This window comes from Thunnus maccoyii, chromosome 20 (genome assembly GCF_910596095.1).
Source record: "Thunnus maccoyii chromosome 20, fThuMac1.1, whole genome shotgun sequence".
NCBI lineage: Eukaryota > Metazoa > Chordata > Actinopteri > Scombriformes > Scombridae > Thunnus > Thunnus maccoyii.
The window spans coordinates 15,885,194-16,022,717 of record NC_056552.1 but is presented as its reverse complement, the minus strand read 5'-3'; the positions used below and the strand labels follow the sequence as shown (position 1 = coordinate 16,022,717).

Genomic DNA, 137,524 nt, shown 5'->3' with positions numbered 1-137,524 from the left:
AGACAATGAAATATGATCCAGCAGTCCGGTTGGAGTAACAGATTACTGCATTTAAAGGCTGATCAGAAAAACACTGCACAGTGGTAATATTCACTACACTACTACTAAAGTTATCACACTGCAACCCTATTAATTAGCTTGCACATGTGGAGCGCATGTAAGTCCACAGAAAAAATAAAAAGGCCTTAACATACGCACGCACACACACACACACACAGAAACCTTTTAGCCCCCACACTTCTGTAATGAATTTGACGCCCCTGCATTTAATACCATCAATTCCTGTTTGCTCCTTAAAAAATAAAATAAGGTAAAGTAAGGCTTTTAATTTTAGGAAAATAGCACATATGTATAAAAGCCATAAAGGAAACGTTTGTAAGTATTATGTATTTACGGTTCAACACTCAAAAACTCACCTCATCTCCCTTGATGGGAGTGTGGACGTTGTCAGTTTTGATTGGTAACAAAAGTAACAACAATACAATACAACTCATCAATTTTGATTAAAATGTTGCTAAATCTTGCTTGGTACACAGATATTTAGTAGGTACGTGACATCATCTTTTCCTAAAGGGCTCATGCCCACATAAAACCAGTGACAAGAGCTCAGACAAAAGGCAAAATACAGAAAACCTGTCATGTAAAATAGCCAGAATTGTTGTACCTTTGATAGACATGTACACAACATGTCTATCAAAGGTAAGGTTTATGTAGGAACCCGTCTCTCATAGGAAGAAACTGTTTGAGAAAATATATTTTCAGGGCCTTTAACGCAAACTTTACACATATTAGGCACAGACCACATGGGGGTCATTTCCATGTGGGTTGTCTGTACCTGTTCCTCTGCTTACCCTGCAACACATGATTTCATGCTTTATGTTGGTCATCTATTTATGCTCTTTAACCACAATGTCCTGCTTTCTTCTGGTAGTCTAAAAGAAGACTTTCAAGACGTCACCCACACTGTCTTTCAGTACTTTTCACACTACAGGGATTTTTAGTTTCTGCTGTTGGAACAAAGTTGCATCTTGGTTGTGGTCTGCTGTAGTCAAAATACATTTGTTTTTGCTCACTGCTGCTACAGCAAGGTGTTACATAATCATCATGAGAAGCACGCAACAACACTCTATAATGCCATCTTACTGACATTATTTAATGTAAAGGCCTTTAAGCAGTGCTCTAAGATGTTTGTAAAGCTTCAACAAAATCATGTTCATGACCTTGTAGTTTTTGTCTTTGGGTGATAGTTACTTTATCTCAGAGCATATTTACATTGTATTTGGTTTTAACTCTGACTTTCATTGTTTGCTCGCCCAAATGACACAGTATTGATACTGTAATACTGTGTGTTCATCATTTTCATCAGTGTTTTTAAAAATAACTTTTGACTTTCTGGACTTTCTCTCATTCTAGGTTTGACATGTTAGTATTAAGCTATGGAAAATCAGAGCTGACAATATTAAAATGAATCCTATTAAAATATAAAAATTAAAAACATGAGACAATTGTATGTGTATTTTCAAATTTATTTTGACATTTGTTCATAGAGCCCTTGTTCAAAAGAGAACAGTAGTTTCCAATAACCTATTTTTATGTGCCTTTGAAATATCGCATTAAAAAAAACTTAATGGAAACGCCAAAATTCGAAAAAACTTCCTCAATTTCGCAAAAAAGTTTTTATGCTCGCTTGAGGTGGATTTTGGAAATGTTGAAGAAGAATTTATGTGCAAAATGGGTTATGGAAACACATTTGTTGAATAAATAATGACGTAGCGAACATTTAACTCACATGACTGATCAGCTGTTTCTGCTCTTGGCATCTTTCGGTGTCTCCAGATAGCATGAAGCATGGCCAATACTAGCTGACATGAAAGAACAATGACAACTTGCCCAGTTGAAACAAATTCCTGAAGGCCTATATCTACTCTGTTTACTGGCAGATTATTAAAGCCTATACCACCTAATTCGCATTTTCCTTTTTGCAACATTTCAAAAGTTCACTTAAAATGATCTTGTGAATGGAAACACGGCTGGTGAAATATTTTATCCGACAGGTGCATTTCAACAAGTTGGATGTAAAATCCAGATTTAGATCCAGAGGATCTAATTTTCTTTAGAAATTAGCTCAAATACAGATACAAGTTTTCAAATCCAGTTTAAAATTAGGCTGCAGATTGTCTGCCAATATACAAAAAGAAAAATCCATTTCACATTGAGTCATATAATCATTATGGCAGTATTAGTTTAAAATGTTACTCTTAAAGTGCACTCAACTAAAAAATGATATTTCAATTATATTTAATTTTACTTTTGGCACCTACAGTATTGTCATTTTAATATTGGGACTTCCATATTTGTCATCATGAAAAAAAAAAAATTGCAACAGTGGAAAAAAATATAGCTTGCTAGTTCTCATTTTCAACAAGAGCCAGTTAGCCAGTGTTACTTGTAATACATTTGAAGGAAATTGATGATGCTGCATTAAGCTGGAGTGCACTGGCATCTCACATAGCATCATAGAATCCATTATGTATGTGTCCTCTCTGCAAAGCATCACTGGCATTATCTTTCCCTCTCCCTCCTTGCCTCCATCCCTCCCTCCCTCCATCCCTCCCCATCTTCCTCCTCTCCCATCTTTAATTCCTGTCTATCCTCCAGGGTCCCAGTGAGTCATGCCATTAGCACAAAATGCTGTCCTGCTAGTGGTTGGCCAGTTTCCGTCATGTCCACTTCATGACGCTGCACCAGTTGAAAACATATACATCTATTAACTGCTCAGCATTTAGTTGTGGTGATTATGATGAACGCCCCATTTATGCTGTTGTCCTTTTTAAAGGCGTGTGAGTGTTGGTTTGAATGTTGTATTCCTCCACACTGACCCTCACATACATCTGTGGCCTGCTCCAGAAAGTGGGTTTAATAAACTCTGGACCTAACCATGAAATCTGAGTTGACTAGACAAGAGATACACTGAACCTTTTTTCAGAGCTTTTTCTGCAGCTAAAAACAATACAAACAATAATGAGAACTTTGAGAGTGAACCAAAACAGTCAAGTTAAGGAACGAAAAACCAAAACAATGAGCTGAAAGATGCTAAAATGTCTAATCCTGTCTGTTTTTTAATGTTATTATACTTTCCCAGTTACCATGACAATAATGATGATTTTTTTTTTAAAGAAGTTTAAAAGGAATTTAATTGACACCAAACATTTTTCACACAGATTGTCATATTGGATAAAAAGCATGTTATTGGTGTAACAGTGATGGTTTTGTAAAATCACATACTGTAACCATCATCCTTGTAAGTATTTTTTTCATACTATCATGTATGTTGAATTATTAACCTTTTTCTTTAGGCACCAGCTATGACTACGAGTATTGACATGGAACAGGACTCTGTGCCAGTAATACACAGGCCGTTGGTCCGGACTGGTTTTCTGTGCCAATAGTAATTTGTTCTATTGGTGTGTAAACACAATTTTAACAGGAGGGGAACATTATTTGAGGGGGGAACAGACTTCGACACAACAACAGACCTCTTGTAAACCACTAACTGGACACTTTTTATCATCACGTTATGCATTTTAGTGCTGTTAAATGGCATTTATTGTTTATTATTTATTATATATTATATTTTTTACTGGACATTTTGACCGTCATGTCGGGGATTTTACTGCTTTAACCCAAACCATGATCTTTCTCTAATCCTAACCAAGTGGTTTTTGTACCTAAACCATTTTAACCCAAGCCATGGGAGGGATTGGCATATCGCCTGCAAGCAAAAACGTTCCTCCATTTTGAAACAATTTGAATTTGATCACGTGATCAATCAATACCAATGTGCATGCGTATTAATTCTGTACCAACAATAAACAGACTATTGACATGGAGGAATCCATACCAATAGCCACTTCCTTTTCTTTAACCTCGAACCACACTGATGTTGGTGAGTAAAATGTAATATGACATCACAAATGACGACCTTTGAGTTTATATTTATTACACACAGTTTTATTTTCATTAAAGGGATCCAAGGCCTTCACAAAAGGGTTGACTCTTGGTAGCTATACAGTACTAACACAGCACACACAACAACAGAAACAACACAGAGGACTTATGTGAACAAGTGAAAAGACAAATAAATAAGAGTTGAAAGACATTTCATATGAGATTAAACTGAGATGCATCAACAAAACCAATAGTCAGAGGAAAGTGAGCAGAGGTTCAAACCCTGCAGAGTACAGTAATGTTTTTGTACAATACTTGATTCATTTCTCTAAGTAGCTGATTGTCTAGCGGCTTATTTCGGTCATGCACAGTTGATAATATCGCTGCTGCTACTGTATGGACAGTGTTGCGATAATTTCACAGTTTTTCCTCTACTGTACCTCCGGCTTTGATTGTCAGTATCTGAAGTGCTTGCAGGCAGCCTCTTTTCGTTTGGTGTGTAATGATGCATGATTGTCACTGGCCTTCATTAACGATGTACAAAATCACTGCTGATTTGGTTGATAATGAGTACTAAGCCCAAAAAAGGATGTCTCAGATGGAATTGCTTTTGTCTTTTGATATATTAGATAAAAAGGAAGTCCTTGTATATCTAAAACAGAAATGATATTGAATTGCTTTAAATACCTGTAAATCTGTAATATGTGTATGTTTAGCCTATAGTGTCAGACAGATCTGATATGGTGCATCCTTAATGATGTATTTTGACAAAGGATATTTGTGCTTTGAGGATGATTTGAGTCCATGACGTGCTACATTCTTCCCCCCAATAACATCTGACAATATTCCGCAGTTATCTTCATCATACACAGATGTCTGTACAAAAATATGCAGTATCAGTCTCAGTGTAATGTTGCTGGCAGGATAGGCAGGATTTACACTTTTTTCAATGGTAAATTTTTGGTTTTAGTAAAAGTGATTGCCATAAGCAAGTTTAAAATCTTCACAGTAGTTTACAGCCTCACACAGCTTATGCTCAGGGAACAAGCTTTCTATCACAATATCATCGAGCTGCTCAAGTAACAAGAAACTGTGGTTACACTTCACAATACAGACATTTTGCTGGCATTTACTTAGTACCATTGAATCATTTTATGTGTGGTAAAAACTTCAAGGCTACAGTTTATAAAGCTGCCTTTAGATGGACTTAAACAGTGGGACATGTTCAGGTTTATCAGCTGAGAGCAAGTAATAACTTCAGGGCAAACCTTTGGATGTGTCTGTAATCCAAACTTCAAAGCAGTCCAAGCCACCACTATGAATACAACTTTTTATTTTTAGAGGTTTAGACAAGTGAGTCACAAAGGTAGCTATCAAGTCTGGTATCACTTTTTGAAATCCTGTTAACACTGAATAAATCTGATTTATTCATATGCTTTTTAGAGTGTTTTAAGTAAAAGCCAAAAGGTTTGATGCAATAAAATGTGTCAAAACTGTCGAAGGGTCAGTGTAACATACTGCATCTACAGGCAGTCTAACCTAAACCCTGACTTTAGCCTGATCCTAATCCTGACTCTATTTTAATCCTAAACACATCTCAAACTGATCCTAATTCTCATCATGACCTCAGCCCTATCCCTATCTGAAACACGCTATCTGAAAAAAAACAAAAACCTGATAATACTAAGCAAATACCAGTATGATTAGAGTACTGTCAAATGCAACCAGCATCAAGCTGCTCTTGACTGAATTTGTAAACATTTAATGCATATCGGGGTCTGCAATTTATCTAGGCCCCTCTATACGTAGCTCAGTCCTGTGCTTCCTTAAAACCCATGTGCCCCCATATTGTTTTCTCGACACTTTTTTTTAATTTTACATGCCCTTGTTTTCCTTCTTCTTTTGTTATGCTGGCTGGCAGCAATTGTCTGTTGTTCACTGTAATCTGGCCCAATACTGACCCAGGTTCTGACTCATGCTCTGCTGCTCACTTCCTGGAACCTGCACCGGCACTGAGACGCCGGGTGATATGAGCCCTGGTTGGGAGAAGAAAGACAGAGTCAGTTAAGTCAGTCTGCAGCTGAATTTACCACAAACCCACAATCTACCAGAGAAACACTCACCGGTGTTAGAGTTGGCTGAGGACGGAGTCTGCAGATGAGGGGAGGAGTACGCTGATGAGTCAAAGCTGCGTGGGGCAGAGGGGGATGGTGGTAACATGCTTAGTAACACACATAAAATACTATATTATCATTATTATCATAGAAAAACTCCTCTGAAGTTGTATACAGTCATTATTATCACTGTATAATGCTCTGTGCACCATGTTGAACACCAGAAGCAGCATGATGTGTGGTATCGTCAGCATGGTTTCAGTTTAACCACATGGAGGTGCTAGAGCAGTGTAGTGTGGTATCAGTATGACACCGCAAGACGATCAGCAGCTCATATTCTCTCTATTACATTTGCAAAATTAAAATCTTTTATTTATTTATTTTTTGCTTCATTAATACTTTTATGTTGTTTTTAAGTACATATGACATTTGTTTTCGTGTGGACCCCTGGAAGACCAGCAGCTACTTTGTAGTGGCTAATGTGGAATAACTAACACAAGAAACAAAAATGTGCATATTTTCATGCTGCTGTTGAGACAATTTGAAATAATTTGGTAATAATTTGGAGTGTTCTTCCCTCATAAAGTAAAAATATCTGTGTTTCTGGTGACCCGAGCTTTTTTTCAGATCTTGATAAAGCAGCTTTTCAACTGCTGCTTCTGTTAAAAGTGTCTCCAGTTCATGTAGAATCCTGTAAATCATTTAGCTTTCAAATTGATTTAGTTACTTTATCAATCACCCTCATTCAGCGGTTATATTGACACTGCAGATTTTTTGCATTCAGCCCACAGTGTAGATTAAACACTAAAACCGATCTAACTGATAAGACAGCTGAGAAATCTGTTTGATAAACACAAGACAGTGTTGTAGATAGTCACAAAACAAGGGTGCTTCTCCAGTTTCTGATACTGGGTGCTCTGCCTAAAAACATACAAGCAATCATGAAGAAGCAAAAAGGCCTCATCCCATCAAAAACTATTTAGCGAGTCTTGGGGTGTTTAATTTCGGTTACCAACAAAAAGCCTTTGAGTTGACAATCAAATGGAGTAAGAAGTCAGAGTGTCGCTTTTTTGCTTCTTCAAGAAAGTCAGCATCATTTTTTTAAATCACTGTTTAATTCACATATTTTCACTCTTCTTCTCTGAGTTACATTTAGGTAACCTTGTTTTATTATCATAATTATTATTATTGCAGTTATTTACTTATGTATTATTATTATTATGTAAATTACCACATTACATTTGTTATTGTGAATACTATTAATGTTAGTTATTTGGATGACAACTTGCACAACAACAATATTAAGAATTTCAATAATAATAATAATAAATTGTGTAATTATTATTAATATTAGAAGTTGCTGTTGTAGAAGAAGTATTAATATCCGCAGTTATTCATTTACATAGTTATGATCAATATCATATTTTTAGACCCTTGACATAAAGGAGCTAAAAATCAGGTTCTGCTCCGAGACGATGACCTGCTTTGCTAAAGTTTGGAAGGTGCTGATGAATGATGAATGATGAATGTCCAACCTGGACTCCAGATGAGAAAACTGACAGGGAGCTGTAGCTGGGCAGGGACGACTCAGCCTGACTCAACATGGACCCTGGAGAGAGAGAGAGAGAGAGAGAGAGAGAGAGAGAGAGAGAGAGAGAGAGAGAGAGAGAGAGAGAGAGAGAGACACACACACACACACACACACACACACACACACACACACACCGTTGGCCCCCACACTTCTGTAATGAATTTGACGCCCCTGCATTTAATACCATCAATTCCTGTTTGCTGCTTAAAAAATAAAATAAGGTAAAGTAAGGCTTTTAATTTTAGGAAAATAGCACATATGTATAAAAGCCATAAAGGAAAAGTTTGTAAGTATTATGTATTTATGGTTCAACACTCAAAAACTCACCTCATCTCCCTTGATGGGAGTGTGGACGTTGTCAGTTTTGATTGGTAACAAAAGTAACAACAATACAATACAACTCATCAATTTTGATTAAAATGTTGCTAAATCTTGCTTGGTACACAGATATTTAGTAGGTACGTGACATCATCTTTTCCTAAAGGGCTCATGCCCACATAAAACCAGTGACAAGAGCTCAGACAAAACGCAAAATACAGAAAACCTCTCATGTAAAATAGCCAGAATTGTTGTACCTTTGATAGACATGTTGTGTGTTTATGTAGGAACCCGTCTCTCATAGGAAGAAACTGTTTGAGAAAATATATTTTCAGGGCCTTTAACGCAATCTTTACACATATTAGGCACAGACCACATGGGGGTCATTTCCATGTGGGTTGTCTGTACCTGTTCCTCTGCTTACCCTGCAACACATGATTTCATGCTTTATGTTGGTCATCTATTTATGCTCTGTAACCACAATGTCCTGCTTTCTTCTGGTAGTCTAAAAGAAGACTTTCAAGACGTCACCCACACTGTCTTTCAGTACTTTTCACACTACAGGGGGGATTTTTAGTTTCTGCTGTTGGAACAAAGTTGCATCTTGGTTGTGGTCTGCTGTAGTCAAAATAACAGAACATATTTACATCGTATTTGGTTTTAACTCTGACTTTCATTGTTTGCTCGCCCAAATGACACAGTATTGATACTTTGTGTGTTCATCATTTTCATCAGTGTTTTTAAAAATAACTTTTGACTTTTTGGACTTTCTCTCATTCTAGGTTTGACATGTTAGTGTTAAGCTATGGAAAATCAGAGCTGACAATATTAAAATGAATCCTATTAAATTAAAAAAATTAAAAACATGAGACAATTGTCTCATTATTTTCAAATGTATTTTGATATTTGTTCATACAACCCTTGTTCAAAAGAGAACAGTAGTTTCCAATAGCCTATTTTTATGTGCCTTTGAAGTATTGCATTAAAAATGCTTAATGGAAATGCCAAAATTCGAAAAAACTTCCTCAATTTCACAAAAACGTTTTTATGCTCACTTGAGGTGGATTTTGGAAATGTCGAAAAAGAGTTTATGTGCAAAATGGGTTATGGAAACACATTTGTTGAATAAATAATAACGTAGCGAACATTTAACTCACATGACTGATCAACTGTTTCTGCTCTTGGCATCTTACGGTGTCTCCAGATAGCATGAAGCATGGCCAATACTAGCTGACATGAAAGAACAATGACAACTTGCCCAGTTGAAACATATTCCTGAAGGCCTATATCTACTCTGTTTACTGGCAGATTATTTAAGCCTATACCACCATCTACTGATGAAACTATGTGTTGCTTATCCTAGTTTATTCGCTTCAAACCAGTTGATGGAAACGCACCTAATTCGCATTTTATTGACTTGACTTGATGCCTGTCAGGATGCAATTGTTCCTCATTGCGCTTTTGCCAAGCACAATCGTTTGACCTTGACAGATAAACTGTCCCATTTACACTGTACCGAAACATTTTCCACTTCAGGAACTGAATAAATATTCCTGTGCAAACTTCCTTGTATATCTTGAATGTGCTATGAATTATAGATTCAATGGTTAACTAGATGTATTATTAATGAAGTGTTCCAAGTTAAAAAGAAAAGATGAAGGCCTTTTGGAGAGGTTTGCATAAATCAAGGTAGAGTATGCACCTGTGCATCAGTCTTCTTTATTTACTAAGGACTTAATTTTACATGATATAACACGTGATTAAACAGGCTTTACATGTAATCTGATTTTGATTTTGAGTTATCAGAGTTGATGGTTGTCATATTGAGCCATCTGAAGGGAGTCTGAACCAACATGTGAAGCAAGAATGAGGAAAAATGCACACTGGTTCATCTGGCTAAACGACAATCAGACATTCTTATCATTGTGCTTTACTTCCACTATATAAAAGACTTGTTGTCACTGAGAAAAGCATGTCAAAGCCCAGGAGGGGTGTTCCTAATTAACATACAAATCAGTTGTCCAGGCTGAGACATAGGGAACCGTTACTGGAGAATGACAAGCATGTGCTCGTCACATATCATGTGAGCCACAAGTATTCATCATATAAGTGCATAGCAAGAATACAGTTTCAGCCTGGAGGAGGTGAGATCAAGAGATAATTTTCTAAACTAAAGAGGTTAGTCAAGAACAAAAGATACAACACAAAAAAGAAACTAATATGAAGATTTTAATTTGTGACATTTTAATGATATTTTCTAGCATTTGCTTAGAAATTGATCTATTTGTTGATTTCTTGCTTAACTACCTCTGGCCTGACCTGAGAAAAACATGACATGCCAATCAAAATCCCTAAACTCCATTAACTTACAGCAAAGAATGATTGATGTAACAGTGAAGTAGGGTAACAAAGGTTATTTTAGAGACGATGTCGAGTTGCCCTGCAGACGGATCTGCAGGAGGAATCGTCACCGAACTGCATTACATCTGCAAAGCTTAGCTCCACTTAAAAAGCAGCTCCATTTCAAAAGCATTACAGTGGACAGATGGACCCAATAGTTAAAAACGTGCCCCCAGCAAATTTGAATAATCATATAAAAAATAAAATGGTCATGTTTAAAAGTTGGTATAAAAGAACTATAACTTTGGAAAATAAAGCTCAAATGTATAAAATATTGTCAAGCATGAACTTTTCATTCATTATTAAACAAAAGGGTATTTTTACACTGTGATCATTCCTATGTCCATGTTTTGAAATTGTCCTTATTTCCTCTGAAATGTATTTACACATAAGACAACCAGCATAAAACTCAAAAATATAAAAATGGGGCAACAGTAAACCTCCTGGCCCTTCTGAGTTAGTCTACAGTTTTTATTTACTTTTTAAGAATAGTCTGTTTTGTACATAAACAAATCTTCTCTGAATTCTAAGAAATGAGCTTTGATAAAGGCATTGCCAGACCATTGCACTTTAGTATGTTTGTGTTGCTTGTTGGGATACTTACTGTCCAAACATACAGTAAGGTGGTTGTATAAGGCTTCATTATGAGAGAGTAGCCAGAGTGCTGGATTTCAGTGTTGAATTTCCATACATTCTCCTATACAGGCTGCCTGTAATCCAATACTTACTCTAGAAAAAGGAGGGCTGTAACTCTAGCAGGGTGAAGGGAAGACAGTGAGTAATATGTTCTGATAAGGCAACATATTTACAGTAACATATGAAGTATTTAACCCTGGCTTTTCATAACACCAGTATGTAATGTGAAGCCAGCTTTTGGGTTGTGATAAATGCAGATGTAAAGAACCTTTATTATGCTCCAGTGGAATGAGAGCACAAGTACAAAGACACCCTCTTGGTTTGAACAGACATCAGACAAATCTCAAACTCAGGTTTCTATTTTCTATTAAACTGATTGATTACCAATAAAAAAGAGATCAGGACAAGCCAGCTGCTCCTTAATGGAGATGGAGATGATCCCTTTATGTCGCAGATGCAATCCTTTGGGGATCCAGGACTGACTGGAGGAGCTGGACATTCGAGCCAGACTTCACCGATAGATTTAGGAGAAACATGATATATGTTCAGTCCTCCGTTCTTCTCCAAGTGATGTTTGTGCTTGAAGAAGTAGGTGTCTCCTAAAGAGCAGCAGCAGCAGTGTTATTCTCATCCTTTTGTCTTTTTCATCACATATTGAATAAAATATTAGCCTATTTATTTACCAGAATAGAAATTCAATTCAATTCAATTTATTTATTTATTTTTTATTATTATATTATTTCATTATTTTAAAAACTAGATGTTCTAGTTTATAAAAGTACATTCTACTTTATTACTCCACTAGAGGGAACTATTGGACTTTTTACTTCATTACATTTGATCTGACAGTCATAGTTACAACTTCCAAGTTATATTTCATTCAAAACATCTAATTAGTTTATGTCAAATGATACACTGTTATAGATTAAACCCCAAATTAAAATGCTGCTTACATGTTAATGTATCAATAATAATACAATAATATAATAAATACAACAATATAACACCCTGAAGGGGATATTAGGTATAATGAGTTCTTTTAGTTTTGGTACTGCTAGTACATTTAGCTGATAATACTTACATTGTGGTATTGCCCCTTTTAAAGCTGGAGTGCAGGACTTTTGTCTCCCCCCTCTGGCAGTGAGAGTAAAGGGGGGCGCATGCTATATATATATATATATATATATATATATATATATATATATATATATATATATATATATATATATATATATGTACACACACACACATATATATACACATATACATATACATATATATATATCATTTGATATCATTTGATATTTATTTGATGTGGCCATTTTCTGTGCACTTACAGCACTTGCCCTCTATTTGCTCAGGACGCTCATGGTTTTTAAAGTTGACTGCATAGCAAGGTAATATTCCAGCCAGATAGTAGACTTATGGTGTTTGAACATCTTATCTTGACATAGATCAGTTGTTTGCTGTTGCTTTCATGCCTTTCAGCTGCTTGCGCGTGTCTGTTGAAAAATGTCATCACCCTAAAATAAGCTTCTCTATGGCCTTGTTTATTTATCTAGTGATGGTGTCAGAAACTTATCACATATTTATCCACAAAACAATATTACCTTCCCAGCTGATGACGTCATCTATGGGGAAGGGCACTCCTTCCCAGAGGCTGATGTTCTGCGGGTAGTCTGGCTCCAGCTGTCGGGTCACCTTTTCATTTTTACGGCTCTCGTCGAACCTCCAAAACTCATCACCGCTGAACAGGTAGGTCTTGCCGTTATGGGCCGAGATGAAGGCTCCATCCACCCTGTTCACTGGTACCCCACTCTTTGTCCTCATTCCCCATTCAGACAGGGGCTGTGGGTAACCGTTCATGGCCACCGTGTCCTTGAAGACCCAGTACTGAGATCCTGACAGACATAAGAAAGTATGAGAGAAGAGAAGTAATTCATAATTTGCTTGTGCAAGTTAGACTGAAATAGAAGTTTGTAATGTTCACACATTTTTATCATGAACAACTGATGGTTAACAGGTTAAGTATAAAAAGTAATAACTTGTTTATTGTAGATCTTTATTTTGATTTATTTAATTCATTTTTACTAAGGAGGCCTCATACAATCATGTCTCCTATTGGATTGAGTCTTTGTTTTTTGGTCTGGATTTTTTATTCTTTCTGTTCAAATCAAATCAAATCAAATCAAATCAAATCAAATCAAATCAAATCAAATCAAATTTTATCTGTGTTTCTGCTGACGGTTTTATTAGTCCGATGAAACTCTAGTGTTCAAATCCACCGCCTTCAAAATAACATCCAAGAACCAAGACTCAAAACTGTGATCGCCAAACTTAGATTCAAACCACAGCCGTGCAGAAGCAAAGGATTTTGCTTCTCACCGATGAAGAAGATGATATGACTGTCACTCTTCCTCTCATACACAGCATCGATCTTGTTTGTTCCTGGAGGAAGGCCGATCCAGAAGTTTTTGATCTTAGCCGGATACCAGGAGAACAAAGGCCTGTCTTGCTGTTTCCTCCAGAAGTGATCACCTTTCCAGGAAAAGACAGTGAACATGACACCAACATGTGTGACTGTACACTCCATAGATCACATATAAAATACCAGCAAATTCTGAATATCTTTAAGCAATTCAGACGATTACAATTATTTTGGAGTCTAAGGATTCCCACATTAATCTGTTTTGAGCATCCCAGATAGTTTTTCCTTACCTTTAAAAAAGAAGACCTCTCCCCTGATATTGGCCACTGCGTCAAAATCTCCCTGACAGCGCTCGAGGAATGAGGGGTCATACCTGGGACAGCAGAAGTTTAGCCAAAAATTAGTTGAAATTGTATTTTCGTGGGATGTAGTATGATAGAGATTCACCAGAGGGTGCAACAAGACCAAACTGTCACAGTGAGGATCGATCAGAAGGCTTTTATCAGCATCCACTGGTCTTAAATTACTCCTCATCACTCATTTGCCTATCCTAAACTGAGTGCCTCGATGTGATATTCATAGTTTGTATTGTCTAGATGGATGTGCAGTACTTTTATCACCGTGCTTGCTCTGGCTCAACTCACTCCTTTGTTGGTCTTGGCGGAGGTGGACTCGGCAGGCGTGGGAGGACAGGGTCAACACCACCTGGTGGCCCGCCGTCCTTCGCACCTGCAACGGAAAGGTGACAGCACATAACGTTGAAGAGGTGGTGAAAGCACAAATTTTGCAAGCAACCCACATTCTTCTCAGTAGCCAGAGGAGTTTGACACACAGGACGCAAACACACAATGTTCCTTTTTTAAGACAGGCAAGCTGCACGGTTGCATGAGTGCACTTTCACATACATATCAGAGAGCAGGTTTTGCCTCTTCATTTGGTTTTATGAACATCTGTATCCTTTGTGGAATGTTTTATTAAGCTATAAAACAATACACTTGCAATGGAAAATAAAGATGTTTTTTTTGTTTACTTATTATATAAGCTCATCACATAAACCAACCAAACAATCAGAAACATTTCCTACTAGTTTATGGCCACAACTTCTCCATTTTTGAGGATATTACAGGGTCAGGGCCTATCATAAACCACTAGCAGTTAAAATGAACAGTTACTATTTTATTTTATAGCTCAATTAATCAAGTAATATGAGAATTTTGGACAGGATAAACTGGTAAAAAATGATTCAAGGAGGTTTCTGGGACCGAGGATTTCAATGTCGGTCTATCGCTCCGTCTGCCAGTCCACCACATTGATCCAGACTAAAATATCTCAACAACGACTGGATGGATTGCCATGAAATTTGGTTCCATACATTCATGTTCCCTAGAAGATGAAACCTACAGACTTTGGTGGTCCCCTGACTTTTCAAGTCAAAATTTGACTTTGTTCATTACTTTGTTGCATGACTTAAGTCCTGCAAAACTATGTTCAAGTTAAGAAATGTTAGCATGCTACTAGAGCACAGTAAACTGAGATTGTAAACCTGGTAAATATTACCTGCTAAACATCAGCATGTTAGTATAGTCACTGTTAGCATTTAGCTCAAAGCACCACTGTGTCTACTAGAAGTACAGCCTTACAGGGCCGCTAGCATGGCTGTAGACTCTTTGTCTTGTTTCCCCGCATTTCATAAACTTGCAAGTCTACTTGCCCATTTTAATATGTTCCTTGTGGGAGGTTTCATGTCAGTGATGTAATTTACCAGAATAAAACCACTGCAACGTAATGGACAGCCGCTAAAATATCCAGTAAGCCATTTTAAGTCCCAAAGAACAGTTTATGGTTGCCCTCCTGTTTCCTCAAGTTTCATGTTTCAATCTTTAAGACAGACATTAAAAACACACAACACATACTGTAAGTTGGATCTAATAAATGTCATAGACATCAGTTTGAGATGTACTCTATGATTCAAAATGCAGTTAGTTCGACTGGTCACTGACCGTAAAGCTGCTGGATGGCCTGTCTGTCGTCCTGGGCCAGCTTGAATTGGAGAATGTCTTCCACAGGACCCTGGTAGTACGGCCTCATGATGGATGGGTCAGAGGAAGAATGGCCCAGGCCCAGCGCATGGCCGAACTCGTGCACTGCGACTGTGAACAAGTCTGTGCTTCCGCTGTTACCTGAGGAAATGTGAAGTAAAAGTGTTACTGGGCCACATAAATAACTAAATTGGGATTTTGATGGTACTCAATATGCAGATGTATTTTCTGCTTTTCTGACTTTTAAAACCAGTTCATTAGATGAGGACTGTTTTCTTTTTTGATTACTACAGATCACTCTCTCATTACACTTTTCTAAGGCAGACTACATTTCCTGAGAACAGGTTCTCCAGCCATCATCTATCCACCATGATTTCAATCAGTAAATACCTCCATGGCTCCATATCTCATCATCATCAAAGTGTGTGTCACCCGACAGAGGGAAAAAGGCGTGGGCTAGGGTGCCACCCTGCCCGTCAAAAGGGTACCCATCGTCATGCAGCAAGCGGGAAAAAGACACTCTGATGTCCCCTCCAGCTGCAGCCCCCCTGTTGTTACTCGGCAGCCGACGGAAACTCAAGGGGGCCGCGTCACTCCAGGCTTTGAAGGCGTGAGTCAGGATGGTGTCCACCAAATGGTCAGGCATGGTGGGTGAGATGGAAGGCGATGGATAGCTGTGGACACTGCAAACAGGAATACAATTTGTATTAAAACAAAGTTGTGTTTAAATTCATAACACAGGATCAAAATTTAATCTACAGTAGATTGTGTCTATCAAAGAATTTTGGTATATTTTGGATATGGATATTTTGGTTAACAGGAACCTTGCTACTTTTCCAGCTTAACCCAAAGTTTGAGGATATGTCTGGTGATATTCTATGTCTTTATTTGAATTTTAAATTCTCTGATTTCATGATTGTGCCCCCTGGTCAGCTTTACATACAGACGGGTGACAAATTTAAGGAAAAACCAGTGCAGGTCTGAATGCTTGACCCCTACAGTGAGGGGATCTGGTGGCTCTGTTATGCTGTTGGGGGCATTTTGCTGACATGGTTTGGGTCCACTAGTCCCCTTAGAGGGAAGGGTCACTGCAAATCAATACAAAGTTGTTCTGAGTCATCACCTTTATCCTATGATGAAACATTTCAATCCTGATGGGAGTGGTCTCTTCCAGGATGACAATTCATAGGGCACGAGGGGTCACTAAATGGTTTGATGAGTATGAAAATGATGTGAATCATATACTATGGCCTTCACAGTCACCAGATCTCAACCCAGTTGAACAGCTATGGGAGATTGTGGACTGACGTGTTAGACAGCACTCTCCACCACCATCATCAAAACATCAAATGAGGGAATATCTTTTTGAAGAATGGTGTTCATCCCTCCAGAAGAGTTCAAGAGGCTTGTAGAATCAATGCCAAGGCTGAGGAACACCATAAAGGTGATGACTCAGAACAGCTTTGTATTGATTTGCAGTGACCCTTCCCTCCAATGGGACAAGTGGACACAAACCATGCCAGCAAAACACCCCCAACAGCATGACAGAGCCACCATATCCCCAGCAAAGCTCTGTGACTCATATAGGGAAGCGATAAAACCACAGTGTAACATGACCGGAAACGCACCTCCATGTGAGGTCTGTCTTATCCCACTTAAGGCCTGTCAGAGCATATCTTTTCTTCCTCCTCCTTTTCAGCATGTCCTCACTTCCAACAATATCAGGGAGAGAGCATCGTGGCATAACCATGAGTTTGAGAGTTTCGCTGTCTGGAAGAGAAGCGATTACACACAGTATGTCGAAACAAAAGAGCAGATTACAGGAAGTTTGGGTGCTCATGATATGCAGGACATAAGATGGAAGATATCAACTTGACAGATCCAATATGAGAAGTTACCAAGCACTCCGGTTTCCTGGATCCCACCAAATCTCTGCATAACACGAATGGCTTTCTCAATTCCCTCCTTGGTTTGCAGCTTACTTGTGCGTGGGTCAGGAGGAGGAAGGTAGCCATACCTGCTCAGCCAATCCTGGACAGAAAACAAAGACACCAGAGGATGTTTGGTAATCGGTGTTTTTGGTACTTTCCCAATGATGATAACCACAGCACAGGATGATCGGATGTGAGAAAACACTTACTTACTTCCTTTGGTGGCGAATGAATTCTCAGTAAATGCACCATTAACCACACTAAACCAAAATTATCTCTGAAATTCATCTCTTACATGAGTCGATTTAAGGATTCTGGGTAAATGCTGATGTTATGAATGGTATTTGATACACTGCTCCACTTATGACCAGTTTTCAGTCAGACCCCGCACGTCCCTCACAATACAGTGTGTCAGCCTTTTGTTCTCATTAATATTGCATGAGTCTGTCCTTGTTGAGTGAGTTGCGTGATGGAGTAAAGTCTGTGTACCATTTGCTGTCACAATAACTCAATAGAGATTGGATGGCAGGTGAAATAAACTGATTACATGCACCTTTGTCTGTCAAAACAAGCAAAACCTTACTTAACAGTGATTTTGAAACATGCTCTACTTCCTCTGATTGTCGCCTCCACCCATATACTTAGAGTTGAAAGGGAAAGGTGTTGGCTCCATCAACAGTTGTCTTTCTGTGGGTTTTTACACCGCAAAAATGTTTACCTTACAGTAAGCAGTGTAGCTTTAGTCCCTGCATTATATTTCCAACAAGTAAAAAGAATTTTTTTTCCAGCAAATTCAATTGTTTTTTTGTTTTTTTTAATTTATTTTGTTTGACTGATAATATTTTGAAATAGGCAGGTTACCTTATTTTTAAGTAAAACAATCTGTAGACTTTTTCACTCCACTCAGATTTTTATGCATCTGGAGGCCCAGAAACCAGCAGCATCCTGCTGATGCACACTTGACATGATGACTTACATGAAAGAAGGGAAATTTTACTGTTTTTTTCATACACACGACATACTAACGCTCATAAATATGTGGTTGCGCAAAAGAATGACTTTATTTATGTCATTTTGGGGAAGCGCATATGTCAGCTGGAAATGGGAATAAGGGAAGCTCAGAGATTTCAAAACTGTGTTTTTTCTTCTGATTTAAAATTTAAAATGTTCTTTCATAATTACTGTAAAGTGAAAGCAACTGTAATGTCTGAATACAGTGTTCATACCTTTTTTGCTGCAAAAAATAATAATGATCATTTACGGTTGGTTTCTTTTTATCAAAAAGTAACAAAACATTGATGTCCTTTATTCTGTTTTTTTTTTTTTCTTTAAGAAATCACATGAGTCATCTGGATGCTGTTTGTGTGAAACAGCCATCAGCCTCTTTATATATAGTTTTCTCAATTTGACACACTGCTCATATCAATCATAGAGAAGTCTTTGTATGTCTGGCGTACAGATTGACAAATATTCACACAAGAACATTGAATACAAGAGCACATCAACAGGTATGCAATGTGAGTTTCCGATCAGACAGCTGCAGCTGATTCAGAACGCTGCTGCTCGAGTCCTCGCTAAGACCAAGAAAGTGGATCATATAACTCCAGTACTTTTAAAGTACTGCTGTTGGTTTATAAAGCACTGAATGGTTTAGGGCCAAAATACATTTCTGATCTGCTGCAACATCATGAACCATCCAGACCTCTAAGGTCGTCTGGGACAGGTCTGCTTTCTGTCCCCACAGTAAAAATTAAACACGTATCTGTAAATTAACACATCTGAAACAAACTCACAGAAAGCTGCAGGTCTGCTGCAACTCTCAGTTCTTTTAAATCACAGCTGAAGACTTTTCTGTTTGCCGCTGCCTTTTATTAAACCAAATTTGAGGGTTAATATTTTACACTGCACTGTAACTTTTATTCTTCTGTTTTATCTGTCTTATTCTTTTTTAGCTTCTTTTTATTTCCAAATTTGACTCTTTTTAATTGTATTTAAATGTCTTTTTACTTGTGTTGCCTTTATATTCTGTCTTGATGCCTTTTATGCTCTATGTAAAGCACTTTGAATTGCCTTGTTGTTGAAATGTGTTATACAGATAAACTTGCCTTGCCTTCAGCAAAAACTGCTGGTGGTTTGGAGAAATCACCCTCAATTGGTGTATAAATATTTGTGATTAAATTGACATAATTAGGATTTTACAGTAAATGATTAATTGGCACAGAAGTAAGAAAAAAATATCCATACATTGATATAGCCTATAATCACAGACTTAGACTGAGTTTAAGCAAAAATTAGCTTACAAATAGAAAATGAGACAATATGATGCCATTTCGATATTACACTGAATCATACATTATAGGCTTGCAGAATTAATACATAATCAAATGTCAGCTAAAGGCAAACCACACACATGTAAAACTTTGAATAAAATTACATTTTATCTCATTAATGCTACTCACCACAGCTTTACTATACTGATCAGGCACTGGGGATGAGCTTCCTGATACGATTAAAACCATCCACAGCAGAGGCGCCAACTCCATCTAAAAAAAAAACACAAAACAAAACAAAACCCTCCGTTATCATTAGGATACTTATTGTTTGGAGAAAACCGTGACATTTCTTGTTTCTTCTTGCTTGTTTCTTATTATCCCAAAGCCAAGATAACGGAGACAAAGCTCACCGTTGTTGCTCTTCTGAAGCATCTGTCTGCTCTCAGAGGAGTAGGCTGGGTTTATCGATCATCCCTCAGTCATCTCTCTCTCTTGGTCTCTGTAAGTGTCTGTGTTTAGTCACGCAACAGCATCTGCATACGCGCGTAAAACATGTTTCAGAACAGGTGCAGTGGTGCGCGTTGGTACAGATACAGGTAAGAGGTCCAGATACTTTTCAGCCATTTTCCAGAGAGTAAGTGGTCAAAGTGACTTTGAAGGAATCTTTCTGATAAATTTTACAATTACAGGACAAAGCAAGTGCCATAATTAGCCAGGATGATATATCAATGGATATAACTTATTGCATATATATGTGGATTGGTGTATGTTGGCTGATAAGTAAGAAGGGATGTCAGTTTATTTTTTGTTTTTCAACCATCAAATGTCTTGTGCTGACTTAATGATGACTTAATACAAAAAAATAAGGAAGGTGTCAATTTAAAAAAAATGATCAGATTTTTAAACTCTCAATGTCAATATAGTATCAGCCTAAAAATCCTGCATTGGTCGTGCATTATAAATGACTTATTAACCATATTAAGATATCAGAAAGTGGTACCAATTCTGTGTTTTTATATGTTTTTATTTGAACCATAGACTGTTTAAAATGTGGGTATAATTTGGGATCATCATGTAATCTACCACCTCTTGGACACAGCAGCAATCCCAGTTAAATAAAGGAAAGCCTTGAGAGGTGATCTAAAGTTGCTTATTTGTGTTTTGTGCACAAACAAAAGAAGGAAAATAAATTAAAGCTGTACCTCTGTTAGCCTACAGCTTGTGGCTAACAGCAATAAAAAGTCAGCTAACTTAAAAAATAAACTCAAAATCCTTGCAAATATATAAATAAGCTAGGATTAAACATACTCTATTGCCACTCTCAGTTGTAACTAAACGCAAATTTAGTTACATTTACGCACTGGCGCCGGAAGTAGGGGGGCCAAGTATAATCAGGGCCAATCGGTGCTTTCCCAATAATGATAACCACAGCACAGGATGATCGGATGTGTGAGAAAAAACATACTTCCTTCGGTGGTGAATCAATTCTCAGTAAATGCACCATTAACCACACTAAACCAAAAACATTTGTGAAATTCATCTCTTACATGAGTTGATTTAAGGATTCTGGGTAAATGCTGATGTTATGAATGGTATTTGATACACTGCTCCACTTATGACCAGTTTTCAGTCAGACCTGGCACGTCCCTCACAATACAGTGTGTGAGCCTTTTGTTCTCATTAACATTGCATGAGTCTGTCCTTGTTGAATGAGTTGCTTGATGGAGTAAAGTCTGTGTACCATTTGCTGTCACAATAACTCAATAGAGATTGGATGGCAGGTGAAATAAGCTGATTGTATGCACCTGTCAAAACAAGCAAAATCTTACTTAAATGCTCATGCTGCAAAAAACAAAAACAAAACAAAACAAAACAAAAATGCCCAGTTATGATCAGGATACTTATTGTTTGTAGAAAACCGTGACATTTCTTGTTTCTTATTGTTTGTTTCTTATTATCCCAAAGCCAAAATAATGGAGACAAAGCTCACTGTTGTTGCACCTGAAGCTGAAGCTTGCTCTCAGAAGAGTGGCTGATCGATCAGTCATCTCTCTCTCTCTTTGGGTCCGGGGCTGCCACTGCCCTGAATGGTTTTAGTCGAGCCTCACATGTTTCTGCTCCTCAAAGCTGGTATTTTAATGTAACAGAGTGGAGTGACAGGGGAAGGGGAAGAAATGTGGTGCTGCACTAGGGAATACAAATACGTTATTTGGAAAAGCACAAATCATGTTTGTTTTTTTTTTTACAAATGTTTGCTTTATAGAAATATTTTAAAAATTATTTGTTTTTGATAAGAAAAAAAAACAACATGTGACATACCAGTGCACAGGTCGGTTACATCGCTATCTCAGTCTCTCTCCTCTGCTCCACTGTTAAGTCTATTAGCAGGTCTCAACGAGAGTCACATCCACCTGCTACATGATGCACATTTCCTTTTTTGGAATATTTGGATACAGATTGGTCCATAACGAAAACTGCAGAGAGCACAAAAAGCCTCAAAGTGCTTGGCTTTAATTAGCAGAGGTGCGCACATACACAGCTCTACACCATCACAAACCAACTTTCATGTATTTTGCTTCTTTTACTTCTCTAGTATTTTGCATCTATAACATAATCTCCTGAAATGTCTGTCAGAATAGGCTACCGCTATTAATGTGACTGGCAGGTCTGAAACGTGTTAGATTGTCTGAATTTTACATGGATGTCATTCAGGGGTCATTGAATGTATCCGGGATTTCGCAGAAACATCAGTACTGGTGTTCTGTTTGTTGCTCACAGCTGATGTGTGGTAGATTCTTTCCTTTGACTTTAACAAATACCTGCAGCATCACACAGCTGCGGAAACGATAAGTGCATCTTTAAATTGAGAGAGTGATGTATGCATTTACGCATGTGGCATAGCAGCGGTACCTTTGTTAAAAGGATCGGTCGGGATCTCACGGTAATTAATGTTTTGTGTTCTGCTAACCATCTACACCATTGGCTGTATATAAAGAGGTCAGCTGTTACACACAGATTCCAGGTTTATACGGTGGAATTGTTTGTAATAAAGCAGCCCTTATGGATCGCCCTTGCTGAAAATAGTCCTGTGCAAAATAATACAAGGGACAGTGAAGATGTGGGCTTGTTGTTTAAAGTGTCGGTGAGACAATGAAATATGATCCAGCAGTCCGGTTGGAGTAACAGATTACTGCATTTAAAGGCTGATCAGAAAAACACTGCACAGTGGTAATATTCACTACACTACTACTAAAGTTATCACACTGCAACCCTGTTAATTAGCGTGCACATGTGGAGCGCATGTAAGTCCACAGAAAAAATAAAAAGGCCTTAACATACGCACGCACGCACGCACGCACACACACACACACACACACACACACACACACACACACACACACACACACACACACACACACACACACACAGAAACCTTTGGCCCCCACACTTCTGTAATGAATTTGACGCCCCTGCATTTAATACCATCAATTCCTGTTTGCTCCTTAAAAAATAAAATAAGGTAAAGTAAGGCTTTTAATTTTAGGAAAATAGCACATATGTATAAAAGCCATAAAGGAAACGTTTGTAAGTATTATGTATTTATGGTTCAACACTCAAAAACTCACCTCATCTCCCTTGATGGGACTGTGTGGACGTTGTCAGTTTTGATTGGTAACAAAAGTAACAACAATACAATACAACTCATCAATTTTGATTAAAATGTTGCTAAATCTTGCTTGGTACACAGATATTTAGTAGGTACGTGACATCATCTTTTCCTAAAGGGCTCATGCCCACATAAAACCAGTGACAAGACCTCAGACAAAACGCAAAATACAGAAAACCTCTCATGTAAAATAGCCAGAATTGTTGTACCTTCGATAGACATGTTGTGTGTTTATGTAGGAACCCGTCTCTCATAGGAAGAAACTGTTTGAGAAAATATATTTTCAGGGCCTTTAACGCAAACTTTACACATATTAGGCACAGACCACATGGGGGTCATTTCCATGTGGGTTGTCTGTACCTGTTCCTCTGCTTACCCTGCAACACATGATTTCATGCTTTATGTTGGTCATCTATTTATGCTCTGTAACCACAATGTCCTGCTTTCTTCTGGTAGTCTAAAAGAAGACTTTCAAGACGTCACCCACACTGTCTGTCAGTACTTTTCACACTACAGGAATTTTTAGTTTCTGCTGTTGGAACAAAGTTGCATCTTGGTTGTGGTCTGCTGTAGTCAAAATACATTTGTTTTTGCTCACTGCTGCTACAGCAAGGTGTTACATAATCATCATGAGAAGCACGCAACAACACTCTATAATGCCATCTTACTGACATTATTTAATGTAAAGGCCTTTAAGCAGTGCTCTAAGATGTTTGTAAAGCTTCAACAAAATCATGTTCATGACCTTGTAGTTTTTGTCTTTGGGTGATAGTTACTTTATCTCAGAGCATATTTACATCGTACTTGGTTTTAACTCTGACTTTCATTGTTTGCTCGCCCAAATGACACAGTATTGATACTTTGTGTGTTCATCATTTTCATCAGTGTTTTTAAAAATAACTTTTGACTTTCTGGACTTTCTCTCATTCTAGGTTTGACATGTTAGTGTTAAGCTATGGAAAATCAAAGCTGACAAAAACAAAAACATGAGACAATTGTATGTGTATTTTCAAATTTATTTTGACATTTGTTCATACAACCCTTGTTCAAAAGAGAACAGTAGTTTCCAATAACCTATTTTTATGTGCCTTTGAAGTATTGCATTAAAAAAGCTCAATGGAAACGCCAAAATTCGAAAAAACTTCCTCAATTTCGCAAAAAAGTTTTTATGCTCACTTGAGGTGGATTTTGGAAATGTCGAAAAAGAGTTTATGTGCAAAATGGGTTATGGAAACACATTTGTTGAATAAATAATGACGTAGCGAACATTTAACTCACATGACTGATCAGCTGTTTCTGCTCTTGGCATCTTCCGGTGTCTTCAGATAGCATGAAGCATGGCCAATACTAGCTGACATGAAAGAACAATGACAACTTGCCCAGTTGAAACAAATTCCTGAAGGCCTATATCTACTCTGTTTACTGGCAGATTATTTAAGCCTATACCACCATCTACTGATGAAACTATGTGTTGCGTAGCCTAGTTTATTCGCTTCAAACCAGTTGATGGAAACGCACCTAATTCGCATTTTCCTTTTTGCGACATTTCAAAAGTTCGCTTAAAATTATCTTGTGAATCCAATGGAAACACGGCTGGTGAAGTATTTTATCTGACAGGTACATTTCAACAAGTTGGATGTAAAATCCAGATTTAGATCCAAAGGATCTAATTTTCTTTAGAAATTAGCTCAAATACAGATACAAGTTTTCAAATCCAGTTTAAAATTAGGCTGCAGATTGTCTGCCAATATACAAAAAATGCACCAAAATTTCTGCAACGGTGGAAAAAAATATAGCTTGAAAGGTAGTTCTCATTTACAACAAGAGCCAGTTAGCCAGTGTTACTCAACACAAAGTACTTGTAATACATTTGAAGGAAATTGATGATGCTGCATTAAACTGGAGTGCACTGGCATCTCACATAGCATCATAGAATCCATTATGTATGTGTTTATCCTCTCTGCAAAGCATCACTGGCATTATCTTTCCCTCTCCCTCCTTGCCTCCATCCCTCCCTCCCTCCATCCCTCCCCATCTTCCTCCTCTCCCATCTTTAATTCCTGTCTATCCTCCAGGGTCCCAGTGAGTCATGCCATTAGCACAAAATGCTGTCCTGCTAATGGTTGGCCAGTTTCCGTCATGTCCACTTCATGATGCTGCACCAGTTGAAAACATATACATCTATTAACTGCTCAGCATTTAGTTGTGGTGATTATGATGAACGCCCCATTTATGCTGTTGTCCTTTTTAAAGGCGTGTGAGTGTTGGTTTGAATGTTGTATTCCTCCACACTGACCCTCACATACATCTGTGGCCTGCTCCAGAAAGTGGGTTTAATAAACTCTGGACCTAACCATGAAATCTGAGTTGACTAGACAAGAGATGGGAAACACTGAACCTTTTTTCAGAGCTTTTTCTGCAGCTAAAAACGATACTGATGAGAACTTTGAGAGTGAACCAAAACAGTCAAGTTAAGGAACGAAAAAACCAAAACAATGAGCTGAAAGATGCTAAAATGTCTAATCCTGTCTGTTTTTTAATGTTATTATACTTTCCCAGTTACCATGACAATAACGATGATAATTTTTTTAAAGAAGTTTAAAAGGACTTTAATTGACATCAAACATTTTTCACACAGATTGTCATATTGGATAAAAAGCATGTTATTGGTGTAACAGTGATGGTTTTGTAAAATCACATACTGTAACCATCATCCTTGTAAGTATTTTTTTCATACTATCATGTATGTTGAATTATTAACCTTTTTCTTTAGGCACCAGCTATGACTACGAGTATTGACATGGAACAGGACTCTGTGCCAGTAATACACAGGCCGTTGGTCCGGACTGGTTTTCTGTGCCAATAGTAATTTGTTCTATTGGTGTGTAAACACAATTTTAACAGGAGGGGAACATTATTTGAGGGGGGAACAGACTTCGACACAACAACAGACCTCTTGTAGACCACTAACTGGACACTTTTTACCATCATGTTATGCATTTTAGTGTTGTTAAATGGGGCATTTATTGTTTATTATTTATTATATTTTTTACTGGACATTTTGACCGTCATGTCGGGGATTTTATTGCTTTAACCCAAACCATGATCTTTCTCTAATCCTAACCAAGTGGTTTTTGTACCTAAACCATTTTGACCCAAGCCATGGGAGGGATTGGCATATCGCCTGCAAGCAAAAACGTTCCTCCATTTTGAAACAATTTGAATTTGATCACGTGATCAATCAATACCAATGTGCATGCGTATTAATTCTGTACCAACAATAAACAGACTATTGACATGGAGGAATCCATACCAATAGCCACTTCCTTTTCTTTAACCTCGAACCACACTGACGTTGGTGAGTAAAATGTAATATGACATCACAAATGACGACCTTTGAGTTTATATTTATTACACACAGTTTTATTTTCATTAAAGGGATCCAAGGCCTTCACAAAAGGGTTGACTCTTGGTAGCTATACAGTACTAACACAGCACACACAACAACAGAAACAACACAGAGGACTTATGTGAACAAGTGAAAAGACAAATAAATAAGAGTTGAAAGACATTTCATATGAGATTAAACTGAGATGCATCAACAAAACCAATAGTCAGAGGAAAGTGAGCAGAGGTTCAAACCCTGCAGAGTACAGTAATGTTTTTGTACAATACTTGATTCATTTCACTAAGTAGCTGATTGTCTAGCGGCTTATTTCGGTCATGCACAGTTGATAATATCGCTGCTGCTACTGTATGGACAGTGTTGCGATAATTTCACAGTTTTTCCTCTACTGTACCTCCGGTTTTGATTGTCAGTATCTGAAGTGCTTGCAGGCAGCCTCTTTTCGTTTGGTGTGTAATGATGCATGATTGTCACTGGCCTTCATTAACGATGTACAATATCACTGCTGATTTGGTTGATAATGAGTACTAAGCCCAAAAAAGGATGTCTCAGATGGAATTGCTTTTGTCTTATGATATATCAGATAAAAAGGAAGTCCTTGTATATCTAAAACAGAAATGATATTGAATTGCTTTACTGTAATTTTTGGTAAATACCTGTAAATCTGTAATATGTGTATGTTTAGCCTATAGTGTCAGACAGATCTGATATGGTGCATCCTTAATGATGTATTTTGACAAAGGATATTTGTGCTTTGAGGATGATTTGAGTCCATGACGTGCTACATTCTTCCCCCCAATAACATCTGACAATATTCCGCAGTTATCTTCATCATACACAGATGTCTGTACAAAAATATGCAGTATCAGTCTCAGTGTAATGTTGCTGGCAGGATAGGCAGGATTTACACTTTTTTTTAATGGTAAATTTTTGGTTTTAGTAAAAGTGATTGCCATAAGCAAGTCTAAAATCTTCACAGTAGTTTACAGCCTCACACAGCTTATGCTCAGGGAACAAGCTTTCTATCACAATATCATCGAGCTGCTCAAGTAACAAGAAACTGTGGTTACACTTCACAATACAGACATTTTGCTGGCATTTACTTAGTACCATTGAATCATTTAATGTGTGGTAAAAACTTCAAGGCTACAGTTTATAAAGCTGCCTTTAGATGGACTTAAACAGTGGGACATGTTCAGGTTTATCAGCTGAGAGCAAGTAATAACTTCAGGGCAAACCTTTGGATGTGTCTGTAATCCAAACTTCAAAGCAGTCCAAGCCACCATTATGAATACAACTTTTTATTTTTAGAGGTTTAGACAAGTGAGTCAAAAAGGTAGCTATCAAGTCTGGTATCACTTTTTGAAATCCTGTTAACACTGAATAAATCTGATTTATTCATATGCTTTTTAGACTGTTTTAAGTAAAAGCCAAAAGGTTGAAGGGTCAGTGTAACATACTGCATCTACAGGCAGTCTAACCTAAACCCTGACTTTAGCCTGATCCTAATCCTGACTCTATTTTAATCCTAAACACATCTCAAACTGATCCTAATTCTCATCATGATCTCAGCCCTATCCCTATCTGAAACACGCTATCTGAAAAAAAACAAAAACCTGATAATACTAAGCAAATACCAGTATGATTAGAGTACTGTCAAATGCAACCAAAGCTGCTCTTGACTGAATTTGTAAACATTTAATGCATATCGGGGTCTGCAATTTATCTAGGCCCCTCTATACGTAGCTCAGTCCTGTGCTTCCTTAAAACCCATGTGCCCCCATATTGTTTTCTTGACACTTTTTTTTTATTTTACATGCCCTTGTTTTCCTTCTTCTTTTGTTATGCTGGCTGGCAGCAATTGTCTGTTGTTCACTGTAATCTGGCCCAATACTGACCCAGGTTCTGACTCATGCTCTGCTGCTCACTTCCTGGAACCTGCACCGGCACTGAGACGCCGGGTGATATGAGCCCTGGTTGGGAGAAGAAAGACAGAGTCAGTTAAGTCAGTCTGCAGCTGAATTTACCACAAACCCACAATCTACCAGAGAAACACTCACCGGTGTTAGAGTTGGCTGAGGACGGAGTCTGCAGATGAGGGGAGGAGTACGCTGATGAGTCAAAGCTGCGTGGGGCAGAGGGGGATGGTGGTAACATGCAGGAGTAGGAGGAGGCTGACTGTGGAGGAATAGACTGAGGGTGGACAGGTGGAGTGGAGGAACGAAGGAGAGGAAAGATGTAGATTAGTAACACACATAAAATACTATATTATCATTATTATCATAGAAAAACTCTTCTGAAGTTGTATACAGTCATTATTATCACTGTATAATGCTCAGTACACCATGTTGAACACCAGAAGCAGCATGATGTGTGGTCAGCATGGTTTCAGTTTAACCACATGGAGGTGCTAGAGCAGTGTGGTGTGGTATCAGTGTGACACCGCAAGACGATCAGCAGCCCATATTCTCTCTATTACATTTGCAAAATTAAAATCTTTTATTTATTTATTTTTTGCTTCATTAATACTTTTATGTTGTTATTAAGTACATATGACATTTGTTTTCGTGTGGACCCCTGGAAGACCAGCAGCTACTTTGTAGTGGCTAATGTGGAATAACTAACACAAGAAACAAAAATGTGCATATTTTCATGCTGCTGTTGAGACAATTTGAAATAATTTGGTGGAATGGAATGGATGGAAACAATGCAGATGATAAGTGCTGAGTGTTCTTCCCTCATAAAGTAAAAATATCTGTGTTTCTGGTGACCTAAGCTTTTTTTCAGATCTTGATAAAGCAGCTTTTCAACTGCTGCTTCTGTTAAAAGTGTCTCCAGTTCATGTAGAATCCTGTAAATCATTTAGCTTTCAAATTGATTTAGTTACTTTATCAATCACCCTCATTCAGTGGTTATATTGACACTGCAGATTTTTTGCATTCAGCCCACAGTGTAGATTAAACACTAAAACCGATCTAACTGATAAGACAGCTGAGAAATCTGTTTTATAAACAAAAGACAGTGTTGTAGATAGTCACAAAACAAGGGTGCTTCTCCAGTTTCTGATACTGGGTGCTCTGCCTAAAAACATACAAGCAATCATGAAGAAGCAAAAAGGCCTCACCCCATCAAAAACTATTTAGCGAGTCTTGGGGTGTTTAATTTCGGTTACCAACAAAAAGCCTTTGAGTTGACAATCAAATGGAGTAAGAAGTCAGAGTGTCGCTTTTTTGCTTCTTCAAGAAAGTCAGCATCATTTTTTTAAATCACTGTTTAATTCACATATTTTCACTCTTCTTCTCTGAGTTACATTTAGGTAACCTTGTTTTATTATCATAATTATTATTATTGCAGTTATGTACTTATGTGTTATTATTATTATGTAAATTACAGCATCACATTTGTTATTGTGAATACTATTAATGTTAGTTATTTGGATGACAACTTGCACAACAACAATATTAAGAATTTCAATAATAATAATAGTAAATTGTGTAATTATTATTAATATTAGAAGTTGCTGTTGTAGAAGAAGTATTAATATCTGCAGTTATTCATTTACATAGTTATGATCAATATCATATTTTTAGACCCTTGACATAAAGGAGCTAAAAAACAGGTTCTGCTCCGCGACGATGACCTGCTTTGCTAAAGTTTGGAAGGTGCTGATGAATGATGAATGATGAATGTCCAACCTGGACTCCAGATGAGAAAACTGACAGGGAGCTGTAGCTGGGCAGGGACGACTCAGCCTGACTCAACATGGACCCTGGAGAGAGAGAGAGAGAGACACACACACACACACACACACACACACATACACACACACACACACACACACACACAAACACACACGACAAACATGATGTAATGGGAATAGCTACTTCTCTCAGTGGAAATGTTCTAATATAGATGTGCTCTAATGGAGAAAATCTAATGGTTTTCCTACCTGCAAATGTCAAGCATGGGGGCTCTGAGGTTTGTAATTATGAACTAGTAATACATTTCTGTCGCCAAATATAGAAATCATAGAGACCCTAAGCGCTGTATGAATGAACAAACAAACAAACAGACTATACTGACAAATTGTAATCATGACTCAATGTAAGCTTGCAGTGTAAAGTGACCCAGAGTGCATTGATTTACCTGAACTGCTTCCATGCTGCTGATGATAAACAGATGTGTTGAAGGAAGTGGTCAGTGGGGCTTGGCTCTGTGAACAGGAAGTCACACCTCCTGACCTCCTTTGATTGCGCAGCTTCTCCTCCCTCCTCCACTTGGCTCTTCTGTTTGAAAACCACACCTGCAAATCAAACAGTTGTGTAAGGCCTGTTAGTCATGTAGAGGTATATACTAAGAAGAGCGTATTTAAGAGAAAACAAACACCACTGCAAGCTGAAATGTGATTGTACCTGTATCCTGGCCTCCGGTAAATCAATCTTGTTTGCCAATCTCTCCCTCGCAAAGACATCTGGGTAATGTGTCCTTTCAAACTCTGTGGAAGATATTAACTAATGTCAAACACACAGTGAGAGTCTTAATCGAGAATGACAGGACTACTGGAGAGCAGCTCGCCTGATAACCCGTGCTGCGTGGTGTGAACATATTTTAGATTCATCTGTGCATCTGTCTTTTTAATGTGAACTGAGAATTCAAGCTTTACTCAAAATTAAATGGAAATAGATATTCCTGATATATTAATTGTCTGCACTCTTATGGCAGATATTAACCTACTTATCTGGTATTTACTGCTTAATATCAGCAAGACTAATTATCTCTCTGTGAAATATACAAATCCAGGAAGCTGAGATGTATCCTTACAACCATATTTGAAATATTTATCTGTTGCACTTTGTATAAATTATTTATCATTATGGAACATGCAGAAAGTTCAAATGAAAGGATTCAAGTTGAGAAGCTGCCTAAGCACTTTATTTCAAAGTAGGCTGACTAAAACTAAAAACCCTCACAGGTTTTCATTTAGTCATCGTCTACTCTCTAAATGAGCATCTAAAACATTGTGTCTCACTTATCAGCATAGATACTGACTTACTTTATTACTGTATATCAAACACACAAATTCCTCACTCAGTGGTTTCTTTAACAACAGAAATTTCACATCAGTGAGACTTTCTGTATTCAACTATCATTTCTCTTTGTGGCAGTTAATTCATACTTGACAAACTGCTGGCATTTTTTGTCGTTGACAAGTTGAAACGAGAAAATGCTTCCTCTAACTGACAGTCTGGTTTCAGGTCTAGAAATGGAGACGTCTGTATAGATTAATCTGTCTGCACTCATGATGCATAACATTAGTTCAGTATGTCGACAATGTGTGAGTGTGAGAGTCACCACAACAAATAAATCAGTTAATGGTTTGTTTAAGACAGTTGGTTACGTGCAAACTGGCAGCAGGACGGGTGATAATGAGGGGATTCTATTTATTTTTATACATATATTGCTTCACATCTAATATTAATAGATCACCAACAACTGGAGACTAAAATCGTAACACATGGTTAACAAATCCATATTGCACAAAGATAACAGCGAAGGCCTCATAAATTAAGTCTGTCTCACAAATTGTTATAATTGGCTTGGTTATAATTGGCGTCCGTGTCAACACATGATTGTTATTGTGCCTTGGCCGTGCACTGAGGTCAGTGTACCTCATTAATGTCATTTGCACGGAGTGACCACACTGATACATTTCCACTCGACTGCACAGTGGACATTGCGTTCTTATTTAGCTCAAGGGCCTGCTGCAGCCATATCCAGTCAAGAGTGGCTTTCTGATCCCTCTCAGTGGATATCAGGCTACGAGGGCCAGATCTCGCTGCATAATACGACCACAGTAATGATGCATTATAAAAAAACTCTGCTTTACATGCTGCCAGAGGCTTTTTGGAAAGGATCAGGAATATTTGTGGAGTTTCTGCATATTTAGTGGGCGGCAATTGATAGAATTCCTGTCCTTCTAAATTATTTTCATTGTTTTATGAGCCTTAAATAAGTAGTCTGATAAACAGACTGTTTTTTATGTGGATCCTGCTGTGTAATGTTACTCATATTTACGTCCCCTGCTGTTTACCAAAAAGCTGTAACAAGGTATAAAGACAATAATCCAATAACAAAGGTGTTGGCAGGGTAAAAAAGCAGCAGGACAAGCTGCGTCATGACACACTCTGCTCTGGCTTGCGCCCATGGAGGGCAGTGATTGGCTGAAAAGAGGGAGAGCGCTGTGCGTGCTTGCATGGCCTGACCTTTCTCCAGAGCCTCGATCTGCTCCTGTGTGAAGCTGGTCCTGTTCCTCTGCAGCTTCCTCTTGAGCTGCAACCTCAGCTGAGACTCCTCGCCCTCGTCCCTCTCCACGGGGACTCCTCCCCCTCTGCCCGCTCCGCCTCCCCCCGCCTCTCCCCCCATGCTGCCCTCCGTGTCCAGCAGACAGCCCTCAGACACTGACAGAGACGGAGGTGACAAAAGAGATGTGTGAGTGTCATGAAAAGTCACATTTTAGGATTACAGAATGTGAGATTCATGCAGTAAGGCTGCTGCAAGTTGGTGAGACAGCCACATGTGCCATACCACATCTATTATCTTCTGGGTGGTGGTGGGGGGGGTTACATTTAGTGACACCCACTTCATAATAATCTGTGATTTTCTCTCACCTGTACTGTGTTGTGTCTGCACACCGGTGGGGTCATGATACCAGTTGTTAGGCCCGCTCCAGTTTGAGCCGCTCTGCAGGTTCAGCATGGTTAACTTTTCATACATACTACGAGTGTCCAAACCACCATGAAGAGAAATAAAGGAGTCCTGCTCTGTGCGTGTCCGCCCCTGTTAACTGTCACCTTTGGCTCCTCTCGCTCTCTCTCTCCCTCCTTCGATCCTCCAATCCTTCCTTCTGGGTGGGTTGGTTGGGGGGGTGTGGGGGTGGGGGAGAGTTGGGGAAGGAGCGAAGAGGAGAGGAAGGAGGGGTTCATATCGCATGAGTTCACACATGGTCGGCATTGTGGTGAATTAGCCTCATGATGACAGACAGAAATGGAGTTAGTTACATGGCCGCTGTCGTAACGTGTGTGTGTTATACATTGGTATGCTAGTATACCATGGGGAGCTAAGGTACATTAGAACTCACTCTGAAAGCCATGACATTTATTATGCTACTTGCTTTTAGCTCTATCTATGCTGGTTAAGCCCCACACACATGCATGCATGAAAAGACGCTGCATTTACATGTAGCCACAAACTGGCATCGCACGCACACACACACACACACAGGCTGTATGAACAAAATCTCCCATAAAACATTTGAACCAAGCCCATATTTAACTCTACACACTCAGCATGAGACATAAGGTGCTGTGGTATGGCCATAAACATCTTTATCTGCCATTAGAGAGTCGGAAAGGACTGCAAAGGTCTGTCAATACTGAGCCAAATCTCACAAACTACTGCAGCAGTCCGATGTCAAAGGTCAGACTTCATTCATTTGGATGAAGCAGCTGCTACTCGTCAATTCATCCAATTGTCATTTCAATTCCAGAAATTATTTAAGAAATTATTTTACCGTTGGTTGCGTATCGTCAAAGCCTCAGATTAATATTAAAAAAGTAGTCTCAGCACAGAATGACACATATATAAAAGCACAGAAAATTTTTGCAAACTTACCGAGTGTCCAGGTAAAATGATGCGGGGGTCCTCTGTGTGTGTTAGTCTCCCCTGTGGACCTTTATTCCCCTGTTCCCCCCACGTCCCTTGTTCTCCAGCTTTGTTGACAATACTGTGTGTGTAAAGGAGAGAGTATAGGAGAGAGATGGAGAGAGTTAGACAGGGTGAGAGAGAGTGAAAGAGGGAGAGGGGGGGCTCTGGAGAGAAATGCGTCTGCGGGCACTCTTGTCCTCCAAGCGATGGAGAGAGAGGGAGAGAGAGAGAGAGAGAGAGGGAGGGAGAGGAGAGAGAGAGAGAGAGAGAGAGAGAGAGAGAGAGAGAGAGAGAGAGAGAGAGAGAGAGAGAGAGGGAGAGCCACCGAGGGGTGACAAAGTGAGTCAACATCAGTGTCAAGTTTGAACTTAATGCCAGCGAGAGGAGGAGGGGAGGCCGAGAGAGTAGAGCATAAAGCACAGATAATGGAGAGATAGTGGATGATAAATAGATGATGGAATTCAATTTTAGTCATAAATTGCATATAAATATTGAGTATAATTGGCAGTCAAGTGTGTTCTTTTTTTTTTTTTTTTTACACAAAAACATGTGAATTCAGACATCTGAGATTATTTGACTGAACTCATTGTTCACACTTGTAGGGGTAAATTTCATTGATCCTCATTTCAGTGCTTAAAAGAGATGATCTTTAAAACTTTGATGAAGCTTTGTCATGTCCACATGCATCTGCAAATTTAGGGAAAAAATATATTGCTATTGTGAAAAACTGCATTCAGCAACTGCACACAGAAGCAGATGTGTTTTAGGTAAAGATAAATGATTGTTAGGAATTATTGAGAAATTATAGGCTTAAAAACACATTATTATATTGATTTGTCCTTATCTGTTTAAGCCGCTTAAGTGATAAATTGTATAACATTGTAAAACAAATCTATGTAATTAAGATATGTTTCTAGATAATTATTAGCAGTTATATAAGCATTAATAATACATACTTTATTGATCAACCAGTATATTTGAGGCACTGATACGGAAAAGATGTAAACAAAAGATAATTTTACTGTCTTAAAACGTCTTTAACTGGATAATTTCAGGCAAAGATAAGATATTAAATAGCTGGTTTCACTTAAATGTTTTCTCTTATTGGACCTACTAGTGTGATAAAGATTTAAATGTCTAAAATTAATATTATTACATGTTGAATCTCCCTAAACAAATACAAAACATAAATTTGTTGGGTGTTGTTTTAAGAGGAGTAATACTTTCATTCAATTTTTAACTAATTTAGCCACACTTAGTTAAGGACATTAAACATCAAAAACCAAATGGTTTCATAATGTAAGGTATATTGTAACAAAATAATAAACTTAAACTTATTGACTTCATCAGTTAAAAATATTGTCATAGAAAAACTTCTGCATCTTCAGCTAATTGATATCATGCCTATATGGATAATCCCAGCACAGTGTGTGTGTGAGGCCTACAGTGCTGTAAAGATGCTGTAGGTGTGTAAAGTCAACACGGTTTATTTCTTAACACAAGGGCTAAAAAATGGCATCTAGGCTGTGTTACAGCTTTTCCTGGAGTAGCCAGGTATTGTTCCCTGACTACAGAGGTATTGTTCTGCTATAACACACTGAGCTTAAAGCTATGGGACAATAAACAAAGGCATTGTCTGGCCCCAAAGCGGGTTAAAGGAGCACCATACAGAAACCCTCGGCAATAGACACACGAGGTCTGATGTGAGGCGTAAGTAATGACGCAGGTATGACGGTATGTATGGTGGAGTCAAAAGAGCGAGAGCAGAGTAGAACCGGGGTTTAAATATATCTCTTTGCAGCAGAAGGGAGAGAAGAGAGCGAGAGAGAGAGATGGAAGATGGAAGCAGGGGAGAGAAACAGAGAGAGAGAGTGAAGAGGAAGTATGTGACTTTGGGGTGGGTGTAGGGGCTTGGGGATGGGGAGGGTGCCAGCTTGTTTTATTTCCGGTTGACAAGACTTTGCGCTCCCTTTCTCTCTGTCGCTCCCTCTCTCTTTCATACTCTGCTATTCTTTCTCCGCTGCCCCCATTGCTCTGTCCCCCCTCCCTCCCCTCTCCCCCTTTCTCTGTTACTTTCCTCCAAGATGTGCCTCGGAGAAAGGAAAGGACTTGACAAGTTCAAAGGTAAAAAGGAGTAAAAACAGCGGAGAAGCATTCAAATCCTTTACCTAAGTAAAAGTACCACTATCACAGTATAAAAACACTCAAATTACAATTAAAAGTCCTTTTACTTCAGTAAAAATATAATCAGCAAAATGTGTTTTTACGTAGAACTAAAAGTGCTCACTATGCAGAATCACTCCTTTCAAAGAACACATCTATACATACAGGGCTGAAACTAACGATTATTGTCATTATCGATTAATCTACTGATTAAAACATCAGAAAATTGTGAAAAATGCCAGTTTTAGAGCTCATTGTAATGTCCTCAACTGTCTTGTTTTGTTTGATCAACTGTCCAAAACCCCAAAAATCCAAAAATTCAGTTTGCCATCATATATGACACAGAAAAGCATCAAATCCTCACATTTGAAAAACTGAAATTAAGACATTTGGGGCATTTTTGCTTAAAAAAAAAAAATTCTAAAATGATTATTCAGTCATCAAAATAGTTTCAAATTAATTTTCTGTTGATGGGCTAATCGCTGCAGCTCTAAATAAATGTGTTATATTATTGCATTGTTATCACTGATGCATAAACATATGAGCAGCATGTAACTGGTTAAGGTGGAGCTCATTTAAGCTACTTTATATTCTGTTGGGTAGTTTCATCTGTTATGATGCATCATACTTTATAAGCTCATTGTATGTTTGGTGTAAATTTGTAATCTGCAAAGTCACTACAGCTGTCAAATAAATGTAGCGGATTAAAAAATACAATATTTGCCTCTGAAATTTAGTTCTGTAGAAGTATAAAGTAGCAGAAAATGAAAGTACAAGTAGAGCTGCAATGATTACTTGATTAATCAATTGACAGAAAATTAATCACCAACTATTTTGATAATCGATTGATCATTTTGAGTTGTTTTTTTAAGAAAACATGTCTTATTCCACCTTATCAAATGTAAATGTTTTCTAGTTTCTTTAGTCTTTAGTTTAGTATGATAGAAGATTGAATATCTTTGGGTTGTGGACTGTTGGCTGGGACATCTGGGAACGTCACCTTGGGTGTGATTTACATTTTTCACATTTTTCACGATTTCCTTGCATTTTAAAGACCGAACAGCTAAACAACTAATTGAGAAAATATCGATAGATGAATCAACAATTAAAATAATCTAGTTGTAGCCCTAAGCACTAGTATCTAAGTAAATACACTCATAATGGAATAAAAATGTGAAAGGAAAGTGAAAGGAAAAGTGAGGGAAAGTTGAGTAACACAACTGCTTGTTTAATTTAAAAACTAAACCTAAAAAGATGACATCAACTCCCCACACACCCTGTTTTCTAGCTGGTTACCCTTTTTGTTTCTCCTTTATTCAGAAATCATGGTTGCATCTTATTGTGTTCCAGTTGTTGGAATGTGGCTTAACCTATGTGATCCCTATGTGCTGAGTGCAATAATGTGTGTGTGTGTGTGTGTGTGTGTGTGTGTGTGTGTGTGTGTGTGTGTGTGTATGTGTGTGTGTGTGTGTGTGTGTGTGTGTGTGACGGCGCGTGCTTCACTGCAAAGATTCATGTAGCTCCAGGACATGCTTTTTTTTTAGTGCATCTTGTTAGTTCATTCCTGTCACCTCTCTCTCTCCCTCTCTCTCTCTCTCGCCATCCCTTGCTTTTTCAGCGCTGAAGGGGGGATGGGGAAGGGGTGGTGGACTGGGCTGGAAGGGGAGGGGGGGAAAGGGTGGGGGGGGCGGTGGCGGTGGAGGCAGTCACCATGGTTACAATGCCACGACAAATATTCATCAAGTCGTTAAAATAAAAACAAACGGGAGTGCATTATAATTGCTCTTACTGACTGGGTCCTATAATGCATTCATATATTATGACTGAGAAGACCAGAGAGGAAGGGGCTCGCACACACACACACACACAAAAAGAGTGTTAAAAGTGAATATCAGCTGACCTGAGGGCAAATGCATATGACACACACTCACCCCTACTTACACAAATTTCAACTTTAACTTTATTTTTCCATTACCTGCTTATGGAATTCCCTATGAGTACTTTCGTGAGTCTCTCCTCTCTTTTCTCTTTGTCCCTCCATCTCTCGCTCTTCCTCTACTGTTGTGTAGCCCCAGGCGATACTGTGATGTGTCCTCCCTCTGTCCCTCCCTCCCTCTCCCTCTCTCTCTGTCCCTGTCACCTTCAATTGCTCTGTGAAACTAGACACACTGCCTGGGGCACGAAGGGAGGGAGGGAGGGAGGGAGGGAGGGAAAGATAGAGGGAGGAAGGGAGGGAGGAGAGCGAAAGAGAGAGAGAGGGAAAAAAAGAGACAGACAGCTTTAAAGACAGACAGAAAGAATAAACATTTGGTGTCATGTAAAAAAAAAAAGGATACAGCCCACAATCCAGTCAAAAACATGTAACACTCAAATAATTTAGCGCTGTAAACAGCAGAAACACACAATCATTGCTTATATACACTCCCATGTGCAATTTAGGACAGTGTTTGACCTTTGACCTGGGTGTTTTATCATATGGCCTAATCCTGGATGTTGTCCAATTAGTGTGTGTCCATTCTGGAGGATTGTTGTGCTATAATCCAGCTGCTTTCTCCTGTAACAGGTACCTACAAAACTGGTTTATCCTTTCTGAAGCAAGGAACACAGGAGTACCCTTTGTCCTATAAAGATGGAGTAAACACTGCAGTGCAACCTCACAACACTTCAAGGAAATCAAACAAGAATAGAGCTTAATACCTGGTGAACAGATGAAGGGGGTAATATAGTAGCAGGTATAATCGTGAGAATAACATTTAAGAAAGACACATGGATACGTGTCTTTCTTAAAAGTTTGCTTCACACTAAAAATCACTGGGTTAATATTTTACCAATGGTACCATATTTACCCAAACTGGATAAAAATTTGAACCCAGTGATTTTTTTGTGTTTTTTTTTAGATGTTAGAAACACCACTCACCTGCTATGTTTAAAACAGGTAAATATAAAAATGCAAAAAGTCAGGCTCAGGTGGATCAGCTGGGCGGGACTTGCGTGTTGATTGGGTGTACACAGGTTGCCAGATGAACGAAGCGATTTCTTGGGAATGTGACTGAAGCGGAACCAGGAGCTTTTTTTTTTTTTAGGGATTTTGTCGACGGTACCGTAAAACGCAAAGACCTGTTGTTTTAAAGAAAAAAAACGGATCAAACTTTTTTTTTTTTAAATTTACTGCTTCAGCATCAGTCACACGATACCAGACGACGTAGGAAGGTAGACGTAACGGTTTAGAAACTTTTTCTTTCTGGTTTTGGTGTCGCTTCAAGCCTAACACGTTAATTCTGCTTCAGTAGTCAGTTGTATACCAGTTGTGCCGCGAAAGCTCACAAAATGTCGCCGAAATTACAGTTTTCTGCCATTTTCTGGTGCGTAACAGGTGAGTTTCACCCCCCTCATGCCCTCCCTGGTTTCGCCATGTCTTTTTTTTTGTCTTTGTCTACTTGAAAAACATGATGTGTGCGCTGTTTTCACTGTTTATTTTCTTTTTAGTCTTGTATGCTGAAAAAGTGCAGATGCCTCAGTCAGAATCAAAAAATAAGTAAAAAAAAAAACTGTGATTTATGTTCATATTCAGGTGTTCTGGCGTCTTTCGCCCAAGAATGTGGCCGAGCACCGGTAATAGAGAACAGGATTGTGGGAGGGATGGACTCCGCAGATGGGGCTTGGCCGTGGCAGGTAGATATACAGGTAAGTCCCCATGAAACAGATGCTTTTAGACCCTCACCTGTGGATGCTGATCTGTCAGTTCTGTGTGTGTGTGGTTTAGTCTAGTTCTTGTTTAATAAGCGGACCTGCTGAGAGAGGGATTTGCTTGTGATGCTGAAGTGACTCACTCTTTCTCTCCTCTGGGCCTCCAGACAGAGGCTGCTGGTCACATCTGTGGAGGCTCCATCATCACAAAGAACTGGGTCCTATCAGCCGCTCACTGTTTCCCCAAGTAAGAAAACTACTCAGCCAAAAATGTGCAGGTGAACCCAAAGTTTAGCACCAATTCAGAGGCCTCTGCTTCTTTTGTTTTTTGGGTTTGTCTTTTTTAAGTCAGAGTGTTTAGTATCCTTTTAGATTTTCAGAGAACCTAATTCAAAATTCAGTCTTAGATAGTTCATCAGATCCAAAGTTCTGTGAAATTGAAATGATGACTTTCTGAGGATCAAAAGGTTTTTAATAAAGTGAGTACAAGTGTGCTCTTTTGTTGCAAGCAGGAGCCAACTTATAACAAGTGTTTTTTTGCTTTTTCTTTCACAGTTATTTTATTGCAAACATTAATCCTCAAGCCTTTTGTCACTATATAATGAAATGCATAGGTTTCACCTTTCAAATCCCTCTCAATTTACAGTTTAGCAGGTTTCATTCGGTGTCCATCTGTCTTCTTTTCTTCCAGTCCATCTGACGTGAGCTCGTACATCATCTACGTTGGCCGGTACCAGCTGAACGGCTTCAACCCACACCAGTCGGTGCATCGTGTGAGCCAGGTGGTGATCCCGTCCGGTTACACGGAGCCTCACAGTGGGAAGGATTTGGCGCTGGTGCAGCTATCCAGCCCAGTAACCTGGTCAGATCATGTCCGTCCCATCTGCCTGCCTGCCTCTGGCACCTTGTTCCCAAGTGGCATGCAGTGCTATGTCACTGGCTGGGGAAACATTCGAGTTGATGGTAAGGTTTGCTAAATTCGTCACATCACATTTGTATTTGTGCAAATAACTTTAATTAATCTGTTAAATGTTTCATTAGTCATCAAATAACTCTTTTATTTGACTCTGGCATGCAAATAAATGCTAATGAATTATCATTTTTATTTATGTTAAAGAAAAGAATATCAAGGATTGAAAAAGGAACAGAAACAGAAAAATCGACAAACAACGTTTACAGGTGCAAGGTGCAGGTCCTGGTGTCAGAACATATACAATTGGCAGTAATAAAGTTTGAATGAGGGGTTATAAAAACAAGTTCCTTACAAGATATCTGTAAGTCACTATGGCTGGGTTATAATTAGATAGGTTTGTTTATTAACTTTCAGCGGAACTGTATTGTGGTATGATCAGACTCTTGTCACGTTATTGATTCCAATCAACTTGTAATGAAAAACTACCAAATTTGTCATTTAAGTTTTACATGTGTGAAGAGTTTTGCATGTTGTAATGCAGGACAGTGGAATCAATTTGATTATTTTATGTGACATTTGGCACACATTTTGCCAAATGATGATTTATATCCACAGCAGAAAAGAGGTATACTAATATTGTGATATTGATTTCATATTGCCCAGCCCTAGACAAAAAAAGTGAATTACAAAAATCAGAGGATTGTGGAAATGTGTGCCTGTCCGTAGCTCCAGGATAAGAGTGTGTGCTTATTTATAACAGATTTTCACCCAAATACAACTATTTATCTCTGTGAGGGCAATTGTATACAGCAGTTCGTCATCCAGGTAATCAGACACACACGCACATGCACACAACAAACGGGAAAAGAAAGTAGAACAGTCCATCATAAAACAAATCTTAATCACAGTCGTAATCATAAAATAATCTGCATGGTCACTGTTTGTTGGCCTAGTTTGGTTTTATTTGAAAAGTATAAACAAACAGTAATGGCACAGATTCAAAAGAGGTCAGGTCATGTCTTTACAAATACAAAAAAATAATGAAAAAAGAACAAAACTAGGATGAAACCCAGTCAAGATGTTATGTTTATAATTGAAGCTTTACACTGGACAAAAAGACTTAAAAGTTAACATATCTTGTATCAATCTACATAGTGCCAAAAAAAAGCTTCCTGGTCACCTGTTTAGTTGCAGAAGCACAAAAGCCTTGTGCTTCTGTTGTTCTTCATCCTTCATTTATCCTCCTCCCCCTCAGTCCCTCTGCAAGGAGTAGGGACTCTGCAGGAAGTGCAGGTGCCAATCATCTCCCAGAGTTCATGTCAGGAGATGTACCGGATGCACCCGACGGAGAAGGTGGACATCTTGTATGACATGATCTGCGCTGGATACCAGGAGGGCGGCAAAGACTCCTGCCAGGTACTGTTGGATCAGCTGTTTGTGTTGTTGTTGTTTACATTCACAAATGCATGACTGTATACACGAGCAAAAACGGGAAGGGAATGTTTCGCCACACAGTGTGCCCAGACGTCAATCTCAAGAACCTGAAATAAAAATAGACTGCATCGGAGTTAGGAGTGAGCGGATTTCCCCTCCTTTCTTTATGCCTGCAAGCCAGAGCACTATTACAGCAGATAATAAATAGTTTTCCTTCAGTTCCTCATTGTATACACAAGCAAAACTACAAACTGCATGAAAAAAAAAACTTTTCTGCAACAATCCACTATCCAGTGTACACAATGATAGCTGAATGAGTGTTTTCCCACCACCAGGGCGATTCAGGAGGGCCCCTTGTCTGCCAGATGGTGAATGGGACCTGGGTGCAGGCTGGAGTGGTGAGTTTTGGATTGGACTGTGCCCAGCCAAACCAGCCAGGTGTGTATACCAGGCTAACCAGCTACTCAAGCTTCATCCGCTACTCGATACCAGAGATCCGGCTGCATGGCAGAGCCAATCACAACTGGTGTGGGAGGGCTGCTGTGTTGATTGGCTGTCTGTCCACTCTACTGATCCTGCTGCAGAGATGAGACACTTGGAAAACTGGATTTCCAGATGGTAGAATCCAAACCAGGCCAAATGAAGGAGGATATTCATTGCAAATGTCTGACGTGTCCAGAGTGGTCCTGAATAGTCAAACTAGACTACTGTTACTTGTATCTGATGTGCACATGAAGCCATATTGAATGTGAAATGTAATATAATCATTTTTAGAGCTATAACTCAGCATTATGATCTTTGATTCAAGTAGTTTGATATGTTTGTATTTTAAATCAGAAATATGAGCTAAATGAATTGTCTTCTGCATTTGAAATAAAATATGAATTTGATTATTAACATCAGCTCAGTGTTCTGTTCAACCTCCGATATCTGAGTTTTAAAATGTATTTCACGAATCACAGTGTATACAGACCCAATCTTCAGTTGTGTTCTGTCCTTTTTTCAGGAACATTTGTTATCCAATTTTCAGTGCAGAACCTAAATGTTATTATTTCAAATGTTTTCTTTAAATGAATTAAGGTAATTTTGAAATTACCTTTCTCACGTGGAACAACTCATTTTACTGTAGTTCACTGACATCCATGGGCAGACACAGGTGATGACAATTTTGTTTATTAAAAAGACAGTGCAGCATGTCATAATGGTAAAAAAAAGACTGCTTGGTAGTTTCTATTAAAAAAAGCTAGCTGCTTTTAAATTAATTTGATAAGTTTTCATGCTAAAAAAATCTAACATTTACATAAATCCATATGTTGTCTGTTTTTAAGTTCCCGAAAGGGAAAGTCAGGCATCAGGAGGGATGGTATCAGAGAGGATCATGGGAGAGCCGAGCTGGAGCTCCTGCTGCAGTGATTCCAGATCAGCCGGAGTCATGCGGTGAACCTCGCTCCAGTCAGATAAGAGGGAGGCCGAGAGGGGGGCCGAGTCATAACTGATGGAGAAAAAGAAAACTCAGTAAATGTTAAGAATGGCCTCCTTTTATTTTTTGATCTTACAAAAATGCCTTTATCTAGAACAGTATGTAGCGCCATCAGTCAACGTGCTAGTGTCCTGGAAACCATGAATGTCTGCAGACTGCTCTGCTGTTCAATCCAGTGTTTGTGGTCAAAGCTCAAAATTTGCTCAACACTTTTAGATGCAATTTACAGTGTAACTTATTACAAGCAATTGCTGACTAATAAAGTCATTTAATAATATTAAAAGATCAAAGGGGAAACACGAAGTAGACTAGGAGACACAGACTATGTAATACTTTAGGCTGATATGGAAAGATCAGGAAAATGTATTTGCTGTTGGTGGTTAGACATACGACTTGATTCTGCTACCCTGCTGCTGACCTGGCTTTAAACTGCATAAACTGATTTTTTTTTTTGGCACACATCCAACAGATTAAGAGAAACATTAGCATTCATTTTGTGCTTGTGACCACCTGAAAAATGCATGTCTTTTTTACAGAAAACAGCTGCCTGCTGCATCTGAAAACAACACCATGAGAGTGGGGAGAGTGAACCAAAAAAGCAAGGTTGTGGACCATAAAACCAAAACAATGAGATGAAAGATGCTGAAATTCTCCGTAGAGCTGAGAGGAATTGCAGAGTCGACCCCTTTCACATACAGTCATGTGATCCATTGTCAATATAAAAATGATTTAAAGCTGTTTTCATACACGCCTGACAAAAGGGTGACTGCAGATTTGTGTAATAACTATAGGACAACTAGATATTGATGATTTTTAGCCTTCTCCGATATTATATTTGGGTTTATCTGGGCAAAGATTTTGACATGATTACAGTGCTTTGCCTGTATTAAGATGCAAGTAAAAATGGCAGCAACATTGATGGTAAACTGTAGACTGTTAGATCAAAGACTCACCGTTTTAGTCACAAGAAGTTTTTAGAAAATGGGAGATAAAAGTGGACATGGTATAGGTGTAATAATGAGCTCCCAGGTGCCTGACATAAAAAATAGACTTGGCAGTGAAGTGCCACTCTGTTTTGTATAATGGTGATCTTCGCCAATGATTCCTCTATTATTTTCTTACATTGGGTCTCCTTTTTGTGCTGCTTTGCTTACATACAGAAACCCTAGAAAGTTAACTACATCTACAGTCCCATCACTAATGGGTTAGTGATGTAAAGCACAAAGACGTGAGGTCTCGCTAAATTATGTGGTTTGAAATCTGTAATCTGAAACTACATGCATAGCTGTGGGTGGGTGGGTGGGGTATGGTAGGTAGGTAGGTAGGTATCTATTACAGCAGCCAACAGTGAGATAAAAGGGTAAGAGAAAGAAAGAAACAATAACTAAATAAATGAACTCAAACAAAAATAAATAGAACATAAGGAATTCAATGGTCAAGTGGATATTGCAACTGTAGTAAAGTGAATGATTGTCCATGGATGTCAGAATTGAGTGCACTAAATATCGATACCTGAACAATCTACACAATATACATTGATAAAGAAATAGTCTGACTTTTAAAAGGTAAAATTCAGGTACAAAGCATGTTATATTTTTAATGGTTTTGTTCTTTATTAGAAAACAAACTCATGGTGTATCAGACCTCACCTGTCTCGGTCACAGTGTTGCAGGTCTGTGAGAGACTGGTTCAGAAGGTCATCCAGGTCAAAGCCCACACCATACCCAGCCCCGCTGCCTTTAGGGGTGACCGAGAACACCGGGGGTAAAACGTCCTCTACCTGCCAGAAGGAAAGTGGGGGAAACATTGTGTGAACTGAACTTTGTATCCTTTAGATCAGTTCAAGGCAAGCAGAAGATTGTGACATTTCCATTTCTCAGGTATGTAGCACATACAAGGGAATAATGTTTTTGTATAGCACTTATAGTGAAAGAAAAACCAGCGCTCTATTAATACCTACGGCTTCTTTTGGGTAAAACGCAATCTGCAAAGAAAACAGTAGAATATTTGACAGAACTAGAAAGCTGAGACACACCTGGGACTTTGAGAGCTGCAGCGTTACTGTATGAATGTCTGGAGCAATGGAGGGCCCTTGCTGTCCGGTATCTGTGAATCCTAAACTGGGATGAGGCTGTGAGGGAACCCCTAAAGCCCCACAGAGAGGGTTTGTGGTCTGTGGTCCAGATTTCTCTCCTACAGAAGGACACAGCTTCTCCATAGGTCCAGTGCTTGTAACTGGAGGGTTAGGGTGGGAGTTCAGGTTATTATCCACATTCCCGTTTGTCTCTCTGGTGGTTAGTGTTGGGGCTTTAGTCAAAAACCTCTCAAGAGGAAGCAGCTGCGACTGAGGTTGAGGGTCAGGTAAGGTTTGTGGTTGGAGCTGCGGCTGAAGAAAGCTCGGCGGCGGAGGCTGCGGTGTCCTGCTTGGTTGTGGTTGCTGTGATGGCCTCGTCTCTAATTGCTGCCCGCTCCAGTTCCCCAAACAGTTGAAACCACTTTGTCCATTGCTCTCATTATGAGGTTTGGGCGTGTTGTTCTTTACAAAACCACTAGTGACCATCATTATATCTATTCCTCCGCTTTCAGTAACAACTATATCCGCTGGAGGTTTACTCTGGCTCATGGGGTAAAGTAAAGATGGCTGGTGGGTGCTGGGAGGCTGAAACAAGCTGGGCTGGTGAGGTTTAACTTGAGAGATTAACTGTTCATGAGACTGAATCTTCCTTGCCTCCTTGTCAGTTTTATTGTTTGATGCTCCTTGAGTGTTATCACCCATAGCTCCACCACGGTGCGAGTTTGCGTTACAGTCCTTACTCTTTGCTCCGTCATTGTTAGGAGTTTTCTCGTTGCGGCTGTCCATCATCTTTGTCCAACGTTGCAAAAGGCTTTTGTCATTGTCACTCAGCAGAACCCCACCCAGCAAGTCCCCTTGCTTTCCCTCTCTCCTCTCCTTTTCCTTCATTTTTCTCTCTCTCTCTTTTGCTCGTTCCTGCCTCTTCCTCCTTTTCTCCTCTCTTTCTCGTTGACGCTCCTGGGCAGTGACAGGCCGGCGCGACTCTGGAACAGAAGCGTGGGAGGATGATACACCTCCTCCTGCGCCAGCATCCATGCCCAGTGCAGAGGTACCTCCATCTGCAATGAAGAGGAAAAAGTCCTAATGAATGACATGTCAATGATGTGCAATATTTCACAAAACTATGTTTGGGAAAACAATGAACTTACCACCCCTGGCTTTATTTCTGAATAAAGCTGCTTTAAGAGCAGCTTTAGTATCCTCTGATATTGCTCCTTCTTTTCTGGTTGCCTCTCCTGCACCAGGCGGAGGCCTTACATTCTTGGACAGTGACTGTGAAAGGGACTGAGACAGTGACTGGGCTTGTGCCACAGAGAGAGAAAGGGAAGGCACAGTGGTGGGTAAGGGTGTCATGGTCTGTGCTGGCCTTGGAGGAATAGAGGTGGGAGCCTGGGTCATGGACTGGCTCTGGGTGGGCTGAGTCAGAGAAGCCTGACTGCTGGGCAGCCGTTCCTGTGCCTCATTGTCTCTCATTGCTTCTGATGGAGCGTCCTGACTAGACACTGGCGTTGTTAAATCTATAGTCTCTGGCTGACCACTGTCTGAGTTGGCACTGGGCATGTCCACATCAACGGGGCCACTTTCGCTTTTAGTGAGGAGAGGCAAATTATGGGTCACATGAGGCGGGGCAACGTCTTTATTAAAGGTTTGCATTTGATTTGTAAATGTGTGATTCCCTTTTGCTGGTGTGTGTATCCCGCTGTCTTGTTGCTGTTGAGATTTAACTTCTCTCATTTGTTGTTGCTGCATCTGTGTTGCTTGTGGATGTTGTGCTAAAGGAACCAATGTTGATTTGGTGACGGTGGAGGCCTGAGCATTACACTGGTTACTGCTTTGTGCTGCAGCTCCCCCTGCTCTGCCATTCGCCCTCGCCAGGGGCCTGAACTGCAGTCTTTGACGACAGCTCTGTTTATTCTGATGAAAGTCTTGGATCTCCATCAGAATCGCCTCTTTTATTTGCTCTTTGTTCATTTGTAGCTTGTCAAATTCAAAATCAAAAGCTGGCACACAAATTGGCTCATCATCTGGGTCGTGGTATTTAGACAGGTAAGGATGCTCCAGCGCTTGTGTCACACTGATTCGTTCACGAGGGTCAAAGCGCAACATGGCCCCCAGCAAGTCCAAAGCGTCTGGCTCTGTTTGTGGGTACAGTTTGGCCAAGGGCACAGCAGATTGTGATGGAAGACTCTGAACGTATGAGCGTACTCTGTCAGCCCTAATAGCACCTATCACACCTTCAGGAGGAGTGCCTAACACAGACAAAATGAGCTGGAGCTGCTGGACGTAGTGCTTCCCAGGAAAAAGCTGCTTACGCCCCAGCATTTCAGCAAAGATGCAGCCCACAGACCACAAGTCAATCGCCAAACTATAGTGGTTCAGAGACAGCAGGAGCTCAGGAGCACGGTACCATCGAGTTGCCACATATTCAGTCATAAAAGAATGAGACTCCTCGGGGTGTGAACTTAGACCCCTTGCCATGCCGAAGTCACCGATTTTTAGCTCACAGTTCTCGTTCACCAACAGGTTGGAGGGTTTGAGGTCACGATGGATGACGTTGGCAGAGTGCACATACTTAAGGCCACGGAGGAGCTGGTACAGAAAGTATCGCGTGTGCTCTGGCGTAAGCGTCTGGGCAGAGTGTATGATCTGGTGCAAGTCACTCTCCATGAGGTCCAGCACCACGTACCTGCAAGTGGAAAAGTGAGAAGAGCTCTAAACAGGTGCACAATCTGCTGACTGGACAATCAAGACTCAAGTTTTTCTTTAATTTACTTAGCAACTGAAGCCAACTGTGGCCATGTGAAAATATACTCTGGTAGTAGGCAGTAGTAGAGTGTCCCTATGAACACCAAACAATATTAGCAGCAGTGAATTACCTTTTTATGAATTCCAAGATTCACCCTCTCTAAGAACTCTACGAAAGCCTCATAAAGGTTTATATCCGCCAATTTGTCTCTCATCCAAACATGAATCTTCTGATCAAACTCCTTCCTCATTCTTTTGTGAGGTCAACAGGTCAAGGCCTATGGTGTGTGTGATCATATTAATTAGCTCAAAGGATCTCTAAGCATATGAATATCTTTATAATAGAAGATTTCATAATACTGTTTCTATGTGGGACACCAAAAGAATCCATCTAAATAACTGAAATATTTCTACTAAAGAAACAGCTGATAAAACCGCAGTATAACTCATATGTGTCAAGTGTAATAGCTACAAATTTTATTTCCGGCATAGGTAAGGTAAAATGTCCAGCCAACATTGAATGAGACTTTAGAGTCATCTTGGTGAAGTGTCTGTAGCAATCAGCACCTGAAATATTATGTCTCTCAACTGCAAAACCTGCTTAGAACAATCACCACTGATATAATGTGATTTATTAAACATAGACTATTATATTAAGGATTTGTTCTTCACTGAAATTGGTTTACCTGACACATGGTTGCCAAATATTTATAAACTTTTTTTGAGGCTGACATTTCTTAATTGTACTTGAGGATTCTGGATAACAATCAATATATTACTTAATCCGCATGATGGGGGATAAATGTGACTAAAAATTGCCATTCAGTGACAAATTTGAAATGCCTCTGGGTTTATAACTTGTTTGGTTGTGTGTTTTGTGAGTTGACCAAAATTACGCATCCATTTTCTGGTAACCCTCTAAGGTTTCCAGATGTTTACTTTATGAGAAAACAGACTACATACATTTCTGGTCTGAATAGGAAACCTGTGCATGTGTCATATGCCGCCAAAGTTATAATGAAAATTTTAGGAAATACATACACAGACTTGAAGGCAGAATGAGGGAGGTTTGGTTGCAGGATGTCTTTGATGGCGATGATGTTGTCATGTTTGAAGTGCTTGAGAATCTTCAGCTCTCGCAAAGTGCGTTTAGCATTTGTCACCACTTCAAAAGCATTGGAGATTTTCTTTATCGCCACCTGCTGGCCTGTGAAATGTAAATATGACTCGATGAAGAAACAGCATGACAGGGTGTACAACTTGTTTGAATGATAATGTTAACTGATTTATCATTGAGCATTGTAGTAGACACAGAATTAGTTGTGTGTTATGTCTTCATCAAATCCGACCTACCATTGTCCCGTCTCCTGGCAGATGAAACGACGCCGTAGGCCCCGGTGCCGATGGTTTCTATGACATCATACTCCTCTCCGACATCAAACTTGACGTCCAGAGAGTGCGCTTTAAGCAAAGCCAAGTTTTTTGCTGCTGTGCTGGTGTCTGTGGAGCCAGCTGTTGCCTCAACTCCACGCTGGTTCTGGTTTTCTCTGCTTTTCTCAGTGGCCATTCTTTCAGGCAACATGGCCACAGGTTGACCATTTTTACCTTCTCCGCCCTCCTTACTTGACATTTTTCTGTAAAGAATCAAGAATATCAAAGTGAGTGAGTTTATCTTAGATAGGCTACTGCTTGTTTTCTACTAGTAGAGTTACACCAGCATGTACAGTATATCTACACACTGTCAACGTTGGCTGACACTATCTGTCCAATGATATTTTACTGCTGATATTTAGACCAATTGTTGATTTCTGTGAGCATTTTTGGTAGGTTTAATATAACTAGGGCTGGACAACATGGTTGAATCATTATCACAATATTAAAAAGGATATTTTCCGATATCAAAACGTATCATGATATGGCAAATGTATGCAAAATAACATTTTAAAAATAGTCCAACTGATGTTCAAAGTAATTAACTGTGGACCGTGTTTGTGTTTCATACATTACATCATTAAAAAAGTCATCATGTGTAAAACAAAAACCTTAATAACTAACTGTGTTTGTTTTTGTTTATACTCAGAATCATTAATTTGGACAAATATAGTATGATATCATGATGTAATATCACAATATGATTCTGTTAATAAACGATAATAATGAATCATTGCCCAGACATAAATAAAACTGTAGAATTAGAGAAGTAGATATCATTTATCATTTCAGTCAAATATGCCAAATATTTGCTCATTCCAGCTTCTCAAATGTGAGTATTTGCTGCTTTTCTTTATCATATTTGATGGTAAACTAAATACTTTCACATCTTGGGCTGATGGTCAGACAAAGCAGTCGATTTAAATGTGTTACTTTTGGCTCTGGGAAATTATAAGGGGCATTTATAGCTATTTTCTTACATTTTATAGACAGAACAATTAATCAATTACTTGAGAAGATAATTCACAGATTAATTGATAATGAAAATAATCATTACCTGCAGCACTAAATAAAAGTTTCATGGTCTTTAACAAACATATCAGCATAATTTGATAAGAACCGGAAAACGTGATAATCTTTTAAAACAAAACAAAACAAAACATACTGGTCCATTGCTGTCTATCAACATTTGTTGACAGTGTGTCCCTGCAATAATCAGTCTTTGGTTTGATATCTACAATGAAACAACCAGGCAAAAAAAAAAAAAAGAAAACCAGTGAGCTTACAATTTCTGATTTAAATACCTGCATTTAACCCCAAAGAAAAACCTTTCCTCTCACTGCCAGAGTTGTGGCCATCGGGAGCCACTTCAGGAGCTCGTTTTCTCAGATAGTCAAACAATAAAACTTCGCAAGATTAAGAATGATTTCGCAATTGTTTTGTCAAAGTACCAAGTAATTTAGGTGCGCATATAAGCAGTTTATAGGATATACAGCAGTCTAGGCCTGGCAGTAAACTGGTGACCAAAACCTGTAGCTCTCAGTCAAACACCGCCTCCAGCTAATTACAGTCGTGCAATTAAATAAAGCACAACTCCATGAGTAGCTGCCTTTAATAAGCAGCTAGGTTTGTTCCACAGAGTGATTAAATAAACTTGACTACATGTTAAAGATGAGCTTTCCCCACTTTTTGACGCAGGGGCGTAGGCTAGTTAATGTTACCTTAGGCTCAGGCTTTCTAGGAACCTATGACGTTAAACCATGTCTTTATCGGCCAAATAAAACCAAACGAAACAACGCAGAGACTTGTTTCTACGTAACGGAATAAACTTTCACCTTGTGAGCCAACCTCAACATCCGTAATTATGTTTTTAATCCCGTGGTAGCATGGCTATCTCTTGTTTTTGTCTGCCGCTTCTTCCTCGTACTCTTCCGTGTTGCTTTTAAATGGCATGTAGCGAACCAATGAGGTGAAGTGGCGTTGCGGGAAAGCGTCCAATAGGAGCAGAGAACGTTGTTGGAGGCGGGACGTAACAGCAGATACAACAGTCTCTGTTTTCTCCCAACTGTTTTTTCTGTGGTCATGACGCCGTTTTCCATAAGGCAATTATTGTAGGAGTGGCCAGATTTGGAGAAAATCACCTGCACCCAAAGCTCTTTCTATGTATGATGGACTTAATTAACTACTAGTAAAATAAAATTAAAAGCGTGTATAATAATCACTATTACTATTGCCAGTTACAACTATAGAAACTGTTCTAAGTGCCTAATCCAATTGCCTATAACAAAAAAACAATTAAGTATATAGGATGATGGATGGATCTTTAAATACATAAAAGTGACATATTTTTATTTCCATTTTTTAAACTGCAAATCTTCATTTTTCTATTTTAAATTATCTTTACTTATCTATGTATATAGGCTATTTACAGCAAAACCATAATTCTTCTGTTTATGTACTTTTTTTGTTTTTGTTTTTATTTCACACTTGCTTTGGCAATGTAGACGTCTGTTTCCAATAAAGCCCAATTGAATAGGATAGATAGATAGATAGATAGATAGATAGATAGATAGATAGATAGATAGATAGATAGATAGACTGTTACAGTACATTAGGAATAATTTATTTAGACAGAACATTTTGGGAGCTGTAATTACATATATTATGTAATAAAAGTTGCAGTGGCAGGGTCTGAACAGTGAGGGCAGTTATATTTTTCCTAAAGGCCAAACAGACTGAAGTCCACAGTAAACACCCCTCTGGCCTTAGGCCAAACATCTGCACCCGACCGTCCAATGAAATGCAGGGACCAAAATCGCCTAGGCCAATCAAAAGTGAGAATCTGACTTTTAACACGTCGTCTTCACTAGGAGGACCACTGAATGAGGGAGAAAGTCTAAAGAAAAGTCGCCCCAGCACACCGTGGCACTTTTACTCACCCTATTCCTCGCTGGAGTTGTGAATAAACATGGCAGCGGCTGTTACTCAGGGGCTACCGAAGTGGGAGAGAAAAATGCGCATTTTTCTATGCGTTTTTGGTTTGGTTTTGTCAGTTTATGCGCTTCACGTCGAGCTGTCCCGAGAGAGTAACCCAGATTACAGAGCGATGTGTGACCTGGGGGAGTCTGTGAGCTGCTCCAAAGTTTTTACCTCCAGGTATGTTTTTATTCCTCTGATTGTTTTGGGAACTTACCTGCGCTATTGTACCTCGACCTGTGTTAGAGACCATAGTTTCAATTGGGATTCTAACTCTTGCTTGCAAATTGAAGTAGTTGCGACCACCTTTCATTGCCACGTTTTACAAATTCCTTTGAAAGTGCTTGACACAACTACTATTTCCCATCATGTGAATGCCAAGTACATATTACCTGTTGTAAATCTTCTTGTCAAATTGCTTTTCATTTTATTTTTGCAAAATAAACTTGTGCTGCATTTCTGATTTATCTGATTTTGAAGTATAAATCTCTCATAATCTCTTTTCCTTTTCTACTCAATAATATGTGGATCTAACAGTTTTTCATTTCTTTCCTGGCAGATGGGGACGTGGTTTTGGTTTGGTCCAGTTCTTTGTTGCCAAAGATAGCCCTCTGAACCAGCCCAACAGTGTGCTTGGCATCATATTCTACACTTTGCAGCTGGGCCTTGGTTAGTCTGTCATTGTCTTCTACAAATTACAGTGTCTGAAAGCTAAACTGTAAGCAGTCCAGAAAGTCAGTGAACCATGGTTCGGCCTGCATTTCAGCTAAATTCACTATTGCATATTTCAATAAAAGAATGAGGTATATGCATGTTATTATAATAATAATAATAATAATAATAATAATAATAATAATAATAATAATAATAATAATAATCACTTTATCTATCACCTTTAAAAACAAAGTTGCAAAGTGCTTCACAGTATGAACAAGAATTAAAAAGTAAATAAAATTCAAAACATAAACATAGAGGATCTCAAGCAGCAATCAGGCTCATATGGGGTGAGTAGGTCACAGATATAAGCAGGAACCTGACTGTGCAAGCCTTTAAAAATGACAAGTAAAATCTTAAAATCAAATCTAAAACTTACAGGGCAGTGCGAAGGGCAGTGATGATCAGTATGATGTGATTGCTTCTTTTAGAACGTATTAAAAGTCTGGCAGCAGCATTTTGTATAAGTCTTTGGATGTTTCTCCTACCAAATAAAGTGTGTTGCAGTAAAGTCTGGAGGATATAAAAGCTTGGATGACCTTTTCTAGGTCTGCAAATGAGAGGAATGACCTTATCTTAGTTAAGTGTCTCAGTTGGATAAAGCAAGACTGCACCTGAGCACCAAAAGACAACTGTGAATCCAAAAATACACCAAGGTTTTAGGTCTCTTCTTTTAACATTATTATAAGGCACCCAGACTAGATGAGAGACTGTTCATCAAGCTTGTACTAGGACCAGAGGGAGGGATTATCATTATTTTTGATGTTTTAGTCATTCAACTGCAGAAAATACTTATATGATTACATGATTGATTATATTATATTATTGCACAAATGTATTAAGTTCTTATCAGTTTTAAAAATCAAATATATCTGTCATGGTTTATGCAGGATTTCCCAAATAATCCTTACTGACTGAGCTCTTTGTGTTTGTCTCAATTGCAGGACTGACACTGTCCAAGAGAGCTGCCATGTTTTTGGTTCTCTCGTCCTGGGTGTCTGTGGCTGGCTCACTCTATCTCGCATCTATTCTCACCTTTGTTCTGGGTGATTTCTGCATGGTCTGCGTGTCAACATATATTATCAACTTTGCGTTGCTTTTCACCAACCTGAAACGAAAGAGCGCAATTGAAGGAATGAAGGAAAAGGCCGGATAGAACGTGTTACTTGTGAAATTCAACACCTTCTGTTTTTTGTTTTTTTTTCTGCTGACCTGAAGCTCACACTGGATCTGAAAGCCGATTCTTTCCCACAGTATTTCTGCGCTGTTTACAACTGTTGAGACATTTTAGAGAAACAGGACTGGAGAGGTATTTCAGAAGATCATTTTCAGTACAGAAACTAAATAAAGCAGCAACATTTTTGAATACAACCAACTGTCTGATGTGATTTCAGTGTGGCTTGTGAATTCAACAGAAGTCCTAAAAATTGATATAATCTTCAGTTGAGTAGGAAAGGAATGCAGTTTGAACATTGCAGCTAGTCAATGTAATCAGCAGATGGAGCTAAATCTTCAGGATTATCATGTATTGCCATTTTTACATGTCATGTCTGGTTGAAAAATGGGGGTTAACATAGAAAGTCTTGTGAAATTCTAGTTTAGTTCACTCGTTTTATAATATCTTTTGTATCTTTTTTAAGTTCTGCATTTTTGTCTTTCCATAGTTAAAGATGTCACAATATTAAAAGTTCACTCATTCACATTCTGCAGGCTGCAGATTTTCCACAGGAGGGAGCTGTTCCCTCATTGTCCGATCACTTAAACACATACCAGGAATACAGAGGACACCCAGTATGACGTCTGTCCTCTAACGAGTATACAGCAGATTTTAAAATGTAATATATAGAACCTCAAACACACACAAAAACAGTAGCTGTTAGCACGGTGGTGCATATTTGTCTTTATCTGCAGATCCACTACAGCTGTCACTCTTCTTACCTGTAGGTGGTTAGGCAGGGAGAACAGGTTGAAAACTGCTGACACTGCCTGGTTTGGGCTGTTGTGTCTGTGTCCTTGTATACTAATCAACCCATACAACTGAATCACACTGGTTTTTGCTACACTAGACCAATGTACTCACATCATATGGCTAAGCCATACAGTGTTGTGTTCACGTAAACAGTATTATGAGTTTCAGGCCCAGTTACTGAACACTAGATGGAGCTGCATGACAAGTACACAGAGAAGGATGTAAGCTATAAAAATGAAACTAGAAGGCTTACTCTGTGAGAAGTAAGTGTAAAAATAAGATATCAGAGGGCAGACTTAAAGGCTCACTTCCCCTTTTAGGATTTTGAACATTACTTGACTAGAGTGAGTGGCTTATTTTTTCATTTTGTTAACTCAAGTATATGTTGAACTCATCACACATCAAAGAAATCCACCAACACTACTATTTTATTTACTGCTATTATACTTACTGTACTAATCATACATGTCTTGCCTTATTTCTGTTCAAATTTCTACCATAAATCTAGTAACTTGTCAAATGATTAAATTACCTGAAATGTGAGATCTTGTACTTATTAAAATCGTACTGCCATCATGTCATCCTAGACTAAGATTCAGTTAGTAATCACATCAGTAGTTTAGGATTTCAGCCAAACTGACTCCACTGCTACTAGAGTCATTAAAGCATCAGATTAATAATGACATTGTCAAATTGTTCATTGTCCAAAATACTGATTTATCTGATTTTACCAGAGCAGAGTCCAACAGTCTATTTGGTTGGCAGGGGTGTCATTGTACACCAGTCATGATATTGGCTATAACGTGATATTTTAAAAATGAAGTATTGATATCATGTTAGTAATACACATATGATAATATCATCTTTTGTCTTTTCCATTAAGTGTAATTGTTCTTTTTGTGCGTTTTTGTACAGTTATAGTTACATACCTCCCTACACTCATATTTTGAGTGTAATTCATTTGCCAGAAAAGAGACAAAACACATAATAAACAAAGTTAAAGATGATTTGACTGATAGCATTATTTTTTTTTTGTCAGATTTCCTATAGATATCACAATAATATCATTATCGTGAATTCTCTTGGCCACAATAATCTTGTAGTGAAAATGGGATATCATGACAGCCCTAGTTGTTACATCTCTTTTTTTGAAACAAAGAAAGATTAGATGTTTGCCAGGAGAAAAAATAAGCATATAAAGAATAATTTTGATGTGACTTTTAACTGGCAAAATATTCTACTATTATATTATTATCACCTTGCAGATTAAGTTTAGCTCTTTAAAACTGCAAATTAAGTTGCGTGTGTGTTTCTGTTAGCACGCAGATCCTTAACTTCTGTCATAACAACCAAATATTTTGATACCAATGATGAATGAGTGGCTTAAACAAGGTGACTGCCAACACTCAAAGATACAGTATGTTCCAGCAGCTTTTGTCAGTGTTCTTCATACCTTGCAGTGTGGAAAGATGATGTGTAAAGAAAAGATGCATACAAAGACCACGTCACAACACAACCAAACTGACATTCTTGTCTAATTTAAGCTTCGTTTCTGATGGTTGTTCTAACTCTGTTCTCTTTTCCTCGTTCCTCAAATACTTATTCACTCTTTCTGTCATCAACCTCATACAGTTTTCTTGGTCTATCGGTAGTTTTCCATAACTAGCTGATTCTTAACAACCAGTGACTCAGTCAGTTGCTTTTGAACTCTGACACCATCATGATGAGGCCGCTTCTCCTCTTTACAAATGATAACCAGAAACGATGGGTGACTAATGAAAGATCAGACCTCAGCATGCTCTCCTTTTTCCTGGTACTGTGGTCTGGTTGCATTTTACAGCCTTTTCCTTCATTTAGTGTGTGTGCACAGATTTCCTTTAAATTAACCATACATTGCAGGAAGTTCCAGACTTTTTTGTGATAACCTTAATATTTATGATTTGAGATCAAGAGAGTTACAAAAGTGTCAGTAAAATAGCAATTGTATTCTAATTTGTGTCTCACTTTCTTCATTTTCACTTTCTGAAGTGAGTCGGGATCAACTTTGCAGTGTTGATGTTCATCAGCACATTTCCACATAATTATGAGTGAGATTAGATCATGGTTTGATTGTTTCTAATGCCTTAACAAGACTGAAAGTATAAATGAATAAATAATAATGAATGAATAAACAATCTGACCATGTAATCATTCCAGGAAGCAGGAAAGCATTTAAACTTTTTATTCATTCATTATTAATTAATAAATCGTGAAAGGTATAACCCATCGTGTGTCAATATTCACCAAGCTTCCAGTCTGTGAATCATGTTGTGTCTCTCTTGATTGAAGACAGGACCAAAACTACTATAAAAATAATGTTACTTTCAACATGCTATGTTCTTCTGTACTTCTTCTTGATGAGAGGAAGTGATAGTAGTATATTAGATCAAAGTTAATTATATGGTTCAGATAGTAGGAGCTAAGCTAAAAGTTTTAAACTTTTTTTTTAAAATTACAAGATGTAAGAAGTCATACAAGTGAATACTGAATGGGTGTAACTTTAATCCAAGTTTCACTGAGAACAATGGTGAACAATTATCAACAAGCAGCATGCAATGTTGTTTTGAGATGTTATGTAACTGCCTTTGAAAGGGTTTTTCTTCCCATTGTCAAAATGCATATTTGCACTTTAAGAATATACAAAATGATGGATGAGGTGTAAGGTTGCAGTCATAACATGAACACATAAGTACCCTTGTCACATTGTTTTTGTTACTTGAGCTGTGTAATGAGTGACAGCTATTCATTGCTGTTTGAATTCTTTACCTTTGTTTATTTCCTTTTATATGAACTGCACTGAGAGACAATTACAGGACTTATCAGTGATGAGTTGTAATGGATATATTTAGATAGAAGATCTGTGAATACGTGACAATGTACCATTGCTGATAATTGCTATCTTTCATTGTGATGAATAATGCCAGTGATTTATGTTATGAGTTGAACTTTTTTGGATTACTCAGCAACCAACATGAAATCATGCATTACTGGCACAATAAACTGACATCATACTGTAGATACATTCCATTTAATCTGATTAATATAAGGATTGTATTTCTTTTTAAATGATTATGAAATGATTGTTATAAATAGGCGTCATGAGTTGCATGAACACTTCACCGTCAGGTCAGCAAGACATCAGGGAGTGTGCAAGACATAATAACATGACATAATAACCAGGAGATGTTTTGTCTCCCTAATCTCATTTTAAATACATAATGCAAAGGTGTTGAGATACATAATTGTCCTGAAAACAATGCAAACAGACACGTTCATCATATTTTGTAAAAATATTCCACTGCTGACTATTTCTCAACCTTGGGGTGTAACAGGTTTTTTGCACTGGGTGTGCGACTGGTATGACCCCGTCTTTAATGGGAACCCAGAGGAAGTGAAGCCTCAATATATATTCAAAAATAGAACTCTAAAAGAGCAGTCATTATAGTTTTATTGATGCAATATTAAGCAGTGCTGATGATTTTTTAAGAATTTTAGATATCACATTAAAAAAAGGAGGAAATTGATATTCTACTCTACACTCTGTTTTAATCTAGCTCTGTGTTTATGTTGGCAACTAACCTCACCTCACCTTTAATCTACCAATTAACTTTTTGGATGGTATGTGGGGAGGGGCACACCTCTTGGCAGGTGACAGGTCAAACAAAGTATATAAAGAGTGACAAACAAGGACTGTGCAGTCACAAAATGGCTTTGAGGAAATGGATCTGCGTTTTGGCTCTGGCAAGCCTTTTATCTACAGGTATGTCACACTTAGATTAGACCTAGATTCAACCTCTTTGTTGAGCCGCAGATGCTGTCAAAGTAGTTTAATATACAAGAGTAGGCATGTTTAGAAATTAGAAACAAACACTTCAAATTGATCTACCTGGCTACTGATTTTGGCTTGACTGAGCTTTTAAACACAGTGCAGCAACTGGATGTTAGATGTGGTGTAATAATATACATCTGTTTGATAATAATCCAAGCAAAGGCAGCAGTAATTTGGATGAAGTTGTTATAAAGACCAAGTATGTTTTCAGTTGGAAACCTGTTATTTAATCCTACATATTTTAAAATGGTATATACAGTATTGGTATACAGTAAATGTGTGAGCCTCCACATAACTCATTGTTTTTGTGGCAGTGATTTAGTGTTGGTATAATATCTGTTATAACTCATTATCATACATTCTAAGACGTTTTATGTAACATAATAAGGTAAGCTGGTTAACATGCAGATTTGACTACTTTTACTATTACTTTTTATCTGTTTTTCTGTAATAGATGAACATGTCAGCCTCCAAAAGCTTTCTCTTTTATTTAACATCAGTATTTGTAATTTATGTGATTTTTTTTCCCTCAGAAAAATTATTGGTAAAAGGGTTATTTTCCTGGGTAATTTATTCTATCTTTACATGCTAAATTATTTCATTAATTTTCTTAGTGGATTGAAATTCATTTGAACTTTTCTAGAGGGCTTTGACATTTAATCTTTGGCATTATGTATCTCTCTATCACATGCTATATCAGAATTCATTAATTAAAGTAAAGTTTCCATTTTGTGATTACTTTAATTTAAAGACAGTTGTATTTAATTTTAAAATGAATGCTGAATCACCTCTAACATTCACGACTCTAAGAACAGGAAACGTCCATCACTAAGGATACTGACAGATGCTGTTCTATCAGCTTCTGAGCACTGCATTAAAATAGCTATTGATGTGTAACATCCCCAAATAAATCAGCATGTGCTAAAAAATAGACTCACACTCTATTCTCACACTCTGCACATGCGTCATTCTGCACAATGAAGCTCAAACATCCAACTGAAGGAACAAAAAGAAAAACATTTTTGAGTGGAGGAGGACTTTTTTTTTATTAAGGTGGCACACTTACTCTTTGTGTAAGAGAACACAAGCTGAACATAGTGTGTTTTTGTTTGGTATTTGCTTGAAAATGGTCCACTCAGATTAATACGACCCATTTGTGTTGTCTTTTTTCCAGAATCACATGCTCAGCTTGATGGTAAGTTTCCACCTCAAACTCTACATTGCATCTGCATTTCACTAAAGTTTTCTATGTGCAACTGTTAATGAGTAATGAGATTTATTAGCCTGAAAACAATTTTGATCTGCTGTTTTCAGTGACAAAGTGTTTTTACTTTTTGGAATGTGTTTTGTGTGTTCTTCTGAAGTCTGGCCTTACTGATCTCTTTTCCAGTATGTGGCATTGCTCCGCTGAACTCCAGGATAGTTGGAGGTGAAGATGCTCCACCTGGAAGTTGGCCCTGGCAGGCTAGTCTGCAGAGATTTGGCAGACATTTTTGTGGTGGTTCCCTCATCAACAAAGAATGGGTGATGTCTGCTGCTCACTGCTTCTCCAGGTGGGTGGGACAAGCCTGACCGCAGTCTACCAACCAATCATGTCTTGAGTTTGACTAATATTTGTTTATGAAGGCAATACTTTCCAGCAAACAGAGTGTACCATTACTATGTATTTTACTATTTAAATTTCATATTATATTTTACTTTCACCTCAAATCCAGCAGGTTTGACTGTTGTGTTAGGTCAACAAAGCCAGCAAGGCAGTAACCCAAATGAAGTGTTCAAAACTGTTGCTGAGACAGTGATACAGCCAGCTTATGACAGCAACACCAATGATGACATCACTCTGCTCAGACTCTCCTCAGCAGTCAAGTTGACAGACTACATTAGATCCACAAGATACAAAATTACTGTGCTTAACATCTGTGTATAATAGAATGTTAGTTTATTTTGTGTTGTTGTACATTCATCTACACCTCACATCAACAGTATTCATTTTTCTATGCGTTGAATCAGCAATACTGGAGGCTAAGCAAACGCCCCGTTCCAAACAGGCACGTTTTGAATGGGTACTGCACTAGTGAATATAATAAAGGTTAATTTGTTTCAGTATATACTTCGAAAACACTTTTAGTGAACATTCTCATTAAAACCAATCCATTTTGTCATTTTTACTTTAGTACCAGTACGTCTGGATGGCAGGTTTCTCTCGGTCGTCAGAACCTGCAGGGCAAAAACCCAAACGAAGTGTCCAGAACTGTTGCCAGAATCATTTTGCATCCAAACTATGACAGCGACACCAACAACAACGACATCGCTCTGCTCAGACTCTCCTCACCAGTCGAATTCACAGACTACATCAGACCTGTGTGTCTGGCAGCCAGTAGCAGTGTGTTCAACAACGGTACTGATAGCTGGGTCACTGGCTGGGGAGCAGTCAAGGAGGGAGGTGAGTCTGCTTGAGTTGCTGACAAACTGTTTTCTTTCAAGTGATGTAAAATCTGTAGGACGATGTGTGATTTGTTTCTCTTCTTGTTGTTTCCTCAGTTTCATTACCCTTCCCTGAAACTCTACAAGAAGTGGAGGTGCCAGTTCTGGGAAACAGACAGTGTAACTGTCTCAATGGAGTCGGCACAGTCACAGACAACATGATCTGTGCTGGTGTTCTGGCAGGAGGCAAAGACTCATGTCAGGTAGAAAACTTTATTTTAATTTGTCACTGGTTGGTAAATGTATTCAAGATTTTCTGAGATTCTGAGATGTTCCTTCTCCTTTTTTCTCAGGGTGACTCAGGAGGTCCAATGGTGAACCAGCAGGGCTCTGTCTGGGTCCAGTCTGGAATTGTTAGTTTTGGTTTTGGCTGTGCTCGGCCCAATCTGCCGGGAGTCTACACCAGAGTGTCCAATTACCAGTCCTGGATCAACTCCCACATCACATGTAGTAAGCCAGGCTTTGTCCAGTTCAGCTCTAGTGGGCTGGATGCTGACAGCAGCTATACCTGTCCTGGCCTGCCACCTCCCTCCATCACACAGCCTCCACCATGCGTATGCTCCTCTACAACCATGACACCTGAAACACCAGTCATAAGTGCAGAGGGTAAGTAGAGGATAGGTTAGCTTAGCATTGCACATCTTCAGTTCAGTGTAAATCTGTTATCACTGAATGCCTAAATATCAATATATCTGCTGCAGTGTGCGGCACCACTCCGCTTCACAACAGGATAGTTGGAGGTGAGGATGCTGAAGCTGGAAGTTGGCCCTGGCAGGCTAGTCTCCACTGGTTTGGCGGCCATGTTTGTGGTGGTTCCCTTATTAACAGGGAGTGGGTGATGTCTGCTGCTCACTGCTTCTCAAGGTGGGTGATTACACACTGTTTCTGCATATTTAAATATGCTGTTACTACAAGAAGGCAGTTAATTTTACTCTCTCAATACATTAACATATTTATTTAACCTTTTAGATTAAGCACCAATGGTTGGAGGATTTTCTTGGGTCGCCAGAACCAGGAAGGAAGTAACCCTAACGAGGAGGTCCGAACAGTGTCCTTAATAGTTCGTCATCCAGACTATGACAGCAACACCAACAACAATGACATCGCTCTGCTCAAACTCTCCTCACCAGTCAAATTCACAGACTACATCAGACCTGTGTGTCTGGCAGCCAGTAGCAGTGTGTTCAACAACGGTACTGATAGCTGGGTCACTGGCTGGGGAGCAGTCAAGGAGGGAGGTGAGTCTGCTTGAGTTGCTGAAGGTTAAATCCTACATGTAATATCAACCAAACCAATGATATCTGTTACACTACAACTCTGCTTATCCCACCATGAAAGTATTATTAATCTAATAATTCTTTATGTTATATTATGGTTACTTCCAGTAATCCTGCCATCATAACTGCATGGTAACTGTCTTTTCTATAGGAAAAACGGAATCAAGTAAATAATAACTACTTGGTTGTTTCTTTTATCATCTTCTACAGTGTCCCTACCCTCCCCCCAAACTCTACAAGAGGTGGAGGTGCCAGTTCTGGGAAACAGACAGTGTAACTGTCTCAATGGAGTCGGCACAGTCACAGACAACATGATCTGTGCTGGTGTTCTGGCAGGAGGCAAAGACTCTTGTCAGGTAGAAAACTTTATTTCATTTGTCACTGGTTGGTAAATGTATTCAAGATTTTCTGAGATTCTGAGACGTTCCCTCTCCTTTTCCTCAGGGTGACTCAGGAGGTCCAATGGTGAACCAGCAGGGCTCTGTCTGGGTCCAGTCTGGAATCGTTAGTTTTGGTTTTGGCTGTGCTCGGCCCAATCTGCCAGGAGTCTACTCCAGAGTGTCCAGTTACCAGTCCTGGATCAACTCCCACATCAAATCTGATAAGCCAGGCTTTGTCCAGTTCAGCTCCAGTGGGTTGGATGCTGACAGCAGCTATACCTGTCCTGGCCTGCCACCTCCTGTCATCACTATTACTACTACTGATGCTACTAGTACAGCAGGACCAGATCTAACAACCACAGAACCAGTGCCTAAAACCACAGCACCAGCTATAGTTGCTTCAAGTGCGGAAGGTTAGTCTTTTTGACATGTATATCTTTTAGGAATAAATGGATTTGTATTTTATCTTATCTTATCTTATATTACCATGACTGGCCTCAATAATCAGTGGATATAAACTTAATCTCCTCTCCAGTATGTGGAACAACCACTATCATCAATAAAATTGTTGGAGGTGAAGATGCTTCAGCTGGAAGTTGGCCCTGGCAGGCTAGTCTGCATAGATTTGGCAGCCATATTTGTGGTGGTTCTCTCATCAACAGAGAGTGGGTGATGTCTGCTGCCCACTGCTTTACCAGGTTGGTGATTATCTAATAATAGCAATGTTATCACTGATTTGTTATAAAAAACTGAATCAAAATGAGCTGATTGTGTTTCACTTTGGTTCATGTATTCATGTTATTGTTTTTTTTTTTGCATTTTTTACACAGTACAAGCACATTTGGGTGGCAGATTTTCTTAGGTCGGCAGAATCAGGAGGGTTCTAATCCAAACCAAGTGTCCAGAACTGTTGCCAGAATCATTTTGCATCCAAACTATGACAGCAACACCAGCAACAACGACATCGCTCTACTCAGACTCTCTTCACCAGCTGAATTCACAGACTACATCAGACCTGTGTGTCTGGCAGCCAGTAGCAGCGTGTTCAACAACGGTACTGATAGCTGGGTCACTGGCTGGGGAGCAGTCAAGGAGGGAGGTGAGGAACCATTTATGAGAAGTTATGAATGCTGTTGCTGTGATGATCACTACATATGTAACATTTGCCCAAAGTGCTTATTTTTTTGATGAGTATATGGGTCTTTCAAGTCATGTGACCTCATCACTTCCTGTTTCCAGTGCCTTTACCTTCTCCTCAAACTCTACAAGAGGTGGAGGTGCCAGTTCTGGGAAACAGACAGTGTAACTGTCTCAATGGAGTCGGCACAATCACAGACAACATGATCTGTGCTGGTGTTCTGGCAGGAGGCAAAGACTCATGTCAGGTAGAGAACTTTATTTAATTTGTTATTGGTTGGTTAACATTTTGCGGATTTTCAGATAATTTCAGATACACATAAACCACCTTAGTGACACACATAAGCCACTTCTGTGTATAGAGTAAAATATTACATAAATTATTTATTGTAGCTTTCATAGACTGCATACTCTCTCACCACCTGAACAACACAATGAATGTTTCAATCACAATTTAATCCGTATATAGACATTGTATGTTTGTTGTCTATATGTGTGTATATTACTATTTTCATACATTTTACCATAAATGAAAGTTATATTTTGTGATCTTATCTTTGTCTAGCTTTGCTATCTTTAGTTGTATGTTTATATTTCTGTTTTACTGTACATATATGGAATAAATATAACAAATGCAGTCAAATTATTTGTGTCAACATACCTATTCTGATTCTAAGACGTTTCCCCTCCTTCTCCTCAGGGTGACTCAGGAGGTCCAATGGTGAACCAGCAGGGCTCCGTCTGGGTCCAGTCTGGAATCGTTAGTTTTGGTTTTGGCTGTGCTCGGCCCAATCTGCCAGGAGTCTACTCCAGAGTGTCCAGTTACCAGTCCTGGATCAACTCCCACATCACATCTGATAAGCCAGGCTTTGTCCAGTTCAGCTCCAGTGGGCTGGATGCTGACAGCAGCTACACCTGTCCTGGCCTGCCACCTCCTGTCATCACTATTACTACTACTGATGCTACTGGTACAGCAGGACCAGATGTTACAACGGCAGAACCAGTATCCAGCATGTCAAGTGCTGAATGTAAGTAACCTGACTACCATAGTACTCTGATTAAGCATGTCATTCTGTTTCCTGTTTGTAGAAAAATGAGACACTCCAGGGGAACATTGGTGCAGTATACCACGTGTTGCTTTCAGAGTTTCTATATCTGCATTTAAACGCACAATATGTAATTTCAGCCGCTACAGCAGGACCAGATGTTACAACCGCAGAAGCAGTATCCAGCATGTTAAGTGCTGAATGTAAGTAACCTGACCAAAGTAAGCAAAGTATTCTAAATTTGCATGTCACTTATCCACTTTTGCCTCACAATTTGAAAATTCACACCTTTGGTGCCTCCTGTGGTATTATGAAAATTTGCACCCATGCAGACAGCAGTGTCACATGGTGACTTTATCAAATTATCAAAACGATCATTTTCAATTTTAGATTTTCAGAGAATAACATTTGATTGTAAATAGTGCAGATCTGTGCTTTATGTAGTTCCAGTATATTTTGTATGAATGAGCATTTATGCTTAAAGATCCACTTATTATTAGAGCACGTTCTTTCCAGTGTGTGGCATCACTCCGCTGAACACCAGGATAGTTGGAGGTGAAGATGCTCCAGCAGGGAGTTGGCCCTGGCAGGCTAGTCTGCAGAGATTTGGCAGCCATATTTGTGGTGGTTCCCTCATCAACAGAGAGTGGGTGATGTCTGCTGCTCACTGCTTCTCCAGGTGAATAGCATGAATATAATAAAGAATACATTTTCTGTGTTTCAGTCTAATGAGTTACAAACACTTTTATCCCAGGTTCTTATTAAAACCAATGCATTTTGTCATTTTTACTTCAGTACAAGTACATATAGATGGAAGGTTTCTCTCGGTCGTCAGAACCTGCAGGGCAAAAACCCAAACGAAGTGTCCAGAACTGTTGCCAGAATCATTTTGCATCCAAACTATGACAGCGACACCAACAACAACGACATCGCTCTGCTCAGACTCTCCTCACCAGTCGAATTCACAGACTACATCAGACCTGTGTGTCTGGCAGCCAGTAGCAGTGTGTTCAACAACGGTACTGATAGCTGGGTCACTGGCTGGGGAGCAGTCAAGGAGGGAGGTGAGTCTGCTTGAGTTGCTGACAAACTGTTTTCTTTTAGTGCAGTGTTCAAGTGATGTAAAATCTGTAGGACGATGTGTGATTTGTTTCTCTTCTTGTTGTTTCCTCAGTTTCATTACCCTTCCCTAAAACTCTACAAGAAGTGGAGGTGCCAGTTCTGGGAAACAGACAGTGTAACTGTCTCAATGGAGTCGGCACAGTCACAGACAACATGATCTGTGCTGGTTTTCTGGCAGGGGGCAAAGACTCTTGTCAGGTAAAAAACTTAATTTAATTTGTCACTGGTTGGTAAATGTATTCAAGATTTTCTGAGATTCTGAGACGTTCCCTCTCCTTTTCCTCAGGGTGACTCAGGAGGTCCAATGGTGAACCAGCAGGGCTCTGTCTGGGTCCAGTCTGGAATCGTTAGTTTTGGTTTTGGCTGTGCTCGGCCCAATCTGCCAGGAGTCTACTCCAGAGTGTCCAGTTACCAGTCCTGGATCAACTCCCACATCACATCTGATAAGCCGGGCTTTGTCCAGTTCAGCTCCAGTGGGCTGGATGCTGACAGCAGCTACACCTGTCCTGGCCTGCCACCTCTTGTCATCACTATTACTACTACTGATGCTACTGGTACAGCAGGACCAGATGTTACAACCACAGATCCAGTATCCATCATGTCAAGTGCTGAATGTAAGTAACCTGTCTACCATAGTAGTGTGATTATGCATGTCATTCTATCCCTTGTTCATACAACTAATTGATGATCAACCAACAATTCAAAAAAGTATGAATATTTTGAACGTCCAATCAACTTCACCTGGTTGAGCCTCAGATTTGTGCAGATGTTCTTTTTCAAGCCTACACTGATTGTTCCTTTCAGCAATTTAAAGTCACTATTCATAAAAATCGAAAATGCACGTCTTTGGATCCCTCATTGATTGTATGAAAAATGACATACTGTAAGACAACCATGTCACAAGGTGACTTTAACAAATTATCAAGATGTTCAGTTTGAATTTAAGATTTTGGGATACTACTATATATTTGTAACTAATGAACACCCAGGCTTTATGTAATTGAAGTAAACTCTGTACATATTTGTGTATGAGTCAGTATGGTTACTTTAAGATCCACTTATTATTAGAGCACATTCTTTTCAGTGTGTGGCATCACTCCGCGGAACACCAGGGTAGTTGGAGGTGAAGATGCTCCAGCAGGAAGTTGGCCCTGGCAGGCTAGTCTGCAGAGATTTGGCAACCATCTTTGTGGTGGTTCTCTCATCAACAGAGAGTGGGTAATGTCTGCTGCTCACTGCTTCTCCAGGTGGGTAACTCTAATATGATAAAGGATTTTTACTGTGTTTCAATCTGTACTTTGGAAACACTTTTAGCCAATGTTCCTATTAAAACCAATCCATTTTGTCATTTTTACTTTAGTACCAGTATTTCTGGATGGCAGGTTTCTCTCGGTCGTCAGAATCTGCAGGGCAAAAACCCAAACGAAGTGTCCAGAACTGTTGCCAGAATCATTTTACATCCAAACTATGACAACAACACCAACAACAATGACATCGCTCTGCTCAGACTCTCCTCACCAGTCGAATTCACAGACTACATCAGACCTGTGTGTCTGGCAGCCAGTAGAAGTGTGTTCAACAACGGCACTGATAGCTGGGTCACTGGCTGGGGAGCAGTCAAGGAGAGAGGTGAGTCTGCTTGAGTTGCTGACAAACTGTTTTCTTTTAGTGCAGTGTTCATGTGATGTGAAATCTGTAGGACGATGTGTGATTTGTTTCTCTTCTTGTTGTTTCCTCAGTTTCATTACCCTTCCCTAAAACTCTACAAGAAGTGGAGGTGCCAGTTCTGGGAAACAGACAGTGTAACTGTCTCAATGGAGTCGGCACAGTCACAGACAACATGATCTGTGCTGGTGTTCTGGCAGGAGGCAAAGACTCTTGTCAGGTAGCAAACTTTATTTCATTTGTCACTGGTTGGTAAATGTATTCAAGATTTTCTGAGATTCTGAGACGTTCCCTCTCCTTTTCCTCAGGGTGACTCAGGAGGTCCAATGGTGAACCAGCAGGGCTCTGTCTGGGTCCAGTCTGGAATCGTTAGTGTTAGTTTTGGCTGTGCTCGGCCCAATCTGCCAGGAGTCTACTCCAGAGTGTCCAGTTACCATTACTGGATCGACTCCCACATCACATGTGATAAGCCAGGCTTTGTCCAGTTCAGCTCCAGTGGGCTGGATGCTGACAGCAGCTACACCTGTCCTGGCCTGCCACCTCCTGTCATCACTATTACTACTACTGATGCTACTGGTACAGCAGGACCAGATGTTACAACCGCAGAGGCAGTATCCAGCATGTTAAGTGCTGATTGTAAGTAACCTGACCAAAGTAAGCAAAGTATTCTAAATTTGCATGTCACTTATCCACTTTTGCCTTACAATTTGAAAATTCACACCTTTGGTGCCTCCTGTGGTATTATGAAAATTTACACCCATGCAGACAGCAGTGTCACATGGTGACTTTATCAAATTATCAAAACGATCATTTTCAATTTTAGATTTTCAGAGAATAACATTTGATTGTAAATAGTGTAGATCTGCACTTTATGTAGTTCCAGTATATTCTGTATATATTTTGTATGAATGAGCATTTATGCTTAAAGATCCACTTATTATTAGAGCACGTTCTTTCCAGTGTGTGGCATCACTCCGCTGAACACCAGGATAGTTGGAGGTGAAGATGCTCCAGCAGGAAGTTGGCCCTGGCAGGCTAGTCTGCAGAGATTTGGCGGCCATATTTGTGGTGGTTCCCTCATCAACAGAGAGTGGGTGATGTCTGCTGCTCACTGCTTCTCCAGGTGAATAACATGAATATAATAAAGAATACATTTTCTGTGTTTCAGTCTATGAGTTACAAACCCCTTAAGCCCAGATTCTTATTAAAACCAATGCATTTTGTCATTTTTACTTCAGTACAAGTACATATAGATGGACGGTTTCTCTCGGTCGTCAGAACCTGCAGGGCAAAAACCCAAACGAAGTGTTCAGAACTGTTGCCAGAATCATTTTGCATCCAAACTATGACAGCGACACCAACAACAACGACATCGCTCTGCTCAGACTCTCCTCACCAGTCGAATTCACAGACTACATCAGACCTGTGTGTCTGGCAGCCAGTAGCAGTGTGTTCAACAACGGCACTGATAGCTGGGTCACTGGCTGGGGAGCAGTCAAGGAGGGAGGTGAGTCTGCTTGAGTTGCTGACAAACTGTTTTCTTTTAGTGCAGTGTTCAAGTGATGTAAAATCTGTAGGACGATGTGTGATTTGTTTCTCTTCTTGTTGTTTCCTCAGTTTCATTACCCTTACCTAAAACTCTACAAGAAGTGGAGGTGCCAGTTCTGGGAAACAGACAGTGTAACTGTCTCAATGGAGTCGGCACAGTCACAGACAACATGATCTGTGCTGGTGTTCTGGCAGGAGGCAAAGACTCTTGTCAGGTAGCAAACTTTATTTCATTTGTCACTGGTTGGTAAATGTATTCAAGATTTTCTGAGATTCTGAGACGTTCCCTCTCCTTTTCCTCAGGGTGACTCAGGAGGTCCAATGGTGAACCAGCAGGGCTCTGTCTGGGTCCAGTCTGGAATCGTTAGTTTTGGTTTTGGCTGTGCTCGGCCCAATTTGCCAGGAGTCTACTCCAGAGTGTCCAGTTACCAGTCCTGGATCAACTCCCACATCACATCTGATAAGCCAGGCTTTGTCCAGTTCAGTTCCAGTGGGCTGGATGCTGACAGCAGCTACACCTGTCCTGGCCTGCCGCCTCCTGTCATCACTATTACTACTACTGATGCTACTAGTACAGCAGGACCAGATGTTACAACCGCAGAAGCAGTATCCAGCATGTTAAGTGCTGAATGTAAGTAACCTGACCAAAGTAAGCAAAGTATTCTAAATTTGCATGTCACTTATCCACTTTTGCCTTACAATTTGAAAATTCACACCTTTGGTGCCTCCTGCCGTACTATGAAAATTTACAACCATGCAGACAGCAGTGTCACATGGTGACTTTATCAAATTATCAAAACGATCATTTTCAATTTTAGATTTTCAGAGAATAACATTTGATTGTAAATAGTGTAGATCTGCACTTTATGTAGTTCCAGTATATTCTGTATATATTTTGTATGAATGAGCATTTATGCTTAAAGATCCACTTATTATTAGAGCACGTTCTTTCCAGTGTGTGGCATCACTCCGCTGAACACCAGGATAGTTGGAGGTGAAGATGCTCCAGCAGGGAGTTGGCCCTGGCAGGCTAGTCTGCAGAGATTTGGCGGCCATATTTGTGGTGGTTCCCTCATCAACAGAGAGTGGGTGATGTCTGCTGCTCACTGCTTCTCCAGGTGAATAACATGAATATAATAAAGAATACATTTTTCTGTGTTTCAGTCTATGAGTTACAAACCCCTTAAGCCCAGGTTCTTGTTAAAACCAATACATTTTGTCATTTTTACTTCAGTACAAGTACATATAGATGGACGGTTTCTCTCGGTCGTCAGAACCTGCAGGGCAAAAACCCAAACGAAGTGTCCAGAACTGTTGCCAGAATCATTTTGCATCCAAACTATGACAGCGACACCAACAACAACGACATCGCTCTGCTCAGACTCTCCTCACCAGTCGAATTCACAGACTACATCAGACCTGTGTGTCTGGCAGCCAGTAGCAGTGTGTTCAACAACGGCACTGATAGCTGGGTCACTGGCTGGGGAACAGTCAAGGAGGGAGGTGAGTCTGCTTGAGTTGCTGACAAACTGTTTTCTTTTAGTGCAGTGTTCAAGTGATGTAAAATCTGTAGGACGATGTGTGATTTGTTTCTCTTCTTGTTGTTTCCTCAGTTTCATTACCCTTACCTAAAACTCTACAAGAAGTGGAGGTGCCAGTTCTGGGAAACAGACAGTGTAACTGTCTCAATGGAGTCGGCACAGTCACAGACAACATGATCTGTGCTGGTGTTCTGGCAGGAGGCAAAGACTCTTGTCAGGTAGCAAACTTTATTTCATTTGTCACTGGTTGGTAAATGTATTCAAGATTTTCTGAGATTCTGAGACGTTCCCTCTCCTTTTCCTCAGGGTGACTCAGGAGGTCCAATGGTGAACCAGCAGGGCTCTGTCTGGGTCCAGTCTGGAATCGTTAGTTTTGGTTTTGGCTGTGCTCGGCCCAATCTGCCAGGAGTCTACTCCAGAGTGTCCAGTTACCAGTCCTGGATCAACTCCCACATCACATCTGATAAGCCAGGCTTTGTCCAGTTCAGCTCCAGTGGGCTGGATGCTGACAGCAGCTACACCTGTCCTGGCCTGCCACCTCCTGTCATCACTATTACTACTACTGATGCTACTAGTACAGCAGGACCAGATGTTACAACCGCAGAAGCAGTATCCAGCATGTTAAGTGCTGAATGTAAGTAACCTGACCAAAGTAAGCAAAGTATTCTAAATTTGCATGTCACTTATCCACTTTTGCCTTACAATTTGAAAATTCACACCTTTGGTGCCTCCTGCCGTACTATGAAAATTTACACCCATGCAGACAGCAGTGTCACATAGTGACTATCAAATTATCAAAACGATCATTTTCAATTTTAGATTTTCAGAGAATAACATTTGATTGTAAATAGTGTAGATCTGCACCTTATGTAGTTCCAGTATATTCTGTATATATTTTGTATGAATGAGCATTTATGCTTAAAGATCCACTTATTATTAGAGCACGTTCTTTCCAGTGTGTGGCATCACTCCGCTGAACACCAGGATAGTTGGAGGTGAAGATGCTCCAGCAGGGAGTTGGCCCTGGCAGGCTAGTCTGCAGAGATTTGGCGGCCATATTTGTGGTGGTTCCCTCATCAACAGAGAGTGGGTGATGTCTGCTGCTCACTGCTTCTCCAGGTGAATAACATGAATATAATAAAGAATACATTTTTCTGTGTTTCAGTCTATGAGTTACAAACCCCTTAAGCCCAGGTTCTTGTTAAAACCAATACATTTTGTCATTTTTACTTCAGTACAAGTACATATAGATGGACGGTTTCTCTCGGTCGTCAGAACCTGCAGGGCAAAAACCCAAACGAAGTGTCCAGAACTGTTGCCAGAATCATTTTGCATCCAAACTATGACAGCGACACCAACAACAACGACATCGCTCTGCTCAGACTCTCCTCACCAGTCGAATTCACAGACTACATCAGACCTGTGTGTCTGGCAGCCAGTAGCAGTGTGTTCAACAACGGCACTGATAGCTGGGTCACTGGCTGGGGAGCAGTCAAGGAGGGAGGTGAGTCTGCTTGAGTTGCTGACAAACTGTTTTCTTTTAGTGCAGTGTTCAAGTGATGTAAAATCTGTAGGACGATGTGTGATTTGTTTCTCTTCTTGTTGTTTCCTCAGTTTCATTACCCTTACCTAAAACTCTACAAGAAGTGGAGGTGCCAGTTCTGGGAAACAGACAGTGTAACTGTCTCAATGGAGTCGGCACAGTCACAGACAACATGATCTGTGCTGGTGTTCTGGCAGGAGGCAAAGACTCTTGTCAGGTAGCAAACTTTATTTCATTTGTCACTGGTTGGTAAATGTATTCAAGATTTTCTGAGATTCTGAGACGTTCCCTCTCCTTTTCCTCAGGGTGACTCAGGAGGTCCAATGGTGAACCAGCAGGGCTCTGTCTGGGTCCAGTCTGGAATCGTTAGTTTTGGTTTTGGCTGTGCTCGGCCCAATTTGCCAGGAGTCTACTCCAGAGTGTCCAGTTACCAGTCCTGGATCAACTCCCACATCACATCTGATAAGCCAGGCTTTGTCCAGTTCAGCTCCAGTGGGCTGGATGCTGACAGCAGCTACACCTGTCCTGGCCTGCCACCTCCTGTCATCACTATTACTACTACTGATGCTACTAGTACAGCAGGACCAGATGTTACAACCGCAGAAGCAGTATCCAGCATGTTAAGTGCTGAATGTAAGTAACCTGACCAAAGTAAGCAAAGTATTCTAAATTTGCATGTCACTTATCCACTTTTGCCTTACAATTTGAAAATTCACACCTTTGGTGCCTCCTGCCGTACTATGAAAATTTACACCCATGCAGACAGCAGTGTCACATAGTGACTATCAAATTATCAAAACGATCATTTTCAATTTTAGATTTTCAGAGAATAACATTTGATTGTAAATAGTGTAGATCTGCACCTTATGTAGTTCCAGTATATTCTGTATATATTTTGTATGAATGAGCATTTATGCTTAAAGATCCACTTATTATTAGAGCACGTTCTTTCCAGTGTGTGGCATCACTCCGCTGAACACCAGGATAGTTGGAGGTGAAGATGCTCCAGCAGGGAGTTGGCCCTGGCAGGCTAGTCTGCAGAGATTTGGCGGCCATATTTGTGGTGGTTCCCTCATCAACAGAGAGTGGGTGATGTCTGCTGCTCACTGCTTCTCCAGGTGAATAACATGAATATAATAAAGAATACATTTTTCTGTGTTTCAGTCTATGAGTTACAAACCCCTTAAGCCCAGGTTCTTGTTAAAACCAATACATTTTGTCATTTTTACTTCAGTACAAGTACATATAGATGGACGGTTTCTCTCGGTCGTCAGAACCTGCAGGGCAAAAACCCAAACGAAGTGTCCAGAACTGTTGCCAGAATCATTTTGCATCCAAACTATGACAGCGACACCAACAACAACGACATCGCTCTGCTCAGACTCTCCTCACCAGTCGAATTCACAGACTACATCAGACCTGTGTGTCTGGCAGCCAGTAGCAGTGTGTTCAACAACGGCACTGATAGCTGGGTCACTGGCTGGGGAGCAGTCAAGGAGGGAGGTGAGTCTGCTTGAGTTGCTGACAAACTGTTTTCTTTTAGTGCAGTGTTCAAGTGATGTAAAATCTGTAGGACGATGTGTGATTTGTTTCTCTTCTTGTTGTTTCCTCAGTTTCATTACCCTTACCTAAAACTCTACAAGAAGTGGAGGTGCCAGTTCTGGGAAACAGACAGTGTAACTGTCTCAATGGAGTCGGCACAGTCACAGACAACATGATCTGTGCTGGTGTTCTGGCAGGAGGCAAAGACTCTTGTCAGGTAGCAAACTTTATTTCATTTGTCACTGGTTGGTAAATGTATTCAAGATTTTCTGAGATTCTGAGACGTTCCCTCTCCTTTTCCTCAGGGTGACTCAGGAGGTCCAATGGTGAACCAGCAGGGCTCTGTCTGGGTCCAGTCTGGAATCGTTAGTTTTGGTTTTGGCTGTGCTCGGCCCAATCTGCCAGGAGTCTACTCCAGAGTGTCCAGTTACCAGTCCTGGATCAACTCCCACATCACATCTGATAAGCCAGGCTTTGTCCAGTTCAGCTCCAGTGGGCTGGATGCTGACAGCAGCTACACCTGTCCTGGCCTGCCACCTCCTGTCATCACTATTACTACTACTGATGCTACTAGTACAGCAGGACCAGATGTTACAACCGCAGAAGCAGTATCCAGCATGTTAAGTGCTGAATGTAAGTAACCTGACCAAAGTAAGCAAAGTATTCTAAATTTGCATGTCACTTATCCACTTTTGCCTTACAATTTGAAAATTCACACCTTTGGTGCCTCCTGCGGTACTATGAAAATTTACACCCATGCAGACAGCAGTGTCACATGGTGACTATCAAATTATCAAAACGATCATTTTCAATTTTAGATTTTCAGAGAATAACATTTGATTGTAAATAGTGTAGATCTGCACTTTATGTAGTTCCAGTATATTCTGTATATATTTTGTATGAATGAGCATTTATGCTTAAAGATCCACTTATTATTAGAGCACGTTCTTTCCAGTGTGTGGCATCACTCCGCTGAACACCAGGATAGTTGGAGGTGAAGATGCTCCAGCAGGGAGTTGGCCCTGGCAGGCTAGTCTGCAGAGATTTGGCGGCCATATTTGTGGTGGTTCCCTCATCAACAGAGAGTGGGTGATGTCTGCTGCTCACTGCTTCTCCAGGTGAATAACATGAATATAATAAAGAATACATTTTTCTGTGTTTCAGTCTATGAGTTACAAACCCCTTAAGCCCAGGTTCTTATTAAAACCAATGCATTTTGTCATTTTTACTTCAGTACAAGTACATATAGATGGACGGTTTCTCTCGGTCGTCAGAACCTGCAGGGCAAAAACCCAAACGAAGTGTCCAGAACTGTTGCCAGAATCATTTTGCATCCAAACTATGACAGCGACACCAACAACAACGACATCGCTCTGCTCAGACTCTCCTCACCAGTCGAATTCACAGACTACATCAGACCTGTGTGTCTGGCAGCCAGTAGCAGTGTGTTCAACAACGGCACTGATAGCTGGGTCACTGGCTGGGGAGCAGTCAAGGAGGGAGGTGAGTCTGCTTGAGTTGCTGACAAACTGTTTTCTTTTAGTGCAGTGTTCAAGTGATGTAAAATCTGTAGGACGATGTGTGATTTGTTTCTCTTCTTGTTGTTTCCTCAGTTTCATTACCCTTACCTAAAACTCTACAAGAAGTGGAGGTGCCAGTTCTGGGAAACAGACAGTGTAACTGTCTCAATGGAGTCGGCACAGTCACAGACAACATGATCTGTGCTGGTGTTCTGGCAGGAGGCAAAGACTCTTGTCAGGTAGCAAACTTTATTTCATTTGTCACTGGTTGGTAAATGTATTCAAGATTTTCTGAGATTCTGAGACGTTCCCTCTCCTTTTCCTCAGGGTGACTCAGGAGGTCCAATGGTGAACCAGCAGGGCTCTGTCTGGGTCCAGTCTGGAATCGTTAGTTTTGGTTTTGGCTGTGCTCGGCCCAATCTGCCAGGAGTCTACTCCAGAGTGTCCAGTTACCAGTCCTGGATCAACTCCCACATCACATCTGATAAGCCAGGCTTTGTCCAGTTCAGCTCCAGTGGGCTGGATGCTGACAGCAGCTACACCTGTCCTGGCCTGCCACCTCCTGTCATCACTATTACTACTACTGATGCTACTAGTACAGCAGGACCAGATGTTACAACCGCAGAAGCAGTATCCAGCATGTTAAGTGCTGAATGTAAGTAACCTGACCAAAGTAAGCAAAGTATTCTAAATTTGCATGTCACTTATCCACTTTTGCCTTACAATTTGAAAATTCACACCTTTGGTGCCTCCTGCCGTACTATGAAAATTTACACCCATGCAGACAGCAGTGTCACATAGTGACTATCAAATTATCAAAACGATCATTTTCAATTTTAGATTTTCAGAGAATAACATTTGATTGTAAATAGTGTAGATCTGCACCTTATGTAGTTCCAGTATATTCTGTATATATTTTGTATGAATGAGCATTTATGCTTAAAGATCCACTTATTATTAGAGCACGTTCTTTCCAGTGTGTGGCATCACTCCGCTGAACACCAGGATAGTTGGAGGTGAAGATGCTCCAGCAGGGAGTTGGCCCTGGCAGGCTAGTCTGCAGAGATTTGGCGGCCATATTTGTGGTGGTTCCCTCATCAACAGAGAGTGGGTGATGTCTGCTGCTCACTGCTTCTCCAGGTGAATAACATGAATATAATAAAGAATACATTTTTCTGTGTTTCAGTCTATGAGTTACAAACCCCTTAAGCCCAGGTTCTTGTTAAAACCAATACATTTTGTCATTTTTACTTCAGTACAAGTACATATAGATGGACGGTTTCTCTCGGTCGTCAGAACCTGCAGGGCAAAAACCCAAACGAAGTGTCCAGAACTGTTGCCAGAATCATTTTGCATCCAAACTATGACAGCGACACCAACAACAACGACATCGCTCTGCTCAGACTCTCCTCACCAGTCGAATTCACAGACTACATCAGACCTGTGTGTCTGGCAGCCAGTAGCAGTGTGTTCAACAACGGCACTGATAGCTGGGTCACTGGCTGGGGAGCAGTCAAGGAGGGAGGTGAGTCTGCTTGAGTTGCTGACAAACTGTTTTCTTTTAGTGCAGTGTTCAAGTGATGTAAAATCTGTAGGACGATGTGTGATTTGTTTCTCTTCTTGTTGTTTCCTCAGTTTCATTACCCTTACCTAAAACTCTACAAGAAGTGGAGGTGCCAGTTCTGGGAAACAGACAGTGTAACTGTCTCAATGGAGTCGGCACAGTCACAGACAACATGATCTGTGCTGGTGTTCTGGCAGGAGGCAAAGACTCTTGTCAGGTAGCAAACTTTATTTCATTTGTCACTGGTTGGTAAATGTATTCAAGATTTTCTGAGATTCTGAGACGTTCCCTCTCCTTTTCCTCAGGGTGACTCAGGAGGTCCAATGGTGAACCAGCAGGGCTCTGTCTGGGTCCAGTCTGGAATCGTTAGTTTTGGTTTTGGCTGTGCTCGGCCCAATTTGCCAGGAGTCTACTCCAGAGTGTCCAGTTACCAGTCCTGGATCAACTCCCACATCACATCTGATAAGCCAGGCTTTGTCCAGTTCAGCTCCAGTGGGCTGGATGCTGACAGCAGCTACACCTGTCCTGGCCTGCCACCTCCTGTCATCACTATTACTACTACTGATGCTACTAGTACAGCAGGACCAGATGTTACAACCGCAGAAGCAGTATCCAGCATGTTAAGTGCTGAATGTAAGTAACCTGACCAAAGTAAGCAAAGTATTCTAAATTTGCATGTCACTTATCCACTTTTGCCTTACAATTTGAAAATTCACACCTTTGGTGCCTCCTGCCGTACTATGAAAATTTACACCCATGCAGACAGCAGTGTCACATAGTGACTATCAAATTATCAAAACGATCATTTTCAATTTTAGATTTTCAGAGAATAACATTTGATTGTAAATAGTGTAGATCTGCACCTTATGTAGTTCCAGTATATTCTGTATATATTTTGTATGAATGAGCATTTATGCTTAAAGATCCACTTATTATTAGAGCACGTTCTTTCCAGTGTGTGGCATCACTCCGCTGAACACCAGGATAGTTGGAGGTGAAGATGCTCCAGCAGGGAGTTGGCCCTGGCAGGCTAGTCTGCAGAGATTTGGCGGCCATATTTGTGGTGGTTCCCTCATCAACAGAGAGTGGGTGATGTCTGCTGCTCACTGCTTCTCCAGGTGAATAACATGAATATAATAAAGAATACATTTTTCTGTGTTTCAGTCTATGAGTTACAAACCCCTTAAGCCCAGGTTCTTGTTAAAACCAATACATTTTGTCATTTTTACTTCAGTACAAGTACATATAGATGGACGGTTTCTCTCGGTCGTCAGAACCTGCAGGGCAAAAACCCAAACGAAGTGTCCAGAACTGTTGCCAGAATCATTTTGCATCCAAACTATGACAGCGACACCAACAACAACGACATCGCTCTGCTCAGACTCTCCTCACCAGTCGAATTCACAGACTACATCAGACCTGTGTGTCTGGCAGCCAGTAGCAGTGTGTTCAACAACGGCACTGATAGCTGGGTCACTGGCTGGGGAGCAGTCAAGGAGGGAGGTGAGTCTGCTTGAGTTGCTGACAAACTGTTTTCTTTTAGTGCAGTGTTCAAGTGATGTAAAATCTGTAGGACGATGTGTGATTTGTTTCTCTTCTTGTTGTTTCCTCAGTTTCATTACCCTTACCTAAAACTCTACAAGAAGTGGAGGTGCCAGTTCTGGGAAACAGACAGTGTAACTGTCTCAATGGAGTCGGCACAGTCACAGACAACATGATCTGTGCTGGTGTTCTGGCAGGAGGCAAAGACTCTTGTCAGGTAGCAAACTTTATTTCATTTGTCACTGGTTGGTAAATGTATTCAAGATTTTCTGAGATTCTGAGACGTTCCCTCTCCTTTTCCTCAGGGTGACTCAGGAGGTCCAATGGTGAACCAGCAGGGCTCTGTCTGGGTCCAGTCTGGAATCGTTAGTTTTGGTTTTGGCTGTGCTCGGCCCAATCTGCCAGGAGTCTACTCCAGAGTGTCCAGTTACCAGTCCTGGATCAACTCCCACATCACATCTGATAAGCCAGGCTTTGTCCAGTTCAGCTCCAGTGGGCTGGATGCTGACAGCAGCTACACCTGTCCTGGCCTGCCACCTCCTGTCATCACTATTACTACTACTGATGCTACTAGTACAGCAGGACCAGATGTTACAACCGCAGAAGCAGTATCCAGCATGTTAAGTGCTGAATGTAAGTAACCTGACCAAAGTAAGCAAAGTATTCTAAATTTGCATGTCACTTATCCACTTTTGCCTTACAATTTGAAAATTCACACCTTTGGTGCCTCCTGCGGTACTATGAAAATTTACACCCATGCAGACAGCAGTGTCACATGGTGACTATCAAATTATCAAAACGATCATTTTCAATTTTAGATTTTCAGAGAATAACATTTGATTGTAAATAGTGTAGATCTGCACTTTATGTAGTTCCAGTATATTCTGTATATATTTTGTATGAATGAGCATTTATGCTTAAAGATCCACTTATTATTAGAGCACGTTCTTTCCAGTGTGTGGCATCACTCCGCTGAACACCAGGATAGTTGGAGGTGAAGATGCTCCAGCAGGGAGTTGGCCCTGGCAGGCTAGTCTGCAGAGATTTGGCGGCCATATTTGTGGTGGTTCCCTCATCAACAGAGAGTGGGTGATGTCTGCTGCTCACTGCTTCTCCAGGTGAATAACATGAATATAATAAAGAATACATTTTTCTGTGTTTCAGTCTATGAGTTACAAACCCCTTAAGCCCAGGTTCTTATTAAAACCAATGCATTTTGTCATTTTTACTTCAGTACAAGTACATATAGATGGACGGTTTCTCTCGGTCGTCAGAACCTGCAGGGCAAAAACCCAAACGAAGTGTCCAGAACTGTTGCCAGAATCATTTTGCATCCAAACTATGACAGCGACACCAACAACAACGACATCGCTCTGCTCAGACTCTCCTCACCAGTCGAATTCACAGACTACATCAGACCTGTGTGTCTGGCAGCCAGTAGCAGTGTGTTCAACAACGGCACTGATAGCTGGGTCACTGGCTGGGGAGCAGTCAAGGAGGGAGGTGAGTCTGCTTGAGTTGCTGACAAACTGTTTTCTTTTAGTGCAGTGTTCAAGTGATGTAAAATCTGTAGGACGATGTGTGATTTGTTTCTCTTCTTGTTGTTTCCTCAGTTTCATTACCCTTACCTAAAACTCTACAAGAAGTGGAGGTGCCAGTTCTGGGAAACAGACAGTGTAACTGTCTCAATGGAGTCGGCACAGTCACAGACAACATGATCTGTGCTGGTGTTCTGGCAGGAGGCAAAGACTCTTGTCAGGTAGCAAACTTTATTTCATTTGTCACTGGTTGGTAAATGTATTCAAGATTTTCTGAGATTCTGAGACGTTCCCTCTCCTTTTCCTCAGGGTGACTCAGGAGGTCCAATGGTGAACCAGCAGGGCTCTGTCTGGGTCCAGTCTGGAATCGTTAGTTTTGGTTTTGGCTGTGCTCGGCCCAATCTGCCAGGAGTCTACTCCAGAGTGTCCAGTTACCAGTCCTGGATCAACTCCCACATCACATCTGATAAGCCAGGCTTTGTCCAGTTCAGCTCCAGTGGGCTGGATGCTGACAGCAGCTACACCTGTCCTGGCCTGCCACCTCCTGTCATCACTATTACTACTACTGATGCTACTAGTACAGCAGGACCAGATGTTACAACCGCAGAAGCAGTATCCAGCATGTTAAGTGCTGAATGTAAGTAACCTGACCAAAGTAAGCAAAGTATTCTAAATTTGCATGTCACTTATCCACTTTTGCCTTACAATTTGAAAATTCACACCTTTGGTGCCTCCTGCGGTACTATGAAAATTTACACCCATGCAGACAGCAGTGTCACATGGTGACTATCAAATTATCAAAACGATCATTTTCAATTTTAGATTTTCAGAGAATAACATTTGATTGTAAATAGTGTAGATCTGCACTTTATGTAGTTCCAGTATATTCTGTATATATTTTGTATGAATGAGCATTTATGCTTAAAGATCCACTTATTATTAGAGCACGTTCTTTCCAGTGTGTGGCATCACTCCGCTGAACACCAGGATAGTTGGAGGTGAAGATGCTCCAGCAGGGAGTTGGCCCTGGCAGGCTAGTCTGCAGAGATTTGGCGGCCATATTTGTGGTGGTTCCCTCATCAACAGAGAGTGGGTGATGTCTGCTGCTCACTGCTTCTCCAGGTGAATAACATGAATATAATAAAGAATACATTTTTCTGTGTTTCAGTCTATGAGTTACAAACCCCTTAAGCCCAGGTTCTTATTAAAACCAATGCATTTTGTCATTTTTACTTCAGTACAAGTACATATAGATGGACGGTTTCTCTCGGTCGTCAGAACCTGCAGGGCAAAAACCCAAACGAAGTGTCCAGAACTGTTGCCAGAATCATTTTGCATCCAAACTATGACAGCGACACCAACAACAACGACATCGCTCTGCTCAGACTCTCCTCACCAGTCGAATTCACAGACTACATCAGACCTGTGTGTCTGGCAGCCAGTAGCAGTGTGTTCAACAACGGTACTGATAGCTGGGTCACTGGCTGGGGAGCAGTCAAGGAGGGAGGTGAGTCTGCTTGAGTTGCTGACAAACTGTTTTCTTTTAGTGCAGTGTTCAAGTGATGTAAAATCTGTAGGACGATGTGTGATTTGTTTCTCTTCTTGTTGTTTCCTCAGTTTCATTACCCTTCCCTAAAACTCTACAAGAAGTGGAGGTGCCAGTTCTGGGAAACAGACAGTGTAACTGTCTCAATGGAGTCGGCACAGTCACAGACAACATGATCTGTGCTGGTGTTCTTGCAGGAGGCAAAGACTCTTGTCAGGTAGCAAACTTTATTTCATTTGTCACTGGTTGGTAAATGTATTCAAGATTTTCTGAGATTCTGAGACGTTCCCTCTCCTTTTCCTCAGGGTGACTCAGGAGGTCCAATGGTGAACCAGCAGGGCTCTGTCTGGGTCCAGTCTGGAATCGTTAGTTTTGGTTTTGGCTGTGCTCGGCCCAATCTGCCAGGAGTCTACTCCAGAGTGTCCAGTTACCAGTCCTGGATCAACTCCCACATCACATCTGATAAGCCAGGCTTTGTCCAGTTCAGCTCCAGTGGGCTGGATGCTGACAGCAGCTACACCTGTCCTGGCCTGCCACCTCCTGTCATCACTATTACTACTACTGATGCTACTAGTACAGCAGGACCAGATGTTACAACCGCAGAAGCAGTATCCAGCATGTTAAGTGCTGAATGTAAGTAACCTGACCAAAGTAAGCAAAGTATTCTAAATTTGCATGTCACTTATCCACTTTTGCCTTACAATTTGAAAATTCACACCTTTGGTGCCTCCTGCGGTACTATGAAAATTTACACCCATGCAGACAGCAGTGTCACATGGTGACTATCAAATTATCAAAACGATCATTTTCAATTTTAGATTTTCAGAGAATAACATTTGATTGTAAATAGTGTAGATCTGCACTTTATGTAGTTCCAGTATATTCTGTATATATTTTGTATGAATGAGCATTTATGCTTAAAGATCCACTTATTATTAGAGCACGTTCTTTCCAGTGTGTGGCATCACTCCGCTGAACACCAGGATAGTTGGAGGTGAAGATGCTCCAGCAGGGAGTTGGCCCTGGCAGGCTAGTCTGCAGAGATTTGGCGGCCATATTTGTGGTGGTTCCCTCATCAACAGAGAGTGGGTGATGTCTGCTGCTCACTGCTTCTCCAGGTGAATAACATGAATATAATAAAGAATACATTTTTCTGTGTTTCAGTCTATGAGTTACAAACCCCTTAAGCCCAGGTTCTTATTAAAACCAATGCATTTTGTCATTTTTACTTCAGTACAAGTACATATAGATGGACGGTTTCTCTCGGTCGTCAGAACCTGCAGGGCAAAAACCCAAACGAAGTGTCCAGAACTGTTGCCAGAATCATTTTGCATCCAAACTATGACAGCGACACCAACAACAACGACATCGCTCTGCTCAGACTCTCCTCACCAGTCGAATTCACAGACTACATCAGACCTGTGTGTCTGGCAGCCAGTAGCAGTGTGTTCAACAACGGTACTGATAGCTGGGTCACTGGCTGGGGAGCAGTCAAGGAGGGAGGTGAGTCTGCTTGAGTTGCTGACAAACTGTTTTCTTTTAGTGCAGTGTTCAAGTGATGTAAAATCTGTAGGACGATGTGTGATTTGTTTCTCTTCTTGTTGTTTCCTCAGTTTCATTACCCTTCCCTAAAACTCTACAAGAAGTGGAGGTGCCAGTTCTGGGAAACAGACAGTGTAACTGTCTCAATGGAGTCGGCACAGTCACAGACAACATGATCTGTGCTGGTGTTCTGGCAGGAGGCAAAGAATCTTGTCAGGTAGCAAACTTTATTTCATTTGTCACTGGTTGGTAAATGTATTCAAGATTTTCTGAGATTCTGAGACGTTCCCTCTCCTTTTCCTCAGGGTGACTCAGGAGGTCCAATGGTGAACCAGCAGGGCTCTGTCTGGGTCCAGTCTGGAATCGTTAGTTTTGGTTTTGGCTGTGCTCGGCCCAATCTGCCAGGAGTCTACTCCAGAGTGTCCAGTTACCAGTCCTGGATCAACTCCCACATCACATCTGATAAGCCAGGCTTTGTCCAGTTCAGCTCCAGTGGGCTGGATGCTGACAGCAGCTACACCTGTCCTGGCCTGCCACCTCCTGTCATCACTATTACTACTACTGATGCTACTAGTACAGCAGGACCAGATGTTACAACCGCAGAAGCAGTATCCAGCATGTTAAGTGCTGAATGTAAGTAACCTGACCAAAGTAAGCAAAGTATTCTAAATTTGCATGTCACTTATCCACTTTTGCCTTACAATTTGAAAATTCACACCTTTGGTGCCTCCTGCGGTACTATGAAAATTTACACCCATGCAGACAGCAGTGTCACATGGTGACTTTATCAAATTATCAAAACGATCATTTTCAATTTTAGATTTTCAGAGAATAACATTTGATTGTAAATAGTGTAGATCTGCACTTTATGTAGTTCCAGTATATTCTGTATATATTTTGTATGAATGAGCATTTATGCTTAAAGATCCACTTATTATTAGAGCACGTTCTTTCCAGTGTGTGGCATCACTCCGCTGAACACCAGGATAGTTGGAGGTGAAGATGCTCCAGCAGGGAGTTGGCCCTGGCAGGCTAGTCTGCAGAGATTTGGCGGCCATATTTGTGGTGGTTCCCTCATCAACAGAGAGTGGGTGATGTCTGCTGCTCACTGCTTCTCCAGGTGAATAACATGAATATAATAAAGAATACATTTTTCTGTGTTTCAGTCTATGAGTTACAAACCCCTTAAGCCCAGGTTCTTATTAAAACCAATGCATTTTGTCATTTTTACTTCAGTACAAGTACATATAGATGGACGGTTTCTCTCGGTCGTCAGAACCTGCAGGGCAAAAACCCAAACGAAGTGTCCAGAACTGTTGCCAGAATCATTTTGCATCCAAACTATGACAGCGACACCAACAACAACGACATCGCTCTGCTCAGACTCTCCTCACCAGTCGAATTCACAGACTACATCAGACCTGTGTGTCTGGCAGCCAGTAGCAGTGTGTTCAACAACGGTACTGATAGCTGGGTCACTGGCTGGGGAGCAGTCAAGGAGGGAGGTGAGTCTGCTTGAGTTGCTGACAAACTGTTTTCTTTTAGTGCAGTGTTCAAGTGATGTAAAATCTGTAGGACGATGTGTGATTTGTTTCTCTTCTTGTTGTTTCCTCAGTTTCATTACCCTTCCCTAAAACTCTACAAGAAGTGGAGGTGCCAGTTCTGGGAAACAGACAGTGTAACTGTCTCAATGGAGTCGGCACAGTCACAGACAACATGATCTGTGCTGGTGTTCTTGCAGGAGGCAAAGACTCTTGTCAGGTAGCAAACTTTATTTCATTTGTCACTGGTTGGTAAATGTATTCAAGATTTTCTGAGATTCTGAGACGTTCCCTCTCCTTTTCCTCAGGGTGACTCAGGAGGTCCAATGGTGAACCAGCAGGGCTCTGTCTGGGTCCAGTCTGGAATCGTTAGTTTTGGTTTTGGCTGTGCTCGGCCCAATCTGCCAGGAGTCTACTCCAGAGTGTCCAGTTACCAGTCCTGGATCAACTCCCACATCACATCTGATAAGCCAGGCTTTGTCCAGTTCAGCTCCAGTGGGCTGGATGCTGACAGCAGCTACACCTGTCCTGGCCTGCCACCTCCTGTCATCACTATTACTACTACTGATGCTACTAGTACAGCAGGACCAGATGTTACAACCGCAGAAGCAGTATCCAGCATGTTAAGTGCTGAATGTAAGTAACCTGACCAAAGTAAGCAAAGTATTCTAAATTTGCATGTCACTTATCCACTTTTGCCTTACAATTTGAAAATTCACACCTTTGGTGCCTCCTGCGGTACTATGAAAATTTACACCCATGCAGACAGCAGTGTCACATGGTGACTTTATCAAATTATCAAAACGATCATTTTCAATTTTAGATTTTCAGAGAATAACATTTGATTGTAAATAGTGTAGATCTGCACTTTATGTAGTTCCAGTATATTCTGTATATATTTTGTATGAATGAGCATTTATGCTTAAAGATCCACTTATTATTAGAGCACGTTCTTTCCAGTGTGTGGCATCACTCCGCTGAACACCAGGATAGTTGGAGGTGAAGATGCTCCAGCAGGGAGTTGGCCCTGGCAGGCTAGTCTGCAGAGATTTGGCGGCCATATTTGTGGTGGTTCCCTCATCAACAGAGAGTGGGTGATGTCTGCTGCTCACTGCTTCTCCAGGTGAATAACATGAATATAATAAAGAATACATTTTTCTGTGTTTCAGTCTATGAGTTACAAACCCCTTAAGCCCAGGTTCTTATTAAAACCAATGCATTTTGTCATTTTTACTTCAGTACAAGTACATATAGATGGACGGTTTCTCTCGGTCGTCAGAACCTGCAGGGCAAAAACCCAAACGAAGTGTCCAGAACTGTTGCCAGAATCATTTTGCATCCAAACTATGACAGCGACACCAACAACAACGACATCGCTCTGCTCAGACTCTCCTCACCAGTCGAATTCACAGACTACATCAGACCTGTGTGTCTGGCAGCCAGTAGCAGTGTGTTCAACAACGGCACTGATAGCTGGGTCACTGGCTGGGGAGCAGTCAAGGAGGGAGGTGAGTCTGCTTGAGTTGCTGACAAACTGTTTTCTTTTAGTGCAGTGTTCAAGTGATGTAAAATCTGTAGGACGATGTGTGATTTGTTTCTCTTCTTGTTGTTTCCTCAGTTTCATTACCCTTACCTAAAACTCTACAAGAAGTGGAGGTGCCAGTTCTGGGAAACAGACAGTGTAACTGTCTCAATGGAGTCGGCACAGTCACAGACAACATGATCTGTGCTGGTGTTCTGGCAGGAGGCAAAGACTCTTGTCAGGTAGCAAACTTTATTTCATTTGTCACTGGTTGGTAAATGTATTCAAGATTTTCTGAGATTCTGAGACGTTCCCTCTCCTTTTCCTCAGGGTGACTCAGGAGGTCCAATGGTGAACCAGCAGGGCTCTGTCTGGGTCCAGTCTGGAATCGTTAGTTTTGGTTTTGGCTGTGCTCGGCCCAATCTGCCAGGAGTCTACTCCAGAGTGTCCAGTTACCAGTCCTGGATCAACTCCCACATCACATCTGATAAGCCAGGCTTTGTCCAGTTCAGCTCCATTGGGCTGGATGCTGACAGCAGCTACACCTGTCCTCACCTTCCAGCTTCACCAACAAAAAGACCAAGTATACCTACCCAAATTGTAACCAGTCCGGCAAGTGAGTGTCCTTCATCAGCTCGAAAATAAGTGTTTCATGTTTTTCCACTTTTACTTTTTTCTTCTGTGTGTATTTTTCTCCTTTTTAATTTGCTCCATTTTCTCATAAAGGGTCAGTTTGTGGTCTTGCTCCTATGAACAGTCGTGAGGTGGGTGACAGTGGCGTTGTACCCGGAGGAATGTGGCCCTGGATGGTGAGTCTCCACAAAAATGGGGTCTACACTTGTGGAGGAACCCTCATCGCTGACAACTTTGTCCTCACTTCTGCCCAGTGCTTCTCTGTGTAAGTGTACAGGCTCTTTGTATTCTCTATTTATGTAAGACATTAAGAAATGGACATTTATTTCTAAGGGTGCCATTTATGCTCCCTACAGCCCCAATCCAAACGTCAGGGAGTGGAGCGTGTTTCTGGGCCCACGACTAGTGGATGGCTCAGAAGAGTATGAGATGTCTCAGGACGTTGTGAAAATTACAGTGACCAAAATGACCGGTCCTAACATTGCACTGCTGCAGCTGGCTAAAACAGTCAGTTACAGTGATTATATCCAGCCTGTGTGTGTGGACATTAGCAATGCCAGATCTTTCCCTGCTGGAAGTCAATGCTGGATGGCAGGCTGGGGGACGGGGAGCAAGAGCACAGGTAAGTTCATATTGTTTGCATGAGAAGTTTAATTTCAGTAGATCTTCAAGAGTTACTTTGTACTTTGTGGACTGTTTGTATTCATATGAGTAAATGGGATTTTTTTAGGCACTGACAGAGCTGGCACAAGTCTTCGGGAAATTGAAACTCGAGTAACAAATTGTGGGAACGTTTCTAACTCAGAGAACATTTGCACGTATACCATGGACATTCAGCAGGTAAAACAATTTTTCCCATCCACCAGTTTCTAAACTTTGTTTTTCATTGTGTCAGAAGTTTGTAGATGTTTGTGTTTTCAGATTTGGATGATCGATGATCATGTTTCTATCTGTTTTTACATTTACAGGGTGATCAGGGTGGCCCTCTGCTATGCAAGTCAGATTCATCTTGGTTCCAGTTGGCTGTTGTAACAAAAGGTGGAAGCAAATCTCTCCGCGCAGACGTTCAGATCTTTGCCAAAACTTCAAGATTCGGGTCATTCTTAAAGGAGGCAGTGGGCAACATGCCTTCTCCTGCCGCCACAGGAGGAGCAGCAGGTTTCTCCATGTCCTCATTCCTGTCCTTCTTTTTACCCATTACCTCTATATTCCTGTTGTCAAGCTGTTAGGTCTGTTGTCAAAGGGATGCTTGAAGCAATTCATTATTGCACTTAAAAGTCAAGTTGATTGACCACTTTAAACACTCCTCATAAGCCTCACTTATATTCTGTAAACACACGTACAGTAACGCAGGTCAAATAGAAGAAAAATATTGAAGAAAATGTTGCATCATAAGGCCAAAGATGTTTATATTTTTTTAACAATAAAAGATATTTTTCTGTAATATGATGAATTATTTTAGAAGACAATGTCAGTTCCAAAATGTTCCACTGAATCCGCTTAAATGAAGGACAACCTTTGTTATTTATGCTCTACTCAATTATACCTCTGTTTTCTTTCTACACAAAAAATTCACATTGAACTTTGTATAAGGTCAATTTTCCAAAAAACTGTGATTTTAATCATATATGAAATAAACATTGATGAAGCATCAAATATGTCTTTTTTATACATTCAGAACACAACGTTGCATATTTTAAAATGTATTTAAAAACAAAACAGCTCACATTGTCAATAAAAGTGGTATCAAATACACATTTATCTCATGCAAGTAAGGTCCCTGCTCTTAAGCATTACACCTTGTATTTCAGCAGTTGTACAGTAGGGGAGAACGGGGTAAATATAGCCAGTGGGTAAAATGAGCCACCCCCTTTATCTAGGTAACCATAAGCAAAAGTAATCATGTGATCACAAATTAAGACAGAATAGTTCACATTACTCAATCCATCTTGGACTCAAGCACATGGAGAGAGTGGTCAGCAAAACAGAGCAAAAAAAAGATTTTTGTCATGCCAAGTGAATTCATCATGTTACTAAAGTTATCAGTCTTGTATCTTAATTAAAAAAGATAAGTTTTGGACATTATTACATGTTAATTAAAGTCAGTATAAGCTATAAAACAAGGTAATAAACTCAGCATAACTGTGGATCGGAACCACTGTATGAAACAGTTTTGTCAAAATGGAGGCTGTGGGGTAAAACGTGCCAGTGATGTTGGGGCAAGTTGAGTCAATGGTTCAATTTACCCCCAAACTTATTTTCTGATATCTTAGAAACTAGAGACACTGTTCATGTTCGATCCCTGTTACAAGTGCTACAATGTTGATGAATAAATACCTAATTGTTGACTAAATTTAAGCCACACACAAACATGCTGTACATACAGACGGGTGACAAATTAAAGGAAAAGCCAACATAAAGTGTCTTAGTAAGGTGTTGGGCCACCAGAGCAGCTTCAGTGCTCCTTGGCATTGATTCTACAAGTCTCTGAACTCTACTGGAGGGATGAACACCATTCTTCAAAAAGATATTCCCTCATTTGGTGTTTTGATGATGGTGGTGGAGAGCGCTGTCTAACATGTCAGCTCAAACAGACACACAGTGAAAAGTATGAGTGCCTTTGTTAAATTGATGGCATCAATAAGGTTCAAAATTATCTCAAATTTGTTTGATTTTGTGTAATTTTTATATCAGTATTTAATAATAACGCTATTTACCCATAGAGGGCTCAATTGACCCCATCCCCATGCTCATTTTACCCCTACCTTGGGGTAAGTTGTGCCATAGGACTAACTTTTTTTGATGGCTCATTGTTCTAAAACCATAATAATTAGATAACTTGTTTTAATTTCCATGGGTACACAACAACCTGAGGTATATATAGTAACTATTATTTGAAACAAATACACTTTCATTTTGCAGTAGAATCATCAAATGTAAAAAGCAGCTCATGTTACCCCGTTCTCCCAAACATAATGTGATGAAAAACCAGACTCCAAAGGATCATACTCTATTGAATTATTTTTCACTTAAAACAAAGTGTACAAATTAACACAAATGGTTTGCAGGGATATAAGCACAAATATTTAATTGTAGACCAACAGTAAGCTATTCAGTTCAAAATGTGGATTACAAAATCAGTTTTGAAGCTCTAAAACTCTTGCCACTCTATGTATGGATCACAAGCTCTTTTTCAGGATAATAAAATGAAAGTGTTGCAAGGGTTGCACAAATATATTTTCCATTTAAATGTGTATTCATGAAAATGGCGACACATTTATATATTTTCTATTGAAGACAAAAATGCACAACAATTTATGGTACAGATTAACTAATCCAAGATAACAAAGCCAGTGTAGATGTTGGAACAGTTTTGGTGTTTTCTATCTTGTATCGTCTTGTCTGTGGGACATCAACTGACTTCATGTTTGTTACTCTGGTGTGGGTTCGCCTCCCTCAACCCCCGGATCAGCTGTTCCCCCCTCATTAATCATGTCCTTGTATTTACTCTTGAAAAATCCAGCCTGAGAGTACAAAACAAAGGAAGTTAGATAAAAACATTGCAATCCTGAATTAGAGATGCACAATAAAAAGATAAAAAGAGCCAAACCAAATGAGAGAATAATGAAAATATAAAGATACCACATTCAAGTTTTATAACTGGGTGTATTTTGTGATAAAGGCTGCCTAATACCAGACCTCAGCTTGTCTTATTGCCTCCATGATGCTGTGTAATAAACTGAAACAGTGCATGTACAGTATCTCACCTTGTACAGGCCAGCAGTGAGTAAAGCCAGTAAAGCCAACCCTCCCACAGATCCTCCAACAATCTCTTTGGTGAAGTCTGGTTCAGGATACACTTCTACCTCTGCCACAATCTGTGAAGTGACAGATTTTGGATCAGATCTACATTCAAGCTCTTTTCAAACACAAATAAACAAATCTGATGTGTAATTACCTTGTGAACAGGAGGGTTGTTATTTGACTGCATGGAAAAGAAGATGTACTGGTTTCTGTCATACTCCAGACTGGCCGTGCTGGTCAAGAGGAATTTGGCAGAACCAAGTCCAATCTGTGTAAGAAAAACAGGGGAATTGGACATTTAATTTAATCTTTAGGGTTGTTCATTTTCATTAGAACATTATTATTTTTAATACACACACATTAGTTACCTGCTTTATCCATTCAGAACTAAGGTTGGCAGAGATTGTGTACTTTTTATGCTCCTGTATTCCCATGACACGATTGCACTTGAACACTCTGCAACTGGCTACAGAGCAGTCCTGTGGGTGATTAAAAGGAGGCCTAAATTTATTGCTGGAAACAGGGAAAACGTATGTGTAATGCACTAAAATACCATACATTTCTAAATACATATATAATTAGATTAGATTAAATTCTACCATGTACAGATGGTAGAGCCTCTGATACTTACCACTGACTTATCTTTTTGTATCTGAGCAACAAAATTTGTGATGGTGGGTTTTTCATCTTTTTCTCTTTGGCAGTCTGGAATCTGAAATAGAGCTGATTCATGTCAGTTTAACGGAGAACAAATTCATCCACAAGGCTTTAGTTTCATAAAAAACAGCTACATTTGAGACATGTGGGGTCTCAGTAACAATGAGTTCCCACATGTTACCTGCAAACTGCTCGAATCCACCCAGATGTCTTTATTACCAAGCTTTACTGGCACCCTGATCACCACAGTGAAATTCAGTGCTCTGATGTCATTTACAACCTAAGAGGGGAGAAAAGAAAAAGACCTACTGAGCATAAAAGTCAAGTCTGAATAAAGTTAATTAACCTTTTTTAAAAAAATGATATTATGATGGGATAAGATTTTTTTTACCTCAATTGATTGTTGGACTGGTTTCTGCAAATTACTCTTGCCGTAAGTGAAATTGCTGTAGCTGAGGGAACTTAACAGAAACATTGAATGTTTCAAAGACATTAAGCTTTACGATGTCAATTTAAATTATTTTAAAATCTTTTTAAACTTATTAAATCACATAGAACACAAACCTTTCAATTGTCATAAAAATGCTGTACTTCACAGCAATCCCTCTCATTTTGTGAAGTTCACTTGACTTGGAGTGCTCGTTCCCGCTAAGAGAGGTGAAATTAATTGTACACATGAATAATAATAATAATTGTCACATACACACATGTACAGTGATGTGCTTATAGGCTGGAAGATGAACACAACAGTACCTGGTGGCATTTGCAGTGATGAATAACTTCCTGTCAAGTTGACTGTTGGTGTCAATCCCATAGGACACAACGAAGAGCGCCTAACACAAAACGAATGACAGAGATCAGATTGCCTCCTCCCTCGGTTCAGCTGCAGTGAGATGAGATGCTTCTGTACACACTACAAACCTTAGCGTTACTCTTGAAAATAGGCTTGTCAATAGTGCAGTCTGTCTTTCCCTGAGATAAGCCAGCTCCACTGTCCAAGGATTTGCACTCAATTCTTCCCTTTATTAAAAAATAAATAAATTAAACAAAAGCACACATAATCCACAATCACTGCATAACCTCAGAGAGCAGCTGACCAGAGTTGAATTGAAACAGACTTGATCCTCACCTGCAGGCCTGTAAACTTCCTGTAGGAGAGCCCAGGTGGGTACGTGAGAATGACATGGCTGTTGTAGGAGTTTTCCTCCCTGTTTTCCACTGACACAGTGACCTCCAGCAGTTCATCAATGCCTACTTTAACCTCTGAGGAACTGATAGAATAGGAGAACATGGAAAAGTGAAGGTAGGAAAAAAACACAAAGAGAGTCCAGGTGCATGTAACTTTAGTCCAGCATGTAGAAAAAGAGTAACACGCTAAATGCTCTGCTGAAAGAGTAGAATTAAAAGAGCGTGCTGATCAATTTGGGAGTGCAAAGAGAAAAGTTAAACATGTCACCTGCCCACCAATAGTAAATCCACAGATAAAACAGTAGATCCACACACCTAAGTCAGGCTTCACATTTGAAACTCAGCCTCACCTGGTGAAGTTGAAATCCATTTTCAGGTTATCTATACAGTTGCTGTCATTGCCGCAGTTGATGTCAAACTGTAACTGTGGAAGACAGTATGAAGTAAACCATGTATGTTCAGAAAGTGTAAGAGCAAACGGCCAATAAAGACATCTCTCCATATCTCTCTTCTGTCTATATAAAGCAAAGAATCTCTGTCTGTCTGTCTGTATTTACTAGTGCAGTGCCCTTTCAAAACGTACCTGTTTGGAACGGGTTGATTTCTCAACATATATAAATGTGCCGATCCCCTAAAAGCCTCTCACGCAGACTAGCAGTAGACGCTATAATTTACTCATGTTCCCTCAACGCTTCACATGCAGGCTATCGGTAGATGGTACAATTTACCAATGCTCCTCAAATGCCTCACATGCAGAATATCTGAAGACTACAATTTTGAGTTGAGTTGAAGTTGATCAGGTGAACTGTGGTGCCTGTTCAAAATGTGCCTGAGACATCCTGCACTATGTCTTATATACAAAGTTCCCGCATGTGAGGAACGGGAACAGAGTTTAACTCTCTAAGCTTTTTCAATTGCCTGTGGAGTCAACGAACGGAAATACGGATAAAGCCACTCTGCCGTTGCAATTCGCATTGTGGTTGGAGATGGGATTACATCTGTAATGATAATGATTGAAAACGTTTAAGAGACTTAAGCTCTACTATTGAATTGTGTGCTCTGAACGATACTTGGCATGTACATTCAAGACTGAATGCTGGATGTCTCAGGCACTCTAAAAATACCTCATAAACAACGTTGCTTCTGCTTCTTCTTCTGCATGTGGATTCAACGAACGGAAATACAGACAGTGTCACTGCCGTTGCAACCCACATTGTGGTCAGAGATGGGATTACAACCGTAGTGATAAGAACTACCATAGAGAATGAATTGAAAAAGTTTAGAGAGTTAAACTCTGTTCCCGTTCCTCACACACGGGAACTTTGTATATAAGACATAGTGCAGGATCTCTCAGGCACGTTATGAACGGGCACTATAGTTCATCCCATCAACTTCAGCTCAACTCAAGATTGTAGTCTCCAGATATTCTGCATGTGAGGTGTTTAAGGAGCATCGGTAAATTGTAGCATCTATCAATAGTCTGCATGAGAGGTGTTTAGGGGAGGGGCACAACTCTCTCTAGGTATTGAGAAATTGAACGGGCACATTTTGAATGGGCACTGCACTAGTGACAAATAAATGGAATTACAACTGAATATTATTTAGAAAGCATGATGATGCCTGAGCATTTCATAGTACTGGAGAGCTCTCCAGTGCTAATGGTCATGGATTTGGTGGTACCTGTCGTGACCTGGCAACCATGTAATTAATTCACAAAAAGTATTGTCAACATGCAACAAACATGAATCAGAGAGTGAAGTTGTTTTTCTTAACTTCACAAACCCTGAGCTTTATTGTTCAATCCTCACTTCAAAGTTCTGACAGTCAGTGAAGACCACATGTGAGAAGTGTGAATTGAACTGGTTCATTTTCCCTGTTAGTGTGATTCTTCTGGGCAGATCTGAACACAGTAATCGTACTCAGGTGCAGATCAAAACAACCGCACCGAGACCATTTGAGGATATGGTCTCGGTCCAGTCCCAAACCAATTCTGGAGTGGTTTGTTTTTGGTGGGAACATGATGATGTTGCCAAACATTCTTCAGGAGCTTCTTCCTGTGTTTATGTTCTTGCTCCCACCCCAGACACATGTAAGCAATGAGAGGAGTGAACGTTCTCTCGTGGCTTAATCCAACCAACGGGAAAATGCACCAAGTTTACCAACTCATCCACTGATTTGGACCAGAGCAAACAAATACAGGTTTCAAAACACCCTCAGTATGAATGAAACTGACCAATAAATGAGGGTGTCTTTAAAGATTACTTACGGGATGAAAGGTTGTTGTCTGAGCCTGTTGGGCCAGACATGGCTTGAGATTTTTGTCAGAAGGCAAACCGTCAAAGGTGAATCGGAGCTCATTGTTAAGTGGATTCAGAGCATCTTCTGGACAGGCCTGTGAGAGGACGGTACTATTATGAATATCAAGGTAGTGAAGGTTGGTTATATGAAAAATTTTGTTTTTCACATTGAAGCTGTGTGGGTTGTAGTGGGTTTTCCTGATGTTATTAGGTTTTAAACAACTCACCTCAATGTGGAAGCTCACATCGAAGCATCGTTGCTCTAAGCCAAGAGTTATTGATCCACTCTGCTCTCGTTGTTTCTCCCTGATGTAAGCTCGGTTGTTTGGGACCTTACGTGTGGCATCCAGCGTTAAAGTATAATTGATCGTTGCTGTAGCTGGAATTAGAGTTTCATTTAAAGGTTACTCATGTACACACATATCTAAATGGATGGACAGTTGGTCTGTGTTTAGAAACAGTGAAGAGAATCAGTGACCTTTATCTACTGTAGAGCGTCCGGTCATGGTAAAGCAGATTGTAGCTGTGTTGTCCAGTGGTTTTGAGCAGTCTGAGTTTTGAGTTTGGATTTTGTTTGGGTTGAATGTCACCGCAGCATCTACCATTACTATAGGCTTTGATCTGGAAAGCGACAGAGTACATATGAAAATTGTAAAGCAGTATACCAAAATGACAACCAGTTTATCTTATTTTAGCTGCCTGATACAATCCACTATTGGTGAACAGTTCTGTCCTAAATTAGTAACAAGAGACTTAAAATCGTGTTACTGTGAAAGGTGGAGACTTCATGGTTATAAACCTTATGGTTGTATGATTTCGTTGACACAAATGAACACAAATGGTAGAATTACACTTGAGAGTAATAATGTGTGACAGGAGCATCTTACCTGAGTAAGACAACTGTTCCCTTTGAACCCACTGCTAAATCAGGCAGATTGTCGTTACTAAGGTCAAAAGACGACTGACTGATCGACATGCCAAAGAACTTCAGTCCTGACTGGACTTCAGAGGAAGCGATTCTCTACGTAAATGAAAACATTTTAACCAATCAAAACTACATTTTGTCTATATTAAATATAAATATATTATATACAAATAATATTGTATATTAAATACTGTGGCAAACAAGAGGCCATACATATCATTCGAATCCTTTTGTTGCTTCTTTGCTCTTGCTCACCTGTGAGCAAGTACGACCAATCCTTCCTCCTCCTGTTTCACCGTGGAAGATGTAGATGCTACCTTGACCACCATTCTCCAAAGGTGCTCCAACTGCCAAGTCATTGAGACCATCACTGTTAAGGTCAGGCAATACAGCGAGAGAAGACCCAAACCTTCCTTGGTCAGATGCATCCCCTCTCAGCACTAATGGATTATCGAAGTGACACTCAACTTTCTGGTGGAAAAAAGGATGAGAGTCAATGTTTGAATTCTCATTGAAAAAATCCAATAGATTCTGGACAAAACTGTCATTTACCACTTTTGACAAGCTGCAAACATAAACTCGTCCCTCTCCATTTCTGTCTATGTACATAGGGGCAGATATGAGGACTAGGTCAGTGTAGTTGTCACGATCCACATCCATGGCACAAACCACTGCACCAAAATATTCACCAATCTGAAACTGTGTGAGCAACAAAAAACAATTAGTAAAGTGAGGAAACAACAACCTTTAATTTAAGATTAAAAAATTAATTCTTTACATGGTCTTAATTGTGAGCACACACCTGCCAAGCATCGAGATCAATTTTTTGTTCAATGCTGTCATCAAAAACTGAAATCACAGCTCCTCTGTGTTGATATCTTGGAGCACCAACAATTGTCAGTGTGCCACGCGACGTTTTGACCACTGCCATGGAGTAACCTAGAATTAAAGAGTCAAGCTTATTAGTATACAAAGGCTGGGAACAATCTTTAAAATTACACATTTCAGCAAAATATAAAGCTTTTCTTGTGTGCATTTAAATCTGGAGACCATGAGGAGCCTTCACTTTGGTCTTCCCTGAACACATTTTAAAAACCATCACAATATCTATACAAGCTGCGTCTTCAGGATTCAGTGATATCTTACTGGCTTCTGCACAACTTTGAATCATAGTTTTCACTCCTTAGTCCTCATTTGTTTTTTTCCTGTTCCTTTCCCAAAATCTTGTGTTTTCAAAAGATGGGAGGAAGGATTACAGTACAGCAGTGTAAATACACCATTGCATGTACTGTAATATTCATACCCAGATAACTGTCAGGTTCCATATTCGGAGAATCATAGGCCTTCTGGCCTGTGCTTGTGTAATGCTGGTAGCCTCCCTTCCACTGGTTGGCACCAACAATACCCATCTGAATCCCCTGCAATTTAGACAGAAATGTATAGAAAATGTGTTTGGCACAAAACATCAGCCAAGGAAAAGGCTAAATGCATCATACATTCATCATCTGGACCTTATATAGCTATATGATTTTCAGCCACAAGGAGTGACACACAGACGTGTGTGTGTGTGTGTGTGTGTGTGTGTGTGTGTGTCTGTGTTTCTAAGACTATACTGTCCAGTGATTGTCTGGTGTGTTTAATTACCCCAGGCACATAAGCTGCACTGAATCCCATTTGAGCCATTTCCATTTTCAGTGACTCTCCACCAGTTTGAGATCCTGTAACAGCAACATAAATGAGTTAGTATACAGATTTGAAATTTGATTATAGCTCTGAGTTGTAATTCTAAAGTATTTGCCAAGATATTTATGTTTTTTTTTTGTTAAAACAGTAAGTCTGTATATTGTCTAATATTGTCCATGTCACTTCTAATGACTGGCAGTTCAGTTTAAAATGACACTTCCTAATAAATGACATAATAATTGTTTACTTTGGAACTATAACTTTTACAGTAATATCACAATAAAACACAAAAATGATGTGAAGCTGTCATGATAAGGTTACATATGTACCTTCAATAGAGAAGATTTTGTCCTGTAAATTCTGCCGTATTTTTTCAAGAGCACCAAAGTTTGATACTTGAAACATGTGATTTGCTGAGGGTTTAGAGGCAATGGTGTCCAGTTCCTTTTTTGCTTCGGGGTCTGTGAATGCATCCCCCACCTAGGGATGTTGAGAAAACATGTTTTAGGTGTTGTGTTGTACAACAAAATCAATTTGTATGCACAAAAGTAAAATATTGGCTCCATTTATATTAGTGATGCTCAAATTGATCATAATCTCTCAAGCATGCAGCATTAAATCATGTGTTTTCAGTACTGCTAAAGGTTTGTTTGTCATGAATGCCTGTAAATTTTGGAGTGTAGAAAGTATATAACTATTTTGAATTATTATCATTTTTCAGAAACACAAAAGGCAATTTTCCAGCTATACCTGAAACTCCTCAATTATGGTTGAGAGTACAATTTGAATTTATATGATCAAAAAAAGAAAGATTGTGCCTTTAATGTGGACAAATGACATTTTGTGACATTTCATTTTTAAAACCCACAGAAAACAGAGTATAGGTAGCTGCTGTCACCTGAGCTGTATGTGATGTGTTAGTCCGATGTGCTTTAACCTTTTAAAATGTTAACACAACACATATTCATACAGTATAAATGCAACTTACCCCAATAGCAAATCGAACAATCTTTTCCTTTTCAGCTGAATTTACTGCATTTTGCAAATCATCCCGGTCATGAGATTCTCCATCTGCAATGACTATTAAAATCTTCTTCACATCTGACCTGGAGCCTCTCCTTGCCGAGAAGACATTGTTGCTGTCAAAAGAAAAATCTACTTTTAATACATGTTCTTGTGGTACATTTTTAATGAAAGAAAATTAAATGTCTTTATAGGTTAAGAAATAAAAGGTTGTCACTTACCTCAGTAGCATCAAGTCATGCAAATAGTTTTGGTTTTATTTGTACAAGCTTTGAGATGTCTCTCTGAGATTTCTGAGTAACATGGACATTGTTTCTGAAAACATGTTGCTGGTGAATTTTTAACTTTTTAGTGCTGTGAGCACAGAAAACAAAATCCCATACACTCTCCATTGAGGCAGAAATATCAGATCCCAGGCAAATAAAACCAAAACTCTCATGGCTTAATACCACTCGTTGTGCCATTTAATTACTGTCTTGTTGCCGCTCAACAGTGTGCAGGCAAAAGAATCCCTCAGGTGTCCAAACCCCAATTTAATATTTTCCAGATTAACCAATAAATATAATAGTGAGTGGTGTGAGATGTACTTTAAGTACTGTAAGTACCGTACTTCTAAACAATTATTTTTCTGTATAATGTGTTGAGCTGATTTTAAATTTCTCTATTATATGTTGTGTTATAATTAAATTGGTAACAGTAGATTTTGAAGTATTTATTTATAGAAATGCTTTGAAAAAGTTTTAAAGTTTGCCAGTTTAGATGTAATGCTGCTGATTTGTATCAAACTTAGCATGACTGTTGAAAATCAATATGAACAACATATCATAACACGATAGGAAAACTCTAAAATCAAAGAAAAACACATTGTTAACTTCTGAGGATGGTGTCACACATTAGCATCATGAAGGCACTTACACAACGTGTTTGATGGCTTCAGCTGTGTAAGTCGCTCCAGTTAACTGTCTTATTTCATCAATTTGAGATTTCAAGTTATTAGTATCAAAAGTGTCAAAGTAGTAATGGATGGTGGGATATGTGGAGAACTGGGCAATGGCAAACTGGAAAAAAAGAAGAAAAAATGGAAATATGTATGGATATAAATGGAGATATGTATTCAACAGTCAAATAATCAAACAAGATACATGGAGGGCTGAGGTATATTTTGAGTACAATCCTACCTTTGTATCCTGTCCCTGGAATGATCCAACCAGATTTTTCACAAAAGTCTTCATTCTATCAAAATCCTGTGGATGTACGCTGGTTGAGCCATCCAACAGAAATGCAATGTCTGCTTGGGTTCGACACTCTGTCAAAAAGGAGAAATACATCTGAATAATTATATACAGTTTCCTCTTAAGCACAGTGATTTAAAACATTTATGTCATCCTGTTGTGAACATTACACATTGCTATATTGTCTGTCTGCTTGTTCCAGTGCTCAGGCACACTGTTGTGCTGATCACTCCAGAAAAGCCTCTTGGCAATGTGAAGCAGTATAATACAAATAATCCAATGCTCAGATTTCTACCAATATGCATGTTGGGTTGTGTGTATGAAGTGATAAGTGTGTGCAGTGGTGCTCAAATATTACTAGACCTTTTTTATCACTACCTTTGAGATTGTAAAAAAAACTCAACCTGTGTACCTTCAGAAGAAGAAGGCACAGAGTGTCCAACACGATTATGACTGTATATCTGCAAGCATACACCACTATACAGCGTGATACTTTTGCAGTCCTTTGGGATGGTTGGACCACATGCCTGAAAAGAGACAAGGCCAAGTCCTGATTAATAGATGTTAGATATTAATCAGATATTTTTCTGTTCGTTAAATAATACATTTTCAAGCTGAAAAAAATTGATTTACTGGTAAAGATACAAACCTCTGCATTTTTATTATCAATGACATGTAAATCTTTGCACTTTACCAACTTACCAGAGTGTTTTTTGTGGTGGGATCACTTGTCATTGTCAAACCAAGGGACATGTTGACTGCAAATTCTGGCACTGCATAAAAACATCAGCCATCAGTTATGTTAAAATCATCAAGATACAACACAACTACATTCTCAGTGACCAAACCACAGCCACCACTTGTAAAATATTTCCCTATCTGATCTGATAACTATTACAACATTACCCAGTCAAGACTGTACAGCAGTGTCTCACAACTATGCATATTTTATGCTTATATGACCAATTTCCAACAAGATGGAATACAATCTCCATCTTAACAAGTAATTTGGTTAATTATTGAGTCCTAAAATTTTCAAAAACAAGAGGAACTGTTATGGGAACAAGTAGAATAACTTTACTTCATTCAATCAGTTGGCAAGTAAGCCAGTAAGGATAAAGATAGAAGCCTCAGTATCTGTCTTATAAATCCCCTGAAACAATATTTATCAGATGACAAAAGCTAAAGAATCAATAAAGCATTTTGAAATGAGTAGTTGCTCACCTGCTACTGATACTTCTGTGCAGGATTCAGTGGAGCAATTAAATATTTTCCCTCTCTGACTTGATGAATTTTGTGCAAGGGGGGCACTGACCAGCAAACTGAGGAAATAAAACCCATCAATCAGGTGAGAGCACCTGTTCAGTGAGTACAGTGTAGCTAAATAAATCCCACATTTTATCTGTTAAGAAATGCTGCATGCTTATGACCTCATTACTGTGAAACTAGAATATGACAGAGATGCAAGCTGGAAAAACCCTATCATAGTCAGATGTGAAGAAGCAGATATGGTTACTGTAGATCCATGTTCCACCACACTACTTACTCTGATTGTCTTTGTACCACCTGGTATCCAAAACCTGCAGCAGAGCTATTCAGGGACTTCCAAGCCACAGGATCGATATTGAAACAAAGTGCAGCTTTTAACACTGAGGAGTAAAGAAGGAAGAACCACACAATTGATCTGATTTAAAGCCACAATGTGTACAGTTACAGTATCTTTCAAATTATTCTCATGGCATTAAGTTTTTATTTGCAGGAAAAGGAGATAGTCCTTGTGAAAATCTGTACAGTCCGTGTTGCTTTCAGTCTATAAATGAGTGTGGTGTGTGAAGTGTTGTCTTTTTTATACAACCACTAGAGGGTACCAAAGTAGGAATGTTTGAATTTTAAACGGTGGCTCTGAACAATTACTATACATGATAAATACTAAGACTTGAAGTAAAGATACAGTGCACTATTTTACACAGCATGTATAATTGCCTTCACAGGGGATATCCTGTCATGGAGTGATATTTTTGTTTGAATGTTGCAAAAATAAGGTCTTTCTTACAGCCATCTGTGGGGACGGCCGTGGCTCAGGAAATAGAGCGGGTTGTCCACTAATTGGAAGATTGGTGGTTAAGTCCCCAGCTCCTCCAGTCTGCATGTGGAAGTATCTTTGGCAACATACTGAACCCCAAATTGCTCCCAATGGCTGTACCAGCAATGTGTGTGAATCTGTTAGGTTCCCCTCCTGATGAACAGGTTGGCACCTTCCATGGTAGCCACTGCCATCAGTGTATGAATGTGTGTGTGAATGGGTGAATGTTGGTATGCAGTGTAAAGCGCTTTGAGTGGTCGGAGGACTAGAAAAGTGCTATATAAGTGCAGTCCATTTACCATCTTTTGACCTTTTGAGGTTTTCTAAAAACATGAGGTTTTGAAAAAATGGTCCAAGTTATATAAACTCTTTGATCGCCTGACAAAATAGTTTCTCATGGTCAACAGCTTTTAAAATGGTTGAAAGAGATTGTGTGATAGATAACCATGTTAACTTCCTTTAATGGATCTGTTGAACCTCAGGCAGACACTTGCAGATGGATATTAATTAATTTTGGTAGCCATTACATTTCAAAATATTCCAAATTTGCATCATGTTATACTTTTAATGTCACAGTCTTTCAAAAAAAACCCACCACCACCACCACCACCACCACCAACAAAAAAGAAACAGTAAATCCACAAAATAATGATAATGATTTCATCATCCTGAGACCAACACCCTCAGGTTCTGCTTTTTCTACTGTGACCTTTATGGCTTCAAGAAGACAATTAGAGAAGGTGCTATATTTTAGATTTTATTTGTTAATGTTAACCTGTTCATAGTTACCCATCATTTAGTTCATGTCATCAAATTCTGTTGTGTTTTTACAGCATACTGTAATATATATTAATCTGAAATAAACCACTAGTAGCAGAAAATATCACAAAGGGAGTAGCAGGAAATTTGTTACTGCCCTCCCACATAGAACATTTACATCAGCTTCCTTCTGATGAGTGAGATAGATGAGTAGGATGTGTTGTGTCGGTGTCTGATAGTTTCACAAGTTGTATACGTTCAGCAGATATGATCATGTTAACTTTCGAGAGCTGAGTAATGTCTGTTGCAGTATTAACAATTCAATTTGAATTCAAACATAATAATAACTTAGGATGTCTGTGTTTATGTGTCAGCCCTCTGAAAAACAATGCCTTCAGTGCACCTTGCAAGCCTGCACAGGATAAGTAGGTATATATAAGAAATTAATGGATGAATTTAAAATAATTTAGGCTCTTATAATCAGTTACACAGGACATAAGCAGGGGGAAAATGAACTAGTATTTTGTTTTAGGTGTAATTAGCGCCATATGAAGCACTTTTTCAGAGCCCCTGAACCATGAGACCTAAAAGTTAAGTAAAGTTGGATTTTGTGGATTGAGACAAATCTGTGCCGTTTTGAATTACCCCATGTAATGTCCAAAAAGAATTTAGGAGGATTGTGCAGCATTGGTGAAGCAATTTTTAAGACTGAGTTGGTCACATACTGAGGCAGGAAGTTTGACTAACAAAGGATGAACCATAGATGTAAAAATGATCATTTTAATTTTTTTTCTCGATATTATGGAGAAATAGTGATTACAGTGATAGATAGTGATTACAGTGATTACAACAAAACAAATGATAATTTATTATAATAAAAGTTACTGTGATTACAGCACGTTATAGAAACATAGCTGCTGAAGATGTATATAAAATAAGATATCATTAAATGAAATGGCAGGATCCTATTTTCACTGCTGGCACAAAAACTCATAAAGGGACAATGAAAAACAAAATCAGGATGTACAAATTTTGTCTTACCTGACAAGAATAATGAGGTAGATATTAACCAGTCCATTGTGTTACTCCCATGAAAAACACTAAAAGAATGACTTATTCTATTAGTTGTACAAATTAAACTATGGAAACTATTTCTACTACTGAAGCTGTGATGGAGGGAGATGTTGAAAGCAAAATGAAGAAGTAATGAGGTGAAAGAGCCAAGTGCCAAGAAAGTCGGTTAGAGGAACTTTTGTGTAGGAGGGGTTACATTACTGACAAGCACTTTCTGTTGTATGTGAGGACATTGTATGTTGTCATTTCACTGCACAAAGCATATGCATTTCTTTAATTTTGATCCAATCCCTTAAATAACGTATTTTTCAAAGACTTTCAAAGTGTATGTCTAACACTTGTAAGAAGTACAAACAAATTATTTTCAAGTTAGTTTCAGGGCAACTAGATTAAACCCAGAATGATGTTTTGGGTACTAATGCTCATTCTGATGTAAGTCTGATAAATAATGATACAATGATTAAAATGATAAATAGAAAAATAAAACTTTACCACTAACCACAGCTCTTGTTGGCAGGTGTGGCAACACATTTGTCACTGAAAAAAGAGAAGAGGATGTTGGACACCGATGTGAGGAAGTTTTATTCAGACCACAAAAGTGTTTTCATCAGACTTGAACAAGTTTTCATCACTTTAAATTCAAGCAAGACGGCTCACTGGGAATTCAGTTTTAGGCGCTATTGAGGGAAAATGCCAACACAAATGGCACGCTTTTCTTGAGATATTTTTATAGTTCTCTTTTCCAACAGTGCTGTTGATGTCTTTGATTTCTTTCTGACATGAGCCGAGGAGAGAGGAAAATTAAATTTCATATTCCAAATGTGGCCGTATGATGCAGTGGCTCTCCATGCCACCGTGTGGCACTGTGCGAGTTCCTAGTACGCTGTTGCTGGGCGGCACCATGCGCACCTACATAGGCAGGTGCCTGTCCACACCTCTTCCTCACTATCCTTCCTTGGATGATCCTGGTGTGTAGTGGCTGCAGCCTGCCGTGGCGGAGCAGTGTGGGCATTTTGGCGTGACTGCTTGCCGCTAACGTGCTTCACTGTTATTCAAACGTAATGAGCTCTGCCAGTGCGCAGTCGGTGCTGTGTGAGCACTGGTAACGCTGGTGTTTTTGTGGGTGTGTGCAGCTGACTATTGGTATGGAGGGACTGCTTGACCCGCTCGGGGCCCCGGCGTGGTCGCTTCTTGTTTCCCTTGTTTCCCTCGGCGTTGTCCGCCTATCTTTAACAACTGTGCGTGTGGCTCTCAGCTGACTGACATGTTGATCGCTCCCTTGCAGCAAAGCAAAGCTCCAGACCAACTTCTCCCTCCTATCGTCGGGGAGGCTGTGCAGGTGCTCGCTGGTAGGTAATAACCATGAATGGAACTCACCTTTAAAATTAATCATTTACCAGATTTGTTACTGAAAATCATTTGTGCCCTTTTTGTAGAGGCTGTAGAGGTACGTGGCTTAGCACTGGCCACCACTCCTGTCATGAAGTGACTGTTGCATGTCATTGCAGCCCCGAACCAGTAGAGGGCTCTGGTTCCACTTGCCATTAAGGGGGATTATGTAAAGTCTTAAGCAGAATGTTATGGCAGTAACCAAAAGAAGTTGTATCCCCATGTTGCTCATGTTATAATGTGGTTATGGCCGTTACTACATTAAAGCCAGCTCAACTGAAGACAAGTGTCGTATCTGATGACGTGTACCCTAAGATACCACATATGGCGACGAGTCTGCAGCAAGACGACGAGAGCCGTGCAAGTTTAGTAAGTGAAGTGAAGCTAGGCTAGTGCTAACAACGTGACGCTGACTGAACCATGACTGTCACGGTGGGTGCAGTGGCACCTTTTGATAGCAAGTCACAAATGTGGGAAGAATACTGTGAGATTGCCCGCGCAAAGTCCCAGCCAGACACGAGAAAATGCTACAGATGTGGGGGAGACAACCACTTAGCGAAGGACTGCAGGTTTGCAAATGAGAAATGCCACCATTGTCGAAAGGTGGGGCACATAAAGAGGGCCTGCAGAATGAAAACAGTAGGAAAGGAAAAGACTAAACACTTTAAAGGGGAAAGAGGAAACCATGGCAAGAGAGCAAATTTCATACAAGAAAAAGGGGGTGATCGTGATAATGAGGAAGTTTTCACTATTAATCAGGATCAGGAAGGATAGTTGCAGAACCATGTACAACATGAAGGAAGAGAGTCATTCCCAGAGAGGAACCTATAAAAATGGTGATAAAAGTAAATGGGGAAAAATGTAATCTATGAAGTAGATACAGGCTGTGGGTACACCATAATGTCAAGAAGGGCATTTTACAAGTTATTTGGTGATAGCAACAAACCCAGGCTAGCCAAGTGCAGGATAAAACTAAGAGCGTACGGTGGCCACAGAGTGCCAGTATTAGGTGCAGCTAAGTTCAAAGTGGAACACAAAGGTATTGCTAAGATGTTAGCAGTTGTAGTTGTTAAAGGTTCAGGGACCAGCTTAGTGGGACGAGGGTGGATTAAAGCTCTCGGGTGGACTGGCAACCTGTAAATAAGATGGAGGACAGAGAAGACCCTCTACATGAAGTGTTTTTGAGACATGAGACAGTATTCAAGGAGAACCTAGGAATGTTGAAAGGTTTCACAGCAAAAATACATGTAGCCAGTGAGGCCACACCCTGCTTCTATAAGCCCAGGTCAGTACCTTTTGCAATGAAGAAGAAAGTAGAGCAAGAGTTAGAGAGGTTATTACAGGAGAAAATAATAGAGCCTGTGAAATTCTCAGAATGGGCTGCACCCATTGTACCAGTCCTAAAACCAGACTCTAGGGCAAGAATTTGTGGGGACTATAAGCTGACAGTAAAGAAAGCGTCACCCATAGAGCAGTACCCCATTCCAAAAATGGAGGACATGTTAGCCGATCTAATGGGAGGAGAAAAATACACAGTTAGACATGAGCCATGCCTATCAACAGATTGTACTGGATGAAACATCAAGAAAGTATGTCACAGTGAACACACACAAGGGACTGTTCACATACACAAGACTACCTTTTGGTGTGAGTTCCAGCCCAGCCATCTTTCAGCGCACTATGGAGGGTGTGCTGCAAGGACTTGAAAATGTCGCAGTGTACCTGGATGACATAATTCTGACTGGAAAGGATGACAAAGATCACCTACACCACACTGGATCAAGTACTGCAGAGACTGTAGAATGCAGGACTACGCTTAAAAAGGAGCAAGTGTCAGTTCATGGAGAAGGAAGTGACATTCTTAGGACATTGTGTGGATAAGACAGGGCTGCATCCACTACCAGCAAAGGTGAAAGCGGTGCAGGAGGCACCCACACCCACCTCGGTGACTGAGCTCAAAGCTTATTTGGGACTGTTGAACTTCTACAACAAGTTCTTGCCAAACTTGTCTACATTAATAGCACCACTGCATAAATTGTTTAGGAAGGATGAACTGTGGTCTTGGGGGGCCAGAGCAAGAAAGGGCTTTCAAACAGTCAAAAGAACTTTTGCAATCCAGCAGTGTGTTAGTGCACTGTAACGAACAGAAAGAACTGATACTTAGCTGCATCACGCACGCTTTCAGCTGCAGAAAAGAACTATTCCCAGCTAGATAAAGAGGGATTAGCTGTCATTTTTGGAGTACAGTATTTTCACAAGTATCTGTATGGAAGGAAATTTGTGATTTGCACAGATCACAAGCCATTGATAAGTTTATTCCATGAGATGAAAGCTGTACCACAGATGGCATCCCAGAGGATAATGAGATGGGCGGTACTGTTAGGAGCATATGAGTATGTCATCATGTACAGAACCGGTAAAGACAATGGTAATGCTGATGCTCTTAGCCGTCTCCCACTTCCAGAGAAACCCAGTGGTCCAGCACCAGAGGAACAGGTGTTAATGTTGGACCAGGAGCCGAGTCCACTGATGACATCAGAACAGCTTTGGAATTCGACAACTAAGGACCCTATTCTCTCTAGGGTGCGTGAGTATGTACAGAGAGGATGGCCAAATAACCGGGACAGAGACTTTATGCCTTATAAGCAGAGACAACATGAGCTGAGTGTACAGGACGGCTGTGTCCTGTGAGGAGCTAGAATTGTGACACCAGAGAGGGGACGAGCTCCTATGTTGGAACAGCTACACCCGGGGATGAGCCGCATGAAAGGCTTGGCCAGAGGTTACATGTGGTGGCCTAACATGGACAGTGACATAGAGAACAAGGTGAAGTCATGCACCACATGTCAAGAACACAGAAAGGACCCTGCATGTGCACCACTCCACCCCTGGGAGTGGCCTGAGAAGCCGTGGAGAAGACTCCACATAGATTATGCCGGTCCTTTCATGGGTAAAATGTTCTTAGTGATTGTGGACGCACACTCAAAGTGGTTAGATGTATATCCAGTGACATCAGCTACATCAGCAACCACCATAAACTGTCTGAGGAATAGCTTCTGTACACATGGTATCCCAGAGATGATTGTGTCTGACAATGCACAGTATTTTGTCAGTGAACAAACTAAAGAGTTTATGACACGAAACGGAATCACACATGTTACATCAGCACCGTACCACCCCTCATCTAACGGCTTGGCTGAAAGAGCTGTACAAACTTTCAAAGACCTCATGAAAAAGAGCACTGGCAGTACAATTGAGACAAAGTTACAGAGAGCTTTGTTTAGCTACCGCATCACTCCACAGTCAACAAGTGGACTGTCACCCGCGGAGATGATGATGGGAAGGAAGTTGAGGTGTACACTGGATCTCATACACCCAGACCTGAAACAAAAAGTGGAAACTAAACAAGCAAGCCAGAAAGCTTACCATGACAAACATGGCAAGGAACGCAACTTTGTAGCAGGAGATTCTGTTTACACGAAAAACTATGGATGTGGACCTAAGTGGATACCAGGACTGATACAGGAGATGACAGGACCAGTTTCCTACACAGTGGTGCTGGGAAATGGTAAAGTTGTCAGGAGACACGTGGATCAACTGTTCAGCAGACAGGAGCAAAAGCTACCAGTTATGATACCAGATTTAACACCGGAGGAGGAGGAGGAGGAGGAGGATGTGTTACTCCCAACAGTGGCCAGCAAAGTGCCACAGGACACAGACACTACACAAGTGGAGGTTATGCCTATGGTGAAACAGGACCAGAAGAGCAGTGCACCTAGTGGTTCTCCAACTAAAGAGTTATCCAGATCTCAAAGAAACAGGAGACCACCAGCCTATATGAAAGACTTTGTGAAGTAAAGGACATGTAAAAGACACAAAGATAAGACTGAATTGTGAGGGATGTTTTAAAAACAAAAAAAACCCCAAAAGTGTTAGAAGTGAAATTTGTTACAATGATGTGCATTTGTTATGCCTGTTTCTGTTTGTGAGCATGAGAAAACAAAATGCAAAAGAAAAGGGGGCTCTTACTGTGTTGTCTAATTACCTAGATGTTTGTTGAGTTTATTATGTATCCCAGTCAGTGTAAACTAGAGTAGTTTAGGTTTAAGAGGGGAGGGATGTCATGAAGTGACTGTTGCATGTCATTGCAGCCCCGAGCCAGTAGAGGGCTCTGGTTCCACTTGCCATTAAGAGGGATTATGTAAAGTCTTACGTAGAATGTTATGGCAGTAACCAAAAGAAGTTGTATCCCCATGTTGCTCATGTTATAATGTGGTTATGGCTGTTACTACATTAAAGCCAGCTCAACTGAAGACAAGTGTCGTATCTGATGTGTACCCTAAGATACTCCCTAACTTCCTAAATACGGCTGCTGCTTTGGTATTGTCTCAGTTATTGCAGTTTTAGCTATTGTTTCACCGCTGCTGCTTCACAGCTGATGCCTTGCGGCTTAGCTGTCCTGCTGACTGAGCTGCATGGTGACTGCGTACAGCTCTGGCCACTCAGTCTGTAATCCTTTTTAAATGGGTTATTTTCTTATTGTTTGTGTGTATTTTGTTTTACTTACATAATTATTCCTCTTACTTAGTTATTTTCCTCTTAGATTTGTGTTAAGAATTATAACAATGTGGGTTATTTTGGTGTTTCATTATTCTGTAAATATTAATTTGTGGCCTATATAATTGTAGATTGTATTGTCACCACCAGGGCTTTTGTACCTTCGTTGTTAGCTGTATATTCATTTTCTTTTCTTTTACTTGACAGGTGCTGGGGACCCAGGCAGCAGTCCACTCCCCTGGTGGTGGGTTTCCTTCGCACCCCCAATTTTGTTTGCTGTGTCACGGGTAGTTTTCTTTTGTTGTGAATTCCCTTGCCTTGGTTTGATCCCTGCTGCCAGCCCTGTCTTCAACCCCTTTTTGGTTCGTCTTTCTGTGCCATTAATTCTTGGGTTACGCCCTGGTGGCTGACATTTTTAGCTAATTACCTTTTTTTGTTTCTTTTTCTCATATTTTGTCTAATAAATTATTTTTAATTGAACATGTCCTCTGCCTAAGTGGAATTTATTATTGAACCTGTGCTTTATTATGTGGTCCAACTTCACCACAGGCAGATAAACACCCCCCAAGGCACTGTTTAGACAAGCCTTCTCATGAAGAAAAAAATCTTTTCTGCTGGATTTCCTCTGTGCTCTCGTCCCATCTGCGTGTCAGAAACTTTTGTAGTGTGATTCAGTATCTGATGGATAATTTTGTGTCTATTGTTGGCTATTTATCTGTAGTAGGAGGTACCTACTACATGTACAAATTTTTATATTATGGTGCCACAGGTATTTCACATATCTAAGGAAACAAATAGCAGTCTGCCATATCAAAATCTTATTGCTCTTTATCAATTAGTTTCATCACAACTTCACTGGAAAAAAAAGTATTTTTGTCTTTCTCTTCTTATTGCAACTGTGCACACTGTCTCATTTGGACTACAACCTGTCTTCAGGAAGTGAACCTCTTTTCCTGCTACTGCTCACCCCAAAAACCGAATGCAAATTTTCAAATCCTTTCTCTGTACGAAAATTAAACATATATATATAAGGCGTTGTGCAACTTGATGGTGTGCTTGTTCAACCTTGGCAGAGCTCATCAGTCACAAAATGGCTTTGAGGAAACACATCTGCATGTTGACTCTGATGAGCCTTTTATCTGCAGGTAAGTCACACTTGGATTGGACCAACCTCTTTGTTGAGATGCAGATGCTTTGAAAGTAGTTTACTGTATGAGAGCAGTCTATTATTTAATCCTATATATTTATATATACGAGGTATATACTAGGGGTGTGCCCAAATCCTAATACATTTTTCGGCAAAGCACAAATAGTGGGTTTTTTATGAACATTTATTTTGTACAAATATTTTAAAAATTATTATTATTACCATGTCAAATACCAGCGCACAGGTCAGTTACATCACTTTGCTAGTGAGGTCCGTCATGAATGCAGTGTTCTTTTTGTGAAAGCTGGGGCTCTTGTTGAACTTCCTCCATAAGTTAAGTGGTCGCTGTTCAGCTACCTTACAGTTATTTGGCATGTTGACCATCTGGTTCTTCAGGGCTAGGCATACACTATAATGCCTGTCCACAAGTTTAGCTGATTCTGAAACCATGTCCATGAATCGTTGATCTTCTCTGGACATCTCAACTTCTTCATCTTTTCCCCTCTCAGGGAAATCCTGCTTAAACTGCTGCTGCCACAAGTCATCAAGACGTGCAAAGGATATGCAGTTTACTGTTACCTTGCATGTTTTCCCTTTTCTGTGGTTAACAACACTCTCCTTGAGCTGCCCATTTACAGTCCATCTTTGCCTGTTCTAACAACAAAGGGTCTTCATTAACACTATTCATGACCATGGCTTACCCATGGCTCCATGGCCTTGTATGCACTGGATCCAATGAGCAGACCAATTTCTGTATCGATTTCAGGAATGCATATGTCCTTAAGGTAAGACCATCGTTTGGCTGCATCGCAATATGTTTTTTCTTAAAACCAATGTGCTTTTCATTTTTACTTTACTATCAGTATGTCTGGATGGCTGGAAGTTTCTCTCAGTTGTCAGAACCTGCAGGGCAAAAACCCAAATGAAGTGTCCAGAACTGTTGCCAGAATCATTTTACATCCAAACTATGACAGCAACACCATCAACAACGACATTGCTCGGCTCAGGCTCTCCTCACCAGCTGATTCACAGACTACATCAGATCTGTGTGTCAGTCAGCCAGTAGCAGCGTGTTCAACAATGGTACTGATAGCTGGGTCACTGGCTGGGGAGCAGTCAAGGAGGGAGGTGAGTCTGCTTGAGTTGCTGACAAATTGTTTTGTTTTAGAGTTCATGTGATGTAAAATCTGTAGGGCGATGTGTGATTTGTTTCTCTTCTTGTTGTTTCCTCAGTTTCATTACCCTTCCCTAAAACTACAAGAAGTGGAGGTGCCAGTTCTGGGAAACAGACAGTGTAACTGTCTCAATGGAGTCGGCACAGTCACAGACAACATCTCTACTGGTGTTGTGGCAGGAGGCAGAGTGTTTATTTCACATATGAAACATTGATGAAGCATCAAATGTCTTTTTACATACATTCAGAACACAATGTTGCACATTTTAAAATGTATTTAAAAGCAAAGCAGCTCACATTGTCAATAAAAGTGGTATCAAATACACATTTATCTCAAGCAAGTAAGGTCCCTGCTCTTACACCTTGTATTTCAGCAGTTGTACAGTATAATGTGATGAAAAACCAGACTCCAAAGGATCATACTGTATTTAATTATTTTTCATTTAAAACAAAGTGTACAAATTAACACACATGGTTTGCAGGGATATAAGCACAAATATTTCTTTGTAGACCAACAGTAAGCTATTCAGTTCAAAATGTGAATTACAAAATCAGTTTTGAAGCTCTAAAACTCTTGCCGCTCTATGTATGGATCACAAGCTCTTTTTCAGGATAATGAAATGACAGTGTTGCAAGGGTTGCACAAATATATTTTCCATTTAAATGTCTATTCATGAAAATGGCAACACATTTATATATTTTCTATTAAAGACAAAAACGCACAACAATTTATGGTACAGATTAACTAATCCAAGATAACAAAGCCAGTGTAGATGTTGGAACAGTTTTGGTGTTTTCTATCTTGTATCGTCTTGTCTGTGGGACATCAACTGACTTCATGTTTGTTACTCTGGTGTGGGTTCGCCTCCCTCAACCCCCGGATCAGCTGTTTGTTCCTCATTAATCATGTCCTTGTATTTACTCTTGAAAAATCCAGCCTGAGAGTACAAAACAAAGGAAGTTAGATAAAAACATTGCAATCCTGCATTAGAGATGCACAATAAAAACATAAGAAGAACCAAACCAAATGAGAGAATAATAAAAATATAAAGATGCCACATTCAAGTTTTATAACTGGGTGTATTTTATAATAAAGGGTGCCTAATACCAGACCTCAGCTTGTCTTATTGCCTCCATAATGCTGTGTTATAAACTGAAACAGTGCATGTACAGTATCTCACCTTGTACAGGCCAGCAGTGAGTAAAGCCAGTAAAGCCAACCCTCCCACAGATCCTCCAACAATCTCTTTGGTGAAGTCTGGTTCAGGATACACTTCTACCTCTGCCACAATCTGTGAAGTGACAGACTTTGAATCAGATCTTCATTCAAGTTCTTTTCAAACACAAATAAAGAAATCTGACTGTAATTACCTTGTGAATGGGAGGATTGTTATTTGACCGCACTGAAAAGAAGATGTACTGGCCTCTGTCGTACTCCAGACTGGCCGTGCTGGTCAAGAGGAATTTGGCAGAACCAAGTCCAATCTGTGTAAGAAAAACAGGGGATTTGGACATTTGATTTAATCTTTAGGGTTGTTCATTTTCATTAGAACATTATTATTTTTAATACACACACATTAGTTACCTGCTTTATCCATTCAGAACTAAGGTTGGCAGAGATTGTGTACTTTTTATGCTCCTGTATTCCCATGACACGATTGCACTTGAACACTCTGCAACTGGCTACAGAGCAGTCCTGTGGGTGATTAAAAGGAGGCCTAAATTTATTGCTGGAAACAGAGAAAACTTAAGTGTAATGCACTAAAATACCATACATTTCTAAATACATATATAATTAGATTAGATTAAATTCTACCATGTACAGATGGTAGAGCCTCTGATACTTACCACTGACTTATTTTTTTGTATCTGAGCAACAAAATTTGTGACAGTGGGTTTTTCATCTTTGTCTCTTTGGCAGTCTGGAATCTGAAATAGAGCTGATTCATGTCAGTTTAACAGAGAACAAATTCATCCACAAGGCTTTAGTTTCATAAAAACAGCTACATTTGAGACTTCTGGGGTTTCAGTAACAATGAGTTCCCACATGTTACCTGCAAACTGCTCGAATCCACCCAGATGTCTTTATCACCGAGCTTTACCGGCACCCTGATCACCACAGTGAAATTCAGCGCTCTGATGTCATTTACAACCTAAGAGGGGAGAAAAGAAAAAGACCTACTGAGCATTAAAGTCAAGTCTGAATAAAGTTAATGAACTTTAAAAAAAAATTATATTATGATGGGATAAGATATTTTACCTCAATTGATTGTTGGAGTGGTTTCTGCAAATTACTCTTGCCGTAAGTGAAATTGCTGTAGCTGAGGGAACTGAACAGAAACATTGAATGTTTCATAGATTTTAGGCCTTTCAATGTCACCTTAAATTATTTTTAAATCTTTTTAAACTTGCTAAATCACACAGAACGCAAACCTTTCAATTGTCATTAAAATGCTGTACTTCACATCCATCCCTCTCATTTTATAAAGTTCACTTGACTTGGAGTGCTCGTTCCCGCTAAGAGAGGTGAAATTAATTGTACACATGAGTAATAATAATAATTGTCACATACAAACATGTACAGTGATGTGCTTATAGGCTGGAAGAGGAACACAACAGTACCTGGTGGCATTTGCAGTGATGAATAACTCCCTGTCAAGTTGACTGTTGGCTTCAATCCCATAGGACACAATGAAGAGTGCCTAAAACGAAACAAATGAGAGAGATCAGATTGTCTCCTCTCTCGGTTCAGCTGCAGTGAGATGAGATGCTTCTGTACACACTACAAACCTTAGTGTTACTCTTGAAAATAGGCTTGTCAATAGTGCAGTCTGTCTTTCCCTGAGATAAGCCAGCTCCACTGTCCAAGGAGTTGCACTCAATTCTTCCCTTTATTAAAAAATAAATTAATTAAACAAAAGCACACATACTCCACAATCACTGCATAACCTCAGAGAGCAGCTGACCAGAGTTGAATTGAAACAGACTTGATCCTCACCTTCAGGCCTGTAACCTTCCTGTAGGAGAGCCCAGGTGGGTACGTGAGAATGACATGGCTGTTGTAGGAGTTTTCCTCCCTGTTTTCCACTGACACAGTGACTTCCAGCAGTTCATCAATGCCTACTTTAACCTCTGAGGAACTGATAGATTAGGAGAAAATGGAAAAGTGAAGATAGGAAAAAAACACAAAGAGAGTCCGGGTGTATGTAACTTTAGTCCAGCATGTAGAAAAAGACACGCTAAATGCTCTGCTGAAAGAGTAGAATTAAAAGAGCGTGTTGATCAATTTGGGAGTGCAAAGAGAAAAGTTAAACATGTCACCTGCCCACCAATAGTAAATCCACAGATAAAACAGTAGATCCACACACCTAAGTCAGGCTTCACATTTGAAACTCAGCCTCACCTGGTGAAGTTGAAATCCACTTTCAGGTTATCTATACAGATGCTGTCATTGCCGCAGTTGATCTCAAACTGTAACTGTGGAAGACAGTATGAAGTAAACCATGTATATTCAGAAAGTGTAAGAGCAAACGGCCAAGAAAGACATCTCTCTCTTCTGTCTACATAAAGCAAAGAATCTCTGTCTGTCTGTCTGTATTTACTAGTGCAGTGCCCTTTCAAAACGTACCTGTTTGGAACGGGTCGATTTCTCAACATCTAGAGAGAGTTGTGCCGATCCCCTAAAAGTCTCTAATGATTGAAAATGTTTAAGAGACTTAAGCTCTACTATTGAATTGTGTGCTCTGAACGAAACTTGGCATGTACATTCAAGACTGAATGCTGGATGTCTCAGGCACTCTAAAAAAATATATAAAAATACCTCACAAACAACATTGCTTCTGCTTCTTCTTCTGCATGTGGATTCAACGAGCGGAAATACAGACAGTGTCACTCTGCCATGGCAACCCACATTGTGGTCAGAGATGGGATTACAACCGTAGTGATCATAACTACCATAGAGAATGAATTGAAAAAGTTTAGAGAGTTAAGCTCTGTTCCCGTTCCTCACACACAGGAACTTTGTATATAAGACATAGTGCAGGATCTCTCAGGCACGTTATGAACGGGCACTATAGTTCATCCCATCAACTTCAGCTCAACTCAAGATTGTAGTCTCCAGATATTATGCATGTGAGGTGTTTAGGGAGCATTGGTAAATTGTAGTGCCTACTGATAACCTGCATGTGAGGTGTTTAGGGCACATTGATAAATTGTAGAGTCTACTGATAGCCTGCAACTAAGGCATTTAGGGAGCATCGGTAAATTGTAGCGTCTACCAATAGTCTGCATGAGAGGCGTTTAGGGGAGGGGCACAACTCTCTCTAGATATTGAGAAATTTGCCTGTTCTGAACAGGCACATTTTGAACGGGCACTGCACGAGTGACAAATAAATGGAATTACAACTGAATATTATTCAGAAAGCATGACGACTCCTGAGTACTGGAGAGCTCTCCACATAGTAGCTAATGGTCATTTATGTGGTGGTATCTGTCATGACCTGGTAGCCATATAATTAATTCACAAAAAGTATTGTCAACATGTGACAAACATGAATCAGAGAGTGATGTTGTTCTGTTACAGTTGTATTTAATTTTTTAAATAATTTAATTTTAATTTGTTAAATTGTTGATTAGGCACCATCTAGTGGTTGACTGTGGTATTTTCAGTAGTTATTCCATGCTCCATGTCATGTGATTAGACAGGAAACAGGAAGTTAATGCTCAGCCTCCTGAAAGACAGTATCGCAGACCTGCAGTTAGTTACTCTACATCCATCTGCACACATCTTATGTGTATGGCAGCATCTTCTGTATGTATCTTTGCTTTTTATGCTTAAGTGCATTTCTAGGGTTTCATTTCATATAATTTGATCATTTTGTGAGTATATAATATAGAGGAGATTTAATTGCATCCATTGTTATTGTAATTCATGTTTATATACAATCAGTACAAAAAGATACTTTAGTTTAAAAGATAATTTAATAAGCTAAGCATATAATAGCTTGTTGTCAAATTCAATGCAGTTTAAGTAATCACACCTTCTGTATCTGTTTTCAGTTTTACCCTTCCTTAGTCAATAAACCTGTGGGCAAAATACAATCTTGTCTATGGAGTCTTGGTGAAAGTAAGGAGTTTATCTGGCTTTCAAAATACATCACTCATGTATGGAGGACAGCACAGAAGTTGTTTTTCTTAACTTTACAAACCCTGACCTTTATTGTTAAATCTTTACTTCAGTTAAAATTCTGACAGTCAGTGAAGACCACATGTGAAAAGTGTGAATTGAACTGGATCATTTTCCTCGTTAGTGTGATTCTTCTGGGCAGATCTGAACACAGTAATCGTACCCAGGTGCAGACCAAAACAACCATACCGAGGCCATTTGAGGATATGGTCTCGGTCCAGTCCCTCGGTTTGTTTTTGGTGGGAACATAATGACATAGCCGGACATTCTTCAGGAGTTTCTTCTGTGTTTATGTTCTTGCTCCCACCCCAGACACATGTAAGCAATGAGAGGAGTGAATGTTCTCTCGTGGCTTGTAGTGATGCTTTTTAGTTGGAAATTCAACCAACGGGAAAGCACACCAAGTTTCCCAACTTGTCCACTGATTTGGACCAGAGCAAATGAATACAGGTTTGAAAACACCCTCAATATGAATAAAACCGACCAATAAACGAGGGTGTCTTTAAAGATTACTTACGGGATGAAAGGTTGTTGTCTGAGCCTGTTGGGCCAGACTTGGGCTGAGTTTTTTGTCAGAAGGCAAACCATCAAAGGTGAATCGGAGCTCATTGTTAAGTGGATTCAGAGCATCTTCTGGACAGGCCTGTGAGAGGAGGGTACTATTATGAATATCAAAGTAGTGAAGGTTGGTTATATCAAAAATGATGTTTTTCACATTGAAGCTGTGTGGGTTGTAGTGGGTTTTCCTGATGTTATTAGGTTTTAAACAACTCACCTCAATGTGGAAACTCGCATTGAAGCATCGTTGCTCTAAGCCAAGAGTTATTGATCCACTCTGCTCTCGTTGTTTCTCCCTGATGTAAGCTCGGTTGTTTGGGACCTTATGTGTGGCATCCAGCGTTAAAGTATAATTAATCGTTGCTCTAGCTGGAATTAGAGTTTCATTTAAGGGTTACACATGTACACACATACAAGTATGGACGGACAGTGGGTCTGTGGTTTAGAGACAGTGAAGAGAATCAGTGACCTTTATCTACTGTAGAGCGTCCGGTCATGGTAAAGCAGATTGTAGCTGTGTTGTCCAGTGGTTTTGAGCAGTCTGAGTTTTGAGTTTGGATTTTGTTTGGGTTGAAGGTCACCGCAGCATCGACCATTACTATAGGCTTTGATCTGGAAATGGACAGAGTACATATGAAAATTGTAAAGCAGTATACCAAAATGACAACTGGTAAATCTTATTTTAGCTGCCTGATACAATCCATTATTGGTGAACAGTTCTGTCCTAAATTGGTAACAAGACCCTTAAAATTGTGTTACCGTGAAAGGTGGACACAAAAGAACACAAATGGTAGAATTACATTTGGGAGTAATAATGTGTGACAGGAGTATCTTACCTGAGTAAGACCACTGTTCCCTTTGAACCCACTGCTAAATCAGGCAGATTGTCGTTACTAAGGTCAAAAGACAACTGACTGATTGACATACCGAAGAACTTCAGTCCTGACTGGACTTCAGAGGAAGCGATTCTCTACGTAAATGAAAATGTTTTAATCAATCAAAACTACATTTTATTAAGACTGTATATTAAATACTGTGGCAAACAAAAGGCCATACATATCATTCAAATCCTCTTGTTGCTTCTTTGCTCTCGCTCACCTGTGAGTAAGTAGGATGAATTCTTCCTCCTCCTCCTGTTTCACCGTGGAAGATGTAGATGCTACCTTGACCACCATTCTCCAAAGGTGCTCCAACTGCCAAATCATTGAGACCATCGCTGTTAAGGTCAGGCAGTACAGCAAGAGAAGACCCAAACCTTCCTTGGTCAGATGCATCCCCTCTCAGCACTAATGGATTATCGAAGTGACACTCAACTCTCTAGTGGAAATAGAAAAAAGGATGAGAGTCAATGTTTGAATTCTCATTGAAAAAATCCAATAGATTCTGGACAAAACTGTCATTTACCACATTTGACAAGCTGCAAACATAAACTCTTCCTTCTCCTTTACTGTCTATGTACATAGGGGCAGATATGAGGACTAGGTCAGTGTACGTGTCACGATCCACATCCATGGCACAAACCACTGCACCAAAATATTCACCAATCTGAAACTGTGTGAGCAACAAAAAACAATTAGTAAAGTGAGAAAACAACAACCTTTAATTTAAGATTAAAAATATTAATTCTTTACATTGTCTTAATTGTGAGCACACACCTGCCAAGCAAGGGGATCAATTTTTTGGTCAATGCTGTCTTCAAAAACTGACATCACAACTCCTCTGTGTTGATATCTTGGAGCACCAACAATTGTCAGTGTGCCACGCGACGTTTTGGCGACTGCCATGGAGTAACCTAGAATTAAAGAGTCAAGCTCATTAGTATACAAAGGTTTGGCCAACTGAGGACAAACTGTATCTTTTGCTGATTTAATTAACATAATATCATCATTATCTTTGCTGGAAACAATCTTTAAAATTACACATTTCAGCAAGCTATTAATTACAAATAAGCATTATTTATTCTTTTTTTGATTTAACATTAAAAAACTTGCTTTGGGTCACCCCCTACGCATTGTTCCTTGCAGAATGCTTCTAGTTCAGAATATTCTTTGCTTTTCTTGTGTGCATTTAAATCTGGAGACCATGAGGAGCCTTCACTTTGGTCTTCCCTGAAGACATTTTAAAAACCATCACAATATCTATACAAGCTGCGCCTCCAGGATTTGTTGATATCTTACTGGCATCTGCACTTTGAATCATATAAGATCCATCAACATGCTCAGTAGTGGGTGTGGTATTTGGTTCTTGATTTTCCTTTAGATGGAACTTTGGTGATTGATGTATTTTCTTTATTTAGAAGACATTAAAGTGTAGGATCATCTTTTGCAAAAAAAAACAAAAAAACTGTCCTTTTTGGCATTACATGTGATATCAAATATGTTGCCATAAAGTTATCACTCCTTATTCCTTCCATCAAAAAGATGGGAGGAAGGATTATAGTACAGCAGTGTAAATACACCATTGCATATACTATAATATTCTTACCCAGATAACTGTCAGGTTCCATATTCGAAGAATCATAGGAGATCCACTTCTGGTCTGCACTTGTGTATTGCTGATAGCCTCCCTTCCACTGGTTGGCACCAACAATACCCATCTGAATCCCCTGCAATTTAGACAGAAATGTATAGAAACTGTATTTGCCACAAAACATCAGACAAGGAAAAGGCTAAATGCATCATACATTCATCATTTGGACTTAATTTAACTATATACTTTTCATACTATCTATATACTATACTATCTGGTGAATGTCTGGTGTTTTTAATTACCCCGGGCACATAAGCTGCACTGAATCCCACTTGAGCCATTTCCATTTTCAGTGACTCTCCACCAGTTTTAGCACCTGTAACAGCAACATAAATGAGCACAAACATTTCTGAATGCAGCATTATACAATGTTGTGCAAGTTAAATTCCAAATTTCCATAAAGAAGTCTTTACAGCCTGGTCGCCAGAATAAAACGTTGGCAGTTTACGTTTCTGCAAACCACAGAAACGTTGAATATCTACGTTTCAACACGTGTAATACGTATCACATTAATATTTCAACAAAACGTATCATCTCAACATTTCTACAAAATGTAGCATATTAACATTTCAACAATACGTATCATATCAAAATGTCAACAAAATTTATCATCTCAACATTTCTAAAGTGACGTAGTTCACATACAATCTATATGAGCTGACTTTCCTAATAGGCGTAGGATGGGCCCGTGGGTGGTTCATAAATTTCTTAGCAGCAAATTGGAAATCAGCAGAGTACGGTACGAGTCCACCTCAAAACCAATGTCGGCTTCCTGTTTCAACCGACAAAGCGGGTATTTTTAGCGAGACGTCAGGACATTTGCAGCCGTTTTTCTGGTGAGAAAACTGGATGTTTTTAGTGAGACATCGGCTGTTTTTATTTTATTTTTGATTTTTATTTTAACCCAAACCATGATCTTTCCCTAACCCTAATCAAGTGGTCTTTGTGCCTAAACCTAACCAGACCTTAACCATAGCGTTGTCACACCATAAAACATCATTATCCAATGAGTAGAAATGTAAATATGCTACATTTGTAGAAATGTTGATATAATACTTATTATACGTGTTGAAACGTATATATTCAACGTTTCTGTGGTTTGCAGAAACGTTCATTGCCAGTGTTTTGTTCTGGCGATTGGTTGGATTTTAATACAGTGGATTTACAGAGAGCAGACACAATGAGACAACATTACAATAAATTCATGCTCAGACTAATATAACACACAGATTTGAAAATTCATCATAGCTCCAAGTTGTAATTATCAATTATTTGCCAATGACTCATTTCATATGTTAAAATAGGAGGTCTGTATTTTCTAATATTGTCCATGTTACTAATGTAACTTGAAATGAACCCCCTTAATGAATGACAGGAAAACTATTCATTATGTTTACTTTTTTGGAACTAGAACATTTACTTAAATTTAAACTTAAAATGAAAGAAATATTTTAAGCTATCATGGTAAGGTTACATCGGTACCTTCGATAGAGAAGATTTTTTCCTGCAAATTCTGCCGTATTGCTTTAAGAGCGCCAAAGTTTTCCACTTGAAACATGTGGTTTTCTGGGGGATTAGATGCAATGATTTCTAGTTCCTGTTTTGGTTCAGGGTTTGTGAATGCATTCCCCACCTGTTGAGAAAACATGTTTGAGGTGTTAGACTGTGCAACAGAATTGAATTGTTTACTTTTTAAAATACAGTTGATAAGATAAATGTTTTATCCACATGTATGTAAAAGACTGAGTCCATTGATATTGTATACTCTCAATCTGACTGACAGGTCTTTAATACACAAGCTAACACTAGACACAAACTAAATCCAAGACAATAGTTTTCTGATTCTGTAAAAGTTTGTTTCACATCTCAAGTCTTTGTAAACTGGAGCCAAGCTGACCTATATTTGATTTATAATTGGCTAAAAACCACAGAGCCCAATTTCTATAACTATATCAATTCAATTCAATTCACATTTTATTAAAGACACAACTCATGGAGGGTCCATAGCACAATAAAATACAAAGTGTAAAGTATAAAACACACACACAAAAAAAAACAAGAAAGAATAAATTAATAAACAATCTCAAAAAACAAAAGGCATTCCACAATAATCAGGCAATTGCATTTAGGCTATACCGCCAATGGTTCCACAGTCTAGATGAGAACCTGACGGAACTCATTTCAGGTTTGGTCAAAGCTGAAACAATATTGTTAGCGGAATCAGATAATCTGCACATACATCTATATATAAGATTTCGTATTACAGCAGAGCAGGTGGGTACTCCAACATTAACAAACATTTGGCTTGCACTGCAGCTTCTTGGAGCTTTAAGCAGCAGCCTCATACTGTCATTATAAGCCACTGTGAGTCTCTGTATGCTGCCTTTTCTGTAGCACCGCCACAGGTGGGCCGTATATAGTGGGGTACAAAAAGCTTTAAAAAGAGAGATCTTCACAGTCACCGAACACATACTAAATTTATGAGCCAACATGTTTGCTTGTGCGTACAAGTTTCGACACTGTTTGTAAATGTCCCTATCATCTGATAAAGTTGCATCGTCTGATGAGCGTACCAAAAAATCAGGATTCTAACTAGAAATCTAGGAACACCTCTTTCATGTAATTTATTAAATAGTTTTTCATGATTTATACAGTCAAAGGCTTTAGAGGCATCAATAAAACACATAAAAATTGTTTTTAATTTTGCCTATTGTATTTATCTAAAATCTCCCTTAAAGCGAAAATGCACATATCAGTGCCATGTTTACGTTTAAAGCCAAACTGGTTGTCAGAAGTCAGGATGTACTGTTCCAGCCTATTTAGTAGCGTTCTCTCCAACACTTTGGATAAAATTATGGCGAAGGCTATAGGCCTGTAATTCTCCAAGCTGTTTAGTTTACCAGCTTTATCTTTAATGGCAGGCACCAGTATAACAGATAAAATAGAGTCAGGTAGAATACCATGGACTAATAACCCAGTAAAACAAATAGCAAGCAAAGGGTAGAGTTTTTTACTAGCACGTTTTAAATGTTCAGCAGTTATATTATCCATACCAGATGCCTTATTATCTCCTAGCTTCATGACAGCATCTTGGACTTCTTGTGGAGTGACAATCACCTCTTCGTTATTGCCTATTTTGCCCACACTAAACAAGTTGCTTTTAACACAGTTGAACAGATCATAGTAATGTTTCTGCCACAGCTGTGAAATTTTTTCTGAGCCACTTACTCCATCAATATTTGATGGTAGCGATGTTTTACAATTATTCATTATTCTGACTTCTTTCCAGAAGTCATTAGGACTATTATTTTGCAACTTCCTCGCAAGTGAATCAGATCTCATTGTATTCTCATTCCTTTTAATAAATTGAAGGGCATATTTAAAATTATCTCCGAGCTGTTTAGTTTACCAGCTTTATCTTTAATGGCAGGCACCAGTATAACAGATAAAATAGAGTCAGATAGAATACCATGGACTAATAACCCAGTAAAACAAATAGCAAGCAAAGGGTAGAGTTTTTTTACTTCCTCGCAAGTGAATCAGATCTCATTGTATTCTCATTCCTTTTAATAAATTGAAGGGCATATTTAAAATTAGCATTTGCACGTTTCTTATGTTCAAATATGGGACCATGTTTATTTCTACCCGATTCTACCCATGCTTTAAAAGCCCTTCTAGCCTCAGCATGGAGCTCTTTTACATAGTCATTCCAACCCGGTTTAGCATGGTACACATCAGACTTATGTTTATAAAAAGGCCTGCTGGACATAAGGAGAGAATCCACAATGGAATCATACATAAAACATAACTCATTACTATGTTGCAGGTTTTTACAATTCATATCACAACAAACAGTAGCATCTTTTGGTAGTTCAACACCTCCCAACAAGGTGTCAGTTCGAGAAATGTATTCTTTAAGATTCTCTTGTGTTAAGTTAGACCAGTTTAATTTCCCTGCACCTATGTTGCTATCAACAGACGATTGAACAGGTATATTGCCAAAATTTAGCAACATAGAAAAGGGTATGTGGTCCGTAGTGGCCAGATCATAATTAATCTCCATGGCATCTAGAGTGTTATGTGCATCAGCTGTGCATATACAGTGATCAAGCCATGAAGTTGAATGCCAAGCTTCACTGATATATGCATAGCTATTGTCAGACATAAGCACATTGCTAGAGAGGATCAAACCACCATCAGAACAAAACTGCATTAAGTGATTAGCAAATAAAGAATTAACATCAGAGACATCAGCATTCATATCTCCAACAACATAGATGCAGGTGGAAGTACAGTCTTGAATGAAAGACATCACACATGCCAATGTATTGAGATATTCCCCTTCATTTTGGTAACACTCATAAGGTGTATAAATGTTCAAAATGATGAACTTTTTGTCCTTACAATTAAACTCTACTCCAATAGCCCAATCAACGTCTAATCTAACCACATTGACCAGCTGATCATATTTCTTATTCCATAAAATGGCGACTCCACCTGGAATTCTGCCTCGAACTATTTTGCTGCTAAGGTCAGTAGTAGACTCACCAGCCCCGTAAAAGTCTTTATGTAAAGAACTTAGTCTTTCCAAGTCTTGTTTAGCTAAGAATGTCTCTTGAACACACAATATATCACAGATCTCCAAGAGCTTGTCCACAACCACACGGCGAGATTTGTCTGCATCACTGTGGCCAACACGCAGCCCTCGTGCATTATATGATACAACACTGATTTGCATTTAGATTAGTTCAGTTCATATTATGCCATCTTTACTAGCTGCTTACGTTTGACTGGGCATATACTAGGCTATGGCTCCCATGTAGAGATACAGGTGTATTCACAAAGCGCTGCAGACCAGCTCCCCCTGCTGATCCACAGGCCTCACTGTCGTTAGCTCTGAGTCTACGAGCCTCATAATAACGATGGACATAAGTCCCGGCTGGCCAAAGTTGTGGCTTGTACATATCAGCAACTTCATTGCATTCTGCAGTGACCTGAAACGAGCTGAATCTGTTCCAGGTTGAGTCAATTTTTGGGCATGTCACTGATTTATTGCCAAATTTCTCAGTCAAATAACTACGTAGAGTGTCAGCATCCAGGTTAGGGGAAAATCTAGAGGCAAACACACTCACCAACTTGGTTTTAACCACTTGAATGTTACTCTCAGTACTATAGTTATTCAGTTGTATAAGAAAGTATAATCAAATTTATGAGAGTATAATCAAATTTATCAGAGAAATTATGGATTGGGCCTTTAAAGTAGTCAAATAGCATCATGTGACACTGCAAAATAAAACTCACAGAAATATAGTATTCACTGTAAATTGAACTGTATGTCATGTTTAAATGAATAAAACACAACATTCAGCACATTTGAATTAATTAAACAACTTACCCCAATAGCAAAACGAACAATTTTTTTATTCTCAGCTAAGCCTGCTGCATATGGCAAGTTTCGGTGGTCCTGAGATCTTCCATCAGTAACGACTATCAAGACTTTCCTCACATTTGATCTGGAACCTTTTTCTGGTGTGAAAACATTTCGACTGTCAAAAAAAGAAAAAGGTCTAATTTCAGTACAGCTTCTTACAGTACATTTTGTTGTTAGGTTAATTACGTGGCTTTGTAGGTTAGGAAAATTAATTGATATTTCAGGATGCCTTATCTTTTTTTCAGTATTTCTATCCACATTACAGAGAATATTGTCACTTTGTTTGTGTTTCAAAATGTCTTTCCAAATGTCAAAATGTTTTTGGATAGACTTACTTCAATACACAACATCATAAACTACACCTTCAAAAGAGTTGCATGCTGTTTTGTCTACCACAGTGTCTTTTTTGACACACAACTAGCAGTTGCCTAAATCTAAAATGTTTAAAGTCTACGCAGTGCTTAGTGCTTTCAAATTCACTGTAAAAATTATAGTGTATTCTTTTGCAGGACTGCATGTGGAAAAATAAGGTATACTGTACATCTGTGTCAAATTGAAAACCACTATTACTTGGCCCAGCATAGATAGATTGGGTTTATAGTTTAATCCCTGAGACATTTCTGACTGGACAGGAAGTCCAGACAGGAAGTCAACATGATAATTACAGTTACAGCACTTACACCACATATTGGATGGCATTAGCTGTATAAGTTCCTCCCCTTTGTTGTACTATTGCATCAATGTTAGACTCCCATGATCCATCTCGGAAAAAATCATTGAAGAAGTTATGGATGTTGGGTAATCTAGAGAACTGGACAACAGCAAACTGCAAAAGAGGCAAAAAATCGTAGAGCATAAGTATATTACAGTCAAGTCATCATGTAAAACAATTGTGAAATTATATTTTCTTTCAACACTGCACAAAAAAAATTATCTGAGGTTCTATGGTTTCTGTGTGGTTTTACAGGCAGTGGGAACTCTATCCTTTACCCGTGTGTCTCCTGCCAGGAATGAGCGGACCAGATCTTTCACAAAATTCTTCATGGTTTGAAAATCTTGATTGGACACGCTGCCTGAACCATCCAACAGAAACGCAATGTCTGCTTGGATTCGGCACTCTGCACAAGAGATGTGTCATGAATTAGAATAATCCTAAAAAAATTCCCTTGAAGTAACTTGATCAATAATTTTAACATTTGTCCACATATATCATATCATACATACATGCAACAAACTGATTCTGGGCTTCGTAATAAATGAACTATGAATGAACTACATACCCACACAAAATTCCCTTTTAATGTCCCCCACCAGTCTTTCAGTGTTCCATTATCTGGGCGACTATATCAATGATACCTTATTTTTGTATTACTTTTAATTTCACACAAATTATTACTTATTGTGCAAGTTTTAACTACTGTAAATGTAATCCCATTTGATGCTGAATTTAATAAGAGTTGTTTTAGATTGTTGGACATATTTTAATCTTTGATGAAAAAACAAATTTAACAAGAGTAGCAAGCTGATCAAGTGATATGTGGGTTGTGTTTTAATCCAATTATTTTATCACAATTAATAATAATAGGAAAATATATTTGGACATCCTTCTATAGGTGTTCCTAAATTTGTCAAGGATTTAACTTTAATTATAAATATTCTTGATCTCAATATATGCATTTGCATTTATTTCTTAAAAAATATCCATCTGCAGTTGGCTTTTACACACAGTAACATGAATGGTTATATGTGTGTATATATATATATATATATATATATATATATGTGTGTGTGTGTGTGTGTGTGTGTGTGTGTGTGTGTGTGTGTGTATGTGTGTGTATATATATATAATGTACGTAGCCTATTCATATTGCATTTTTTGAGTGTCACATTTGTTGTGACTGCGTACCATATTATGTAGCTATCAACTTATCAACAACATTCAGGGTGGGAACACTCAACTCTTTTGAGATTTCAAAACAAGACTTCTCCTCGAGCGAGACTTGGTTAGACACAATAACAAACAAACTGGATCAAGTGAAAGGTAAAGAAAAAACATTTTATTTCTCTGTATGATCCTTTCCATTATGTTGTCAGACACTTATAATAATAATCTGATCCTGTCATTGGAAAAACAAGCACTTTTAGTGGACATACATTGACAGGGCATAAGGATTACATTACAGCCTGTTTGGCAACTGCTGGCTGAAGTGCTCTTGCTCAATACTAGACCAATTTCAGAAATTTTCATCCCCATTAGACAATTAGGCACAAAAAGATGGGAAAATACTGTCCAGTTTGAAAAATACCAAAGTTTCTCCTTAAGGGCCAGATGCCACCCTCTTATGAACTAAACAGAGATGCAAACTCCTCACCTTGTTGCAAAATTTGCTGTTTTAAGGTCACCTACGAGATTTGTATAGATCCAAGGAGAATTTTTCCTTTTGGGAGGGGTTGGTCAGGTTGATCGCTGTTATACAAGTAGTGTAGATCCTTTAAGGGATAGCTCAGTGCATATGTTGTGTGCGTAGTGAGTGTGCAGCTGTGTGTGAGAGAGAGAGGGCATATCTTGCTGCCCAATATGTATCAACATGCCCCAACCGGAGGGACAGTGAATGACCTAGACACACACAGCATGCGCATGCATTCACACATATACACACACACACAAATACATGCATAAGATATACTGTATGTGTTGAATTGAACTGAATTGAAGTGAAGTGAGTGTGTGTGTGTGATGGCGAGGCTGGCGACCGGTACTGGTAATACTATTATTTTTTAAGCTTTTTAGAAATTTTACCAATGACATGCCTGATAGTGGAAGAGTGTTAATAAAGAAGCTACTATAAGTTGATTTCCAACATACTTTTTAATCTTGTTGTTGTCTTCTTGTTTTTGTCTTGTTGATGTATTCAGCTCTCACATCTATTTCTATGTGTTTTATGTAGGGTTGTTTAACCGGAGGGGGGGCAACAAATCCTAAACTTGCGTAGGGCACCAATATGACTAGAGTTGGCCCTGTCTGGGTGAGGAGTATACCTCTTGTACAATAAGCACTAAGGGTGTCCTGGCCGGGGGAGGCTGATGGCTGACTACAGAGCACCATCTGCCTGAGTCTGCCACCTGTGAGCAGTTTAGGAGAATTTCAGCTGTCTGTCACCACCAACCGGGAGGAAACCATGGCTTTTAACCTGCTTACCAGAGGCTGATCTATCACAGCAGGCCCAGTCTTTGGACCAGTGCCACAAGCTAACCCGAGGCCTAGCAGCAGCAGCCTCACAGTCGGCCTGTGGCCCAGCAGTAGCAGCCTCACATGCTAATTGCTGTTTATGCAACACTGAAGACGAACATGACGGTCAGCATAATGGTGTCGGCCACTGAGCTCATCCATATCAAAAGTGAGTTGTAATCAATAGAAACTTTGATTGATGACCTCCTGCAACGTCAAGCTCCAGCCCAGTCACCAGAATAAAATGTTGCCATTGTATGTTTCTGCAAACCACAGTTACGTTGAATCTCTACATTTCTATACGTTTAATACGTAGCAGATCAACATTTCTATAATATGTATCACAGGGAAAGTCACGTAGTTCAGATGATATCTATGTGAGTTGACTTTCATATTAGGAGGAGAAAGGTTGGGCGGTTGGCTAGAAAGTTGGTTGCATCATTTCAACTGACAACACCGGGTATTTTTAGCGAGATGTCAGGACATTTGCAGTGGTTTTTCTGGCAACAAAACTGGGTATTTTAACCCAAACCATGATCTTTTCCTAACCCTGACCAAGTGGTTTTTGTGCCTAAACCTAACCAGACATTAACCACAGTGTTGTCACAACATAACACATAATTATTCAACCTATAACGGCCATTTAACGTGAGTTTTAATTACACGCAAAATATTCGATTGAAACATAGAGATTCAGTGTATCTATGGTTTGCAGAAACTTACAATGCCAATGTTTTATACTGGCAATTGGGTTGTAGGCTCAGCTGTGCTTCTTGCAGCCTGCAGCCTGGTCTTGAGTGGTAAAGGGAAAGAGAAGGCTCTCTATCCCCTTTTTCGACCTAGAGAATGAAGTCCCCCTGAGAAACCATTTCGCTCCACTGGCCAAGCTTGCAGATAGCTCATTTCCTCTGCTTGCAGCTAGTAGTACAAGTGACCAATTCACATCATTAACGAGGAAATGTCCTATCTCTACTCCTTTGTCCAGTGAGACAGGCTCTCCACCTAATCCCCTGTCTAAGACCAAGCGTCCCTGGGTAGGGGACCCCATAGGTGGTGAGGGACCTTCTACCGCAGCTAATGCAGTGAAAATTTCTGTTAAAAATCCTAGCAACCTTGTCATATACGATGGGGAATGTCTTAATGGTCAACCTGAGATCCTTGTGATCTGTGATTCTATCATCAGGATATTCATCATCGGCATACACTCAAGGGATTGACATATGGCACTGATCCACTAGTGGCATACCATCAGCCACTTGTCAATCTCTGCGTTTGTTGCCCCCACCTGGATTCACTCTGGTTTTGTTGATGAAAAAAGATAAAGAAGCAGACAAACATTTTTGCATGCATGTGGTAGGGCTGTTTCAAGTCCACACGCACGTGTGCTAAAAAGTACAAACATGTACGTGTGTGCATGTGTTATTTTGATGATATTGTGTTTTAGAGTGTGTGCAGTGATATGAGAATATTATCAGACATTTTTCACCACTATTTTATTATGCTTTTGAAATAGTGAGATTTCAACATAAATACCGTCAGGAGAAGAAGGCACAGGATCCGCAACACCACCAGAACTGTCTATCTGCAAGCATACACCGTTGTACATGGTGATACTTTTGCAGTCCTTTGGGATGGTTGGACCACATGCCTGAAAAGAGACAAGGCCAAGTCAATAATAAGTTTCTAACTTTTCTGTGCATTCATGAAATTCAAAGCAGACAAAAATTGTTTCACTGGTAGAAAGACAAAGAAAAGTTTAAAAGAATTTTCCCTGACCTTTGCATTTATATTACTAATGAACTGCAAATCTCTGCCATTTACCAACTTACCAGAGTGTTTTTTGTGGTTGGATCACTTGTCATTGTCAAACCAAGGGACATGTTCACTGCAAAATCTGGCACTGCATACAAAACATCAGTCATGAGTTATGTTAAAACCATCATTTAGTACAGTGACTAGTAACGCTTTAGATTGCAGCCCACAACGTACAGCATAATTACTCCGGACTTATGGTGTAATCTTACTGTACTAAAGGTGAACCAATAAAGTACGTACCAATATGTAGGTACTGGGGAAGAAGATGTGAAGTGGAAAAAGAGGTAACAATTACTTTACTAGTGATATACTACTAATACCGATATTGTATTAACTTTTGATGACTTTGCTGGCAGTTAGCAACATATCAAAAATGTCCTGCTGCATTTAGGCTTTGCCAGTAAAATCAAAGAAAAGGGAAAAATTGCCCATGTTTCTGACTTCATACCTTATTTGTTGCAAGCTTTTCCCACCAGATAATTGGCAATAAAACTCAACTTTTCCATTATTATTGTGCCACACATTTGTAATGGTTTGTTGACAAACTAGAAACAAGACACTGATTTTAGTTAGCTATATTTCTTGTATAGCCTTACGTAGCCCATTAATATTGTATTTATTCAAATCTAGAATGCCAGCAATGATGGCTTTGTGGCTGAGTGACAAACAGTTTGATTCTTATGGCTTCTCATCAAATGGGAGACATCGTAGCTGTCAGAAATCCAGATATCTCAGACTATAAATTATGGTCAAGAGATATATAGGATCAACATAGGCTAACGTGCATCAGCTTCTTTCCCCTCATCTCAACCACAACTCTGTCATCATCAGGACTTGAAGATGAAAAAGAAGAACAAATTGAGGAAGCAATGCAAGAAAAACAAAGAAATAAAGAATTCAATGCTATTTGTTACTCGAAGGTTTATAATTTATTTTGAAATAAGAAGTATGTTAATTAAATGTTAATGATGTAAGATTTTGTTTTTAATATGATACAAGGCATACAATGTACACTAAAGATTACAGCTGGTGTTTCCTGTGCTTACCCTGTAACTACATGTCACAAGGGGGGAACTATCAGGGAGAAGACTTTCAACATTTTAACGACTTCAAAATTGTCAACATGTGTTTATACTGAAACAAAAGTGAGTAACATCTAGGGCAGGTGAATTCTGTCTGCTGATGGCAGACAGGGCCACATAGCCATAAACAAGCAACCAGTACTGAAATTTGCTGGTGAGATGAACAACAGCTGAGAGTTTTCAGAGGCCGACAGTATACACGACAATACACTGTCCCTTGGACCTTTGTTCCGAGGTAAATGCACAGATGTACCCCATAGTTATTTAGGTACCCCAAAATTATAAAGGAACAATGTAGTTTGCTTGTTTGTTGGTAATAAGGTCATTTTGGAATAAAATCATATCATATTTATTAAATGCTGCAGAAGTCATCACTCCATCTTTCCCAAAACATCCAGATTTTTACTCAGTTTTATGGTCATACTGTACCCTGCAATAATAGAATAGGAACCTGTTAGTTAGATAACAACTACAGTAAAATTCGCTCTAAGTTCCTCTCAAACTTCCAGATTATTGCTCAGTAGGTCATACGTACCCTGTAATAATAAAATAAGTTAAAAAAATAACTACAGTATATATTATTTTTAAGATCCAAAATTGTTAGCCCCTTATTACATAATTTCATATCTTGTTCCCATGTACCTACGTATATGTATTAGTATATACTGTACTGATACACCGTTAGTACAAAAGATTACACCGATACTCCGGAGTAATTACCCTGCACATTGCAGGCTGTAATCTAAAGCATTACCCAGTGACCAAACCACAGCTATCACCAGAACATATGAACATCGAGAGAGGTCTTGCTGTAATCATTCTTCCTCTTCATACTGGCTATATTAGAGATCCCCTCATAATTCAATTTCCATGTAAGTGATGTGAAGGATAACAAAATCTTCGGTGGCAAAATAGCTTTTATCATTGAAATTTGAATGGTTTACATAAAGCATTTTCAACTGAGTAGTTGCTCACCTGGTACTGATACTTCCGTGCAGGATTCAGTGGAGCACTTAAATATTTGCCCTCTTTGATTTGATGAATATTGTGCAAGGGGGGCACTGACCAGCAAACTGAGGAAATAAAACCCAACAATCAGGTGAGAGCACCTGTTCAGTGAGTACAGTGTAGCTAAATAAATCCCACATTTTATCTATTAAGAAATGCTGCATGCTAATGACCTCATTACCGTGAAACTAGCATATGACAGAGATGCAAGCTGGAAAAACCCTTTCATAGTCAGATGTGAAGAAGCAGATATGGTTACTGTAAATCCATGTTCCACCACATCACACTACTTACTCTGATTGTCTTTGTACCACCTGGTATCCAAAACCTGCAGCAGAGCTATTCAGGGACTTCCAAGCCACAGGATCGATATTGAAACAAAGTGCAGCTTTTAACACTGAGGAATAAAGAAGGAAGAACCACACAATTGATCTGATTTAAAGCCACAATGTGTACAGTTACAGTATCTTTCAAATTATTCTCATGGCATTAAGTTTTTATTTGCAGGAAAAGGAGATAGTCCTTGTGAAAATCTGTAAAGTCCGTGATGCTTTCAGTCTATAAATGAGTGTGGTGTGTGAAGTGTTGTCTTTTTTATACAACCACTAGAGGGTACCAAAGTCAGGAATGTTTGAATTTTAAACGGTGGCTCTGAACAATTACTATACATGATAAATACTAAGACTTGAAGTAAAGATACGGGGCACTATTTTACACAGCATGTATAATTGCCTTCACAGGGGATATTCTGTCATGGAGTGATATTTTTGATGAATGTTGCAAAAATAAGGTCTGTCTTACAGCCATCTGTGGGGACGGCTGTGGCTCAGGAAATAGAGCGGGTTGTCCACTAATTGGAAGATTGGTGGTTAAGTCCCCAGCTCCTCCAGTCTGCATGTGAAAGTATCTTTGGCAACATACTGAACCCCAAATTGCTCCCAATGGCTGTACCAGCAATGTGTGTGAATCTGTTAGGTTCCCCTCCTGATGAACAGGTTGGCACCTTCCATGGTAGCCACTGCCATCAGTGTATGAATGTGTGTGTGAATGGGTGAATGTTGGCATGCAGTGTAAAGCGCTTTAAGTGGTCGGAGGACTAGAAAAGTGCTATATAAGTGCAGTCCATTTACCATCTTTTGACCTTTTGAGGTTTTCTAAAAACATGAGGTTTTGAAAAAATGGTCCAAGTTATATAAACTCTTTGACCGCCTGACAAAATATTTTCTCATGGTTAACAGCTTTTAAAATGGTTGAAAGAGATTGTGTGATAGATAACCATGTTAACTTCCTTTAATGGATCTGTTGAACCTCAGGCAGACACTTGCAGATGGATATTAATTAATTTTGGTAGCCATTACATTTCAAAATATTCCAAATTTGCATCATGTTATACTTTTAATGTCACAGACTTTCAAAAAAACCCATCACCACCACCAACAACAAAAAAGAAACAGTAAATCCACAAAATAATGATAATGATTTCATCATCCTGAGACCAACACCTTCAGGTTCTGCTTTTTCTACTGTGACCTTTATGTCTTCAGGAAGACAATTAGAGAAGGTGCTATATTTTAGATTTTATTTGTTAATGTTAACGTGTTCATAGTTACCCATCATTTAGTTCATGTCATCAAATTCTGTTGTGTTTTTACATCGTATTGTAATATATATTAAACTGAAATAAACCACTAGTAGCAGAAAATATCACAAAGGGAGTAGCAGGAAATTTGTTACTGCCCTCCCACATAGAACATTTACATCAGCTTCCTTCTGATGAGTGAGATAGATGAGTAGGATGTGTTGTGTCGGTGTCTGATAGTTTCACAAGTTGTATACGTTCAGCAGATATGATCATGTTAACTTTCGAGAGCTGAGTAATGTCTGTTGCAGTATTAACAATTCAATTTGAATTCAAACATAATAATAACTTAGGATGTCTGTGTTTATGTGTCAGCCCTCTGAAAAACAATGCCTTCAGTGCACCTTGCAAGCCTGCACAGGATAAGTAGGTATATATAAGAAATTAATGGATGAATTTAAAATAATTTAGGCTCTTATAATCAGTTACACAGGACATAAGCAGGGGGAAAATGAACTAGTATTTTGTTTTAGGTGTAATTAGCGCCATATGAAGCACTTTTTCAGAGCCCCTGAACCATGAGACCTAAAAGTTAAGTAAAGTTGGATTTTGTGGATTGAGACAAATCTGTGCAGTTTTGAATTACCCCATGCAATGTCCAAAAAGAATTTAGAGGATTATGCAGCATTGGTGAAGCATTTTTTAAGACTGAGTTGGTCACATACTGAGGCAGGAAGTTTGACTAACAAAGGATGAACCATAGATGTAAAAATGATCATTTTAATTTTTTTTTCTTGATATTATCAAGAAATAGCGATTACAGTGATAGATAGTGATTACAATTATTGATCTATTATCCTTTGTGTTTTTTAAAATAAAACAAATGATAATTGATAATTAAATGATAAAAAGATGTTTATAAAATAAGATATCATTAAATGAAATGGCAGGATCCTATTTTCACTGCTGGCAAAAAAACTCATAAAGGGACAATGAAAAACAAAATCAAGATGTACAAATTTTGTCTTACCTGACAAGAATAATGTGGTAGATATTATCCAGTCCATTGTGTCACTCCCATGAAAAACACTAAAAGTATGACTTATTCTCTGAGTTGTACAAATTAAACTATGAAAACTATTTCTGCTACTGAAGCTGTGATGGAGGGAGACGTCGAAAGCAAAATGCAGAAACAATAAGGTGACCGTTCAAAGCAAAGGCAATCAGTTAGAGGAACTTTTGTGTAGGAGGGGTTACAGTATTGACAAATGCTTTCTGTTGTACGTGAGCACATTGTATGTTGTCATTTCATTGCACAAAGCATATGCAATTCTTTAATTTTGATCCAATCCCTTAAATAACGTATTTTTCAAAGACTTTCAAAGTGTATGTCTAACACTTGTAAGAAGTACAAACAAATTATTTTCAAGTTAGTTTCAGGGCAACTAGATTAAACCCAGAATGATGTTTTGGGTACTAATGCTCATTCTGATGTAAGTCTGATAAATAATGATACAATGATTAAAATGATAAATAGAAAAATAAAACTTTACCACTAACCACAGCTCTTGTTGGCAGGTGTGGCAACACATTTGTCACTGAAAAAAGAGAAGAGGATGTTGGACACCGATGTTAGGAGAGACCACATTCAGACCACAAAAGTGTTTTCATCAGACTTGAACAAGTTTTCATCACTTTAAATTCAAGCAAGACGGCTCACTGGGAATTCAGTTTTAGGCGCTATGGAGGGAAAATTCCAACACAAATGGCACGCTTTTCTTGAGATATTTTTATAGTTCCCTTTTCCAACAGTGCTGTTGATGTCTTTGATTTCTTTCTGACATCAGCTGAGGAGAGAGGAAATTTAAATTTCATATTACAAACACACCAAGTTTTATTATGTGGTCCAACTTCACCACAGGCAGATAAACACCCTTGGATTCAATATCTGATAGATAACTTTGTGTCTATTGT

The 137,524-nt window shown here is 39.6% G+C and overlaps 12 protein-coding genes and 1 long non-coding RNA gene across 17 annotated transcripts; 8 read left to right on the top strand and 5 right to left on the bottom strand.

Moving 5' to 3' along the window:
* Positions 1-9,877: 9,877 nt before the first annotated feature.
* On the bottom strand, positions 9,878-20,304 carry LOC121886520 (matrix metalloproteinase-25-like). The gene is made up of 11 exons (XM_042396564.1): positions 20,089-20,304; positions 19,865-19,948; positions 17,373-17,505; positions 17,103-17,244; positions 15,865-16,157; positions 15,436-15,615; positions 14,080-14,164; positions 13,726-13,808; positions 13,393-13,545; positions 12,618-12,908; positions 9,878-11,606 (listed from the first exon to the last, which is right to left on the bottom strand). Exons 2-11 carry the CDS (start codon positions 19,946-19,948, stop codon positions 11,365-11,367), a joined length of 1,686 nt encoding a protein of 561 aa, XP_042252498.1. The 5' UTR covers positions 20,089-20,304; the 3' UTR covers positions 9,878-11,364.
* Positions 20,305-28,208: 7,904 nt separating this feature from the next.
* pax10 (paired box 10) lies at positions 28,209-38,732 on the bottom strand. 2 transcript variants are annotated; one of them, XM_042396566.1, is made up of 9 exons: positions 38,594-38,732; positions 34,423-34,534; positions 33,420-33,655; positions 33,015-33,209; positions 31,164-31,246; positions 30,898-31,054; positions 30,447-30,520; positions 28,812-28,944; positions 28,209-28,724 (listed from the first exon to the last, which is right to left on the bottom strand). In XM_042396566.1, exons 3-9 carry the CDS (start codon positions 33,523-33,525, stop codon positions 28,624-28,626), a joined length of 849 nt encoding a protein of 282 aa, XP_042252500.1. In that variant the 5' UTR covers positions 33,526-33,655; positions 34,423-34,534; positions 38,594-38,732; the 3' UTR covers positions 28,209-28,623. The 2 variants fall into 2 exon arrangements, with proteins under 2 accessions (XP_042252500.1, XP_042252501.1); XM_042396567.1 differs by having other exon boundaries at positions 33,420-33,652.
* A 992-nt stretch (positions 38,733-39,724) lies between these two features.
* zgc:92313 (uncharacterized protein LOC436869 homolog) lies at positions 39,725-43,549 on the top strand. Its single transcript, XM_042396565.1, has 6 exons — positions 39,725-39,991; positions 40,190-40,302; positions 40,473-40,552; positions 40,997-41,268; positions 42,474-42,634; positions 42,988-43,549. Exons 1-6 carry the CDS (start codon positions 39,946-39,948, stop codon positions 43,240-43,242), a joined length of 927 nt encoding a protein of 308 aa, XP_042252499.1. The 5' UTR covers positions 39,725-39,945; the 3' UTR covers positions 43,243-43,549.
* A 260-nt stretch (positions 43,550-43,809) lies between these two features.
* Positions 43,810-52,337, bottom strand: mapk7 (mitogen-activated protein kinase 7). 4 transcript variants are annotated; one of them, XM_042396557.1, is made up of 7 exons: positions 52,218-52,337; positions 50,305-50,585; positions 49,993-50,158; positions 47,355-48,892; positions 46,168-47,264; positions 45,782-45,912; positions 43,810-44,144 (listed from the first exon to the last, which is right to left on the bottom strand). In XM_042396557.1, exons 2-7 carry the CDS (start codon positions 50,579-50,581, stop codon positions 43,997-43,999), a joined length of 3,357 nt encoding a protein of 1,118 aa, XP_042252491.1. In that variant the 5' UTR covers positions 50,582-50,585; positions 52,218-52,337; the 3' UTR covers positions 43,810-43,996. The 4 variants fall into 4 exon arrangements, with proteins under 4 accessions (XP_042252491.1, XP_042252492.1, XP_042252495.1 ...); XM_042396558.1 differs by lacking the exon at positions 52,218-52,337 and adding an exon at positions 52,104-52,205; XM_042396561.1 differs by lacking the exon at positions 52,218-52,337 and adding an exon at positions 51,687-52,069.
* An 837-nt stretch (positions 52,338-53,174) lies between these two features.
* Positions 53,175-55,443, top strand: vkorc1 (vitamin K epoxide reductase complex, subunit 1). The gene is made up of 3 exons (XM_042397591.1): positions 53,175-53,538; positions 53,918-54,027; positions 55,017-55,443. The coding sequence occupies exons 1-3, from the start codon at positions 53,351-53,353 to the stop codon at positions 55,226-55,228; spliced, it is 510 nt and encodes a 169-aa protein (XP_042253525.1). The 5' UTR covers positions 53,175-53,350; the 3' UTR covers positions 55,229-55,443.
* Positions 55,444-59,785: 4,342 nt separating this feature from the next.
* Positions 59,786-64,468, top strand: LOC121887376 (transmembrane protease serine 9-like). Its single transcript, XM_042398112.1, has 10 exons — positions 59,786-59,840; positions 61,084-61,104; positions 61,300-61,462; positions 62,084-62,352; positions 62,451-62,596; positions 62,687-62,999; positions 63,095-63,257; positions 63,363-63,631; positions 63,881-64,026; positions 64,115-64,468. The coding sequence occupies exons 1-10, from the start codon at positions 59,786-59,788 to the stop codon at positions 64,466-64,468; spliced, it is 1,899 nt and encodes a 632-aa protein (XP_042254046.1).
* A 239-nt stretch (positions 64,469-64,707) lies between these two features.
* Positions 64,708-66,223, top strand: LOC121887375 (prostasin-like). The gene is made up of 4 exons (XM_042398111.1): positions 64,708-64,748; positions 64,881-65,149; positions 65,290-65,435; positions 65,888-66,223. The coding sequence occupies exons 1-4, from the start codon at positions 64,723-64,725 to the stop codon at positions 66,221-66,223; spliced, it is 777 nt and encodes a 258-aa protein (XP_042254045.1). The 5' UTR covers positions 64,708-64,722.
* Positions 66,224-66,394: 171 nt separating this feature from the next.
* LOC121887374 (prostasin-like) lies at positions 66,395-67,884 on the top strand (the record flags this gene model as incomplete). Its single annotated transcript, XM_042398110.1, has 5 exons — positions 66,395-66,436; positions 66,750-66,912; positions 67,029-67,297; positions 67,408-67,553; positions 67,642-67,884. Coding segments are annotated over exons 1-5 (837 nt in total), but the record flags the coding sequence as incomplete, so codon positions are not given.
* Positions 67,885-67,940: 56 nt separating this feature from the next.
* On the top strand, positions 67,941-72,085 carry LOC121887373 (transmembrane protease serine 9-like). Its single transcript, XM_042398109.1, has 11 exons — positions 67,941-67,969; positions 68,440-68,602; positions 68,716-68,984; positions 69,095-69,240; positions 69,329-69,656; positions 69,981-70,143; positions 70,259-70,527; positions 70,638-70,783; positions 70,872-71,199; positions 71,524-71,686; positions 71,803-72,085. Exons 1-11 carry the CDS (start codon positions 67,954-67,956, stop codon positions 72,083-72,085), a joined length of 2,274 nt encoding a protein of 757 aa, XP_042254043.1. The 5' UTR covers positions 67,941-67,953.
* Positions 72,086-72,227: 142 nt separating this feature from the next.
* LOC121887372 lies at positions 72,228-89,708 on the top strand. Its single transcript, XM_042398107.1, has 46 exons — positions 72,228-72,327; positions 72,416-72,743; positions 73,066-73,228; positions 73,345-73,613; positions 73,724-73,869; positions 73,958-74,285; positions 74,608-74,770; positions 74,887-75,155; positions 75,266-75,411; positions 75,500-75,827; positions 76,150-76,312; positions 76,429-76,697; positions 76,808-76,953; positions 77,042-77,369; positions 77,692-77,854; positions 77,971-78,239; positions 78,350-78,495; positions 78,584-78,911; positions 79,234-79,396; positions 79,513-79,781; positions 79,892-80,037; positions 80,126-80,453; positions 80,776-80,938; positions 81,055-81,323; positions 81,434-81,579; positions 81,668-81,995; positions 82,318-82,480; positions 82,597-82,865; positions 82,976-83,121; positions 83,210-83,537; positions 83,860-84,022; positions 84,139-84,407; positions 84,518-84,663; positions 84,752-85,079; positions 85,404-85,566; positions 85,683-85,951; positions 86,062-86,207; positions 86,296-86,623; positions 86,948-87,110; positions 87,227-87,495; positions 87,606-87,751; positions 87,840-88,125; positions 88,236-88,407; positions 88,499-88,764; positions 88,873-88,982; positions 89,111-89,708. Exons 1-46 carry the CDS (start codon positions 72,283-72,285, stop codon positions 89,369-89,371), a joined length of 10,200 nt encoding a protein of 3,399 aa, XP_042254041.1. The 5' UTR covers positions 72,228-72,282; the 3' UTR covers positions 89,372-89,708.
* A 1,356-nt stretch (positions 89,709-91,064) lies between these two features.
* On the bottom strand, positions 91,065-104,998 carry LOC121886943 (integrin alpha-M-like). Its single transcript, XM_042397373.1, has 30 exons — positions 104,835-104,998; positions 102,498-102,600; positions 102,176-102,273; positions 101,654-101,724; positions 101,364-101,478; positions 100,898-101,025; positions 100,635-100,777; positions 99,685-99,835; positions 99,026-99,176; positions 98,658-98,731; positions 98,317-98,431; positions 97,816-97,952; positions 97,566-97,712; positions 97,269-97,484; positions 96,976-97,109; positions 96,567-96,709; positions 96,316-96,467; positions 96,058-96,183; positions 94,142-94,215; positions 93,733-93,874; positions 93,525-93,623; positions 93,357-93,436; positions 93,168-93,251; positions 92,995-93,064; positions 92,785-92,883; positions 92,578-92,658; positions 92,315-92,425; positions 92,101-92,214; positions 91,910-92,020; positions 91,065-91,666 (listed from the first exon to the last, which is right to left on the bottom strand). Exons 1-30 carry the CDS (start codon positions 104,869-104,871, stop codon positions 91,574-91,576), a joined length of 3,399 nt encoding a protein of 1,132 aa, XP_042253307.1. The 5' UTR covers positions 104,872-104,998; the 3' UTR covers positions 91,065-91,573.
* Positions 104,999-105,784: 786 nt separating this feature from the next.
* LOC121886949 lies at positions 105,785-111,293 on the top strand. Its single transcript, XR_006092881.1, has 3 exons — positions 105,785-106,216; positions 106,304-106,625; positions 111,021-111,293. It is a non-coding gene; the product is annotated as an uncharacterized LOC121886949 (long non-coding RNA).
* Positions 111,294-113,216: 1,923 nt separating this feature from the next.
* Positions 113,217-136,617, bottom strand: LOC121886940 (integrin alpha-M-like). The gene is made up of 30 exons (XM_042397368.1): positions 136,581-136,617; positions 134,266-134,368; positions 133,939-134,036; positions 131,896-131,966; positions 131,600-131,714; positions 127,828-127,955; positions 127,518-127,663; positions 126,802-126,952; positions 122,889-123,039; positions 121,649-121,722; positions 121,362-121,482; positions 120,533-120,669; positions 120,282-120,428; positions 119,976-120,194; positions 119,714-119,847; positions 119,347-119,489; positions 119,095-119,246; positions 118,837-118,962; positions 116,538-116,611; positions 116,133-116,274; positions 115,925-116,023; positions 115,757-115,836; positions 115,568-115,651; positions 115,395-115,464; positions 115,189-115,287; positions 114,983-115,063; positions 114,720-114,830; positions 114,506-114,619; positions 114,316-114,426; positions 113,217-114,072 (listed from the first exon to the last, which is right to left on the bottom strand). Exons 1-30 carry the CDS (start codon positions 136,615-136,617, stop codon positions 113,980-113,982), a joined length of 3,411 nt encoding a protein of 1,136 aa, XP_042253302.1. The 3' UTR covers positions 113,217-113,979.
* Between the last annotated feature and the right edge of the window lie 907 nt (positions 136,618-137,524).

What these genes read in the sequence shown, in the direction of transcription:
- LOC121886520 (XM_042396564.1), bottom strand. Translation starts at nt 19,948, where the DNA reads ATGGAGTTGGCGCCTCTGCTGTGGATGGTTTTAATCGTATCAGGAAGC. An exon ending in CCAGGAAACCGGAGTGCTTG is followed by an intron (nt 17,245 to 17,372) that starts GTAACTTCTCAT and finishes CTTCTCTTCCAG; the next exon opens with ACAGCGAAACTCTCAAACTC. An exon ending in AGAGGTCTTCTTTTTTAAAG is followed by an intron (nt 13,546 to 13,725) that starts GTAAGGAAAAAC and finishes TTTCCTGGAAAG; the next exon opens with GTGATCACTTCTGGAGGAAA.
- pax10 (XM_042396566.1), bottom strand. Translation starts at nt 33,525, where the DNA reads ATGTATGAAAAGTTAACCATGCTGAACCTGCAGAGCGGCTCAAACTGG. An exon ending in GCAGACACAACACAGTACAG is followed by an intron (nt 33,210 to 33,419) that starts GTGAGAGAAAAT and finishes CGTCTCTGTCAG; the next exon opens with TGTCTGAGGGCTGTCTGCTG. An exon ending in GATCGAGGCTCTGGAGAAAG is followed by an intron (nt 31,247 to 33,014) that starts GTCAGGCCATGC and finishes TATCTTCCACAG; the next exon opens with AGTTTGAAAGGACACATTAC.
- zgc:92313 (XM_042396565.1), top strand. Translation starts at nt 39,946, where the DNA reads ATGTCGCCGAAATTACAGTTTTCTGCCATTTTCTGGTGCGTAACAG. An exon ending in GCCGCTCACTGTTTCCCCAA is followed by an intron (nt 40,553 to 40,996) that starts GTAAGAAAACTA and finishes CTTTTCTTCCAG; the next exon opens with TCCATCTGACGTGAGCTCGT. An exon ending in GCGGCAAAGACTCCTGCCAG is followed by an intron (nt 42,635 to 42,987) that starts GTACTGTTGGAT and finishes TCCCACCACCAG; the next exon opens with GGCGATTCAGGAGGGCCCCT.
- mapk7 (XM_042396557.1), bottom strand. Translation starts at nt 50,581, where the DNA reads ATGTCAAGTAAGGAGGGCGGAGAAGGTAAAAATGGTCAACCTGTGGCC. An exon ending in TGCAGCTCTCAAAGTCCCAG is followed by an intron (nt 45,913 to 46,167) that starts GTGTGTCTCAGC and finishes TCCTTCTGGCAG; the next exon opens with GTAGAGGACGTTTTACCCCC. An exon ending in CAACACTGTGACCGAGACAG is followed by an intron (nt 44,145 to 45,781) that starts GTGAGGTCTGAT and finishes TTTCTCCATCAG; the next exon opens with TTATGACTCGGCCCCCCTCT.
- vkorc1 (XM_042397591.1), top strand. Translation starts at nt 53,351, where the DNA reads ATGGCAGCGGCTGTTACTCAGGGGCTACCGAAGTGGGAGAGAAAAATG. An exon ending in TCCAAAGTTTTTACCTCCAG is followed by an intron (nt 53,539 to 53,917) that starts GTATGTTTTTAT and finishes CTTTCCTGGCAG; the next exon opens with ATGGGGACGTGGTTTTGGTT. An exon ending in CACTTTGCAGCTGGGCCTTG is followed by an intron (nt 54,028 to 55,016) that starts GTTAGTCTGTCA and finishes TCTCAATTGCAG; the next exon opens with GACTGACACTGTCCAAGAGA.
- LOC121887376 (XM_042398112.1), top strand. Translation starts at nt 59,786, where the DNA reads ATGGCTTTGAGGAAATGGATCTGCGTTTTGGCTCTGGCAAGCCTTTTA. An exon ending in ATCACATGCTCAGCTTGATG is followed by an intron (nt 61,105 to 61,299) that starts GTAAGTTTCCAC and finishes TCTCTTTTCCAG; the next exon opens with TATGTGGCATTGCTCCGCTG. An exon ending in GAGGCAAAGACTCTTGTCAG is followed by an intron (nt 64,027 to 64,114) that starts GTAGAAAACTTT and finishes CCTTTTCCTCAG; the next exon opens with GGTGACTCAGGAGGTCCAAT.
- LOC121887375 (XM_042398111.1), top strand. Translation starts at nt 64,723, where the DNA reads ATGTCTGCTGCCCACTGCTTTACCAG. An exon ending in GGGAGCAGTCAAGGAGGGAG is followed by an intron (nt 65,150 to 65,289) that starts GTGAGGAACCAT and finishes TCCTGTTTCCAG; the next exon opens with TGCCTTTACCTTCTCCTCAA. An exon ending in GAGGCAAAGACTCATGTCAG is followed by an intron (nt 65,436 to 65,887) that starts GTAGAGAACTTT and finishes CCTTCTCCTCAG; the next exon opens with GGTGACTCAGGAGGTCCAAT.
- LOC121887373 (XM_042398109.1), top strand. An exon ending in GGGAGCAGTCAAGGAGAGAG is followed by an intron (nt 68,985 to 69,094) that starts GTGAGTCTGCTT and finishes TTGTTTCCTCAG; the next exon opens with TTTCATTACCCTTCCCTAAA. An exon ending in GAGGCAAAGACTCTTGTCAG is followed by an intron (nt 69,241 to 69,328) that starts GTAGCAAACTTT and finishes CCTTTTCCTCAG; the next exon opens with GGTGACTCAGGAGGTCCAAT.
- LOC121887372 (XM_042398107.1), top strand. Translation starts at nt 72,283, where the DNA reads ATGATCTGTGCTGGTGTTCTGGCAGGAGGCAAAGACTCTTGTCAG. An exon ending in GGGAGCAGTCAAGGAGGGAG is followed by an intron (nt 79,782 to 79,891) that starts GTGAGTCTGCTT and finishes TTGTTTCCTCAG; the next exon opens with TTTCATTACCCTTACCTAAA. An exon ending in GAGGCAAAGAATCTTGTCAG is followed by an intron (nt 84,664 to 84,751) that starts GTAGCAAACTTT and finishes CCTTTTCCTCAG; the next exon opens with GGTGACTCAGGAGGTCCAAT.
- LOC121886943 (XM_042397373.1), bottom strand. Translation starts at nt 104,871, where the DNA reads ATGGACTGGTTAATATCTACCTCATTATTCTTGTCAG. An exon ending in TTGGTCGTACTTGCTCACAG is followed by an intron (nt 97,110 to 97,268) that starts GTGAGCAAGAGC and finishes TCATTTACGTAG; the next exon opens with AGAATCGCTTCCTCTGAAGT. An exon ending in ATTTTTATGACAATTGAAAG is followed by an intron (nt 93,065 to 93,167) that starts GTTTGTGTTCTA and finishes GTTTCTGTTAAG; the next exon opens with TTCCCTCAGCTACAGCAATT.
- LOC121886940 (XM_042397368.1), bottom strand. Translation starts at nt 136,617, where the DNA reads ATGGACTGGATAATATCTACCACATTATTCTTGTCAG. An exon ending in CAACCACAAAAAACACTCTG is followed by an intron (nt 131,715 to 131,895) that starts GTAAGTTGGTAA and finishes GTCTCTTTTCAG; the next exon opens with GCATGTGGTCCAACCATCCC. An exon ending in ACGCTCTACAGTAGATAAAG is followed by an intron (nt 119,247 to 119,346) that starts GTCACTGATTCT and finishes CTCTAATTCCAG; the next exon opens with CTAGAGCAACGATTAATTAT.